This window comes from Cryptomeria japonica, chromosome 4 (assembly GCF_030272615.1).
Source record: "Cryptomeria japonica chromosome 4, Sugi_1.0, whole genome shotgun sequence".
Lineage (NCBI taxonomy): Eukaryota > Viridiplantae > Streptophyta > Pinopsida > Cupressales > Cupressaceae > Cryptomeria > Cryptomeria japonica.
In genome coordinates this window covers 661,907,760-662,051,938 of record NC_081408.1, presented here as the reverse complement: position 1 = coordinate 662,051,938, position 144,179 = coordinate 661,907,760, and positions in this window count along the sequence as shown.

The following is a 144,179-nucleotide window of genomic DNA, read 5'->3' as shown; positions in this document are numbered from 1 at the left end:
CGTGGTCCGAGGCTAGGCCGGGCCCCGAGCGGGGGTTTGGGGGTGGCAGCCCCCAAAGCGGGCGAAGCCTACTACGGGGGTTCAGGGGCGGTAGCTCCCAAGAATTTTTTTTGCCATTTTTTGTTGATGAAAATCGACATTGTAATAAAACCCTAAAAAGGCCAACTTTGTTTGTTGCCCTAAAAATGCATGTTATAAGCAGCTAGGATGCTTAAGGCATTGTAATGTTGATGTACTTTTTGCTGGATAATAAGAAAGATTGGACGGTTGTGTATGGTGGATGTAACCCATTCTGGGTGAACCACGTTAAATCTCTATGTTATCTGTGTCCTATTTTATTCCTTTATCTTTTGTATTTAAATCTGCATATAATTATTAGTTCATATTTGCTTCGGATCTGCTTGAAACCCTAATAGTATGTTCATCATTTAATTGATTATTCAATGCAGTATCTTCTTCAATTGCATTAGGTTCATACTGTAAATCAAATATCTCTTCTTCAATTCAATTAGGTGCATTATATTCATTTGTTAAACCAAATTGAGATGTTGAGGATGACATACCTTCTTCTCCCATTGTTCACGTAATTTCTTCATAGGCTGCCTTTGTCTTTCCTTTTCAAACTCTCATTGTTCCATCATTCCTCCCTTGTTCTTTCCCATGGTTGATATCGGTTGTCCTAAATAGAATCATATTACATATATATGTAAACAAAAGTTCATAAACAAACAAATAACCATAAATATGCATCTCATCACTATTTTTTGGAATCAAACTATTAAACAATCACAATACTATTGACAAAACTAATAAGAACAACAATTCAATTATTTGAAATCATGCAAAAAAAAAAAAATCACTTACTTTTATGTATAAAATAGTGATAGAAGTGCATACACAGTTCTAGTGGGGCCTGCAACGACCTCAAAAACTTCTTTTGAGGCCGTTGAGGCTCTTGGGCAGCTAAAACTATGTCTATGTAACACGTACATGCTAAATTAATAACCGCGTGTGCACTATTAGTCCATAAAATGTTGGCAAGCCCAATGGTATTTTTTTCCCATTCTATACTAATAAGTAGCACGTATGTGCTCCTAAGTCTTAAAAAAGTACCACATATGCGCTCCTACACCTTAAAAAAGATATGGCAGGGTAGTGAACTAAAAGGTTCACTACCCAGTACGCTTTATAAGTAGTAGAAAAAATGTGATTGAAAAGGGATGGAGGGAGAGATAGAGAGAGAGGGAGAGGGGAGAGAGGAGGGGGGGGAGAGAGGAGGGGGGTGGAAGGGAAGGAGGGAGAGAGGGAGAGAAGGAGGGGGGAGGGAGAGGATAGGGGGGAGGGAGAGGATAGGAAGAGAGAGAGAGGGAAGGAGGGAGAGGGAGACAGAAAGGAGGGGAGGAGGGAAAGTAAGAGAGAGAGAGAGGGGGAGGGAAGTTAGAGAGAGGGAGAGAGGTAGATGGAGGGAGAGAGGGAGAGAAGAGGGGGGGGAGGGAGAGGTAGAGTAGGGGAGGGAGAGAGAAGGAGGGAGGGAGAGAGAGAGGGAGAGGGAGAGGGGGGAGAGTAGGGGGGAGGGAGAGAGGAGGGGGGGAAGGGAAGGAGGGAGAGAGGGAGAGAAGAAGGAGGCAGAGGGAGAGGAGAGGAGGGAGGGAGGGAGAGGAGAGGGGGAGAGAGAGAGGGGGAAGGAGGGAGAAGGAGAGAGAAAGAAGGGGAGGAGGGAGAGGAAGAGAGAAAGAGAAGGAAGGAAGGAGAGGGAGAGAGAAGGAGAGAGAGGGAGAGAGAGAGGGGGGAGGGAAGGTAGAGAGGGAGAGAGGTAGAGGGAGGGAGGGAGGGAGAGAAGAGGGTGGAGCGAGGGAGAGAAGGAGTATGGAGGAAGGGAGAGGGAGAGTAGGGGGAGGGAGAGAGAAGGAGAGAGAGAGAGGGAGAGTAGGGGGAGTGAGAGAGAAGGAGGGAAGGAGGAAGAGGGTGAGAGAGAGAGAGGGGGGGGAGAGGGAGAGGAAGAGAGATTACCCCTAGCAATATCTAAGGGGTCACAGGGTGTCCTAAGGGGTCATATGACACTATATTATCCCTTAGCACACCATATGACAAATAACAACACCAAATAGTGTCCTAAGGGGTCATAGAACACCATATGACCCTTTATAACACCATATTGTGTTGTTATGGGTCATTGGTGTCCCAAGGGGTCATATGGCATCCTAAGACCCCTTAGGACATCATATGGTGTTGTTATGGATCATATGGTGTCTTAAGGGGTCATATGGTGTCCTAAGGGGTCACAAGACACCATATGACCTCCTAGGAAACAATACGACCTCTAATGACACCTAAGGGGTCATATGGTCGGCTAATAAAATGATATATTAAATTTAAAGTTATGAATAGAACATCATACAATAGAACATCAATAGTTTAGTTTTTGATATAGCTAAGTTAGACCATTGTCAGCATAAGAGAGACACCAAGCGAACAAACAATGAGGATTCACTAAAAATAAAGTGTAGGAGTTTGACCTAACCCTAAGAGTACTTCCTAAATTCTAAAACATATGGTGATATTAAATTTGCAAGGTTATAGGACTGATCTTGATTGTGACTATAGGAATTACAAAAGAAGAGAAAGAGGGAGGGAGAGAAGAAGAGAAAGAGGGATGGGGTATGGAGGAAGGGAGAAGGGGAGAGAGCGAGAGAGAGAGGGATGGGGTATGGAGGAAGAGAGAGAGAGAGAGAGAGAGAGAGAGAGAGAGAGAGAGAGAGAGAGAGATAGAGAGAAAATAAGGAGGGGGGAGGGAGAGGAAGAGAGATCAAATCCAGGGCACAATATGACCCCTAACAACATCTAAGGGGTCATAGGGTGTCCTAAGGGTTCATGTGACACTATATTATCCCTTAGCACACCATAGGACCTATAATGACACCAAATAGTGTCCTAGGGGGTCATAGAACACCATATGGTGTTGTTATGGGTCATTGGTGTCCCGAGGGGTCATATGAAATCCTATGACCCCTTAGAACACCATATGGTGTTGTTATGGGTAGAACATCATACAATAGAACATCAGTAGTTTAGTTTTGATATAGCTAAGTTAGACCATTGTCAGCATAAGAGAGATTCCAAGCGAACAAACAATGAGGCTTCACTAAAAAGGAAGTGTAAGAGACTGACCTAACCCTAAGAGTACTGCCTAAGTTCTAAAACATATGATGCTATTAAATTTTCAAGGTTATAGGACTATTCTCAATTGTGACTATAGGAATTATACACTTGATTTATTTCATGGGTATGTACTGTTCCAAGCCTTTTGACAAGTGATGATCATCATATACTACCACTACCATGCATACAACAAAATTTAATTTCTTTAGCTGACAAGTACTTTGACTCATCATGTTTCTTTGTTGACACTATTTTCCACATCTGCTCTACTCATTAAAAGCACATTCGAGAAGAATATTGTTGTAGGATTCCTTGTTTGTCATGGTAATGCACCTGTGGTTCAATTTCAAACCCTATTCCTCCTATTCAATATACACACACAAATCCATTAGTCAATTTTCTTAGGAGAGAATATGTGATAAAAATCAAAGAGGAAGTTGTAGAAAAGAAATAAATTCACTTACTTCTATAGAAGTGTAGACACAGTTGTAGTGGGGTATGGAGGGAGGGAGGGAAAGAATAAGAGAAAGAGGGATGGAGTATGGAGGAAGGGAGAAGGGGAGAGAGTGAGAGAGAGAGGGATGGGGTATGGAGGAAGGGAGAAGGGGAGAGAGGGGGGGAGAGAGAGAGGGATGGGGTATGGAGAGAGAGAGAGAGAGACCTCGTATGCGTTTAAGAGGGGGAGACAATACACTTATATGTGTATATATATAATTAATATATTATGTATTATTATATAAATATTATATATTATATGTATCTACACATATTATATATACAATATCATACTATACACACACCCAAAATTTAAACAATAGCACATATGCATTGTTTATAGTAAAAAGAGCACATACGTGCTTCTTATACCATAAGTATCTCGTACACGCTTTTGACTATTTAGGCTTGGAAATAGGCCTGGATGACAAAGCTACGGTTTGGAAGTTTGATTTCCCTCCATTTCTCTCGTTTTCGACATGTTTTATTTTATCAACTTGGTTTATTGACTTTGTCATCATTAGGTTTACACTTCATCAAGTGGGTATTTCTAAAATTGCCACCATATTTTCACCCATCTTTTGAACTTACTAACTATATAATTTTTTTAAAATTTAAAAAACAATAACATATTATTATTGAATTTCTTTTACCAGTGTCTCCATAGTTCTCACAGACATCGGTGCGCCATTTTTTTAATAACTTTTGATATACTTATCCAAATTTTAAAAACTTTATATATTATTGTAGTGCACTTGATTGTTTACAATTTTAAAAAAATAAAATTGTATTTTCAATTTGTTTAGTGCAACTTATGCTTTGCACATGAACATGTACCTAATTTTTAGGATGTGCTCGATTGGAAAAATCATATAAAAAAAAATACTCAACAAAAATTACAAAAAAATACAAATCTTCTAGTGCTCACTCTTAACTATCTTTCTGCCAAAGGATTTGTCAAAATACTAAATCTAACTATGACTTTTTTGATGCGCACATTAGACACTATGTTATGTTTTTCAGAAACAATCAGGGTCTGTTTTTTGTGCGTGAAGGATTTGACCCCCTTACTCTTATCCAATTTTTGAAAAAGTTTAGTAGTTTGGAAACTAGATTCAACGTACTACAATATTTGTTCTTTTATTATCTCCATATCTGGAGTGGATGACTTTCAAATTTTGCCTAAGTTCAGGTTCACCTGATTTCAGAAAAAAGTGTCCACTTATAACCCCTTTTTCACCACCATCTTTGTGCACTTACCCACTAAGATCTTTTTTTTGCATAAAAATGAGTTAGTTATTAATCTATCCAAAGTTAGTTACTAAGGTGGTTAGTCTGGGAAGCCTATAAAGACAAGGCTTTTGCATTGTAAGGGGGGGAATTTTACAGAGGAGAAAACTCTGCTAGAATTCTAGGAGAAACTTGTAATGATATTTTGATTTGCACTATGTATAGAAAGGATAATGAAGAATACGTCTTAGTTCACGTGTTCTAAATGTATTCAGGTGTTATCATTGCTGATTTCTTGTATGTCAAATTGGTATTTTATGCATATGTGATTTGTACAATTGATGTGATGATGCACAAGCAACCTTTGGTATCTCAGTTTGAATGTGTTGAAGTATCTTATCTCTCCATATGTTGAGATTTGTTATTCTTCTTTATCGCCATCTCATGGCTAAGCATATTATCTTATAAACTCCCCTTGTAATTTGTTGCTAATGTTGAGAAATCTTAGTTGATGGTCGTATGTCTATTGTTGGGGTTTCTATCTTTATTTCTTTTTAGTTTTATGTTGTCTCCTTTATGTACTTTCAAGTTAAAAGTACACAAAAATCCTAAATACCCCTATCATACGAGGGAGCTTCCCCTCTCAAACATAGAGGAAGATTGCGGTTTCACCTACATCTCTCCAACTATTGGAACATTTGTCACTTCTCATCGGGCAAACAAGGTCAGTTTTATATAAACGACCATAATGATAAATCTGTTTACCAATAGATTTTTGGTGACTCTGTTTGGGAGTGAAATACCAGTGTGCTTTGTTCCTTAGAAATTGTAAGGTACCTTCTTCAGAATGAAGGTTTGTGAATTTGTCTGAAAGATCAAATTTAGAACAATGGTTTGGTACAAAGGAAAGTTGGAAAGTGATGATGAAGATTATATATATCAAAAGAAGCATGTTTCTGATGAGCCCATACAACTCAACTTCTTGAAGAGCTTTTATGGTGGCATGCAGTTTACTCCTGATAAGATTCATCCTTCCTTATGTCGAGTGTTGCAAATAATTGAAGAAAAGGATGGAAAGGAGATCAGTTTTCTTGCTTGTGGTCATCTACCTAAATCAACAACAATCAAGAAAGATGAAGACAAAAGTGACCTTTCTCCTCTACCAATTGCTCAATAGAATCAAAGTCTTGATAATCCTGAACAAGTCAACTTCTTGAAAAGTTTCCAGATTGGAAAGAAATTTTATCCTCATAAAATTAATCCTTCTCTACTTTAGACTCTGAAAAAGATTGAGGAAATAGATGGAAGAGAGAACCAAATTTTTGCTCGTGATTGTATTCTTGAATCAATAATGGATAATAATGATGATGCTCATTCTCCTCCACCTATTTCTCAACAAAATCAGATTCTCAATTATTCAAAACCGATCGAGTTTTTCATAAATTTCTTTGGAAATAGACATCTTGATCTTGATAAGGTGCACCCTTTGTTGCTTCAAAATTTGCGAAAGATTGAACAAAAAGATGAGAGTGAGAATCATTTTATCATTGATATAAACTCTTGTGAAGAAATTAATGAAAGGAGCTCATTAGAATGTGTATATGCAGAGGAAGATGAAGTCACATCTACTTGTAAGGATACATTTCAAGAGAAAGATCTAAAGCTGAGTGAACTAGAGAAAGAAGATCATATTGAAAATGCCACGAGCACTATGAAGCTTGTCATAGCAAAGAAGAAGTCTTCCATGAACCCAAAAATAAGGAGCTTGAAGGAAAAATAAATGATTTCAAGACTTCCATGCAGCCCAAGCTTCAAGAAGATGATGAAGAAAGAGCATTCCAAGATGAATCCCCTATAGTCTTCATTCCAAATTGGTGTCTTAATTCTTCTGACGATGACTTTCTATGTGGAGAAGATATTCTCATTCATCCATCACTAATAATTGAAGATGAAAGATTTTCTGAGGAAATCAAAGGTATGATACTTAATGGACAACCTTGTACAGATATGACCAATGGAGAAGCAACCATAAATAAAATCTTGCAAACATATTCTTTATCTTAAAAATTGGAGATGTCTACTGAATTTCTAGATCAGCCTTAAGTGAAAGAAGTTGAACCATCAAGCATCCACTCTTTATCATACATGCCACCTAACTATGAAGTTTTCAAATTTCATGAAGAGTGTGATGAAGAGGAATCACTGGGACAAGTGAACACAAAAAGTGATGTAGATGTCTATGAATAGGTTGAAAATGAAATCTATGAAGGTATATCAACAAATGTCCCTATCTTGATGGAATTGCAATCTATGACTTATGAAGTAAGCAAGATTCAAAGTTATCCTCCTTTTGAATATTTAGATCAAGAAGACACCCCTATACAAGAGGATAGTTATAGGAACTGTACCAAAAATGTAGAGATAAATGAGCTAATGGATTATCTAATGAAGGAAGCCCATGAAGTTAATTCTCATAATGATTGTGTTCTAGATTGGTGTTTGAAGTCTTAAAATGATGACTTCTCCTATGGTGAAAGTGTGTACCTCAATCCTTTAAGTTTAGATGAGTGTATTTCTACAGGTGATTTTCAAGTTGATACTCAAGAACAGGATTCGATGGTTGTATCTACTCAAGTTTCTTCACATTACAAATTATATGAGGGTTGTCCAATTCGTGGGTTAATTTATTGCAAACCAGACTATCAGGGGGATCTTTAGATAGAGAATATGGTTGTTGGAAAATGCACACTCCAATGAGAAATTGTAGGTGATTGAAGGTTTTGTCATTGATGGCAACCTTGCAATCATATGATACCAGCAAGACAATTATATTGGCACCAACAACAACAAACTATACACCGACACACAGAACACCGATAGTGAAAGGAAGGATACCGACACCCAGGCTGAAAGGAATTTTGTTGATAATATATTTTGTAATTAATTGTAAAATCATTGTAGAATATTTTGTAATAAGGTGATAGGGAAATTATGCAGACCTAATATGCGAATTTTAGGTTAAGGGTTTATGTATAAAGCAAAACTAAAACCAGTACTGGATCTGGCATAGCAGATGTTATTTTGAAGTAGTACAGGACATTGGATTATTATAATCCATTTTTGTAAGTCAGTGTGACTTCTTTTTGTAATTGAGCAGTGAGCTCTAGGCACTTGGCCTTCTTGCATGTGCAGGCCCCTATTGTGGCAGTAATATTCCCTTATTGGCCAGTAAATGAATATTGTGGGTCACAAATCCCACCGAGGTTTTTCCCACATCGGGTTTCCTTGTTAAACTACTGTGTTATGGTGTGCTCTTCATGTGGTTATTTTTTTTCTTGTTTATTTCATTACTTTTGATTTACCGGTACACTATATTGACATGCTTTACATGTTTTAAAATCAAGTAAATTCTTATACTGGTTAGATAATGATTCACCCCCACCTCTCAGTATCTTTGGGAATCCTAACAATTGGTATTAGAGCCTGGTCCTCTATTTTCAGAAGTCTAACAACTTGAGGAAGATCTTGACACCGGTAGAGATGGAAAACTTGAGAGAACAATTGAAAACAACTCTTTCAGATTATGAGAGGACTCTTAGTAGATAGAAGATGGGAGACGCGGGAGGAGCAGGAGGAGAGGGAGGAGCGGGAGCTCAAATTTCAAATTTCCATCAAGGCGGGAACCCTGGTTCCAATGGTGAGAGCGGCCAGATCAATGGTGTTGGTCCTATGGACGATAAGGACAAGCCCCCAGACCTCCTAGTTCTGGTTGCTGACTCATAGTCCAGTGGTACTCTATTTGCCGTGATAGCGGATTCTTCAAGACATCTGGGGGTAGGGTCCAATGGGGGGCCTATGCCACTTGTAGACTCCATGGATAACGAGAGGGAGGGAAAAAAATGGTTCTCCCTTTTTGGATCTAGACCAACTGGTAAATCCTCCCTTCCTCTTGTTAAGAACATTTCTGACCCTTCTGGTGGTAAGTTTGCTATCTCCATCCCTAACCAGGTTCTAGACCATAATATCAACAGTATGTCAAACTCCTTGGTAGGGAAGTTTATGGGTCTGTGCCCAAATATTGAAGTTGTTAGGGCCTTTGTTAATCGAAAATGGGCACTTAAAGGAAATGTAGAGGTCTCGACTCTTCCCAAAGGTCTTCTGTCTTTCTCTTTTTCATGTGAAGAAGATAAGGTTAAGATCTTGTGCGGGAGTCCCTGGATGGTGGGAAAGACAGCCCTGGTTCTAAGAAAATGGCATTTGAAATTAAATATGAATGATTCTATTCTGGCGCAGGTTCCAGTATGGATAAAACTCCCAGGATTGCCTCTCGAGTATTGGGCAGAAAGAATCTTCTCTGAAATAGCAAGTTCTTTTGGTGAGCTACTCTCTATTGACCCAGTCACTGCTTCAAAAAGAAGATTAACCCATGCAAGGTTCTATGTTGGAGTAGCCCCTGAGGTAGATATGCCGAAACAGATTGATCTAGTTTTAAAACTGGGAACCTGGAAGCAACATATAGAATATGAAACTATTCCTTTTGCTTGTTTCCATTGTAAGAAGGTAGGTCATTGGGCAAAATCTTGTCCGAAAAAGCAAAAGGCGGAGCCTATTTAGTTAAAACCTTAGGTTGCAAGCTAGAATATGCCAGAGAAAATGGTGTGGCAAGTTAAAAACATAGAAAATAAGAAAAAAAATCCAAATCACTTTTCTCCTTTGGGGGAACAAAAGGAAGCCTCAAACTCTATCCTCAGTCCCACTGTTCAGCAGGAAGATAGGAATGAAACAACCAAAGCTAGTCCCATAAAAATTACGCAAAAAATGGATTTGAATGATCGGAATGATCCTCCAAAAGCAAAAGATGAAGTGGTGGATAACACATATGAAAATTAGGCAGTAGAAGCTAGAGACTATCAACCGGAGGAAGGTGAGATCCCAGATCCACAAGTTGAAAGGATAGACTCTTCTATAGCCATACCTAGTTTTGAAATACAAGAAGCCCAAAAGTGTGCAATTTTGGGATTGAGTCTTTCGAATTCGGATCAGCATTCAAGAACAGCAAACATTATTTCAACTGAGTCCAAAACTCCTAAATGGGGTAATGAAGATGAAATTTCCAAAATCCTAACCAATCTGGAAGTGGCTCCTGTGTCAGAAATGGAATGGAAGCAACCTAAACATAGGAGTAAGAAAGCAGCAACACCCTCAATATCCTTGATTAGGAAATCCAACAGAATAGCTCAAGTTGATGTGGGATATGTCTCCTCTTCCCCAGGGTGACCATCTAATCACAAAGTTAGAGACATGGAGGCCAGCAAGAACATAGCAGATGGAACTCAGAAAACTCTCAAGGAGCTGGGAATTGGTAAGTAACTATAAAGATAATCTCTTGGAATTTAAGGGGTCTAAACAATCCCCATAAACATGATATTATTAGGAATATGATAAGAGATAGCAATCCTGACATTTTTCTCATTCAAGAAACGAAAATGAGTAGAGAAAAAGTTGAATCTTTGAAGTTTTTCAAAAATGGTAAAATTAGTGGGGGAAGTTCTGAGGGTGCTTCTGGAGGCATTGCTACCATCTGGAATCTTAACACTGTTAAAGGCCAGGTCATTATTCAGGAAGGTAATTTTTCTTGTATTAAATTTGAGCATCTTAAAGATGGTTTTTCATGGGTTCTCACAAACATTTATGCTCCTAATACCTTAAAGGCTAGAAACTCTTTTTGGAAAAGGATAAAATAGGCTAGGGAAAGTTTCAAAAATCTAAGTTGGATGGTTATGGGGGATTTCAATATGCCTTTAAAAGAGGAGGAAAAATTTGGAGGCAGCTCGCCTTAGTTGGAAAGTAGAATGGCTCTCTTGGATTTTATTAATTCTCTAGCTCTTAATGATTTGGAGATATAGGGTTGTAATTTCACATGGACAAATAGAAGAAATGGTAATGACCTTATTCAAGTGCGCCTTGACCAAACTCTTATTTCTGATGATTGGTACATTCAGTATTTCTATTCTTTATCTGCACATATTCGGGTTGGTTCTGATCACTTTCCAATTACTTTTAATGCTGATTTGATCAATAGAAGAAAAAACTATCCCTTTAGATTTGAAAAAATGTGGACTCTTCACCCTGATATTAAAAAGTATATTAAAAAATGGTGGAGTATCCAAGTTGAGGGAATGACAATGTTCAAAGTGGTTAAGAAGCTCAAAAGTGTGAAGGACAACATCTAAATCTGGAATAAGAACAACTTTGGGAATATATTTGAGGCTAAGAGTAAAATTTAGGAAAACCTAAAAGAGATACAAGACCAGATCTAGAAGGATGGTTTTAGTACTATTTCTATTGCTGAGGAGAATGAGATTCTTAAGAATTACCATGATATTATTACTAAAGAGGAAATGTTTTGGAAACAGAGATCGAGATGCAAATAGCTCAAGGAAGGAGACAGGAATACAAGATTCTTCCATATGTCAACTATCAAACATAAAGCTGCCAACAAGATGAACAAGTTAGTTGTGGACAGTGGGGAGTTGGTCAAGGAAGATGAAATAAGGAATGAAGCTAAGAGGTATTTCTCGGACCTCCTTTTGAGGGATCAAAGTCTGGATGCTAAAGCTTAGTCCTCTTTTCTTCAGAACATTCCTCGTCTCATTGATGCTCAAAATAATATTTTTCTCTTTTCCATTCCTTCCACCTTAGAAATTAAAAATGTTGTTTTCTCCTTTGATGGAAACAAAGCTCCTAGTCCTGACGGCTTCCCAATGCTCTTTTTTCAAGAGTTCTGGGACATTATCGAGACTGATGTTGCTAATGGGGTTAAGGAATTCTTTGGGGCTAGAAAACTCTTGAAGGAAATAAATGGTACTTTTATTGCTCTTATCCCCAAGATTCAAGGTGTTGATTCTCTGGACAAGTTCAGACCTATTAGCCTCTGCAATTCCTTTTACAAGATCATATCTAAGGTCCTGACCTCTAGACTCTTGTCTATTCTCCCAGCTTTTATTAAACACCAGCAGAATGGGTTTGTTCCTGGAAGACAGATTCTCGATTCCATTATTACTATTCATGAGAATATTCACTCTCTTGTTAAAGCGAAGAAGCAGGGTCTCATCCTTAAGCTAGATCTCTCCAAAGCCTATGATAGGGTGGATTGGTCTCTTCTACAAAAAGTCCTTACTGCTTTTGGGTTTGCCCCAAGAATTGTGGATCTTTTATCCCAACTTACCACTACTGCATCCTTTGCTATTCTTGTCAATGGTTCTCCTTCAACCTTTTTCCAAGCTTTGAGAGGTCTTAGGCAAGGAGATCCTATATCCCCCATCCTATTCATTATTATGGCAAAATGCTTTGGATGGACCATGGAAAATTTGGTGCAGATAGGATCCTTTAAGGGTCTCCAACCTTCTTCTGCTGACCTTATTTGTTCACACCAGCAGTTTGTTGATGATACAACAATTATGGGGGATTCAAGCATCTCAGAAGCTAAAGTTTTGAAGAATACCTTGTGTAAATATGCTTCTGCAACGGGGCAACTTATTAACTGGGCCAAAAGTGATGTATTTTTCATTAACACTCTAGAGAGAAGACAACAAAGGATCAGCAGAATTATGGAGTGTAAGATTGCTGACCTTCCTGCTACCTACCTTGGTCTCCCCATGGGGATTACCCCTCCTGACTCCTATTGGAGTTCGTTGGTTGATAAATTTCACAAAAAACTTGTAGGTTGGAAAGGGGCTCTCTTAAGTCAAGCTAGTAACCTCCTTCTTCTTAAGGCTACTCTTCAAAGTATCCCCATTTATGCTCTTAGCTTATTCAGAATTCTAGTCAAGTATGCTGAAGCTATTGAGAAAATTCAAAGAAGATTCATATGGTCTGGGGTGGAGGAAAAGCAAAGAATGTCCTTGGTGGCATGGGATCAAGTCTGCAAGCCAAAAAGAAAAGGTGGTCTGGGGCTTAGGAGGATTCGCACTTTAAATGAAGCTCTCTTGTCAAAACAAGTTTGGAGATGGTTTAACTTTGATTCTGAATGGTGCAAAATTTGGAGAAGTATTCTCTTCTGTCCTCTTCTCTATCTTCTTTTCTTAATTCAGATCTTAGTATAAATGGATCTCATATCTGGAACCATGTTTAAAATGGTGTTTGCTAAAGGTGTGACATGGAAACTTGGAAATGGTAGAAAAGTGAGATTCTGGGAGGATCCCTGGCTTTTTGACAAACCCCTAATGGATTTCTATGAGTGGGCTTCCCATACCCCCTCTTGTATTGGCTCTTTTGGTACCTTAGTGGCAGATTACTGGGATGGGAACAACTGGCAAAACATTGATAGTATTCATCCCAGTCTCTCCAAGCTCAAAACCCAACTATCTGCTATCTGGCTGAATAAGAAAGAGAATTCCCTGATCTGGAGATATAACCCCAAAGGCACCTTTACTATGTCTTCGATGTATTGTATCCTCTCCCCCTCCCCTCCTATGAATCCTTTCTGGTCTAAAGCTTGGTTAAAAGGGCTAACTCCTAAAATCAATATGTTCTTCTAGACTATTCTCCAGAATAAGATCCTTACTGTTGACAACCTTAAATGTAGAGGTTTTGCCCTTCCAAATAGGTGTGTGCTATGCTTTCAAGAGGAAGAGTCAGTGGACCATCTTGTGCTCCACTGTTCTTTCTCAACCTCTGTTTGGGAAAGCTTCCTCAAAAGATTTAGTCTTGCTTGGGTGTTTCCTAGTAACATCAGAGATTTGTTCTCTTCCTGGCAAATTCATTGGACCAACTCTTTTCTGAGGTGTATGTGGTAGCTCTCTCTGCCTCACATTCTATGGGGTCTCTGGAAGGAAAGAAACAACCAAATTTTTAGGGATGTGTCCTTAAATCAAGACATTGTTTTTCAGAAAATTCAAAGGGCTATTTAGGAAAATATGGGAACTATGGAGGTCTCTTGTTACTCAAACAACTCTTTGGAGTCAAATATCTTAAGAGCCTAGAATATGAAGATCACTGATGGTCATAATATCAGCCACAATAAAAGGCTTGAAGTTAAATGGCAAACCCCTCCCCATGGTTGGCTTAAAATCAATTTTGATGGAGTAGCCAAAGGAAATCCAGGTCCTTCAGGCTGTGGAGCTATTCTCAGAGATGACAGAGGCATTTGCAAAGGTATGGTTGCTATCCCTATTGGCATTCAAACCAATCATAAGGTGGAAGCTATGGCAGCCCTTCAAGGCATTATTCTAGCTAAAAAATGGAACTGTACCCATCTCTGGATTGAAGGGGATTCCAACAATATTATTAAGTGTTTCAATGGGACCTTTCAGCCCTCTTGGTCGATCCATAATATAATTTTTTCTGCCATTGACATCATCAGAACCTTCAAAAAATGCCACATATCCCATATATATCGGGAGGCCAACTGCTCTGCTGATTGGACTGTAAACATGGTGGTGAAGAATGATACAATAACCACATGGATAGGTGAGAGCGGTCTTCCCGGAGATGTAAGACAAATCATAATAAATGAAAGATATCGAAGTACCCCAAAGAATCTTGATTGACAAGGCAATTATGATTTGTACTGAAGTAAGCACTTCGAGTTACTTTGATAATGAGGGAATTACTCATTATAACATCAAAGTTAGCAGAACATGCATTATAACTTGTCAAATCAATAATGCTATGCATGCTTTCTGGGCTTTTGTTTTAGCTTTGAAAAGCTTTCTGTTTCACTAGCTCTATAACCTGAACTTGACTGTGAGAAATGACACCATGGGCAGAAATAGGAGAAGATATGAGCCAGGAAGTTGCAAGGAGTGGAAATAGAAAGAAGAGGTGTGGGAAATTTTGTAGAAGGGTGGTCTTTCGAGCTTCCTTGAGAGACTCCATGGCCATGATGGAAAGATAACCAGTTTCTTCTGCAAAAATTGGAAGAAGGGCAAGCTTAAAATGGGCGACCAACTGGTGGAAATTGATGAAGAGTTAATAGCTAAAGCTACGGGACTCAAAAGGGAGGGCTGCAATTTCTACAGAGACAGGAAGGTCAGTAGGGAAGCCATTGAAAGGTACCCGGTCACAAAGAAAGAGAAGAAAAGACTGGTAAAGTTGAGCAAAACCTATTACCTACCCAGGGCTTTTACAAAGCCCTGGCGGGAAATTCTCTTTGTTTTAATGAGGTATATAACTCTAGATGGCAGGTTTACGAAAGTATATGGATATCACTTTGTCCTCTTAAATCATTTTAGGCATAACGATAAGTTGAATTTCCCTTATTTCTTGCTCTGTTCTATGAATGCATCCCTAAAAGCATATAAAGAAAATCCTTGGGGTGACACTGCAATGCACCAGGGACTTATGGTCCTCATCTATGATCATCTAAAGGATAGTAAAATCACTTAAATGTAGCTCTCTGTGGATTCGGAAGAAGAAATGTCTAATTTTGATTTCTTGGAGGAGGAGGATTCAGATAATGATTCCTCGATTGAAAATGAGGAAAGCTCTAACGACTCAGATTATGAGAGGAGCAAGAAGAGGAAATCAAGACCCTCTTTTTCTAAGAGTAAAAAACCCCAAAGCAAACCCTTGATTAGTATTTCTTCAGAAGAAGAGGACTCTAATTTCCTTGAGGAGAAGAAGAACCCTAAGGGAGTGCTGAAGGAAAAAAGTAAAATCCAAGCCCAACCCAGGAAGAAGCAAAAGAAAACAGAGGAGACTGGCAAAGATCCGGAGGACACAGGCAAGGAACCGGAAGAGGACAAGCAAACAAGAACCCTAGAAGCTGAACAAAGCCTAGAGATGGAGACTATGGAGGAGACCCCCAAGGCCGCTGATAGTATTTCTACCCTCCATATTGCTAAAGATGAACAAATAACCCCTAGTAAAGTTACTCCTTCTCCTGGTCCTCACCCCGAGGCCATGAAGGGTTTTATGAAAACCATTGAATGGCTTATTGACAAGAATAAGAATATTGTGGATGAATACAAAAAACTTTGCAACAAAGTCATGATCCTGGAGACCATTAACATTGGAGAGGGGAACACTATGGCCAATTATATTGAAGATTTGAAGAAGATAATTGCCAAAGTGGAAGATATCAGAGATGCCTTTAATCCCCAGTTTGAGAAAATTGAAAAGGAGATACAGGATAGAAAAACCCTAGAGGAAACTAATGAAAAAACGCTCTTGGATATAGTTGCCAAAGTGGAGAAGATAGAGGAGCGCCTCAAGAACATTGCGGAGCAAAGTCTCAGCATTCTGAAAATCTTAGCCAACAACACCCATACCCTCATCAGCAAGCTCGATGATGAAAAGGAAACCCAGGAAATTGACCTAGATGCAGAAGGAACCAGGGAAGCCCAAGGTCCCAGAACTCGTACCCATGGAAAGAGGAAGGAAAAGAAAGTGAATAAGGACCTGGAGGAGCTAAAAGCAGTTGGGGCAACCTATGACAAGCTGGTGAATAAGGTAGAGGATTTGCTGAAGAAAATTACTATGTAGTGCCTCCTTGGGTTCTTTGCTATTTTTTGTTGTTTAGTTGTTTTTTCTGTTCGCTGGTTTTTTGGACCAGACGCTTTGTATGAGGACTCTATTTTCTCAGCTTTTTATTTTAACTATGTTGTAATGGTTTCGGGTCCTTAAAACTTGTTTTTCATTCAATCAAAACTCTTTCAGATTATGATGCAGAAAAGGTGAAGAATATCAAACTTGAAGATGATCTAAAGGCTACTCAGGATATCATTCAAGCACTTCAAGAAAATCTTACCATTGCAAGAAATAAGAGAAGAGAACTTTGTGAAAAGATGTAGAATGAGAATGATGAAAAAGAAACTCTTAATGATCTGGTAAACAAGCTAAGACAAGAGATCAGTACAACACAGAATGAGATGCAGGATATGACTATGAGATTTTGTAAAGAAATTGAAGATAGGAAGAAGAATGAAGAAGAATTGGCCAGAAGACTAAATGATGCTAGAAATGAGAACACAAGACTTAGTCATGTAAATGATATGTTGAAGACAGATTTAATGCACACACAAAATGACAGAACTAAACTCATAAGATAGAAAGGAATCTTGGAAAGTGAACTAACTACTGCAAATCATCACAAAGAAAAATTCAAGAGAAGCTTAGAAGAACTTGGTGACATGATGAAGAATCAGAAACCTAATGGTGATACAAATAGGCTTGGATTTGAAGTTGGTGAAATCTTCGGTACTACAAACAATCATGATCATAGAAAACTGGTAAGACAACCTACTACTTACAAATTTAATGGCAAATGCTTTAACTATAGCAAGTATGGTCATAGAGCGAATCAGTGTAGATCTAGAAATTATCAGAACACCAATACACCCACTGGTCAATGTTCTAAATGCAACAAAGTTGGTCATAATTCAGAAAATTGTAGAATGAATGTAAGATGTTATGTTTGTGGAAGATTTGGACATTTATCTAATCAATGTAGAACACATACCGACATAGGATATGGGAAAGTTGTTCAGAAAAACAATGTGACTTGTTATGCTTGTAACAAGATTGGACACATTGCTAAGTTTTGTAGAAGAAAGACCTCACTGACAAATAACAAAGGTCCTAGTTTCAAAGGTAAAGAAAAGGTTGAAGAGGTAAAGAAAGAATTCTCAAAATAATGGATTAGAAAGTCAGATCAGAATGTTGATGTGAATACTCATCCACCGGCAGAACAGAGTAACACTCCACTGGCAGGAGACTCTTCATCTAACTGAAGGAAAATCCTTTGAGGGTTTAGCAACTAAATGAGAAATAGGCTATTATTCTCTTGGTTGATGGTAAGAAGTTGAAATTACTTCTATACCGGTAGATAAGTTAAGTCATTACTTAACTAACAAGCATTAAATGTGGTAGTAGGAGATAATGACATTATAAAGAAAGTGTTTTGGCTCCATTTTCATTCACCGAGCATTCAAACTTTTGAGAGTGCAAAAATTTCCGAGCGAAGGCACCCTTAGAAAAGCAATTCATCAAGCAAATCATTCTATAAGGCAGATAAAGGTATTTATAACCATGGCTTCTTCATCTACTCTTGAATTCATTGCAAACCCTACTGTTGTTGAAGTAGTTAATCTCCCTAGACCTATCTTCAAATTGGTTCCCAAAATTGCTAAGAAAGATGATGACATAGGTGCATTCTCCCAAATCCCTAAAGGAGTAGTCTATGTTGAAGACCGTAGAATGTATATACATTGTCATATAGAGGAATTGGGTGATGATGAAATCAAAAACATGTATAAATCTATAATTTGTGATGAATCTGGAAATGTAAAAATTGAACACAAGATAAAAGAAACCCTAGGTTTTATAGAAATTCTTAGTATCCCAAATTTTCCCAAGGATATCATAAGAATTGTGCTAAGCAGGGTTCATGGTGAATTCTTTTGGTTGGACTCTATTCACAAGATTACTAAGGAAGTTGTCAAAGTTGTAATAGGGTTACCTTCCACCAATAACAAACTTGAAAAAACCAAGAGAGTCTCAAATGACACAGTGATAGACCTAAGTAGTGCAACATTTGACAAGAGATTGCTAAGGGTAAATGATGTAATGGATATCAATGTCAAATTTATTAGTATGATCTTAGGCTACAAAACTACACATGCAAATAGGTTAAACTTAGTCTCTAGCCTATGCATTAAAAGTGCCTATGATATGGTAAATGATAATGCAAGGATAGACACATGTGAATGGCTTAAAGATGAACTGATGGATACTTTGGGAAAGATAAAGAAAGACAAAAAGGGAACATTCAGATTTGGAAACCTACTTGTTTGTCTGATGTTGTACATAACCAAACAAGTACCTAGTATTGGTATTAGAAATTTTGGTTTTGATATACTGGTAGGCAAACAATTGTTAGATTTACTGAACAACATGGGAGAGAATAGGGAAAGGAACATAAATGAGTATTTTTTCAGGCATTGAAGGCCCGAATGAAAACTAGAGTTAGATTGTCACAAACAATTGTGGACAAATATAAGGATGAAATTTGGATGGAGGCAGTTATTCCTAGAACCATCTGGGTAATTGAAATGGGGTATGAAACTGATGACAACATAATAGAAACTTATGCAAAAGCCCTCCTAGAAGCTCTAAAGGAACCTGAAGAAAAAGTTTTTGGCAGTGCTGAAATAATAGAAAGCCAAATTCAATCAATAAAAAGGGTTAAGAAGGTTAAGGAAACTATCAGAAAAGGAACCCGGCAGGAAAAAGCTATCAAGGAAGATGTATTAAGACAAACCGATATTAAGGAGAGTGAACTGGAAGAACTTCAACTGGAAATTAATTTCTCACCAGTTACAACTTCCTCTGAGAGTGACATACTGGCTAAATTCAAAATAGTTGAAAGGAAGAGAAAAACTTCACCGGTACCCTCACCTTCTCCTAGAAAAACAAGACAGAAGCAACAAGCAGTGAGACCCCCAACAAAGAAACTGACTCCAAAGAAAAAGAAGATGACCCCTAAGAAGAAGACTCAACAAACTATTGCTCCCATTGATAAACTTCTCAATGAAATAATAGAGTATGGAAAAGCTAAAAAACATTAACAAATTATATGGCACACTATCGGCTGATGACAAGGAGGAAGTAGAGAATAGTGTAATCTTACACTTAGATATTTACAAGAAATTTTTGATGCAAGTTGTTTATGAAATACCGACAGATCTGTATAATAGACTAGAAGCTAGAAGGCTAGATATTGTTGAGCTTGATAAGAAAATAAAGATTGAAAAACTACTTGCTGCACATCCTGTCAACTTACCTGATGAGATAGATCAATTGATCTCTGAGGCTAACTGGTCAGTATTTTCAACTGCTCACCGACATGTAGCATTGATGGTAGGTAGAGTGAATGAGGTAATAAAAGAAACAGCTGATGCATGGGATATATTCATTGTAGAGAAGGAGAAACAGGAAGAGTATCAAAGCCCTAAACCCATCAAGGTATATCAAAAGGATAAGGGAAAAGGTAAAGTTGGTGGACCACCCAGTATAAAAATAATAGATAACTTATCCCCACCGCCTTTAGATACTCCACGGGTAGTTACTACTAACAATCAACCGGCTACTAAGAGTATGGACACACCACATGAGGATAAAAATCCTGATTTTGAGGTGTTATATACAATGAACATTGACACTTAGAAAGTCAATATTGTGGTGGATAAATAATCAACTGGAAAATCAGATGTGGCAATAGAGCCACCGGTAGAAAACATTACAGTGACCCCGGACACTGGAAAGGCAAAGACCACAGATGTACATAATGATTCATCTACTGGGCCACTAGAAATAGGTAGCATAGAAGAAAAACTGGCAGTGGACAATACTAAGAAAAAGGTAGAGCAATAGGCTCCCTCACAGGAATAGGTTCATGTAGAGAAAGTGCCACCAGCAACAGCTGAGAAACCCAAACCTTTGCTTAGAGAAATGCAAACACAAACTGACCTACCAGAGGTCACTACAAGCAAAGAAGTTATTCACATCGGTGGAATAAAGATTGTTGGTTCTTCCATGGAAGAATTCAGACCAACAAATGTGACAAAAGTTCTATTGGATTCAATCAAGAAAATAACAGAGTGCAGTGCACAAGCATACAAAGCTATTGATATCTGCAATCCTAATTTTGAAAATGATAGCACCCAAGTGTAATGTGGATAATAAAGATTCTTTAAATCAACTTGACACATTATCAAAGTATATTATTGACAACATTGTGACAGTTGAACAAATAAATGAGGAAGCATTCAAAGAGAAAATTGAGAAAGAAAAACATAAATTCTTTGAAGAGGAAATAAAGAAGTGCATGAGAGAATTTGACACTCTTTTATTGGCACTATGTAAAACACTAAAAGAATTTAAAAAGTTGTACAAAGATACATGTAAAACAAAATTTTTGACAGTAGATATAGACAAGAATATCAATATGGTATAGGAAGAAATAAATAAATTAGCTAACAATTTCATTAATTCATCTAAACCATTATCAGTTTATGAGCAGAAAATAACAGGTTTTGAGGAGGAACTTCAAAAATTTGAAAGAGAGAAGGAAAGAATAAAAGGAAAGGCAAAAGATCTGAAATGGAGACTTAGTCCAAAATTGGACTACCTCGCCTCTTTGAGAAAAGAGATATCTGAGGCATTGGTTCAAGGACAGAAGACACCAGAACAATAAATGCAACACCTCACCGATACAATTCAGAGGACAAAGGCTGCATTAAAGGATAGTGAACGGTTCACTGAGAGCTTGAATCTTGTATTAGCAGACCTTTTTCAGATTGTAACCAACCAGTTATAGGGATGAAGTTGGAAACCACACTCAGTTGACACTTTGACAACCTTTGCCATTGATGCCAAAGGGAGAGTAGTGGTAATGAGAAAAATGATTAGCAGAAGACACCATCAACTCAGGGGGAGCACATATGATTTGGCACATAGTTTTTGGTAAGACAATTTTGGCAGATTCTTTTTGGATGACACTTTTTGCATTTTTCTCATGAGTGTTGCCATCAATGCCAAAGGGGGAGATTGTTGGAAAATGCACACTCCAATGAGAAATTGTAGGTGATTGAAGGTTTTATCATTGATGGAAACCTTGCAATCATATGATACTGGCAAGACAATTATACCAGCAATGACAAACTATACACCGGCACATAGAACACTGACAGTGAAAGGAAGGATACCGACACCTAGGCAGACAGGAATTTTGTTGATAATATATTTTGTAATTAATTGTAAAATTATTGTAGAACATTTTGTAATAAGGTGATAGGGAAATTATGTAGACCTAATATGTGAATTTTAGGTTAAAGGTTTATGTATGAAGCAGTACAAGACATTGGATTATTATAATCCATTTTTGTAAGTCAGTGTGACTTCTTTTTGTAATTGAGCAGTGAGCTCTAGGCACTTGGCCTTCCTGCATGTGTTGGCCCCTATTGTAGAAGTAATATTCCCTTATTGGCCAGTAAGTGAATATTGTGGGTCAGAAATCCCACCGAGGTTTTTCCCACACTGGGTTTCCTTATTAAACTACTGTGTTATGGTGTTCTCTTCATGTGGTTATTGTTTTTCTTGTTTACTGCATTACTTTTGATTTACTGGTACACTGTATAGACATGCTTTACATGTTTTAAAATCAAGTAAATTCTTATACCGGTTAGATACTGATTCACCCCCCCTCCTCTCAGTATCTTTGGGAATCCTTACAATGGCTATGCTTGAGAATATTCCACAAATTGCCAATAATTTTCAAAGTGGTACCCAAATCTTTCAAGATAGCTTGTAGATTTATGATGAGAGATGGTTGTTTGGTTCATTGCTCAAAGATATTTCTCATCTTATACATGTTGATCTTTCCAACCTACTGAGCTTACAGGTGTCATGTGGATGCACACCATTTTTCCGCAAAGGTGTCTATTTCTCTCAGCCTGTGAATGGTTTTGTATGACAATCCTTGAGAAGTTTGAGGTGGGCTTTGCCTACCATGTACATATTTTAGTTAGAAGTTTTGTTGTGATCATCCCATTTTTGGTTTGTGTCTAGTTTCTCTATCTTTTCCCTATGTTGTTTCCTCTTTGACTTTGTTGCCTAATGGATAGTGCACTAGCCTAGGAACCTGAGATTTTGGGTTCATCCTATGTCCTTTGTAGTCCTTATCCCCAGTCAGAGCCAGTTGTTGCCCCCATATTTGGCATACCAAAAATTTGAACTTCAAATCAGTCTTAATGTTGAATGGGGATCCAATGGGTGTTTATGCATAATGAGTGAGCATGTGATCCAAGATCATTACCTGTCAAAATATTGAAAATTGGATGAGTTTTGAAAATTACAAAAAATTGAGGGAAACCATGTAATAGTCGAGATCTAAGCATCATTTTGTGTCATGTGGCCAATTTCTGCCTTAACCTAGTTCATAATTTGTCATATTTTAAACTTTCAAATTTTAGTGTCCCTCGCCCAAAAACGATTAAAATCTCTCATCCTAGGTATTTTAATGCGGAATAAAATATGATCTTTTCTCATTTCCCTACCATCAACGCGTGTTTCAAATTTCTGGACTTAACTCCCTAACGTTTGGAAGATATGGTCATTTTTCTCAAACCTAACCATTAAATTTAAAATATTCAAATTATTTTTAAAATAAATAATTTGATATTTTAGATTATTTTAATATTGTAATCATTTGAGGGAATAAGTTGTCTAAAACATCATTTTCATTTCTGCATTTTTCTCATCCATGGTCGATGGTTTCTGGATGTCAAGGTTGTAGTCTTTGAAAGAAATGGTTAAAGACACTCCATTTTTGAGCATTTTTAACCCATAATCATAACCTTTGCAAAAAAAATGCTTAGAAATGCTCCATTTTGGAGCATTCTTAACCCATATTTATAACCTCTCACAAAACGGTTAAGAATGCTCCAAAATGGAGCATGTCTAACCTTATTTCTTAACCTTTTGTGGGCCCACTTTGCATTAAAAGGTTAGAAATGCTCCATTTTGGAGCATTCTTAACCTTTTTCATAAAATATATAAAATTAAGTGCTCAAATGAAATGTAGTCTCATGGCATTACAAAGTATGAAGAATATGGAAGCACAGACAAAACCCATGAACTGTTTACCAAAATGCTTCAAGAGAGACATCACCTCATGGAAGAAACAAAAGGATATCAGAATGTGCACCAAACGGATTTTGCATGGAAGCTTTCAAAATCTTTGAATCAATGAAGCGCTCTAGAATATATTTTTACATCATAAGCTTTGTTTGGTGTTCATGGTTGGCCTTTATTCTCATGATGGTTATCTTTTGGATGCTCTAAACCTTATTACCAAGATGTTAATTAAAGCAATGGTGTTCATTTGGATATTTTTTCATGATACCCGCAATATATATATGAAGGTGGTAGTCCATGGTATTAAATGAACAAGTTTTGATAGACGCTACAATTTCAAACACCCTCGTAGACATGCACAAAAAAAATGCAATAGAAAGAACAAGTTATGGAGATTCATCAAAGCATAAAGTTAGACGCATTTTGTTAGGTGTTTTCATTGCAACTGCTCTAGTAGACATGACTGTAAACCCCAGAAGCATGGCAAAGTTGCAAACTATTTGACAATATAACATGGTAGACACAAATGTAAATTCATGGGAACATAGACAAGGTAAGTGAAACATTCAACATAATACCTCAAATTTATGCCATCTCATATAATGTCAGGACTACATGATATGCATTGGATACATTTGATGCAAAGGATTTAGAAATTTCAAGCAAATGCAATTGGTGGATGTAAAGTCACTATCAGTTGACTTTGTTTGTATAAAATCCATGTCACCCACTCCTAAGGCATAGGAGGCACCAAAGTAGGTAGCGGAGACACAGACAACAACATGTGCATAGGTAACAAGGGCTTCGGTAGTTTGAGAGCCAATGGAGGTAACAGATCCGAATTAAGTGCTCCCAACCTCTGTTCATGTTCTGCGATAAGTTGATCTTAAACCACCAATAGAAGATGCAAGGGCACCCACTAATATTTCTCTAATTGAAGAAGTGCTAGTTTAACTCCCCACCCTTGAATTTTATCTTGGGTAGAGGTATTGGCATCGATGGGAAGAGATAGAAGCAAAGCCACTAGCATCTATTTCAGTTCCAAATTCCCTTGCCACGCTATGGGTTTACCACCCAGAAACCCCTATGATCGGAGACACTCTGCGTTGTTAATTATTTGTAAGGTTCATATTCATATAATGTACCAAAGACATGGGTGGTAGAATAAGGAGCATCAACATTGAATGTGGTACTTGATAGATGCTCAGGTGAATCATGGAGGTTTAGACAGTGCATTCGACATATTTGACATTGTTGGCATTACAATAGAGAGGAGATTGTGGCATTTCAATAAGGATATTGAGAAGGTTGTTGGAGATTATTGATATAAGTGAAGAAGGTTGATTACTGTCTTAATAATATTATTTTGTCATTGATGTCAAGAAATTGATTTTCTGATTCAGTATGATGCTGCCATATCTTGAGAAGTATGTTTTTATGAGTATTAAGAGGTCGGTAAGTGACACAAAAAGAATGTGATAATGATGGGGAGAAAGAAGTTATTCAATGGGCAAATATTACCGAGTTAGACAATGATGAGATCATGTTGTTTTGATTGTTTTATATCCTACATATGTTGTTCATTATAAGTTTAATACTGTACTATGTCATCGAGCAAAGAATCTAGTCGGTAAACCCTAAGGTACCTAGTCGATAAACCCTGAGGTTATCGATATCGGTTAAAGAAGGCAGAATGTCTACCAAGTAAAGTTTAGTATTAACTGAGTAACAACCGAGTTATAATAGATCGCATTGGATGAATAAAAGCATTATTTAATGAAGGATGCTGATGAGCTGGAGATGAATAAATGATTGGTATGTCACGCAAGAAGTTTGTTGAGGATCGACGACATGGAAAATCAAGAGGAAGATCTACAACACAGATTGAACTGCAATAACCTAGCACAAGTTCCAAGGAAGGAATGCAAGTTCCAAGGTGAGGTAAAACATTTTTCAGATCAAAGGATACATTGAACCTAGTCAAGTTTGAAGATCTGATGGCTAAAATTGGTCATGGGAAATGTGATCAAGGAGATTAAGCGGTTAGAAATTGTTTATAAATAAGGAATTGTTGATGAACAATGTATGCACAATGATGCTACAGCAATGTTTACCGAGCACAGAAGCTTGAAGATCTGATTGAAGAATGAATTGAGAAGCCCAGCAAGCCCAACAAGAGACAAGATAAGTCTTATGACAAGATTGTTTTGAGCAAATAAAATATGCTTTAGCATTTCAGATATGAATTTGTAGATATATTTTATTACTGCTATTTATTTTGTAAGTGACAGGAAATCTCTTAACCGAGTGGACTTAAAAGTCTTATTTGTAAATCCTCTAGCAAGGTAACATTCTAAATGAGTGTTTGAAATCCTTTGACAAGGTCACTTGTAACAAAGTGGAAGACTCTAACAAGTCTGAGGGAAATCCCTTAACTGGGTCACATCTAGCAATGTGTTTGTAATCTTTAACAGGATTATCTTTTAACCAATCATACTCTAGAAGGGTATATTTCTTAGTGGGTCTGAAATCCCACAGTGGTTTTTCCCTATTTGGGTTTCCACGTTAAATCTGGTGTTAAATGTGTTATGATGTTTTAAGTGTATCTATTCATGAGTATTGAATGATTTACAGTCATAGTTGCATATCAGTAAAGGCTACCGAGGTTGAATCTATTGAATATATTGAAGATTAAGTTTTTATGATTCACCCCCCCTCTCATCTTAACTAACAATTGGTATCAGAGCTTTGGACTCTGGAAGAAAAGTTTAAAGGTACTTGAGGCAAGATCCGAAGATGTATAAAAGGGATGCACCAAAGTTGAACAAGTCAAGTTTCTCCACATGGCAGAATAGGATGAAGCTACGTTTATCAGGAATTGGAGAATATGCAACATATTATCTAGAGAATGATTACGTAGCACCTAGCACCAACTCAATGACAATAGAAGAGATATAGGCAAAGAAAGAACATATTGAAGCTATGACTGAAATAACATCAGCATTGACCGACTCAGAGTTTAATGATCTAGAAGGCTGTAATGATGCAAAGGCGATGTGGTCTAAGCTCATATCAGTGTATGGTGGTGATGAACATGTTCAGAGAGAAAAAGTAGATAGTCTAAGAGGTCAACTTGAATCCATGAGAATGAATGAAAGTGAGAACATAACCCAATACAGTACAAGGTTAAAGGAAATTGTCAATCAAATCAAAGGAGCAGGAGGAACTATTGACAAAAAGGATGTAACAAGTAAGTTGCTTAGAACACTTCTTCCTACTTATGCCATTCAAGTCTCTGCAATCAATGAATTAAGGTATGTGCCAAACATGCTAGTCTCTTTGGATGCTACTATCGGTAAGCTACATGCATTTGTGTTAAGTAATTTTGATAACAATGGGTCCTCGGTAAATAAAGTTGAATATGCATTCAGTTATTTTCATATTGGTGAATCTAATGATTACAATGATAGAATGTATAAGTATACTGAAGGAAATCACTATGGAGAAAGTGAAAGATTTCGCAAAAACATGGAAGAGGTACACAAACTATATGAAGAAATCAAAAAGAAAGAAGAGTTTGAAGCATTATTAGCCAGAAGGTTACCGAGAGGCAAAGGTAAGGATAAAGGAAAGTTACCTTTAAAATGTTTTAACTGTGATAGAATAGGACATATGGTTTCTAACTATCCTGACAAAGAATCTAGTGAAAAGAGAGAATACCTAGATGACTGATAGAAAGACAACCAATATAGAGGACACCAAGACTTCAGAAGGAAAGATAGAAAGACATGCCTAGTAGTTGATGAGGAATCCAATGATGATAAATCTGATGGGACTGATACAGAGGAAGTTGTTTATGTGGCTATCAAAAATGGATCGGATGAAGAAAGGTATGAAGAAAAATCCCTAATATCTCACATAAATAAAAATGATTCTTGGATCATAGATAGTGGATGCTCACATCACATGATAGGTGATAAACACAAGTTTGTTAAATTAGAAGACTATGATGGAGGATATGTAAGATTTGGTAATGATGCACCATGTCCGGTGAAAGCTAAAGGATCTATAACACTTCTTGACAATGCTAAATGTGATGATGTATACTGGGTTGAAGGTATGAAATACAATCTATTGAGTGTAGCACAACTAAACAATATAGGATACCGAATAGAATTTCAAAAGGGATGTGTCAAAGTTCATGACAAACATGGAAAACTAACTACTACTGGGACACAAACAAAAGGTAATACATTTCATCTTGACTCAACCCGAAACAATTGTCTGTATGCTAAAATAGAAGATACCTAGTTATGGCATAAAAGGTTTCGTCATGTAAATTTTGATAACCTAATCAAAATAAGTAAGAAGCATCGAGTAAGAGGTCTACTGAGCCTAGAAAACCCAGAGAATGCAATATGTCGAGGATGCCAGATGGGTAAGATGACAAGGTCAAGCTTTACAAGTAAGTCCTACACTTCTTAAGGAATTTTAGATCTTGTACACACTGATCTTTGTGGTCCCATGAAAGTTCAAAGTTATTATGGTGATAAATATTTTATATTATTTGTGGATGATTGCTCAAGAATGATGTCAGTTATGTTTTTAAAAGAAAAATCAAAAGCCTTTCAAATGTTCAAATGGTATAAGGCTAAAGTTGAAAAAGAAATAGGAAGAGAGTTGAAATGTCTAAGATCTGATAGAGGAGGAGAATTCAATTTTGATGAATTTAATCTATTTTGCAATGATCATGGTATAAAGAGACAAGTGTCTGAAAGAAGAAACAAATCAATTGTAGATTGTGCCAGAACCCTGATGATAAAAAAGAGGGTACCTCAAACATTTTAGAGAGAAGCAATAAGCACTACATTTTACACCCTGAACCAAGTACAACTGAAGAAAGGAACTTTGAAGACACCATATGAAATTTGGTATGATAAGAAACCCAATGTAAGTTATTTTAAAATATTTGGAAGTAGATGTTATGTTCACAAAGATGACAGAAATGGAAAGTTTGATCAGAAAAGTGAGGAAGGAACATTTCTTGGTTATTCTTCTAGAAGTAAAGCATTTAAATGTCTAATCAAATCATCTAACAAAATAGTAGAAAGTGCAAATGTGAAAATTGATGAATTTGCAGAAAGAAATGATGAAGGAAATTCCAAAGAACCAAAAAATTATGAAGAATTTGTTTATGTTCAACCGAGAAGTCCTACCGAGAAAGTTGCTGAAGAAAATGAAGATAATCTCCAGTTATCGAGTGATGAAGAAGATCATACAGAGCCTACCAAGTCTATATTAGCCAAATATGTCAGAAGAAATCATGCATCAAGTCAGATTATAGGAGATAAGGATGATCTAGTGATGACAAGGAACAAACTGAGAGAAAACACATGTCTGATATCTGAATTTGAACCGAGGATAGTAAAAGAGGCATTTAGTAATGAAGATTGGATAAATGCTATGATAGAAGAAATTGAACAAATCAAGAAGAATGAAACATGGACATTGGTTCCAAGACCGAAGGACAAAAATGTAATCGGTACAAAGTGGATTTTCAGAAACAAGCTAAATGAAAAAGGAGAGGTCATTCGAAATAAAGCAAGACTAGTTTGCAAAGGATATGCTCAAGAAGAAGGAATTGATTATGGTCAGACTTTTGCACCTATAGCAAAACTTGAAGGAGTGAGAACATTGTTGGCATATGCTGCTTACAAAAATTTCAAGGTATATCAAATGGATGTTAAATCTGCATTTTTGAATGGTAAACTAGAAGAAGAAGTTTACACTGAACAACCTGAAGGATTTATTGAAGACAAGAATAAAGATCAGGTATGTAAGCTGAACAAAGCATTATATGGTTTAAAGCAAGCACCTAGAGCATGATATGAAAGACTGCACTCTTATTTGATCAAGATTGGATTTATAAGGACAAGCGAAAACAACATGTATATGAAAAATGATGAAAACAATGGTATACTACTTTCAACCATATTTGTTGATGATATTATTTTTTGTGGAAATGAAATGTGCAAAGAATTTGAGATGTCATTAATTGGTGAAATAAAGTATTTTATAGGTTTACAGATACTACAAATGAAAAATGAGATTTTCATTACTCAATCCAAGTATATAAAGGAAATCTTGAAGAAATTTGGAATGGAGGATTCTAAACCTGTAAGTACTCCTATGACTACCAATTGTAAACTATCAAAGAGTGATGAATTTGCATCTGTTGATGAGACACTTTACCGGACAACAATCAAGAGAATTTTCAGATACCTGAGAGGCACTGAAGATTATGGCTTAGTGTATCAAAAGAGAAATGTTTTTGACTTAAAAGTCTATACTGATGTTGATTGGGTAGGAAACATTGATGACAGGAAAAGCACAAGTTGTGGAGCTTTCTTTTTGGGAGATAGACTAATAAGTTGGCTTAGCAAGAAACAAGGATGCATTTCATAGTAAACAGCTGAAGCTGAATATGTCACTGCAGCATTGAACTGTACCAATATAGCATGGATCAAACAACTATTGGAAGGTATGAATGAGAAAGTTACCGAGCCAGTAACTATATTTTGTGATAATACTAGTGCCATTAACATTTCAAAGAATTCGATAATGCAGTCTAAGACAAAGCATATCTCTATAAAGTATCATTATCTCAGAGAAGAAGTTCAAGAAAAGAAAGTTGTGCTGGAATATATCAGTTCAAAGGAACAAATAGCAGATATTTTCACAAAGCCATCACCAAGGGACACTTTTGAGTATCTTAGAAGTCAGTTAGGGGTCCTACCCCTATCTAGTACTCACTAACAGAGTTTGGTGAAAGCATCAATTCTATAAATCTAAAGGATAATTGTTTATGAGTTGATGCTGCTTTACACACTTTAGGAGGTTGCCTAAAGTTGTACAAAGAAAAAGTGATTGAAGACAAAGATGCTCTAACCATGAATGAGACTACAAGGAAATTACTTCACAAAGGAAGAAATCATGAATTAGTTTTTCTTTTTGGCATTGTTGTCAAAGGGGGAGAAGACTAATTTGTAAGGAACTAATAGAAAAAGCTGGGAGAAGACTAATGACAGGGGGAGAAGACTTCGAGAGAAGGTTTAAACAGCTCAAGGATAACAAGAGAAGTCTAAACAACAATCTAAATCCGAATTAGTTGGTATTGCCATCAATGCCAAAGGGGGAGATTGTTGGCATTACAATAGAAAGGAGATTGCTAGCATTTCAATAAGGATATTGAGAAGGTTGTTGGAGATTATTGATATAACTGAAGAAGGATGAATACTATCTTAATAATATTATTTTGTCATTGATGTCAAGAAATTGATTTTTTGATTCAGTATGATGTTGCCATATCTTGAGAAGTATGTTTTGATGAGTACTAAGAGGTCTGTAAGTGACACACAAAGAATGTGATAATGAAGGGGAGAAACAAGTTATTCAATGGGCAACTATTACTGAGTTAGACAATGATGAGATCATGTTGTTTTGATTGTTTTGATATCCTACATATTTTGTTGATTATAAGTTTAATACTGTACTATGTCACCGAGCAAAGAATCTAGTCGGTAAACTCTAAGGTACCTAGTCAGTAAACCCTAAGGTTATCAATATTGGTTAAAGAAGGAAGAATGTCTACTGAGTGAAGTTCAGTATTAATCGAGTAACAACCAAGTTATAATATATCGCATTGGATGAATAAAAGCATTATTTAATGAAGGATGCTAATGAGCTGGAGATGAATAAATGATTGGTATGTCGACGACATGGAAAATCAAGAGGAAGATCTATAGCACAGATTGAACCTCAATAACCTAGTGCAAGTTCTAAGGCAAGGTAAAACATTTTTCAGATCGAAGGATACATTGAACCTAGCCAAGTTTGAAGATCTGATGGCTAAGATTGATCATAGGAAATGTGATCAAGGAGATTAAGTGGTTTGAAATTATTTATAAATAAAGAATTGTTTATGAACAATTTATGCGGGCAAATGTATGCACAATGATGCTACAGTAATGTTTACCGAGCACAGAAGCTTGAAGATCTGATTGAAGAATAGATTGAGAAGCCCAGGAAGCCCAACAAGGGACAAGATAAGTCTTATGACAAGATTGTTTTGAGCAAATAGAATCTGCTTTAGCATTTCAGATGTGAAGTTGCAGATATATTTTATTACTATTATTTATTTTGTAAGTGACAGGAAATCTCTTAACCGAGTGGACTTAACAGTCTTATTTGTAAATCCTCTAGCAAGGTAACATTCTAAATGAGTGTTTGAAATCCTTTGACAAGGTCACTTCTAACAAAGTGCAAGACTCTAACAAGTCTGAGGGAAATCCCTTAACTGGGTCACATCTAGCAATGTGTTTGTAATCTTTAATAGGATTAGCTTTTAACCGAGCATACTCTAGAAGGGTATATTTCTTAGTGGGTCTGAAATCCCACAATGTTTTTGCCCTATTTGGGTTTCCATGTTAAATCTAGTGTTAAATGTGTTATAATGTTTTAAGTGTATTTGTTCATGAGTATTGAATGATTTACAGTCATAGTTGCATATCAGTAAAGGCTATCAAGGTTGAATTTGTTGAAGATTAAGTTTTTGCGATTCACCCCCCCCCCCCCCCCTCTCATCTAAACTAATAGACACAATGTCTCAAATAGATGTCATCTCATGTAATGCAAAAATTGCAAGATATACACAAAATAGATTTCCCAAAAAAGCTTTCAAATCTTTGAAGCAAATTCAAAATGGCAGGTGTATATTTGAATGTCACAACTTTTGCCAGTTCCTCACGTGGTATGAACATCCACAAAGCATAATAGAATTCAGGATTTTCGTGAGAAGTTATAGTTGGAAATTCTCCTGTAGGCATGCAATACAAAATGTTGAAACATGACTTGTGTAAAATACATTTTGCAGTGGAGCTATCAAGATCTTTCAATGAAGGACTCTCAAACCATTTTGTGTGTCTTATTCAAGGGAAGATGGTTGCACATACTTCAATCACATGAATAGTAATATTCTCCAAAACATGATTGATGGAATCAACAACGTATGAATGCAAAGAATCAATCATGCCTCCATGCAAGCCTTCCCATTATGAAAAGATTTGTTATGAAATTAAAGATTGCTTGATAGATGTAGATGCAATTGGAGAACATGTTCTTGAAGTCAATATATTTGTTGGCAAGTATTTCTTTTAAGTCAATGGTCAAAACATTAATGTGTTAGTATGCTGCAATTGTTGGTACGTTGGGATAGTTACATAATGTGAATGAAGCAAATGATGATGGAGAACTACTTCAGCAAGATCCATAACTTGAAAATTACAATGTTTGAAGTGGTTCATTTTGTAAATGTGACTTTTGTCACTTATTGTAACTAAAGGTTAGAAAGTGGACCTTATTCACGCAAAAGTGAAGTAGTTTCTAACTAAGCTCTTTTTTTTTTCATAAAAATGAGTTATTTATTAACCTATCCAAAGTTAGTTACTAAGGTGGTTAGTCTGGGAAGCCTATAAAGACAAGGCTTTTGCATTGTAAGGGGGGGACTTTTATAGAGGGGAAAACTCTGCTGGAATTCTAGGAGAAACTTGTAATGACATTTTGATTTTCACTATGTATAGAAAGGATTTGGACTTGTATATTTCCAAAAGGATAATGAAGAATATGTCTTAGTTCATGTGTTCTAAATGTATTCATGTGTTATCATTTCTGATTTCTCGTATGTCAAATTGATAGTCTTTTTATGTATATGTGATTTGTACAATTGATGTGATGATCCACAAGCAACCTTTGGTATCTCAGTTTGAATGTGTTGAAGTATCTTATCTCTCCATATGTTGAGATTTGTCATTCTAATTTATCGTCATCTCATGGCTAAGCATATTATCTTATAAACTCCCCTTGTAATTTGTTGCTAATGTTGAAAAATCTCAGTTGATGGTCAAATGTCTATTGTTGGGGTTTCTATCTTTATTTATTTTTAGTTTTATGTTTTCTCCTTTATGTACTTTTAGGTTAAAATTACACAAAAATCCTAAATACCCCTATCATATGAGGGAGTTGCCCCTCTCAAACATAGAAGAATATTGTGGTTTCACTTCAATCTCTCCAACTGTTGGAACGTTTGTCACTGCTTATCAGTCAAACAGGGTCAATTTCAGATAAATGACTGTAGTGGTAAATCTGTTTACCAACAGATTCTAAGATTACACTCAATAAAACCCCTCCCTTTACCTTGGAACACATTCTCATTCCTTCTCTTCCAAAGAAACCAAAGAATTTCAATAGACAATAAATTCCAAAAATAGTTACTTTTTACTCAAATTGCAAACATACCTGACAATAATTTCAAACCATGATAAATTATCAATAATACTCTCGCCTAAAATGTTATAACAATTGACAATCATGAATTTTCTCCTAATTAGTATCTTCCATGGTTCATTCCCTTCTAAATCCTTGACAATCCATTTGATTTCTAAGGTAATATCTTGTTTCCTGAGGTGTTTGATCCCCAATCCACCGAAGTCCTTACTCAAGAAATACCATTTCCATTTAACAACATGCATCCTTTTCTTACCTCTTCCATCTTACCACAAAATTGCACTGACGATAATGTTGTGCGTCTGACGGTTTGGTCATCGGTGCATGAAAGCATTGCATGAGTACTACTTTTAAAAATTACATAAAATATTTTTAATTTATTTGATTGAGTCTTATTTGAAAAAAAGATTATCAATGATGTTTCCTTTCTCCAAGAATTGGATCTAGGCTCTTTCCATCACCTATGGAATTAGCGCTTGGGGACCAGATATCCATTTCTCAAAAGTCTAGGTCAACAGACTAGCAAACCGACCCCCCCCCCCCCCTTTTAATTAATTTGATTAGTTGTTATGTCCATCCTGAACCGACATAGTTTAGGAAAGATTGAAGGGAGGTTGAGATAATATGTAACATCCAATGACTAAATCTTTTCTTTACATATGCTTATTTTATTTAATGATCTGAGCCTGAATTATAATTTATATTTGTACAGAAGCAGAAGATACAAGATGAAGATTCATGTGCAAGTAAATTTCATAAAAGAAAGCAGTCAGGCATTATCTTGAATGACATGGAAACAAGCTCATCAGTTGCCTAGAAGAGAGCAATTGGAGAAAAATAGAGGAAAGTGTTAAAGGGTGATAAATACATAGAGAGAATACAATACAAACAAACAATGTGTGGAGTGTGTGATGTGATGTCTGTAATTTATGTCCAAAGGGACTAACTGGTTTTGGAGTTCCTGGGAAACCTATTGGGCCACGCTTGGAGGAAATCAATGTGTTCATGCAAGGGCCACCTTTTTTCTATTATGAGAATGATGTTTTTGCACTGAAGGATATTTGGAAGACAATATCCAAAATTTTCTATAGTGTGGAACTAGAGTTGGTGGACTCGAAGTACTTTTCAGCTTCCAGAAGACCAAGAGGTTATGTACACAATCTCCCAATAGAAGGGAAAAGAATGGAACTTGGTTTGGGTGGGGCCAGGTTAGGTGGCTCCTCTAGAGGTTGATGAGATAGAAATTATATTAGGATTTGAAAAAGATCACACTCATGGAACTTCTTGTGCGACTGATCAATTGCACTATTTGGGTAATGCATTCCAAATAAATAAAGTTGCATACCATTTATCTATCTTAAAAGCATTTTATCTTGATGGCATTAAAGTTATTTCTCTATTTTCTGGTATTGGTGGAGCAGAGGTTGCTTTGCATCAATTTGGGATACATTTAATTTGTGTTGTTATGTGGAAATATGTGAAAAGAACAGGCTTGTCCTTAAGAGTTGGTGGACAAAAACCCAACAGACAGGTAGGTTGATTCAAAGGGAAGATTTCCAAGATTTGAATACAGAAGTACTAGAAATTTTTATTAGAGTTTTTGAAGCCATCTTGAACTAGAGTTTCCATTGTTGCATTTGAACTCTTTTAACACTTCAAACTTTTCCTTACGTGATTTACCTGCTTACTCTGTTATAGAGGATGCCAATCTCAATCCCTTAATGCCATTATCTACTCTTTAGTGTTGCTGACTAGAAGGCTGCCACAGACTGAATGAGAGAAGGAGGACAAGTGCAAGTGATATAAATACACAATCATTCATATTATTTAAGACAAAACTAGTCAGCCATAATTTTAGGCAATATTAGGTTGGTCCTAATTCAATTTGACATACTATTTTCTGAAATTTCAGTAATCGAGCAACAGTTTACATCATGTTTTTATTGCAAAACGCTTTTTCCATTACTTTCTACCCTTGTTTGACACTTTTCAAAATAACTTTAGCCAGCGAATATCAATCCTAGTTGTGGCATACTAGTAGAAGTGATCAAATCATTGAAGATAGGGTAAAATTCTCCAAAATTAAAGAGATTTTTTTTACTAGATTTTTAATGCATGTCAAATTCCTTCCTAAGGAAAATGGTTTACCAAAGCTTAGGTTTCTAGCAACTCTCAACATTTTCTACAACTTGCCATTGTTGCTTCTCAAGGAGAGGCAAATGATATAGGAGGATCTGACACTTTGATGGATTTGAATGAAATGGTAGTACTTCATTACATATATTTCTTCACCACTACCTCTAGCACATTACCTAAAACACGTGTTCACATTGCAACACTCTTAGCTCCATTTTGTTTTAATCTCACAACTTTGACAATGACAATGCTATTTTTGTTTACAATTTTTTCAGGAAAACAAAAAGACATGGGACATGAATGGACAGAAAGTGAGTGGTTGCGGGTCTTGTAACTTCCATAACACTCATCTTTACTCTTTTATAATAATGTAATACCATTGTTCCTAGACAGAAGAATATAAGACTACAAAAGATAGACACCTGGTAGATACTTTTGCATAAACAATCTTGCAATCTACAGTTTTAGCACAGTGTCTTCTCATTCTTGACTCTCTCTTGTTGTGTGTAATTGATATGTTCTCTCTAATACATTTGTATTCATTTTTGTGTGTTTTCTCTGGGCACACTTGAGCCCTAGGTCACTAACATAGGGTTATACATTATGATCTATAACAAGTTTCTGTTTCAGAACTTCAAATAAACATCACTCAAAGTGAGTCCAACCTATTATTGCTAGGTACCATTTTTCAGACCTTGGTTTGTTGAAATAGTAGCTAGCCTGGATACCTATTGTATGCAGTTGTATTATCCTCTATTTAAATATGTCATTGGGCTAGACCCAAAAGGTAATGTGGAAGTCATCTTACATTGGGCTAGACCCAAATGTAGCATGATAAAGGAATTCAATGTGTCATTGAGCTGGGCCCAAAATGTAATGTACTAAGGGAAATTAAACAACTATTGTGTTGGACCCAATATCCAATGTGGGAATATATAATAATAATTTGTTATTATTTACAAGCCGACCTGAGGGTGATTAGCACCTAAGGTTGGTATATAATTCTCCAAGATGAAGTCATTTGGAGACATAACATAATTCATATTTCTTCTATCTGTTCTGCTAGCAGTGATTCTCTCTAATGTGAACTTGTGCAAGGCGATTATGCAAGGTTGAAGATAACAAATTTTTCAAAGTATCTTGTGCAAATCAGATCAAGACTTTTTCTACTTCACTTTATCATCTATTGTTAAAGGGTTGTATTCAACACTGATTTCTTGAACTGAAATCTGAGATAAGTGTTGTAAACTATCTACATTTGAGATAATACATAACACATTTAAAGGTTGGGTTTTTCACCTCCAGGAGGGAGGTTTTCCCAAGGTATTGGTGTCTTGTGTCTTGTGTTTTATTTCTGTTACTGTTCTTGTGTCTTATGTTTTATTTCTATTACTATTTATACATAGTCTAATTATAATCAAATTGGTTACATTAACATTATAATCAAATTGGGCATCATTCTCATAATAGAGAAAAGGTGGCCCTTGCATGAACACATCGATTTCCTCCAAGCATGGCCCAATAGGTTTTCCAGGAACTCCAAAACTAGTTAGTCCCTCTGGACATAAATTAGAGACCGCATCACACACTCCATACATTGTCCACTAACTATTAAGGACAAGCCTGTTCTTTTCACATATTTCCACATAACAACACAAATTAAATGTATCCCAAATCGATGCAAAGCAACCTCTGCTCCACCAATACCAGAAAATAGAGAAATAATTTTAATGCCATCAAGATAAAATGCTTTTAAGATAGATAAATGGTATGCAACTTTATTTATTTGGAATGCATTACCCAAATAGTGCAATTGATTAGTCGCACAAGAAGTTCCATGAGTGTGATCTTTTTCAAATCCTCATATAATTTCTATCTCATCAACCTCTAGAGGAGCCACCTAACCTGGCCCCACCCAAACCAAGTTCCATTCTTTTCCCTTCTATTGGGAGATTGTGTACATAACCTCTTGGTCTTCTAGAAGCTAAAAAGTACTTCGAGTCCACCAACTCTAGTTCCACACTATAGAAATTTTTGGATATTGTCTTCCAAATATCCTTCGGTGCAAAAGCATCATTCTCATAATAGAAAAAATATGGCCCTTGCATGAACACATTGATTTCCTCCAAGCGTGACCTAATAGGTTTCCTAGGAACTCAAAAACTAGTTAGTCCCTCTGTACATAAATTATAGACGTCACATCACACACTCCAGACATTGTTTGTTTGTATTCCACACTCTCTATGTATTTATCACCCTTTAACACTTTCCATTGCTCTCTTCTGGGCAGTTGATGGGCTTGTTTCCATGTCATTCAAGATAATGTTTGCCTGCTTTCTTTTACAAAATTTACTTGCACACGACTCTTCAACTTGTATCTTCTTCTTCTACACAAATATAAATTATAATTCAAGCTCAGATGATTAAATAAAATAAGCATCTGTAAAGAAAGATTTAATCATTGGAAGTTACATATTATCTAACGGAAAGATCCTAGATCCAATTCTTGTAGAAAGGAAACATCATTGATAATATTTTTTTCAAATAAGACTAAATCAAATAAATTAAAAATATTTTATGTAATTTTTAAAAGTAGAACTCATTCAATGCTTTCATGCACCGATGGCCAAACTGTTGGACCCACAACATCTGATGTCATCATAATTCCAACGATAACTAAAGAAACATCTGACATGGATGTTGTATGTCTGACGACACTTCCTTGTCGGATGATCGTCGATGTATGGTAGTGGGGGAGCATCGGGATTCCAACCATAATTCGATGATATTTTGGCCAGAGGAGCAATCATAGCAGCCATCGGAAGAGTTCATGGTGTCATCAAAATTCCCATGTTCAATGGCATCCTCAGGAATTTCAATGATGAGTTTTTGATGGCTACATGTGTCAGGAATCCGACGATAGGCCGTTTGAAATTATCCTCGAATGTACTAGTGTGTAAATATCTTTGTAAGCCGACATAAGGCATGCTAAATTGTATAGGGTATATAGGTCAGTTAGTTAGATCATTTTTGAAATAGTGATGGATAGATGGATAGAAAAACATGATAATGTTATGTAATGTAAAATATATTTGAGAGATCATGCATGTGAGGATATTTATGTAAAGGGGTATTTTGGTAAAGGGTTTAGGGTTTCAGACCGGAACAGATAGAGCTTAACCCAAACTGTATTCTGGCATAGAAGATGTTATCTTAGCAGTTCACCCATTTCTTTGGATTGAAGTCTGGATTTGATGTAGTCAGTGAGACTCCTTTTGTGACTGAGCAGTGTGATCTAGGCTGTAAGCCTTCCTGCAAGTGTAGACCCCTTTATTTTGTAATATCTCTTCATATGGCCAGTGGATTGATATTGTGGGTCACAAATCCCACCATGGTTTTTCCACTTTGAGGTTTTCCACGTACAATTGTATGTGTTATGGTGTTCATTTATGTGATTGGCTTATTGGTTGCTTTACTTCTTTCAATTCTTTATGTACCAATATACCGGTTGGTGTATGCATGTTTTAATAAGATTAAAATTGATCATACCAGTAGAACACTGATTCAACACCTACCTCTCAGTGTTCTTGGATTCCAACAATTGGTATCAGATCCTTGTACCTCAGAGGAAGTTTAATAGATTGAGGGAGATCCCAAATCTAGAATCCATGGATATGGGTTTAGAAAACCAACTTGAGATGGTAGTTGAAGATTATGATGTTGAAAGGTTGAAGAAATTAAAGCTACAAGATGAATTGAATTCTTCTACTACATGAGAGGTTGTCATCTGTTCAAGCTAGGAGGAAGGAACTTTTGCAAAATCAAGATGATGAAGAGAAATATGCACCTAAGGAACAATGTCAGAAATTGAGCTAGGAGAACATGGTCATGAGAAATGAAATGCAAGCTATAACTATGAGAATGTCTAAGGAGATTGAAGACCCAAAGAAAAAGGAAGAAAATCTTGTTGTATCTTTGAAGAATGTGGTAGGTTGGTTCATGAGAATGATATGTTGAGAACTGATTTAGTACAATTCCAAAGTAATGAACAAGAGCTTGAGAGACAAATGATAATTCTAAGAGAGGATCTAACTACTGCAAGTGAGTATAAAGAAAAATTCAAGATTAGTTTAGCACAACTAGATGAGTTATTAAAGAGACAAATGCAAAATGAAGATTCCAATAGACTTGGATTTGAGCAAGGATAGAGTTCTGGTACTACTAATGAAGATCAAAATTATAAGGCATCGGTAAGGTAGTTTAATGCTTATAAATTTAATGGTAGATTCTTTGTTTGCAATAAATTTGGTCACATGACTAGGAAATGTAGAAATGGAGCAAATTAGAACCCTGGTTCTGCTCCCCATCAATGTTCTAAATATAATAAGTATGGTCATAAGACAAACGATTGCAAAATGAATGATAAATTCTATGCATGTGGAAAATTTGGAGATATGGCTAATCAGTGCAAGTCAAGAAATTATACCGGTTTTAGCAGAGTAATTCAAAATAACAATGTTACATGTTATGCATGTAATGAGGTTGGACATATTGCTAAATTCTGTAGAAGCAAAAATCCACCGGTTGGAATGTCATGCCCAAACTTTTAGGCAAAAATGCAACAACAATTTTTTTTTAAACAACACTAAAATACTAGATGTTCTACGATCAAAAGATGGGTTAACTAAATTTGTTTACACTAAAGGTTAACTCATGCATTAATAAGAATGAGTTCCTAAAGATAATTTATTTAAACTCAACAATTATAATGTTTACATTTCCGATATTGAAATATTTTACCCTAAGAAGTCATCACAACTTTATTAAGTAATTAATTAATTTACCCAATTAAATGATTTTTTTATCAAGAGATAATATTCATCCCTAATAGTATTGATTACTTCTGATACTAATAGAATAAATGTTAATACATATTCCATTGAAATCATAAATAATTAATTGAGCCAATGCGAATAATGTTTTTAAATTTGTGTATAAAATTTAACTAAATCAAAAATAATAATTTCCTACCAAACAAATTCTCATTTATGTCGAAATAAATCCTCCTTAAAAATTAAATATTGAATATTTAATATTCAATAATAAATTACCCCTTTAGCTTTAAAATAATCATTATACTTTAACAATACCCATTAATAAATTTTAATAAAAAGAAATTAAACCTGTACCTATATATATATATATATAAAAGTTAATCTCCCAATATCCAATTATTAAAATAACTACCTTAAACAATTAACTTTATTTTGTATCGGGTTTTTCCATATTAATAATTTATTTCTCTTTTTTTTTATAATGAACCCTAACTAGGGTTTACTTTTCTTTTAAATTTTTTTAATCAAACCCTATGCTTCCTTTTTATTTAATTACTAACCCTAAACCGAAATTGGGTTAGGGTTTTCATTTCTTACTATCCTTTTTTTTTTCCAAGTTGAACACACCCATGGTAGCGGGGTTAACCAGGGTTGTCGATGTCATGGAAGTGGTGAGGCAAAGATGTATATATATATATATATATATATATGAGCTAGATTAGTGAAAAAATGTATATTCATATTCATGCTTAGATTTTAACTTCACTTTATTTTTTTTCTTAAAAGCAGCATAAATGTATATATATCTTTTTTTTTCTAACAACAACTTAGTTTAAAGGTAGGACAATAGATTAAACTTATATATATATATATATATATATATATATATATATATATATATATATATATATATATATATATATATATATATATATATATATATATATATATATATATATATATATATATATATATATATATATATATATATATATATATATATATATATGCAACATTCCATTAACTGAGAGTAGGTTATTTTATGATTAGAATAGATTGTTCAACAACATGTAATTTTTTTTTTATATAAATAAGAAGGCATAGGGTTAACATTTCCTCTACAATGTGTATTTCTAGATATACTAAATGTAGAGTTTTATAGAAATGCAATGTTGAGCTTTCATTTCCAGTTTAAAATATTTAACAATAATGTTTTATTTTGCAGCAGCATTTACTTTTTTAATTTCTTATTTATCCATTATTACAACAAGATACAAATATTGAATAAGTTTAAGACTAACTCTAAGAAGTATATAAATATATTTTTGTTTAATCTATAATCAGAAATAAACATTTCTTTTCTATTAATAGCTATACAACTAACATAACACATTGCAAAAAAAAGATAAGATTAAATAAATGATTTGACTTAAATGTTTATCTACCATTTTTCATTTTAACATACATTTATTTTCAATAGATAATAAAGCAGAAAACAAGATTACCATTCCTACTTTATTTCAAAGTAATAAATAGCTATATGGGAATAAACTCAAATGCTTCTTTGATTTCTTTGCAATGAATATACTCAAAGTAAATATACATTTTTTTTTATTCCTTTACATAATAATAAGAAAGTTACAAACTCAAGCCTCTACATTTCTACAAAAATGAGGACTTGTTAAAATACATTCTTCTTTGAATGACCAAAGCATTAAATAGGAAACTTGCACAATCTTCACTTTACTCCATCCTTTAATCCCAAAGCAAACTTGCAAATAAAGTTTGTAGGTTGTGACCATGGAGGCTCACCTCCCAACCTAGGCTTACATGAAACCACCCCCGAGCCAGGAGAACCAAGGCTAAATGGGTTACAAACATCTCAAACACAAAATAAGAAGAAACTCAACAACACATAAAATCTCAACCCAAGGATAAACAATGTCACCAAGTGACTATTTTTTTGTGGGGTGAAGGTGGACCAAGTACCTAGAGGAGATCTGCAAGAAGGAGAAACCAATGCCTTTACAAGGCTACCAAAGTAAGACCATCACAAGTCACATACTTGTCCCAAAATACCCTTATGTCCTTCATGGCATACAAGACCATATCTCCATTTATGACCCCCTTTGCATTATATAAAATATTACAACAAGGGTCCCATAACCCCTGGGTATCTCTCTCTTCTAAGAAGAGAGTCTCTACACTCTTAGGCTGTCAAGCAACCCTTCACCCCCAAGGCTACTCTACCCTCCTAAGGGTGAGTATGGCCTTGAAACACCCAAAATACATAAACCATACAACACATAAAAAGAACACAAGGAAGAACTCTGAAGCTAAACTTCCCAATCTACATAAACAACAAGAAAAATGCACATACAATCTTTCCTTTACAATGACAATAAAATTCAATATCCAAGGAAGAAATACTACCAACCTCAATCTTGCAAATGGAATGAGGAAAGGTTGAAGGAGAGCTACCCAATTGACTATTCTTTTTATTTCCAAAGCTTAGAAATGAAACTCTAAAACCAAAACTTCCAACACAAATTCTAAGTCTCCAAAAATGGAGAGGGGGTGATCAAAATCCTAAGTTTGAATCCCTTCCCTAAGTAGACTCTTCTCATACTTTCCAACCTCTTGGAAAGGGTGTGATATTTCATAGGTTGGTCTTCCCAACCTCTTACAAGCTCTCTAAAAAAGGCAACCCAAAAAGGTAAAAGAAAAATGGGGAAGAGCAACTATCACTCAATTGGAAGGTTGTCTAACCTAAGAGAAATCCTCAAAAGTTGAATTTAGGCCATCTTGAAAAACTCAACTTTTGAGGTGACTTGATAGTCACATGTGAGTGGACACATGGTTAAAATTGACCTTTACCCATAGGTATAACATGTGTACCTTTAAAAATACCCTTAACCTAACCTTAGGAGTTAGTTTGACCCTCTAGAAACTCATCTAAAGTTTACCTATGGGTCAAACTTGAGTTGACCTTTCTAATGGCTCTCTATCCAAGACTCTCTTGGGACCATACTAAGATATTTTGAAAAATGCATTGGTTATACAAATTCCTTCCAAGGGACATGTCACTACCAACTCACTTCACAACATAAGTGTCAAGTGACACCATAAAAATACACAATACTTAAATACACATGGCAATGTCCCTTTTTGGAATTAACAAATTTAACAAATTCAATTTAAGCACACATTCAAGCATTCACATTTACAAATAAAACACATTACACATGAGGTGTTGTCTCTCCAAATAGACAACCCTTGGCTTCACAAACACACATAGGTTTATCTTGATTCTCCGAATTGTTTTCATGGTCACATGAATTAGTTTTCCTGCACAACTCACTTTGCACATTAGTAATCCCAAATAATCACATGCAGTATTAATATATGAAAAGGATACAATTCAAACACTTTAAATACAATTTAAATCATCACAATCAAATATAGATTATTTAATAAAATCCACATAAAATTATTTACTCAATGGCATCATCATAATCATCATGAAAGTCAATCATTCATAAAGCATGCATCCATAATTTCTAACATCATAAATAAAGTACTGCAAATCAGAAATAAATGACATACACCATCTCAATGTTATCCAATCACTGGATCATATAGAATCTATATCCATAATGCATCAAAATAGAGTGTCAATAATAGGTCCAACATGAAAAAGAATTGCAATGCTATGATGGCTTGGGGTAGGGTTTCATACCCTCCCCCTCTAATCATGAAATTCCTCCTGGAGCTCATTAAAAAGATGGGGGTACTAAGATCTCATCCGTGTTGCATCCTCCCATGATGTCATAACCTCATCATAACAATCCCACTGGACCCTAACCTGGTCCAACTCGCGGCCTCGAAGAGCCAGTGTTCGGTGAGCCAAAATGCGAATGGGCTCCAATGCCAACTACCCATCCGACTCCACCTACAAGGCATCCCAATCTAGAATATGAGACTCATCATAAATGTAGTTCTTCAGTACTGACACATGAAACACATCATGGATGCGTGACAGGCTAGGTGGCAAAGCTGGATGATATGCATTTGGTCCTATCCTCTCAAGGATCTCAAATGGTCCAACAAAGAAATGTGCGAGCTTAGATCCCTTTCCACAATGGATTGGACTCTTATGCAATCGCACTCTCAAGAAGACTCTATCCCCAACCATGAAGCTATGATTTATCCTCTTCGTATATGCATACTTCTTCTATCTATTTGTGCCTCTCTAAGGAGTTGTCTAATCAAATCCACCTACTGCTCCATATCTCAAACTATCTCAAGACCAATAGCTACTCTATACTCAATGCAATCCCAACTCAAAGGTGTCCTACAAGTTTTGTCGTACAAAGCTTGATAAGGTGACATCCCTACAGAAGTGTGATGCCCGTTATTATAGGAAAACTCTACCAAAGGAAGGTACTCTTCCCATTGGGTTTGATAAACCATGATGTACATACAAAGCATATCTTCCAAAACCTAGTTCAGCCTCTTTGTCTGTCCATCTGTTTCTAGATGATAGGCTCTGTTAAAGTTGAGTTTGGTACCCATTGCTGCCTGCAATGCCTTCCAAAAGGAAGAAGTGAAGAGGAAATCTTTGTCTGAAATTATCTTGTGTGCAATGCCATGAAGTCTGATAATATCCTGTAAGATTACCTGTGCCACTGTTGGTGCTGTGAAGGTAGTTCAAACTAGTGAGAAGTGGGCTACTTTGGTCAACTTTTCAACTGTCACCATGATGGCATCATAACGATGCAATGACATAAGAAGACCGATGACGAAATCCATCGATATAGTATCCCACTTTCACTCTGGTATCACATGAGACTAGAGTAACCCACTTGGATGGCGGTGGTCCACCTTGACTCTCTGGTACTCAAGGCATTAGGCTACTAGTACAACAATGAGTCGCCGCATACCTGGCCAATGATAAAATTATCTCAAATCTGCATGCATCTTCTTAACTCTTGGATGTGCTGCGTAAGGAGCTTTATGAACCTCCATCAAAATGAAATCACGCAACCTTCTGGAAGAAGGTACATAGATGCACCCTCTATGGCGTAATAGTCCATCAAACTCTAATGAATAGTCTGAATAATTCCCTTCTAGGGTCTCTTGAGATTGGACTACCTAACATACCTCTAAATACCACTCATCCTCAGGAAACTGCTGTAATATGCGATGTCTCAAATCTGTGTCTAGACATGGAGCATATCTCATGAGGTCTCCTACTCAAGGCATCTGCAACTACATTTTCTTTCCCCTTGATGTTGTGAACATAAAAATCCTACTCACATAAGAAATTCATCCATCTTCTCTGACAAGCATTAAGATTAGGTTGAGTAAATATGTACTGCAAGCTCTAATGATTTGAATGAAGCTCAAAACGATGACCCAAAAGAAAGTGTATCCACCTCACAAGTGCATGCACCACTACTACAAGATCAAGGTCATGAGTAGGGTAGTTAAGCACATGAGTCTTAAGTTTCTTAGACTCATACGCTATAGCTCTACCATCCTGCATAAGGAATTCTCCTAAACCATCCAAGGAAGCATCTACACATACCATGAAATCGGCTGAGGGATCTGGCACAACAAGAATAGGTGCACTAGTAAGTGCCTTTTTGAGTTCCTAGAAGGCCCTCTCACTTTTCTATCCACTCAAATTTCTTTCCCTTTTGCTAAAGAGATGTAATAAGATGTGCAACCCTAGAGAACCCCTCAACGAAGTGTCTGTAATAACCTACTAGACTCATGAAACTCTTGACTTCTGTCACACTAGTTGGTAGTGGTCAATCCATAATAGCTCTGATCTTTGATGGGTCAATTGAGATCCCATCACTGGATATGATATGTCCTAGATATCTGACCTCCAATATAAATAATGGACACTTTGACAAACTTCCATACAACTGATTATCTCTCAAGCACTGCAATACCTGCCTTAGGTTCTTCTCATGCTCCTTCTCATTTTGAGAATGTATCAATATGTCATCAAGGAACACAATCACAAATCAGTCAAGGAAAGTGTGGAATACCCCATTCATGAGACTCATGAACACAACTGGAGCATTCGTAAGACCAAATGGAACCATAGTGAACTCATAGTGGCCATACCTAGTACGGAAAGTGGTCTCGTGGATATCACTCTCTTCTACCCTCAACTAATGGTACCCTGACTTCAAATCTATCTTAGAAAATACTTTGGAATCCTGAAGTTGATCAAATAAGTTGTCGATCTCGAGAAAAGGGTATCAGTTCTTGATGCTCAGTTTGTTCAATTGTCGATTATCTATACATAACCGAAGGGATTTGACCTTCTTCTTTACAAAGATGACTAGTGTGCCCCAAGGGGAGACACTAGGACAAATGTGAAATTTCTCTAAAATTTCCTCAAGCAACATATTGAGATCATTAAGCTCATTAGTGTTCATCCTATATGGTGCTCTCGAAACTAGCTCAGCTCCTGGTACACGATCTATGTGAAAATCAATCTCTTGATGAGGTGGCATACTAGGTAGCTCAGAAGGAAACATGTATGCAAATACCTTAAGGATAGGATGATCATCAAGTGATGGTTCTGTCTCATCCTCTTCTCCTTTATCACTAATGGTGATGGCAAATAATTAACATCCCTTTCGCATGATCTGCTTAAGTTGTATAGCAAAAATCATACGAAGTGATACCGGCCTCTGAATCTTCAAAATTACTATGGAAGTAACATGATCATCCACACACTCGATCTTTCTCTAGTGACAATTCATCTTGGCTCTATGGGCGTATAGCCAATCCATGCCAAGAACAATGCCATAAGATCCTAGTGGTGTGACGCAAACATCTACTATGGTGGTTGTACTTCCAATCTGAAGCTAACAATCCCTAACAACTGATTCAATGGACACTCTAGCTCCTGAAGCTAACTCCACTTCCCAACTAACATCTTTCCTAGTTGCCACTATCCCACAATACTCCACAACTAATGAAGATATAAAATAATTTGTAGCTCTTGAATCAAACAAGACAGTAACACCTCTACCTCTAATCCTACATGTGGCCTCTATGACTATGTCCTGATGCTCAGCTTGGCGGTTGTCAATAGCTGTAAAAATTCTATGGGACTTACCCATATCCCCAACTATAAGTTCTAAACTTGCCATTCGCTAACTGCCTGCCATCTAACCCTATGGGATCTGTCTCACCATGTGGCCCATGGGCCCACAAGTGAAACAAGAACCACGTGTCTGAAACTAAACATCCTGTGGCCTAGAGTATGTTTGTCCTCCTGTCCTGCTCGACCCACTATAACCACCACTAGAGGATTGTTGAGTCTATGCCTGTGGTTGCTGATCACATCTAAGACCCTGTGTTTGCCACTGCTTAGGCTTAAATCTCCGCTGACCCTATGGAGGCCTTTGCCTCTGATTCTGTTGTGGCTACTGCGGAGGAGGGGGTTTGAAGGACCCTGATGAATTTCTATGATTACCCTTCCAGTGGGGTTTTTGAAACCCAAAAGATTGAGGCATAGGGCTTCGGTTCTGACACCGATCCTATGTGTCCTAAGGTCTACCCTGAATCTCCTCTAATAGCAAGGTCTTCTCCATGGCAACCCAAAGGCTTCCTGGAGCTACCATCCTAACTGGTCCTGCTATATCAAAATTCAATCCTCTAATAAACCGGTTGATGAGTAGCATCTTGTCCTTAATGTAGTCAACATATGGTAAGAGCTCAAAGAACTTGCTCTCATACTGAGACACTGAAAGACCCTTCAGTTGAAGGTCATGAAACTCATCAATTCTGCACTACCTAATATGCTCTGATAGGTATCTGTCTCTGAATCTCTCCATAAAGGTGTCCCAAGTGATGGTCTCTACAACTATATTATTCTTATAATCCTCCTGCCTCCACCATGTGGAAGTTGTCCCTCAAAAGGTGAATAGAAAATCGTGCCTTCAAATTGCTCTCATAGGGACGCAATCTGAAGCACCTTTCCAGACTCAATAGCCAAGACTTGACTTCTACCCCATCGGTAGATCCTATAAATGATGGTGGCTCAAGACATAAAATTTCTCTGATATGATCCTTGGAATCATGGGGTGCTCTCTCTAAAATTACTAGTGCCACAACTGGAGGTGCCTCAGGTTGATGGACTGACTCAGGCTCATGTTTGGCTCGTCCCTCTATATGGTTAGGAGGTGGACTCCTAATCCGCTCCCTAGCTATTCATCTATGACTCTCAGAAATTTGGTGTTCTGCCCGATGATCTACTACTGGGAGCCTATCTTGAACTATTCCTATCAGGTTCTGAAGAGCAACCAAAATGTCTCAGTTAGGGTCTGTTGGTAAATAGATTTGTCAGTGTGGTCATTTACTTGAAACTAACCTTGTTTGCTCGATGAGCAGTGACAAATGTTCCAATAGTTGGAGAGATTGTTATGTGAAACATGATCTTCCTCTACGTTTGAGAGGGGAAGCTCCCTCGTATGATAGGGGTGTTTAGGATTTTCATGTACTTTTAACCTGAAAGTACATAAAGGAGAAAACATAGAACTAAAAAGAAATAAAGATAGAAACCCCAACAATAGACATATGACCATCAACTAAGATTTCTCAACATTCGCAACAAATTACAAGGGGAGAACTTTATAGCATAATATGCTTAGCCATGAGATGATGATAAAGAAGAATGAAAAATCTCAACATACGCAGAGATAAGATAATTCAACACTTACAAACTGAGATACCAAAGGTTGTTTGTACATCATCATATCAATTGTACAAATCACATATGCATAAAAAGACTACCAATTTGACATTCAATAAATCGGCAATGATAACATATGAATACATTTAGAACACATGAACTAAGATGTCTTCTTTATTATCCTTTTGGAAATATACAAGTCCAAAATCCTTTCTATACATAGTGCACATCAAAATGTCATTACAAGTTTCTCCTAGAATTCCAGCAGAGTTTTCCCCTCTATAAAAAGTCTCCCTTTACATTACAAATAGGCTTGTCTTTATAGGCTTTTAGGATAGCTACCTTATAACCAATGTCAATTCTGGGTTGATAACTAACTCTTTTCTACATAAATTTCAATGAGTTAGTAACCTACACTTTTATGCACAAAAGAAGTCAACTTTCTAACCTTTGTTATAATAAGTGACATAAGTCACCTTTACAAAAATACAAATTCAAACTTGTAATATTGGTGAAGAACCAAGTCATAAGCTATGTTGAGGCACTTCTCCATCTTTATCTACTTCATCTGAAGTTGTCATCATCTCGCATCTAACCATTTGAGATCATAGTATGTCTATACATTAGTGCATTGCTTGTCGAAATAAAGTAGTCATTTGCCCTCAAAACACACACATTCCAACTGCATTAGCTAGATATGATTAATGGTCAGCACCTACACTTCCTTGGAGTCACAAAGCCTAACATTTCTGAAATAACATCTTTTTGATTCATTTTGTCAAAGAACTTCTTATGATTTCGCTAATCAATTACATAAATGCTATAGTTTATGTGATTAAAACATCTACAACTCACGTTCACCGCTTACAAACAAAGCTTATAATGTCGAGATGCATTAATTCAATAATTTTGAGATATTCCTTGCAAAATCCTTTTTGTGCACACACTGCACTCATTGCAATCCATGAGGTAACGTCTCTTCAAGGTTTTTTGTCAACTAACCCAATTCTATACATATGTTGCACCCATGGCATTCCATGAGACCTTATTGATAACAACTTGGTCTTTGTGAACATACACTCTAATTGAAACTATCAAACAACTCCTCTTCTTTATGAACCAATTCAAAAACATTTTGAAGGTTTGGATGTCCTCCTTTTTGAACATCCCATTGTTGATTGCCATAAACATCATCAGCAATGCCTTGAATTCCAAAGAGGTAAGTAAAATAGGACTTGATAAATATGCTATCCACCCAATCCATATCATATTTTGTAGTAACCTCCAATATTGCCAAATCATTGCATTCCATGATATGGAATTCCCTTAAAGCAGTCTAGCAAACAATTTGCGTGCCTCATCCATGGTTCCAAATTTATATTCGTGGGCATTTGCAACTTCAATATTTGATTAAATTGTATTGTTCTATTACATCTGCATGCACCAAGAAAACACACCCACATATTATCCACGAACTTGATAGGTATCATAATTATAGGATTTATTGTGTCCTCAAGGTAGCTGCCATGGGCACGAAGGCCAACCAAGAGCATCCATTGACCAACTATATATGCAATGCATCCAACTAGTTGGAGTACCGACAATGCTCATTCCTCCTGAAATCTTTTTTTTTGTACAATCTACAATCATTTCATTTCAAAATGACATATCTTTGAACAATTTTGTCAAACAATTCATGCACATTGGCTATGACTCCATATTTGCAGAATTTGCGATGGTCCTTTTAGTCATTTTCAACACATAAATTTTGGACACATCCTGCAATCATCGCATTCCATGTGAAAACATCTTTCCGAATCGATTCTTGTGCCTTGACCATGCTTTGACATTTTGCAGACATGACTATCAGAGCATTTTCCAACTATAAATGTGACAAAATTCATAATGTTCTCTCCATTACTTGTAAATGTGGTGGAATTGATTTCAAGCCTATCGATTGCTTTTCTTTCAAAGTTTGTAAAGATCTTTGACAATATATTTTGTGTGTTCCCTACTATCATTATGTTGATTGAGACGACATCTATCTGAGGCACTGTGTCAAACACTTCACATGGTTGCATTGTCTATGCTTCCACGGTGCATTCATGTTCACAGTGATCCTTTCAAATGGCTACAAAGAAATAATGTTGCCTCCACGATCTGCACCATATGACACATGTGCATAGCTATGCTTTGATGGATGTAATACCCATTTCAAAGTCCATTTTGTGGATATCCTGCAATCATCACATTTCATGAGACCATCCTACCATGAGATATGTTTCTATGCAGAATTCGATCAAATAGTTTACATGCATTGTTTTTGCATCACTGCATGTCATGAGACCATAGTACTAGGATTAATGCCTGCCAAAGAGACATTTCTTTGAGAGATTCTATCAAATGGTTTACATGTGTTTTCTGTGCATTCCCTATGCTCCCATGATGCCTTGAAATCTGCCATGCGATTTGGTCAAATAGTTCACATGCATTATCTCGGCTGCCATGGTTTGCATCCGCTGATGACATACTCCTGCTTTGTGGCGACTTGTCAAAGAGTAAATGCCTTGTTTATGGTTGCATTATCTCGTGGACTATGGTGATTTTCCAAACACTCCACGTGAATTAGCTATGCCTCCACATTCTACATACAAATCATTCAAGGTAGTTGCAACTTCATGACTAAGAAATTTCTTGCATCCTCTGTGCTATGATGAATGTCATGGCAGATTTAAAGGCATTCATTCTTGATTATCAGGCAAACAAGGTGTAATACTATGATGGTTGAGTCAAAAACTTCCATATTCTGCATTATTTCAACCATGGTTTACATGCTTGGGTTACTATGTAATTCTATCAAATAGATCACGTGCTATACATCATTCCCTGAGATGACAATTCATTGAGGCATTCTGACAAATGGTTCACACCTTATCTATGCCTTCCACATTTCACATTTGTATTCACATTTTAGGCATGTCCATGCTCCCTTATCTGAGGTTTATCAAACATGTCAATGCATTGTTTACTCTTATTCATTCTGCAAACATAGAAGCCAAGGTTGTTAGAACATATCCATTATACTTTGGTGCATGTTGATATCCCTTCTAGAACTTCCATTCCAGGAAAGGCAAAGAGAATGTTGACGTAGTTTGCAGAGTTTGGCTCTTATAAACAAATGGTTGCATTTACTTGAAAATTTCTAAAGATTCCTCATCAAATCTATTTGGTGCATATGGTGCTATCTTCAGTGCATTGATAACCTACTACTTGAAGCTCTCTTTTCTTCTTTTTTTTTAAACTCTTATGAAAAAGGGTTAAGAATGCTCATTTTTTGAGCATTTCTAACCTTCCTGGCAAAGTGGGACCTGCAAGGTTACGAAATGAGGTTAGAAATGCTAAAAAAGTGAGCATTTCTAACCTTTTTATTAAAGGTTAGAAATACGGGTTAGAAATGCTCAAAAAGTGAGCATTTCTAACCTTTTTGACAAAAGGTTGAGAAACGAGGTTAAGAATGCTCAAAAAGTGAGCATTTCTAACCTTCTGCTTCAATGAACTATCTTTTAGACCCTGGAAACCATTGATTATTGAGAATGAATCAAGGAAGAATGCAACCAATGTCTGAAGATGATTTTCTTATCACAAATGACCAAACATATTGAAATAATTTAAAATATTAAATTATCATTTGAGAAATAATTTAAATATTTTAAATATATCGCTTTGGTTGAAGAAAAATGGCATCTTTCAAATGGTAGGGAGTTAGGTCCTGAAATTTAAAACACGCATCAATGGAAGGGAAAAAGGTCCACACAATTATTTACACCTCATGATGAAGCCTTAAATGAGATATTTTAATCATTTTGGGGCAACAAACACCAAAAATTGAAAGTTTAAAATATGACAAAGTATGAACTGGGTTTGAGTGAAAGTTGGCCATGTGATAGAAAAGGATGCTTATATCCTGACTGTCAATTGATTTCCCTCAATTTGTGGTAATTTTCAAAATTCTTCCATTTTTCATATTTTGACTGGCAACGACCTTGGATTGTGTGTTCACTATTTACACATAAACGCGTATTGGATCTTCATTCAACATTGAGATTGATTTGAAATTAAAATTTTAGGTATGCCAAATATGAGGGCAACAGGTTCAATCGGTTGTTCAGGAGAAGCTTCCTGATTCCTTTCTGGAATCGACTCTTCCCGCACAACGTCTTCGCGTGCCATGTGAGCATGTCCAAGACCCCTACCTTGCCTACGAGCTTGTCACGTAATCAGAGGCATCCTTCATGAGCAATAAAATAAATGAAATAAATAAATAAATAAATAAATATTTTTAAAGAAAACTAATAATTAAAGAGAAATGTAATGGAGAAAGGTTCCTAGTGTTGGAAACCTTTCTTTGATACCAAAATGTCATACCAAAACTTTCGAGCAAAAATGCAACAAATGTTTTTTGAACAACAATAAAATACTAGATGTTCTATGATCAAAATATGGGTTAACTAGATTTGTTTACACTAAAGGCTAACTCATGCGTTAATAAGAATGGGTTCCTAAAGATAATTTATTTAACTCAACAATTATAATGTTTACATTTCCGATACTAAAATATTTTACCCTAATAAGTCATCACAACTTTATTAAATACTTAATTAATTTACCCAATTAAATCTTCAATTTGTAATCAAGAGATAATATTCATCCCTAATAGTATTAATTACTTCTGATACTAATAAAATAAATATTAATACATGTTTCATTGAAATCATAAATAATTAATTGAGCCAATGCGAATAATGTTTTTAAATTCGTCTATAAAAGTTAACAGAATCAAAAATAATAATTCCCTAGCAAATAACTTCTCATTAATGTTGAAATAAATCACCTTTAAAACTTAAATATTCAATATTTAATATTCAACAATAAATTATCCCTTTATCTTTAAAATAATCATTATACTTTAACAATACCAATTAATAAAAAGAAATTAAACCTATGCATATATATATATATATATATATATAGCTCAACCAATGAAAACCCCATTATTAAATGTTTAATAAAATTAACAAATATATATAAATATATATACATTATAAGCTAATCCCCCAATATCCAATTATAAAAATAACTACCTTAAACTCCTATCTTTTAGAAAGCATAGTTTGTACCATTGAATAGAGTTGCCTTGTTAGATGAAGCTCCTTAATTGCTTTCCATGTGTTCAAGACCAAGATCTACCTTGACTGGTTAAGGATATACCAAGGGACCTCGCTCTAATACCAGTTGTTGAATATAATTATACTGAGAAGGGGGGGTTGAATTAGTGTATCCAAAAACCACTTCACAAGAAATTAGACATATGATGCAAAGAAATGAAAAGAATAATAGCACATCACACAACACTAGAATATACATGGAAAACCCTAGATGGGAAAAACCAAGGTGAGAAAATATTTATTGCAACTACTGTCCAAACCTAGCCTCGGAAATATATCAATGATTACAATGAGTTTAAAGGATTCAACCTTCAGGAGACACTAATCCCTTTACAATCACTAGATTTGAAGGCACCAACCTTCAAGAGACACCAATCCCCTACACTAACCTGCAAGACTACAATCTTGAAGTAATACAATGAATAAATGTGAACCTTTAGTAGTTCTTCTCTGCTCCTTCAAAAATATTGGTTCACTCTCTTTCAACTTAACAACTCCTTCTTCTAGGTTGTGAGGCCCCACCTCGACTCAGTCTGACATTGCAGTGGTTTTTATATTGAGACTATTATAGATGCTTAATTTTTTATGCATTATGGATTCAGAACTTATATGATTCCATGATTTGGATAGCATTGCTATATGTTGATGCTTTATGATATAGAACACTACATGATTTTTGAAGAGAGTGAATTGCGGTAATAAATGTCGTTATGGGATTTGTAGGACTTTACTATGATATGATGTAGGTTTATGTGTGGATAAAAATTATGAGAATTAGGATAATTGCTTATGTGAAATTACTTGGATATAAGATGTATTAAATTTTTCAAATGTAAATTTGTATGCAAGTGTTTGATGTGCATTGTTATTCTTGTGTTTTATATTATATGAGGTTATTTGAAGTTACTAATGTGTAATTGAGATGCGCAAGAAATTATCCATGTGACCATGGAAATATTACAGAGAACCAAACCTAGGCCTATGTATGTTCGTATAACTAGGGTTTGTCTATTTGGAGAGACAACACCTCGTTTGTGTCGTATTTTATTCGTAATAGTAAATGATGCATGTGTGTTAAGTGTTATTTAATTGATTTATGTAAATCCCACAAGAGACACAATTTTATGTATAATTTTGTAAAAGTATTTTCTTTGTGTCACTTGACACATGTGTGGATTTATGTTTAAATTTTTAAATTTGTCTCTTGGTGGGAATTGTTTAACTATAGCTTTTTCAATTAATGTAATGAGATTCCATAAATACCTTGAGTAAAGAATCTTTGGGATGGTCAACATAGGTTTGACCCGAAAATAAACTTCAGAGGGGTTAAAAAAGGGTTAAATGGACACTTAGGGGTAGTTTAATAGGGTTTCCTAAAGCCCATAAGGTATACCTAAGAGTTAGGGGTAATTTTAGGCAAGTTTCTACTCCCATGTGACCTTTTAGACACCCTAAAAAGTGACTTTTCTAAGTTGTGCGAAAATTGAATTAGAAGACTTGAACTAAGTTGAAAACCTTCCTTTTCGAATGAGAGTTCCCTTTCCCATTTTACCTTACCTTCCTTTTTAGTTTTTAGAAACTTGTGAGAACTCTCACAATGGGCTTCTTAAGCAAGAATTAGAAAATTAGTGGGTAATCACCCACTCTCCATTTTTGGAGACAAAAGAATTTTGAAAAGAAAAAGATAGATTTTTGGATTGAGAATTTTGGCTAAGGATAGAAAGAGAAGAACTATGGAATTGGGTTAGTCATCCTCAACAAAACTAGCATACATTTGGGCAATTTAAGGTTGGTATAATGATTTCTTATTGCATGTATTTTGAAAGTAATGTTTGTGTAAAAGACTAGTTTTCGTGCATGTTTTATTGGAAATTTATTTGGTATTTTGTGTTTATGCAATGTATGTGTTTTGGGAGTAATCAAGACCTCCTACTCTTGGGAGAGAGGAGGATCTTGTGGGTGGTAGAAGTGACAGCCCTCGAGTGAGAGGCTCTCGTTATGAGAGTGATCACAAGGGATTTTATGTGACCCTTGTTGCATGGCTTGTTTATGCATTGGGGGTCATAAGGAGGGAAACAAGGCATGAATGCCTTGGGGGGCATAGGGAATATGGGGTTCTGATACTTGATATATTTTGGTTTGCCATGAGGTGGCTATATGTTTTTTCATACTTGCAGTCTCCTCAGGGTACTTGGTCCACTACCACCCTTGAAAGGACATCACCAATGTGTGGTGCAATGTAGCCCGGGTTGGGATTGTGTTTGAGTTTGTGTATTCCCTTATGTTTTGTGTTTGCATGTGTGTTACCTGTCTAGGGCTTGGTTTTCCGAGCTCGGGGGTGGCTACCAGTTAGCCTAGGCTAGGAGGTGAGCACTCCATGGTCATAGCTTTGAGTTAATTGCAGGTTATTGAAAGAAAGGAAAAAGGACAAGAGAAAAGTTGCAGGGATTGGTTGTTGTAGAAAAGTATTTGGATATGTATTTATCATTTTCCTCATTTACTAGAAATGAGAGAATATTTGTAATGTGACAATAAAGTCCTTGAAATATGTTTTAAAGAATTGTAATATTTTAGGATGCTAAATTGCAGAAAAGAAATGAGTAATTTCTAGTTCTTAGTTTTCTATGGTTCTAAAAATTAACATTTTGTGTATAGGATATTTTGAAAAGAAAAAAAAAAAATTGTTTGTTTCCTTTATGCTTTTAAAACAAATTATTGGAAAAGGAATGGAATAGGTTTACATGCATGTAGTAGGTTGGGAAATATGTTAAAATCAAAGGATTAGATCTGTAAATGGAAGTGCAATATTAGTTATTTAAATCTGTCACGTTGCTTATTGCATAAAATAAAAAATAAAAGTTTATTATAGTCATTCTAAACTTTTATTTTAATAAAATCTAGATTTATCTAGTTGCTGTTACATTTATTTAAATTTTGTCATTTACATAGTTTCTATTAGCATTACTATATACTGTCATTTGTTTATGTACAGAAAATAGAATCTATAGTCAAACAGATTAAATGAATAAATAAAATTCTAGAGTTGTTGATTTAAGTGATATAATTCTGCTTTTTACTTTATTTTTGCTGAAAGTAAATCAATATTTAAATAACCTATCTATTTCTTTTAGCAACTAGGATTTTGATAAGAGGAAATAAATACAATATTCTATATATGCAGAAAGCATCAAATCTATTAAATAGGTTTCAGGAATAAAACACCTGTATATTTATTGCATAGAAAATTTATACCCTAGCTACAACATATATTTATATTTAAGTATATATATATATATATATATATATATATATATATATATATATATATATATATATATATATATATATATATATATATATATATATATATATATATATATATATATATATATATATTTATATTTATTTATTTAAAAACAAATATATATAAACAAAAATTGCATGCCTATAATTATGAGTAAAGGAAAGTATTCTTAAAAATAAAAAAAATAAAAATAAACTCATTGTTTAAATTATATATATATAAATTTGAACCCAAATATATATATAAATATTTAAAAGATGTATATATATATATATATATATATACATATATATATATATATATAAAATTTATTTTTATTTTTAATAAACAAAAAAAAAAAACTTACTTTGGGGCGGGTGTCAGCCCGGGCCGAACCCACTGTGCAATGCACAATGGACGGCGGGCCAACCACTGTACAAAGCACAGTAGGTCAGCGGGGTCGGTCGCTGTGCAATGCACAATGGGTCGGCGGGCCGAGCACTGTGCAGTGCACAGTGGTCGGCAGGGCCAAACACTATGCAGTGCATAGTGGCTCAGCCGGGCCGAACACTGTGCATTGCACAGTGGGCTGCCTTGGCCGACCGCTCACTGCCACCCCCCTCAAAACTCTGCCCTCCACCGTCATTTGCCATGGCATCCTCTCATTCGGCCCTGCATAGTCCCGATTCAAAGCAAGAAAGAAAAAGAGAAAACCCTAGCCAAGGTAGGGTTAGGGTAAAAATGTGTTGAAATATATATATGTGTGTGTGTGTGTGTGTGTGTGTGTGTGTGTGTGAAATTATTATATTATAATATGATTGGAAATAGATATATGAATAAATTGGTGGAGATGATTATGAAATAAATATTAATGGGGTTAATATTTATTCTTTTATAATTTAAAATGATTATGAAATAAATATTAAGAGGGGTTAATATTTATTCCTTATTTTTATTTAAAAATATTGAGATGTCATAAATTAAATATTAACGAGGTTAAATATTTATTTTATTGGGATGTTATGAATTGGAAATTTTACTACAGTTAATATTTAATTGTGAATCTAAATGAAATGAGATATTTACAAATTGAAATCGGTAGATTTTATTAAATTTTAATTAAACAAATTTAGGTGTTAGGATATTAAACGAGTAGGAAAGTTAACATTTAAAGGTGGTTTACTGGGCTAAAGGGTTCAATTTTTAACTCTCCTAGACATGGATGCATGTGGTTAAACTCTATAAGAAAAATATGCATTTGCAATTATGATCGACCTTTTAGTTGACCTAGTTAAATTCACTATTTAATTATTGACAAGTAGGTTAAAGTCACTCTTAAAACTATTCATTAGAAATCCACTTTTATTTTATTAATTTTGATTACTTAGTCAACTCTAAACATAGCTATGACAATACATGTTGTAGTTATATTTGTCGATTTAATGCTTTTAAAAGTTATGTTTAAAAAAAAAATTATCCCGTTCTTGCCCTAAATTTTGGGCATGACATTTTGGTATCAGAGCAAGGTTTCCACACTAGGAACCTTACTCCACTTACGTTTCGCTTTAGATTAATTAATTTATTTTATTGATTTTATAGGATATTTAAATTTAATTAATTAAATATTTTTCTAAAAGAAATTAGTTATTTAATTTATTATATTTTCCTCTTAGGATGCCATCGATGACACGACAAGCTCGCAAGCATGGAAGGGGTCCTAGGCGTGTGCGCATAGCACGCAAAGAGGTAGCTAGGGAGGAATCGGTTCCAGAAGAGAACCCAGAAGAACCTCCCTAACATCCAAATGATCCTAATTGAAACCTCTTAGAAGCAATCTAGAACCTAATTGGCATAGTTTAGGAAAGGATTCTAGTAGAGAACCCTTAGGTTAGAAATCAGGACTCTGGGAGTCATAGATCAGTTGAGAGGGAACAAAGCAGGAGCCTAGCTCCTATTCCTATAGAGAGTCAGGGTGGAAATGAGCCAGAGTCTGTGCACCTACCAGGACCACCTCCAGTGGTAGAGCCAGTTTATTTTGAGAGAGCTCATTAGGATCCAGGGGATCTTATTAGGGAGGTCATGCGCCTCCAGCCACTGTCTTTTGGGGGCTCTACCGATAGGGTAGAAGCTAAGGCATGGCTTTTGAGCCTTGAGAGGTGCTTTGCATTGCACTCTTACGAGAGCAACCTAAAAGCACGTGTCGCAGTCCATTTGTTGAGAGGAACGACCTCCACATGGTGGAGACAGGAGGAGTACAAGTGCGGGTTAGCTCCTGATACTCTCACTTGGGAGATATTCACAGAGAGGTTCAGGGAGAGGTACCTATCAGAACATTTTAGACAGTGTTAGATAGACGAGTTTCATGACCTCCAACAAAAGGGCTTATCAGTAACCCAATATGAGAGCAAATTCTTTGAGCTTTTGCCTTATGTGGATTATCTAAAGGATGAGAAACTTCTTGTTAACCACTTCATCAGAGGGTTAAATGCTAGTATAGTTGGGCCAGTGAGGATGTCTGCTCCAGAGAGCCTTTGGGTTGCCATGGAGAAGGCACTGATAGCCGAGGAAATTCAGGTCAGACCACAGGACACTAGGGATCGGTTTCAGAACCGCAACCCCACAACCCAGACCTATGGATTCTAGAAACCACATTGGAAGGGAAATAACCGAAACACACAAGGGTTCTCCAAACCCCCTCCTCCACAACAGACACCACAGAACCAGAGGTAGAAGCCTCCATAGTATCAGCAGGGCACCAAACCCAAGAAGTGACAGTCTTAGGGTCAGAGGCGAGATCAGAAAGCACAGGTGCCTTACACATCTCTGGTGAGGACTCAATAGTCCTCCAAGGGTGGGTACAATGGATCTAGCAGGACAAGAGGTCAGGCTTTCTCTAGGCCCCAGGGTGCCCAGTTTCAGGCACGGGGTGCTTGCTTTACATGTGGAGCCATGGGGCATATGGCGAGGGATTGCCCTCAGGGTCAGATGGCAGGGAATCAATAGATGGCCGCTTCAGAGCCGATAGTTGGTGATATGGGCAGGTCCCATAGATTATTCGCAGTGGTTGACAACCGCCAGGCTAAGTATCAGGCCATGGTTATCGAGGCTGGAGGTATGATCAAAAGTAACAATGTATCTATTTTGTTTGATTCAGGAGCTACTGACTCCTTTATATATTTATTGGTTGTGGAGCATTGTGGGCTAGTGGCAAATAGACAGGGTGTCAGTTGGGAAGTGGAATTAGCTTCAAAGACTAGAGTGTCAGTGGAATCAGAGGTTAGGGCATGTCAACTGTAGATTAGCAAGACCACCATATTAGTAAACCTTAGAGTGACACCACTTGGATCTTATGGTATCATACTTGGCATGGATTGGCTTTATGCCCACAGAGCCAAGATGGATTTCTGCCTGAAAAATATTGAGTGCGAGGATGATCATGGATCACCCATAGTTATCACTGGGATTCAAAGACCCGTGTCTCTTCGTATGATCTCCGCGATGCAGCTTAAGCGGAGCATGTGAAAGGGATGTCAGCTTTTTGCTATCACTATCAGTGACAGAGGAGAAGAGGAAGAAAAGGAAACATTGCTTGATGACCATACTATCCTTAAGGGATATTCAGATGTGTTCTCTTTAGAGCTACCTGAAATGCCACCCCATAGAGAGATTGACTTTCATATAGACCTTGTACTAGGAGCCGAGCCAGTTTCCAGAGCACCTTATAGGATGACCACAAATGAGCTTAATGAGCTCAAAATACAGCTTGAGGAACTCCTTGAGAAGGGTCATATTCATCCTAGCATATCCCCTTGGGGTGCACCAGTCATCTTTGTTAAGAAGAAGGATGGATCTCTCTGATTATGTATGGATTATCAGCAGTTAAATAAAGTAACCATCAAGAACCGATATCCTTTGCCTAGAATTGATGATTTATTCGACCAACTTCAGGGTGCCAAAGTCTTTTCCAAAATTGATCTGAAGTCAGGATACCATCAACTAAGAATAGTGGAAAGTGATATCCACAAGACCACATTTCACACTAGATATGGTCACTATGAGTTCACCATGATTCCATTCGGTCTTACGAATGCCCCAGCTGTTTTTATGAGCCTCATGAATGGGGTATTCCATACATTTCAAGACCATTTTGTAATTGTGTTCCTCGATGATATACTGATATATTCTCAGAATGAGAAGGAACATGAGGAGCACCAGAAATAGGTATTGCAGTGTTTGTGGGATAATCAGTTGTTTGGCAGTTTGTCAAAGTGTGCTTTCTTTTGATCAGAGGTCAAGTACCTTGGGCATGTTATTTCTGATGATGGGATCTTAGTTGACCCATCAAAGATCAGGGCTATTATGGATTGGCCAACGCCAACCAGTGTGACAGTGGTTAGGAGCTTCATGGGCTTAGCAGGTTATTACCGACATTTTGTTGAGGGATTCTCTAGAGTCACATATCCTATTACTTCTCTTCAGCATAAAGGGAAGAAATTTGAGTGGACAGAGAAGTGTGAGAACGCCTTTCAGGAACTCAAGAAGGCACTTACTAGCGCTCCTATCCTTGTTGTACCAGATCCCTCAACTGACTTCATGGTTTGTACAGATGCTTCACTAGGAGGTTTACGAGCAGTTCTTATGCAGGATGATAGGGCTATAGCTTTCGAGTCTAGGAAACTTAAGACTCATGAACTTAATTATCCTACTCATGACCTTGAGCTCACAATAGTAGTGCATGCACTTGTGAGGTGGAGACACTTCCTTTTAGGTCATCACTTCAAGCTACATTTAGATCATCATAGTCTTCAGTACATTTTCACTCAGCTGAACCTTAATGCACGTTAGAGGAGATGGATGGAGTTCTTGTGCAAATATGATTTTGACGTTCACTACATCAAAGGAAAGGAAAACATAGTTGCAGATGCTTTGAGTAGGAGACATCATGAGGTTTACACCATATCTATGGGCATGGATTTGAGAGACCATATACTACAGCACTTGCCAGAGGATGGATGGTATGCAAAGGTTTGTCAGGTAATATGATCTCAGGTTACTCTAGAGGAGAAATATGTGGATTATTCTTTGGAGTCTGATGGACTAATACATCATAGAGGGCACATCTATGTACCTTCCTCTAGGGGATTGTGAGAGTTCATTGTCATGGAGGCTCATAGAGCTCCTTATGCAGTGCATCCCAGAGTTAAAAAGTTGCATGCTAACTTGAGGCAGTTATATCATTGGCCAGGAATGCGGCAGCTCATTGCTGAGATAGTAGCCCGATGCCTCGAGTGTCAGAGAGTAAAGGTGGAGCACTGCCATCCAGGTGGGTTGCTCTAGTCTCATGCTATACCATAGTGGAAGTGGGGTACTATATCCATGGATTTCATCATTGGTCTTCCTATGTCTTCACGTTGCCATGATGCTATCTTGGTGACAGTTGACAAGTTGACCAAAGTGGCCCACTTTTTACCAGTTAGGACTACCTTCACAGCACTAGCAGTAGCACAAGTGTTCTTACGAGACATTGTTAGACTTCATGGTGTCCCCCACAAGATTATTTCTGATAGGAACTCCCTTTTCACTTCTTCCTTTTGGAAGGCATTATAGGCAACTATGGGCACTAAGCTCAATTTCAGTATAGCCTATCACCCGGAAATGGCTAGTCAGACAGAACGGGTTAATTAGGTGTTAGAGGATATGCTTCGCATGTACGTCATGGATCATCACACCAGATGGGAAGAGTACCTTCCCTTAGTGGAATTTTCCTATAACAATGGGCATCACACTTCTTTGGGGATGCCACCCTATCAAGCATTATACGACAAACCTTGCAGGACACCATTGAGTTGGGATCGCATAGAGGACAAAGTTGCTATTGGTCCTGAGATAGTTCGGGTTATGGAACAGCAGGTGGATTTGATTAGGCAGCATCTTAGAGAGCCTCAGGATAGATAGAAGAAATATGTTGTTGCGAAGAGGATACATCGTAGCTACTTGGTTGGAGACAGAGTCTTCTTGAGAGTGCAGCCGCATAAGAGTCCAATCCGTTATAGAAAGGGTTCTAAGCTCGCACCATGCTTTGTAGGAACCTTTGAGATCCTTAAGAGGATAGGCCCAGTTGCCTACCATTTAGCATTGCCACCTAGCCTGTCACGCATCCACGATGTGTTTCATGTATCAGTTTTGAAGAAATATATCTATAATGAGTCTCATATTTTAGATTGGGATGCCTTGTAGGTGGAGTCAGATGGGCAGCTAGCTTTGGAGCCCATTCACATTTTGGCACACCAGACGTTGGCCCTTCGAGGTTGAGAGCTGGACCAGGTTAGGGTCCAGTGGGATTGCTATGATGAGGTTATGGTTTCATGGGAGGATGCAGCACGTATGAGATCAGAGTACCCCCACCTCTTTGATGAACTCTAGGAGGAAGTTCATGCCTAGAGGGTGAGGGTGTGAGGCCCCACCCTAACTCAGTCTAACATTGCAGTGGTTTTTATATTAAGACTATTATGGATGCTTTATTTTTTATGCATTATTGATTTAGAACTTATATGATTCCATGATTTGGATAACATTGCTATATGTTGATGCTTTATTTATATGCTTTATGATATAGAACACTACATGATTTTTGAATAGGATGAATTGCGGTGATAAATGTCATTATGGGATTTGCATGACTTTACTATGATATGATGTATGTTTATGTGTGGATCAAAACTATGAGAATTAGGATAATTTCTTATGTGAAATTACTTGGATATAAGATGTATTTAATTGTTCAAATGTAAATTTGTATGCAAGTGTTTGATGTGCATTGTTATTCTTGTGTTTTATATTATATGAGGTTATCTGAAGTTACTAATGTGTAATTGAGATACGTAGGAAATTATCCATGTGACCATGGAAATATTATGGAGAACCAAACCTAGGCCTATGTATGTTCGTATAACCAAGGTTTGTCTATTTGGAGAGACAACACCCCGTTTGTGTCATATTTTATTCGTAATAGTAAATGATGCATGTGTGTTAAGTGTTATTTAATTGATTTATGTAAATCCCACAAGAGACATGATTTTATGTATAATTTTGTAAAAGTATTTTCTTTTTGTCACTTGACACGTGTGGATTTATGTTTAAATTTTTAAATTTGTCTCTTGGTGGGAATTGTTTAACTATAGCTTTTTCAATTAATGTAATGAAATTCCATAAATGTCTTGGGTAAAAAATCTTTGGGATGGTCAACATAGGTTTGACCCGAAAATAAACTTCAGAGGGGTTAAAAAAGGGTTAAATGGACACCTAGGGGTAGTTTAATAGGGTTTCCTAAAGCCCATAAGGTATACCTAAGAGTTAGGGGTAATTTTAGGCAAGTTTCTACTCCCATGTGACCTTTTAGACACCCTAAAAAGTTACTTTTCTAAATTGTGCGAAAATTGAATTAGAAGACTTGAACTAAGTTGAAAACCTTACTTTTCGAATGAGAGTTCCCTTTCCCATTTTACCTTACCTTCCTTTTTAGTTTTTAGAAACTTGTGAGAACTCTCACAATGGGCTTCTTAAACAATAATTAGAAAATTAGTGTGTAATCACCCACTCTCCATTTTTGGAGACAAAAGAATTTTGAAAAGAAAAAGATAGACTTTTGGATTGAGAATTTTGGCTAATGGTAGAAAGAGAAAAACTGTGGAATTGGGCTGCTCATCCTCAACAAAACTAGCATACCTTTGGGCAGTTTAAGATTGGTTGTATTTTTCTTATAATGATTTCTTATTGCATATGTTTTGAAAGTAATGTTTGTCTAAAAGACTAGTTTTCGTGCATGTTTTCTTGGAAATTTATTTGGTATTTTGTGTTTATGTAATGTATGTGTTTTGGGAGTAATCAAGACCTCCTACTCTTGGGAGAGAGGAGGATCTTGTGGGTGGTAGAAGTGACAGCCCTCAAGTGAGAGGCTCTCGTTATGAGAGTGATCACAAGGGATTTTATGTGACCCTTGTTGCATGGCTTGTTTATGCATTGGGGGTCATAAGGAGGGAAATAAGGCATGAATGGCTTAGGGGGCATAAGGAATATGGGGTTGTGATACTTGATGTATTTTGGTTTGCCATGAGGTGGCTATATGTTTTTCCATATGTGTAGTCTTCTCAGGGTACTTGGTCCACTACCACCCTTGAAAAGACATCACCAATGTGTGGTGCAGTGTAGCACGGGTTGGGATTGTGTTTGAGTTTGTGTATTCCCTTGTGTTTTGTGTTTGCATGTGTGTTACCTGTTTAGGGCTTGGTTCTCCTAGCTCAGGGGTGGCTACCAGTTAGCCTAGGCTCAGAGGTGAGCACTCCATGGTCATAGCTTCGAGTTAATTGTAGGTTATTGAAAGAAAGGAAAAAGGACAAGTGAAAAGTTGTAGGGATTGGTTGTTGCAGAAAAGTATTTGGATATGTATTTATCATTTTCCTCATTTACTAGAAATGAGAGACTTATTTGTAATGTGACAATAAAGTCCTTGAAATACGTTTTAAAGAGTTGTAATATTTTAGGATGCTAAATTGCAGAAAAGAAATGAGTAATTTCTAGTTTTTAGTTTTCTATGGTTCTGAAAATTAACATTTTGTGTATAGGATATTTTGAAAAGAAAAATAAAAATCCTTTGTTTCCTCTACACATTTAAAACAAATTATTGGAAAAGGAATGGAATAGGTTTACATGCATATAGTAGGTTGGGAAATATGTTAAAATCAAAGGATTAGATCTGTAAATGGAAGTGCAATATTAGTTATTTAAATCTGTCACGTTGCTTATTGCAGAAAATAAAAATAAAAGTTTATTATAGTCATTCTAAAGTTTTATTTTAATAAAATCTAGATTTATCTAGTTGCTGTTAAATTTATTTAAATTTTGTCATTTACATAGTTGTTGTTAGCATTACTATATACTGTCATTTGTTTATGTACAGAAAATAGAATCTATAGTCAAACAGATTAAATGAATAAATAAAATTCTAGAGTTGTTGTTTTAAGTGATTTAATTCTGCTTTTTACTTTATTTTGTTGAAAGTAAATCAATATTTCAATAACCTATATATTTCTTTTAGCAACTAGGATTTTGATAAGAGGAAATAAATACAATATTTTATATATGCAGAAAGCATCAAATATGTTAAATACGTTTCAAGAATAAAACACTTGTATATTTATTGCATAGAAAATTTATACCCTAGCTACAACATATATTTATATTTAATTATATATATAATTATATATTTATATAAAAATAAATATATATAAACAAAAATTGCATGCCTATAATTATGAATAAAGGAAAGTATTCTTAAAAATAAACAAAAAAAAATAAACTCATTGTTTAAATTTTATATATATAGATAGATATAAATTTGAACCCAAATATATATATATAAATATTTAATATATATATATATATATATATATATATATATTTTATTTTTAATAATAATTAAAAAAAAACTTACTTTGGGGCGAGGGTCGGCCCAAGCCAAACCCACTGTGCAATGCACAGTGGATGACAGGTCAACCACTATACAAAGCACAGTGGGTTGGTGGGGCTGGCCGCTGTGCAATGCACAGTTGGTTGGCGGGCCGAGCACTGTGCAGTGCACAGTGGTCGGTAGGGCCGAACACTGTGCATTCAACAGTGGGCGGCCTTGGCCGCGCCGCTCACCACCACCCCCTTCAAAACTCCTCCCTCCACCGCCATTTGCCATGGCATCCTCTCATTCAGCCCTGCACAATCCCGATTCAAAGAAAGAAAGAAAAAGAGAAAACCCTAGCCCAGGTAAGATTAGGGTAAAAATGTGTTGAAAAAAAAAATATATATATATATATAAAAATAATAGAAGAGCCCATTTTATAATAAAGAAAAGAAAAGGGTTAGGGTTGCATGGGCAATACCCTAGGAAATTTTATATATATATATATATATATATATTATATTTTTATATATATATATGTGTGTGTGTGTGTGTATCAAATTATTATATTATAATATGATTTGAAATAGATATATGAATAAATTGGTGGAGATGATTATGAAATAAATATTAATGGGGTTAATGTTTATTCTTTTATAATTTAAAATGATTATGAGATAAATATTAACGAGGTTAAATATTTATTTTATTAGGATGTTATGAATTGGAAATTTTACTGCAGTTAATATTTAATTGTGAATCTAAATGAAATGAGATATTTACAAATTGAAATTGGTAGATTTTATAAAATTTTAATTAAACAAATTTAGGTGTTAGGATATTAAATGACTAGGGAAGTTAGCATTTAAAGGTGGTTTGTTGGGCTAAAGGGTTCAATTTTTAACTCTCCTAGACGTGGATGCATGTGGTTAAACTCTATACGAAAAATATGCATTTGCAATTATGATCGACCTTTTAGTTGACCTAGTTAAATTCACTATTTAATTATTGACAAGTAGGTTAAAGTCACTCTTAAAACTATTCATTAGAACTCCGCTTTTATTTTATTAATTTTGACTACTTAGTCAACTCTAAACATAGCTATGATAATACATGTAGTTATATTTGTCGATTTAATGCTTTTAAAAGTTATGTTTTAAAAAAAAAATTATCCCATTCTTGCCCTAAATTTTGGGCATGACATAGGTCCAGCATTCATCAACAAATCCTACATCATTACACTTTATCGACAAGAAACCTCTTTATATATTCTACATTTGCGTCCATGAGGTCATCCAGTTCATAGATTATCACGGATCAAACAAAAATAGTTTGCATCGATTTTACAAAACATGATCTATACAATTCTCTATGCTACATTAGGATCATCCATTTAGTAAGTTTGCACTCTGTTCTTATTATCTTTAAAATTCTAACTATTAAAAATACATTTAACAGTTGGCAATTCAAGTTCCTAAAAGCTCTATTAACATACCAACCTTAATTCTTCAATAACTTTAAATCAGGACTATCAATTTGCTAGATTTGACCAAAAATACTTGGTCAATGCTACCACTATAGCGGTTCCACATGCCACATCATCAAACACGTCAACCATGTTGGCAATTGACACTCAATTGGTTGGTTTCACTATGTTGTCATTGATGACAACATGGTATCTTGTTCTGACTTCATATTTTGAGTTAGTTGTGTACCGACAGACACTCCACTAGTAGACACTTCACTAGTATCGACACTAACAGGATAGAAGGAATTCTCAGGTTACCGAAAATGCAGGCTGACATGGTTATTGGTATTGGAGGCTGACATATTTTGGATCCGATATCGACAATTATTTTTGATATTCACGTATTTATGTTATCTAGCTGACATGTATATTGATATTGTAAATATCTTTGTAAGCCGACATAAGGCTTGATAAATTGTATAGGGTATATAGGTCAGTTAGTTAGATCATTTTTGAAATAGTGATGGATAGATGGATAGAAGAACATGATAATGTTATGTAATGTAAAATATATCTAAGAGATCATGCATGTGAGGACATTTATGTAAAGGGGTATTCTGGTAAAGGGTTTAGGGTTTCAGACTGGAACAGACAGAGCTTAACCCAAACTGTATTTTGGCATAGAAGATGCTATCTTAGCAGTTCACTCATTTTTCCGGATTGAAGTCTGGATTTGTATGTAGTCAGTGAGGCTCCTTTTGTGATTGAGCAGTGTGCTCTAGGTTGTAAGCCTTCTTGCAAGTGCAAGCCCCTTTATTTTGTAATATCTCTTCATATGGCCAGTGAATTGATATTCTGGGTCACAAATGCCACCGTGGTTTTGCCTCTTTGAGATTTTCCATGTACAATTCTATGTGTTATGGTGTTCATTTATGTGATTGGCTTATTGGTTGCTTTACTTCTTTCAATTCTTTATGTACCAGTATACCGATTGGTGTATGCATGTTTTAATAAGGTTAAAATTGATCATACCAATAGAACACTAATTCGCCCCCCTCCCCTCTTAGTGTTCTTGGATTCAAACAATTGGTATTAGATCCTTATGCCTCAGAGGAATTTTAATAGCTTGAGGGAGATCCTAAATCTAGAATCCATGGATATGGGTTTAGAAAAGCAACTTGAGATGGCACTTGAAGATTATGATGTTGAAAGGTTGAAGAACTTAAAGCTACAAGATGAATTGAATTCTGCTAAGGAATTCATTATTCTCCTACATGAGAGGTTGTCATCTGTTCAAGCTAGGAGTAAGGAACTTTTGCAAAATTAGGATGATGAAGAGAAAGATGCACTTAAGGAACAATGTCAGAAATTGAGCCAGGAGAACATGGTCATGAGATATGAAATGCAAGCTATAACTATGAGAATTTCTAAGGAGATTGAAGACCGGAAGAAAAAGGAAGAAAATCTTGTTGTATCTTTGAATAAAAAATTTGAAGAATGTGGTAGGTTGGTTCAAGAGAATGATATGTTGAGAACAAATTTAGTACAATCCTAGAGTAATGAACAAGAGCTTCAGAGACAAATGACAATTCTAAGAGAAGATCTACCTACTGCAAGTGAATATAAAGAAAAATTCAAGATTAGTTTAGCACAACTAGATGAGTTATTAAAGAGACAAAGGCAAAATGAAGATTCCAGTGGACTTGGATTTGAGCAAGGATAGAGTTTCGGTACTACTAATGAAGATCAAAACCATAAGGCATCGGTAAGGCAGTTTAATGCTTATAAATTTAATGTTAAATGTTTTGTTTGCAATAAATTTGGTCACATGGCTAAGTAATGTAGAAATAGAGAAAATCAGAACCCTAATTCTGCTCCTGGCCAATGTTCTAAATGTAATAAGTATGGTCATAAGACAAAAGATTGTAGAATGAATGTTAAATGCTATGCATGTGAAAAATTTGGACATATGGCTAATCAGTGCAGGTCAAGAAATTATACCGGTTTTAGCAAAGTAATTCAAAATAATAATGTTACATGTTATGCATGTAATGAGGCTGGACATATTGCTTAATTTTGTAGAAGCATAAATCCATCGGTTTGTATGTCATGCCAAACTTTCGGGCAAAAACGTAACAACAAATTTCTTTTAAACAACACTAAAATACTAGATGTTCTACGATCAAAAGATGGGTTAACTAAATTTGTTTACACTAAAGGTTAAGTCATGCGTTAATAAGAATGAGTTCCTAAAGATAATTTATTTAACTCAACAATTATAATGTTTACATTTCTGATAGTGAAATATTTTATCCTAAGAAGTCATCACAACTTTAATAAGTAATTAATTAATTTACCCAATTAAATCTTCAATTTTTAATCACGAGATAATATTCATCCCTAATAGTATTAATTACTTCTGATACTAATAGAATGAATGTTAATACATATTCCATTGATATCTTAAATAATTAATTGAGCCAATGCGGATAATGTTTTAAATTCGTCTATAAAAGTTAACTAAATCAAAAATAATATTTGCTAGCAAATAATGACTCATTAATGTCGAAATAAATCCCCCTTGAAAATTAAATATTGAATATTTAATATTCAACAATAAATTACCCCTTTAGCTTTAAAATATCATTATACTTTAACAATACCCATTAATAAAAAGAAATTAAACCTATGCACATATATATATATATATATATATATATATATATATATATATATATATATATATATATATATATATATATATATATATATATATATATATATATATATATATATATATATATATATATATATATATATATATATATATATATATACATTATAAGCTAATCCCCCAATATTCAATTATAAAAATAACTACCGTAAACAATTAACTTTATTTTGTATGGGGTTTTCCCGTATTAATATTTTATTTCTCTTTTTTTTTTTTTTCATAATGAACCCTAACTAGGGTTTACTTTTCTTTTACTTCTTTTTAACCAAACCCTAGGCTTCCTTTTTGTTTAATTACTACCCCTAAACCAAAATTGGGTTAAGGTTTTCATTTCTTACTATCCTTTTTTTTTCAAGTTGAACACATCCATGGCAGCGGGGTTAACCATGGCTGGCAGTGGCATGGAAGTGTTGAGGCGAAGGCGGTGGGATTGTGGGCCTTAACCCACATTGTGACTGAGGCCGCTCCTATGGGTTGCGGCCCACAGTGTGGCCGCGTCGCCTTGTGGGTTGCGGCCCACAGTGCGGCTAAGGCCACCCCTATGGGTCATGGCCCACATTGCAGTCGTGCTGCCCTATGGGTTGAACCCACAGCAAGCCAAAGGGCCGAAGGCCTATCTCAATTTCGTTTTTAAATACATTTCTTTATTATTATTTTTTATATTTAAATGCTTGAAGTATTTAAATCAATATATATATATATATATATATATATATATATATTTATATATTTATATATATATATATATATATTTATATATATATATATATTTTTATATATATATATATTTATATATATATATATAAATGTATATATATGTGTGTATATATATATATATATATATATATATATATATTTTTTTTTTTCTAACAACAGCTTAGTTTAAAGGTAGGGCAATAGATTTAACTTATATATATGCACCATTCCATTAACTGAGCGTAGGTTATTTTATGATCAGAAATAATTGTTAACGACATGTAGTTTTTTTTGTTTAGAAATAAGAAGGCATAGATTTAACATTTCCTCTACAATGTGTATTTCTAGATTTACTAAATGTAGAGTTTTATAGAAATGCAATGTTAAACTTTCATTTCCAGATTAAAATATTTAACAATAATTTTTTATTTTATAATAGCATTTACTTTTCTAATTTCTTATTTATCCGTTATTACAGCAAGATACAAATATTGAATAGGTTTAAGACTAACTCTAAGAAGAGTACTTTTTTGGTTTAATCTATAATCAGAAATAAACATTTCTTTTCTATTAACATCTATACAACTAACATAACATATTGCAGAAAAAGATAAGATTAAATAAATTATATGACTTAAATGTTTATCTACCATTTTTCATTTTAACATGCATTTCTTTTCAATAGATAATAAAGTAGAAATCAAGATTACCATTCCTACTCTATTTCAAAGTAATAAATAACTATATGGGAATAAACTCAAATGCTTCTTTGATTTCTATGCAATGAATATACTCAAAGTAAATATATGTGAGGCCCTACCCCGACCCATCATAGCATTTCAGTGATTTTCATGTTGGAACTATTATGGATGCTTTATTTTTATGCATTATGGATATAGAACTTTATATGATCCCAGGAATTGGATAATATTTATATATTGATGCTTCATTTCTATGCATTGTGGATATAGAATTTTATATGATTCTAGAATAGGATAACATTGAGATGGTGTATGTCATTATTTGATTTGCAAGACTTTATTATGATGCTATAAATATGATGCATATCTTATGAATGGATTAAATTTATGAGGATTATGATAATTGCTTATGTGGATTTGCTTTGTTATATGGTAAATTGTTTTGTATGATGTCAATTATATGCAGAGTGATTGATTTGTATTCTTATTTATGTGTTCAATATTATATGAGGCTATTGGGAGGTACTAATGTGTAATTGAGATATGCAAGAAAATTATCCATGTGACCATGGAAACATTATGGAGAATCAAGCCTAGGCCTATGTACATTCGTTAAACAAGGGGTTGTCTATTTGGAGAGACAACACCCCGTATGTATCATATTTTATTCGTAAATTGTAATTATTTATTTGTGTAAATCACACAAGAGACAATTGCCATGTGTGTAATAGTGATGTGGAATTCTTTTGTAGTGTCACTTGACACATATGTTGTATGGTGTGTTGGCATTATCATGTCACCTTTTGAGAGATTTATTTTTGTTTAAATGATATATTTCCAAATTATCCTTGAAGGTTCCAAGAAATCTAGGATAGTGAGCCATTAGGAGGGTCAACTCAGAGTTGACTTGTAGGTAAACTTTAGGTGGACTTTCAAAGGGTTAAACCAACTCCTAGAGTTAGTTTTGGAGCATTTTTATTGGGCCTCATGGGGTACCTATGGGTGAAGGCCAAATTTGGCCATGTGTCCACCCCCTAGGACTTGGTTAACCTCCCAAAAAAGTGGATTTTCCTAGATGGTCGAATTTCATCTTTAGGAGTGTCATCCTTGGTTAGATAACCTTCTTGGTATGTGTCATTCATCTTCCCCATTTCATTCCTCTTCTTGAGGTGCCTTGGTTAGGGAGTGTGTAAGACCTAGGGAAGACCAACCAATGGGAGTCTCTCACTTTATCCAAGAGGTTGGAAAGAGTGGGAGAAGCCTTCTTAGGCAAGAGATTGAGACTTAGAGAGTTAATCACCCACTCTCCATCTTTGGAGATGAGATCTTGCAGTTTTGAAACTAGTTACAGTAGAATTTTGGCTAAGTGTTGCAGAAAAGAATTGAGGAATTGGGCTGCTCTTCTCCAAGCTATCCCTAGTAAACCCTTGGCAGATTCAAGGTTGGTTTATTTTCTTTCTTTGCATGTTGAATATTTATTTTTAAAAGATTGCTTGAATGTAGATGTTCTTTCCCTTGTACTTTATTTGTGAAAATTTTTATGAGATTCTTCTCCCATTTTTGTTATGCATTTTCTTGTGTTTTGGGAGTATCCAAGGCCATCTTACCCTTGGGAGGGCAAAATGGTCTTGGGGGTGGAATGTGTTTGATAGCTTTAGAGTAAGAGGCTCTCATTATGAGAGTGATCTCAAGGGTTTGTTTATGTGACCTTTGCTGCATAGTTTTGTTTATGCATTCGGGGGTCATAAGGGGAGAAAGTATGACATGTATGCCTTGGGGGTCATAAGGATGTTGGGTTAAGATAGACTTATGTTGTATTCTTGGTTGCCATGAGTTGGCTGTGATCTACTATATTGAAGTTCTCCTCAAGGTACTTGGTCCACTTCCACCCATGTAAACATCACATTATGTGATGAAGTTCAACCTTGGGATGGGAATGTGTTTGTTTGAGTTTTTCCCTTGCTTGTTTGTGTTTGCTTGAGTGTAACCCGTCTAGGTATTAGTTCTCCAAGCTCGGGGGTGGCTTCTAGTAAGCCTAAGCTGGGAGGTGAGCTCTCCATAGTCATAGCCTTAAGATTTTGTATTGCAGGTTGCTTTGGGAAGGGATTGAAGAAAAGCTTGGAAATGGCCTTGCTGATTTTATTTTGGTTGCAGAAAAAGAATAGGAAATGTAATATTGTATTTGTAGACACCTAAAAATGGTCAAACACTTGCGAGGTCATACTTTAACATTTGCGCATTGCCTCATTTTAGGTTTTTGCATCGCATTAACATTTCTCCTATGATTCGCACTTGATCTTTATCATTTGCGAGCATCGAGTCATTCTTCTGCATTCTTCAATCATCTCATCCTCAAATTTGGTCTTGTCGACAACACTATCCAGTCATGATTTGGATCGATCTTATCCTATTGTGTCAATATGCGTGCTAATTTGTTATCATTTTGGACATCATCAATCCTAATTAGGGTTTTGTCCTCTTGTCAATCTTGCGATCGATTTGTCATCAATCGTTGCTCTCTTTTCAATTTTATCATTTTGGACATCATCAATCCTAATTAGGGTTTTGTCCTCTTTTCAATCTTATCATTTGGCGATCGGTTTATCAATCTTGTCATTTTACGATTGATTTGTCATCGATCATTGTCATGTTCGATCTTGTCATTAGCGATCGATTTATCATCGATCGTGGTCATTTTTAATCCTGTCGTTTTACAATCTATTTTGTCATCAATCCTTGTCTTTTTTGTCAATCTTGTCATTTTGTGATCGATTTGTCATCGATCATTATCTGCCTCAATTGTGTGAATTTGGATCAATTTGTCATTGTTCCTCGTCAATTGGCGCATTTCTCAATCAAATTGTTTATCGCATTGGTCATTTATCAATTCAAAATCATGATCGACATTAATTATCTTCAATCAGGACCTAATTGTCATCCTCGCATTGCTAATTCACCTTCTAGAGTTTCATGATTTAATCATTTAACCTTGTGCGTCATTTCTTCCTTTAGGATTAATAAATTACTTATTTATCCTAAGTTTTCTCATTACAATTAAATATTCATTTAATTGGCTAATTATTCCTCTTTGTGAGTGAATTAATTAATAAATGAAAAATTATTGATTAATTCACTAATTTCTAATTTCCTAATTCCTCTTTTTCTAAATTTTCTAATTTCTTAATTCTTAAATTCAATTTCTAATTCCTCCTCTCTCCTAAATTTATGGAAATGACATAGAAATTTGTCATAGAATTTGTCATAAATTGTCATAAATTCTTGACATAGAAATTTGTCATAGAATTGTCATAATCCTTGCATAGCAATTTGTCATAGACATGTCATAATTTTGCTATTATTGATTTGAATTTCTATTCGAATCACTATCATGCTAATTTGTGCATCTCTCCAATTCTTCTATAAATTGGATGATCTTCATCAATCAAGGCTAATTAATAATCCCTAATCAGACTATCGAATTTACGCTTCTAGTACTCTTGAGCTTTTCATCAATGTCAATCTTGCTTTCAATTGTATGTGTGCACTTGTAGGTGAGATCCACAAATCCATTTGAAGAGGAAAGAAGAACAATGGAGCCGCATGGAAGAAGCATCCAAATCGTCATCTGGTTTGCATGATATTTTCTTTTGAATGCTTTGTTTTTTATGTCTCTATTGAGTGTGCTTAGGATTAGATCATTGCAATATGTGTTTGTAATTGAGCTAATAATGATTAATATGTCTTTTTATATATTGCTTTGATGATTCCTATTTCCTAACATACATTAATTGGTGAACCTGACATGAATACTAACCTTCTAACCCTTTAACTGTGTTTTTGGAGTGCTTTCATGTTGATTTTGCAGGCCAAAAACCCAAAAATAGGGTCGTGCAAGGTATTCTGGACACTTCTGCGCCTGTGTCCTGCATCTTGCACATGTGTCCTGCATCTTGCACTTGTGTAGGTGACATTCTGTGCTTGTGTTAGACATCTTGCGCCTGTGTCATGAGTTCTGCGCTTGTGTAAAGTCCAGAACAGAGGTGAAAAATGCAGTGTTTACTTGAAATTTTTGGTGTTTTTGCATTCTGTTTTCTGTGCTTTGGATTTTGGTACTAATTATTTGTGCAGAATCTTGGCATACGCATGGAAAAGACTATAAATCAAACTACTAACATGTGTTATGCAGAATTGATGGTCAAAGACAACAAATCAAACCTCTAACTTGGGTTTTGCAGGTTGCCTTGGAGAAACAACCAAACTTTTGTGTTTGTGTTATTTAATTAGGCACTTAGTGATTTATAAATAGGATGGAATGAACATTTTTTTGCTTTGATTGTTGAGTGTGACATTGGAGTAGGGGAGTATGCTCTCATCCTTTTCAGGGTGATCAGAAATCCAGATCTTCGATACCATGCTCGTGTCTTTGATTGTGTGTCTCCTTTAGAGGGCCTGCCTTCCCGACCACTTTGCTTTTGTAAGCAAGTGATAATCGTGAGAAGGGAATGACCCAAAGTGAGTATGGATAGAATTCCTTGGCATTCTAACTCACTATAAACAAATACCTGATGGGCGAAAGCTTTGAAGGAAGTGTTACGTGGGAATTGCAGTTACTTGGGAAGTGATGACCCTTGAAACTCTTTCTCATATCAACATCTAAGTAGGGCCTCTTGGTCTAAATCGTGCTTGCGCAACTACATTTGTTTGGTATCTTGATGGGCTTAATGTCTCAATCACGCTTGCGTGACATCAAGGAGTAATGCTTAACATAAATCCTTACTAAACACCTTGTTTTTAGAGGCCAAAAAACCCTTCTAGTTGCTTGAGAAGGACAAATTCGGATACTTGGAAGAGATACTAAGTTCACCATGGGGAGATTTCCATGGGGACTGATGCTTGGCTGCCCTAAGAAGTGAGTGCCATGGAGGGGAGCCCGTGGGGTCAAGCATCTTTGTATTCTCCTTGAATCTCATAATGAGTCTACCTCTCAAGTACCTAATGTCTTTGCCTACCATAAGAAATGTGGAAATGTGCATGAGTGTCTTGAGTCTAAGTTGTAATATCTTGTATTCTTTGCTTGTCAAAAGTTGAATTGCATCTCATTTCAAGAACAAAACAAATTGATTCAAAACAAGGTTAAACACAAGAGACATTCATCCAACAAAGGTCCAACAAACTTCAAAACTTACCTTCAAACATGGTTGTCAAACATTGCTCAAAATTTTGTCTCAACATGCATGTCACTTACATTTAAGTTCATCCTAAGTTTCATTTTGCAAAGTTCATTATCAAGTACCAAGGTTAGGTTTCACCTAAGTCATACTTCTTTTGCATATCAATAAAAGTCATCCATTTGCATGTGTCCTCTTGCATTAAAGTCATACCATTGTCATACATTCATATTTGCATACCCTAAGTCTCTTCATTAAGCTTAAGTCATTATCATATCATAGCAATTGTCCCTTTGCATATAAAACTAGGTCTTGTCATACATGAGTAATCCAAATCTTTGATAAACCCTAAGTCATTGTTAAGAAGTCTAGACCTTATCAAGTCTTTTGTCCTTTTGTCATCAATATCATTTCGTCAAACCTAGCTTAGTATCCAAGCATATAGGGGAGACATTGTCATCTTGTCCTTTGTCAATTAAGTCCTTTTGTCCTTTGAGGTCTAGACATCATTCCAATTTCCCAAAGGTCTCTTTTAGATTTGCATTCATAAGTTTGTCAAAATCTTCAAAACAACCAAAAAACATAGATTGCACTCTTGCCATAGATTGCATTTTCATCTTTTTAGTCTGCATTTAGTTGCATATCATATATCATCCTTGAAAAATTCCAAAAATATTGCATTTGCATAGTGACATGTCTATTGAAACAAGGTTCCAAGCACCAATGATGCAACAAAGTTTGACATATCAACCGACAATGCAATCGCAATTACATCCAACCCAACAACAAAGCAACATTGGTCAAACTTATCATGATGATGTAAATGTCCAAATACAAAAACTAGAGGAGAAACTAGCTCAAGAAAATGAGATATTGGAACAAAGATTGAAAAACATTCAAAAGAATAGATCACAAATGTCCAAAATGTTTCGAAAACTTCCAGGTCGAAATCCAAATATTGAGCCAATTGATGTCAAATCTCTTCTTGAACGATCAGACATACCAGCTCTCCTCTCCCAAATAGAGATGATGAAACAATTTCAAGAAAAGAGACAACATCAATTTCAACATTATGTGCCTCCACAACAAGAACAAGAAGGTGTTTACTATCAATCAGATTTTCAACCAATACAACCAATGGTTCAACCAATTGTTCAACATATACAACCAACACAACCAATGGTCCAATTTCAACAATATGTCCAACCAGCTATACAATGTCAACAAATGGTTCACCCAATGGTGGAATATCAATGTCAAGAATCACCACCAAAAATTAAAAAACAAAGCTTGCAACATGCACCAAGCCAAATTTTGAACATGTCAAACCAATTTGATCAACATCTAGTTCATCATCAAAACATGACATCAAATCAGAACCAAATTCTTTCTAAACAAGTTCAAATTCCAAATACAATCATGTCAAAACCTCGAAAGAAAGGTGGCTTTATTGCAATGATCTTAAGGAAACGACCAAGTGAGTTCTTTGAGGAAGATCAAACTAATACACTTATGTCTAGCAATGCCTCATCCCCTCGCAAGCAAATTGACTCTCCAGTGGCATCCATCCCTACACCTTTAGAAGTTTCACAAGAACCTTCTATATTGTCATCATCAAATAATACACCCAAGGATGCAATTACCCAAGAGCTATCCATAATTGATTGCCATGATAATCCAATTCATGATGCACATCCTTGTCATGTTTCAGAAATACAAGACCCAATGCCACCATGCACTTTATTGCCATTACCTATTTTAGAGGACCCCATTCGAAGTCACTCTTCCTCATGTTCAAGCATTGATTCCTTGCCAAGATCTATCACAAATGTTCAAAGTGCATCCCCTTCATGCCAAATCATTGATCCCTTGTCAGAATCCCCCATGCATATCCAAAGTCCAACCCCATGTCAAGAGGATAATTTAGAGCATGAAGAAATGTGTCTTAAAACAAATCAAGATCAAGATCCTGAAACCTTATCATCCCATCCAATTGTTGACCAGGACTCCATGTTCCCAGACACTCACGATGATTCCCCTATTCTTGTCCATCCTATCCAAAGTCCTATTGACACTCCATTCCTTGAGCAAGATCAAGATATCCTAGTCCATCCAATCCCAAATGATCCCCTTCCATTTCATGAAAAAAATGTCCTTTCAAATCCCATTGACATTCCAAATATCCCTTCCATCCTTTCCGATGATCCCATTAAAAGTCAAGAGCAAAGCAATTTTAAAGAGGAATCCAATGATCTTCCTCCTTGTCAAGGTCAAAGTATCCTTCCAAATTCATTTCCAACACAAGACCCTATCATTCCTTTAGATCCTCCACAAGATCCACTTGTTCCTCCATCTCCTCGTCCTAATCCAACATATACACTCCAAGATCACATTTCTTGTGATGATCCCATTATTTCTCCCATTCCATCTCTTGAAGAGCCTATCATTGAACCATGTCCACCACACAATCCTATTCGCCCTCATGATCCTAATCCCCTTCATGATTCTAACATGTCAGTGCAAGATGTTCATGAACCCTCGACATTAACAATGGGTTCTTCCACTTTGGTGCAATCCGATCCACTTCAAGATCTCATTATTTCTCTCATATCATATCCACCTCATAATGGACTCACGTCTTCTTCCCAAAGAAAAGAGTATCCTAAAAGTCAAGATATTCATAAAGGCAAAGGAGTAGATCTCCATAAGCAAGAATCCCTTCATGTCAAAGAATATACTAATGGTCATGGCTACAGAGCTCACACTCAAGGCGTTGGTATCCCTTCAAAGTCAAAATCAAAACATACACCTTCCCCATCATACCTTCCATCCATCTTAGGTCCTTATATCCCTTCGTCCTCTATGCAAGGTCAGCAAAGGCACACATCCTTGAGTAAATTTCATCCATCCAAAAGAAGTCCATATCATTCCCATCCACACTGACATTAATTCCCTCTTCCAAGCAATTTGGATGCCAAGTATAAAAGTCATAAGTCTAGCAATCCACATGTATTCAAGGATCATAATGTCCAATCTAATCAACATGTCAAAACAAAGAAAAATATGATCTATACAGAAAAAGAAATATCCAAAAGGCCACAAAGGCCCACTGAGAAAAATAAAGCAAAGTCAAAATATATATGGGTTCCTAAATCCCTTGTGCAAGCAATGCACTCCAAGGAACCACAAAAGCATGAAAAATCAAAAACCATGTGGATCCCTAAGAAGCTCCTTGAAGCACAAAAGCCTAAAGAAACATCCAACTTGGCATCCAAAATTGCTATTCCTCCATCCAAACCTTCCAAGTCTGTTCCTCAATCACCTTCTTCATCCATTTTGGGCCCTTATGTCCCAAAATCCCAAGCTATTCCTCCATCCAAATCTCAATATCCAAAATACGTCTTTCCTCCATCAGTCCATCACCCCTCAAGGTGTGTGCCAATGTCGATCTTGCCAACATTTCCATCCACTGAAGCACAATTCTTCCAATACCCTATCCATTATCCAATGCATATGTTTCATCCTTCGATCCCTTTGATCCAATCCTTTGCATAAATCCTTGCCTTAGTTTCATGTCATTTTCCATGTCCTTATCCTACCAATGTCTTTGAGCATACTTTTAAAGGTCATGGTCCATTTATTTCAAGGCTACTATCCAAAAAAAAAAAAAAAAAAAAAAGATGCTCGAGTCCTTCTTCCATCCCCTATCATGTGTCCATCTTCTATTGAGAAAGTCAAAATACAAAAAAAAAAGTGAAAAAAAAAAGACAAAAGAAAAAAAAAAGTAAAGAAAAATAATTCGTCCACTGGTGAAAACCTGGCAAACAGGCACCTTGGGCAAGTACCATGATGAAAACCTGGCAAATAGGCATCATGCGTAATTTATGAACTTCTTGCACAATCACACTTGGGGGCAGTTTTCCTCCTTCATATCCTATTGCCCTTCATTATCCTATCATACCATGTCATTACCCTTCCTTGTCCTATCATCCCTCATGTTCATTTTCCCTTTCCACATTTGATCTTGACAAGGCTGACGATCTTCATGAGCATCATGCATCTTGTTTGCAGCTTTAAGTCCATCCTAGCTTTTGGTCTTTATCCATTTGCTTATTACAACCTTTCATCCATATTCCCTATCTTATTGCAACTTTCTGCCACTATCCCTTAGCCTATCCCAACCTTCAGTCCATTTCCATTCTTGGTCTTGCTTATCCTATCCATATCTTATCACTATCCATACACTCTTTCTGTCCCTTGATCTTGATCTAACATAAGGACACGAAATGCAAAACATAGTTTCAAAAACCTCTTGACATGTCCCTCATGCCATGTCACTGCGTTACAATGTTATATCCAGTCTCTTGTCCCATCACGCCATAGCCTTTGAAAATTGCATCTGCGTTGTCTCCATAATAAAAGGCCTTTGTCTTCTCTCTATCCACCATCATTTCAGCAAGCCTATTTATTCACCTATCATATTCCTTGCCTTGCTAGACACTGGGGGCAAAAATCTAAAAAGATCATAAAAAAATCAAATAATGTCCTGAAAAAATCCAAAAAAATTGAAAAATGTCCTTAAAAAAATCCAAAAAAATTGAATAAAGTCCTGAAAAAAAAATCAAAAACATTTAAAAACGTCCTGAAATAATTCACAAAAAAAAAAATTGAAAAATGTCCTAAAATAATCCAAAAAAATTGAATAAAGTCCTGAAAAAAATATCAAAAACATTTAAAAAAGGTCGTGAAAAAATCTCTAAAAATCAAATAAAGTCCTGAAAAAACACAAAAAAAATTGTAAAACTCCAAAAACAAAAAATAAACATTTTGCAAATAAATGATCCCTTTTGTGCATAAGACAAATCACTGAGCATATATCCAACGACTTGCAATCAACTTTGTGCTTTAATGAAATCACGCATTAACAGATGAACTTTTTACTCAAACCAAACATTCAAACTGACCAAAATTGTCGTATCAATCAAATATCAGCATCAAAATCATTTGTCCTTGTTACTGCTATCATGGGTCTTATATAGGGTGTGGTATACTCGAAACCAGACTGTGTCCTGTCTTAGACGGGGTACCGCATTTCCTGAAACCAGACAGCATGATCATCCTATCAGCACTTTCAACTTTTGACAATGAAGATCAAGATGTTTGTCTGATTTGCTTGAATTTGTGTATCTTATCTTTTTATTGATTTATCTTTGGCTTCGATCATGTTCCTATGTTGCTCGATGATGTCATTGAGTGATTTAGAGTGACCGAGATGGCTCATGGTCCTTTTCTTTTTTTGATTGTGATTGTTGTTTGTCTGCGATGTGTCTGTCTTTCGCAAAAAGGGTTGCATTTCAGCTCTGGCCTTCAATGCCATGATGCTACGCATCCATTTTGCTACATAAAAAATAAAGGTTCTCACCTACAAAGTGCATTACTGAAAGCAAGTTTTTCATCATCTCTAACTATCCTCTATCTCATTTCTTACTAACATTTCTTCCGTCAGTCTGGATAGTCAGTTCGGTCTAGTGCTTCGATATCCAAACACATATGCTGCATCCTGCATTCATCGGTTAGTACATTTACATTCCATCACATATTACATCAAGCATTTTATCCATTTCATTTCATAAATACATCAAAAATACATAAAAATACATCCATACATGTTCATCAAAAACACATAAAAAAAATATATCCATACATGTTCCACAATTCATAAATCAACAGTGCATAAGTCATCCATACATGGAAAATAACATCAGTCATCACACATTGCATCCCATCATATCGATGCATATCATATCATATGTCAAAATAATATCGGAGTACAAAATTGGACTATCTGTCCTAAGTATGGCCCGCAGGCTGACTATATAATGTCAAACTACATAATGTCCACTGTCTGTCATAAGGAGCACGTGCCTCTATCACTGGGTTCTCCCTCCATCCTCCTCATCCCTACCATGTCTCAAGTCTTGCTAATATATCTCTGTCTGTGCTTCTGAGTCTATGTCGTAACATGAAGCAGTCAAGTCGGTTCTCCCGCATGATCAACGGATACTGTCGACTCTGCATCACAATTGGGGCACATTTTCTCAATTTTAGGGTTTGCTCCTACGGGTTGCATTTCCTCATTTTCATGTCCACAGTAGGGTGTTTTTCATCTACATTGACCTATCCTACCCTTATCCCCCCTTTTCCGATCATTTGCATGTCATTTTGACCAAAACTAGGGTTTTCATGCACTCTTGCGCCTGTGTCAGAGAACCTGCGCCTGTGTCAGGTAAATTGCGCTTGTGTCTTCCTACACAAGTGCAGAAGACATGACACAAGCACATAATTAGACTACACAAGCGCAGAAGTCCTCTTTTGCATCCACTGTGGGCCCCACAATGTCCCACAAACGCGTCAAATTCATCAAATTGAAAACATGGGTTTTCGAGATACATACCGCTGCTCCTGCGTCCTCTGGTCGTCTGAATGTGCGTACATGTTCCCCAAGGTGATCTACCATTTGAATGTTCGCCATCTCTTTGCAAGTGTCCTTGTCCAGAGCAACAAATCTTCCTCTTTAGCTAGTGCAAATGAGCAATTTTCCATCTCTTGGTCTCATTTATAGCTCTTTTTCATTGCATAGATGGACGTGCGTCTTCTCCATCTTATGTTGGTCGCAGTCTTGTGCACCTTACATTGCTTGTCCTTCATGCATCCGATCTCCGATTGTCAGTCCGTTCGATCCTATCATTTTTATCGATCAATTGGCCTCTTTCCTGCATGTTTCCGGCCAATTCCTCAAGGGGGCATGCATATGTCATTGTTATTGTCCGGGGCATTTTCATTATTGTTCTTTGAAACAATTCTTAAAATCGCATTGTCTTAAAGAGGGGCAAAATGTAGACACCTAAAAATGGTCAAACGCTTGCAAGGTCATACTTTAACATTTGCGCATTGCCTCATTTTAGGTTTTTGCGTCGCATTAACATTTCTCCTATGATTCGCACTTGATCTTTATCATTTGCGAGCATCGAGTCATTCTTCTGCATTCTTTAATCATCTCGTCCTCAAATTTGGTCTTGTCGACAACACTATCCAGTCATGATTTGGATCGATCTTATCCTATTGTGTCAATATGCGTGCTAATTTGTTATCATTTTGGACATCGTCAATCCTAATTAGGGTTTTGTCCTCCTGTCAATCTTGCGATCGATTTGTCATCAATCGTTGCTCTCTTTTCAATCTTATCATTTTGGACATCGTCAATCCTAATTAGGGTTTTGTCCTCTTTTCAATCTTATCATCTGGCGATCGGTTTATCAATCTTGTCGTTTTACGATCGATTTGTCATCGATCGTTGTCATGTTCGATCTTGTCATTAGCGATCAATTTATCATCGATCGTGGTCATTTTTAATCCTGTCGTTTTACAATCTATTTTGTCATCAATCCTTGTCATTTTGCGATCGATTTGTCATCGATCGTTATCTACCTCAATTGTGTCAATTTGGATCAATTTGTCATTGTTCCTCATCAATTGGCGCATTTCTCAATCAAATTGTTTATCACATTGGTCATTTATCAATTCAAAATCATGATCGACATTAATTATCTTCAATCAGGACCTAATTGTCATCCTCGCATTACTAATTCACCTTCTAGGGTTTCATGATTTAATCATTTAACCTTGTGCGTCGTTTCTTCCTTTAGGATTAATAAATTACTTATTTATCCTAAGTTTTCTCATTACAATTAAATATTCATTTAATTGGCTAATTATTCCTCTTTGTGAGTGAATTAATTAATAAATGAAAAATTATTGATTAATTCACTAATTTCTAATTTCCTAATTCCTCTTTTTCTAAATTTTCTAATTTCTTAATTCTTAAATTCAATTTCTAATTCCTCCTCTCTCCTAAATTTATGGAAATGACATAGAAATTTGTCATAGAATTTGTCATAAATTGTCATAAATTCTTAACATAGAAATTTGTCATAGAATTTGTCATAAATTGTCATAAATTCTTGACATAGAAATTTGTCATAGAATTGTCATAATCCTTGCATTGCAATTTGTCATAGACATGTCATAATTTTGCTATTATTGATTTGAATTTCTATTCGAATCACTATCATGCTAATTTGTGCATCTCTCCAATTCTTCTATAAATTGGATGATCTTCATCAATCAAGGCTAATTAATAATCCCTAATCAGACTATCGAATTTACGCTTCTAGTACTCTTGAGCTTTTCATCAATGTCAATCTTGCTTTCAATTGTATGTGTGCACTTGTAGGTGAGATCCACAAATCCATTTGAAGAGGAAAGAAGAACAATGGAGCCGCATGGAAGAAGCATCCAAATCGTCATCTGGTTTGCATGATATTTGCTTTTGAATGCTTTGTTTTTTATGTCTCTATTGAGTGTGCTTAGGATTAGATCATTGCAATATGTGTTTGTAATTGAGCTAATAATGATTAATATGTCTTTTTATATATTGCTTTGATGATTCCTATTTCCTAACATACAGTATTTCAGTTGCAGAAATGTAAAAGAGGGGTTTTATGTTGTATTTATTTTGTAAAAGGAAATGTACTCATTTTATTTAAGTCCTCATTTATTAGGAATGAGAGACTAGTTGGGTATTTCACCCATTGTAAAAGTTGACAAATTGTATTAAGATTTTTCTTATAAGAAATGCACCTTTTTAAGTTGAAATTGCAAATGATGGTTAAATAGATATTAGAGGAATAATAGTTTTATATTTTTAAAATATATCTAAGTATTTTTTGAACTATATTAGGCTATTCTCATTTAATTATCTTTGTTATTTATTCAAAAAAAAAATGCAGAAAGTGAAATGGAAATATTATGAAGTAGAAAAGTAGAAATGTTAGTAAAATTAAAATAATTATTTAGTCCTAGTTATTTATTTATTTCAAATTGAAATATGGTTAAATAGACTTTGGAAGAATAACAGTTGTATATTGCACAAAATGATAATGCATTTAAGAGTTTTCTAGACTATTTAAATGCTGCTGTAATTTTATTTATCTCTGTCATTTATCTACTTCAAAAATTAAAAGTTAAGATAGACAAATTTATCTTTTCCTATATTTAACTATTAGAAGTTGAAATGAAAGAAATGCAGTTAGTTAAATCTATTAGCATTAGGAAGTCTGCTATCATATGATAGAAGAGAAAAATTTACAGATTCAGACTTTGTAGGGAAACCCAGAAATACAAATAGATAAGAAATGAAAGATATTTATTATGTTTTCTGATCTATTTTTGCTTCTAATAGTCATATTGCTTAGGTTATACATCTGAAAATGGAAATAGATTATGCTCTAAGTAAAAACAAAATAAAAAGATTCATTCCTATTTCTGTTAATAGATAATAGTTTGCTAAACTATTGTAACCCAGATTTTTACCCTATATATATATATATATGCTACATCTAAATCAGAACATATGCTTTAAAAAAGAAAGGAGTAAACTGGAAATATAAGGAAAAAGAATTTTACATTAGTATTCTGGTTATTTAAAAAACATGCATGTATTCTAAGATTTTATTTATATATATATATATATATATAAAGAAAAATAATTATATTTATATATACATGAATATATTTATATTTATATATATACAAATACATATATAAATCTATGTTAAAAAAAATTAACAAAAAAGAATTTTTTTGAGGGGCTAAATCACTATGTTTACACACAGTGGACAACATGGGAGGGTGCCGCCATTGTGGATAAACACAATGGTCGGCATGGGCCGCACTATGTTTACACACAGTGGACGGCACGGGCCACATTGTGTTTACACATAGTGGATGACACGGGCTGCCACTATGGTTACACACAGTGGTCGGCACGGGGCCGCCACTGTGGGTAACCACAGTGGACGACACACGGCCTCCACTATGGGTGCCCATAGTGGGCGGCACCGACCACCGCTATGGGTATCCACAGTGGCACTCGGGGAGCCTCCCCATCCTACAAGCTCAGAACCCGCTTTGCATTCCCTCTTTGGCCATTGTCATAGTCTTGGCCACCGCTTCCACCGTATACCCTGCAACACATAGACAAAACACACATACACACAAAAACCCTAGAAACAAAAACAAAGAGAAATAAAGAATTCTTAGTTGATAAAAATATGCAACCCTAACCCAATTTTGGGTTAGCATTAGCATTTAAATAATAAAAGTAAATTAGATATGCAACCCTAGCCCATATTCGGGTTAGGGTTAGCAAAAAAAAAAAAATTGTTAGATTTGTTTTTAGAATAAAATTTAGTAGAGAAATAACTTAACCCTATTTAGGGTTTGAGGTTTAAAAATATTAGTTAAAGAGGGAGAATTCTTTATAAAAATTGAAAAAGAATTTCCCTCCCATTTAACCAGAGCAAGTGGGGAATTTAAATTATAAACTCCCTATTTGACTAAGGGAAGGTTAATTTATTTTAATTTAGTCTTTTTATCAATGCATAATTTAATATAGGGGTTAATTTTATATGGATATATTAATTCTCAATAATTGATTTAATTTTAATAACTAGGGTTATTATATAGTTAAAGTTCATATTTAATTAAATATGGACATTAAGTTAAATTCAATTTGGGCGAAATTATTAATGAATAGTAATAATTGTTTTACGCGAAATCTAGCTTATGAGGTCAGTTTTGGCCAAGAATTTAATAGATGAAAATTTGAAGGATGAGGAGATTTAAAATTGACCTTAATATAAAATATATTTATTTAGCAAATATCATTATCGAATTTGTTAACCTCTCGGGTTATATTTAAAAGAGTGAATTTGTATGCACCCAATTAATTAATTTTAATTTAAGATAGCATTATCAATATTTTAATTAGCCTGAAATATTTTAAGTACAATGGAGATATTTAAATATCTTTTGACTTTAATTAGTAGGAAATTAATTAAGTTGATTAGATTAATTAATTAAGTTACGATGACCCTCTTAGGGAATAATTAGGCTTCATTAATAATTGTCACGTTATTGATTGAATTAATTATTCCTACTTTAGTAAACAAATTCTATTTACATCTTAGTTAAGACAAATTAATTGTTTTCATTTTAAATGTAGATTATTTTATGAGTTTATGTTGAAAAAAAAAAATTGTTGTTTTGTTTTTGCCCAAAAGTTTGGGCACGACAATATACATTTTTTTTATTCCTTTACACAATAATAAGAAAGTTACAACCTCAAGCCTCTACATTTCTACAAAAATAAGGACTTGTTATAATACATTTTTCTTTGAATGCCCAAAGCATTAAATAGGAAACTTGCACAAGCTTGAATTTACTCCATCCTTTATCCCCAAAGCAAACCTACAAATAAATTTTGTAGGTTGTGACCATGGAGGCTCACCTCCCAGCCTAGGCTTACATGAAGCCACCCCTGAGCTAGGAGAACCAAGGATAAATGAGTTACAAACATCTCAAACACAAAACAAGAAGAAACTCAACAACACTTGAACTCCCAACCCAAGGATAAACAATGTCATCAAGTGACTATTTTTTTGTGGGGTGAAGGTGGACCAAGTACCTAGAGGAGATCTGCAAGAAGGAAAAACCAATGCCTTTACAAGGATACCAAAGTAAGACCATCACAATTTCACATTGTTGTCCCAAAATACCCTTATATCTCCCATGGCATGCATACAAGCCCATATCTCCCCTTATGACCCCCTTTGCATTAACATAAAAATATTACAGCAAGGGTCCCATAACCCTTGTGTATCTCTCTCTTCTAAGAAGAGAGTCTCTACACTCTTAGGTTGTCAAGCAACCCTTCACCCCAAGGCTACTCTACCCTCCCAAGGGTGAGTATGGCCTTGAAACACCCAAAATACATTAACCATACAATACATAGAAATAACACTAGGAATAACTCCAAAGCTGAACTTCCAATCTATATAAACAACAAGAAAAATGCACAAACAATCTTTCCTTCATAATGACAATAAAATGCAATATGAAAGGAAGAAATACTACCAACCTTAATCCTACAAATGGAATGAGGAAATGTTGAAGGAGAGTTTCCCAATCCACTATTCATTTTCTTTCCAAAGCTTAGAAATGCAACTCTAAAACAAAAAATGTCCAACAAGAATTCTAAGTCTCCAAAAATGGAGAGTGGGTGATCAAAATCATAAGTTTGAATCCCTTCCCTAAGTAGACTCTTCTCAATGATGCAAAGGCCTTAGTACCAGTATAGGATAGGTTCCCATAATCAAAGAACACACCAAGGACCCTAGCAATCACACAACACTCTTAGGGGTTAAGGAACATTCATTTGACAAATCCCACATCCCTTTCTTCCAAATAAGAGACTACCGGTACAAGGTCTCTATGGTCAAAAATGGCTATTTAAGGCTTGATTTGGAGTCCCCTAGGTCAGGGAGACCTCTTTCAGTCATTGAATTATGGTTCCCTCTACCGGTTTGGGTAGCTGCTGCAACAAGGCCTACAAAACCTAGTATCCCTATCAGACCGATTTTCCACACTTAACTCTTTATTTCTCCAAAAGACCAGACAAAAAATCCCAGATTTGGATACCCTTTTGGGAGTTACAAAACATATCCTAATAATTCTTACCAGTAGGGAACACAAGAATCCAAACCCTACTTTGGTTAAGAGACCTATATAGCCCAATTAGGCCTATTTTATAAGGGAGTGTGTAGACAAAGACCTTAACTCACCAAAACAACTCAATTAATGATCTTAAGCCATTGTAAATACACCAATTCCTAAGTCTTAGTCCATGATCAAACCCTTTAACCCCTAATGTGAGACCTATTTGCTTACACTTGTCGATGGCCACATGGAGTTTCCCACCTTAATGCATCAAACCCTTGCCTCCAACTAGTCCTAACCTGCAAAAGGCCTTTAAAATCCTAAAATAAATTTGCCATACTTTCATCTCCTCCACAAATGTGAACCACCAATGAAGGATCAACAAGGTAAGGCCATTTCTTTGCAAAACCCTAAACAAAACTGTCAAAATCTAGAACACTTCCACAAGTTTACCGATTTCTTCCTTGTCTTGGAAAATTAGGACCTTAGAATGGATGCATCTTAAAGATTATTGGCCACTCTAACACATCCCACTGGTTTCCTAATTCAAAAATGATCGTACAGTACGGTACATTGTTTAGAATAACGGGATTGCAGGAAATTATCAGAAATATATTGCTTCAATGATGCCAAAAGTTTACAAAGTCATTCTCTCCTCATTCTCTCCTCCCAATGATGATTGGGGATGAAATTTTATACCTTACTCAATGGTTATCAACCACCTTTTGAACTTAGGTGACTATTGGAAGGAATAGTTGCAACCAAGAAAAATACTCAACCAAATACCCCTAGGCCCATATGCCCATGGGGGCTTATCAATTTGCCAAATCCATGTCATTGGGTAACAAGGTGGGGTTTATTACAAACAAGACTACCCTATTACATAGATTGAAAGGTCACATTCTCATGTGTGTCCTTTAGCCTTTATTTCTCTTATTATCTTAGTCATGAGGTGCTCCTACACTATACTCCTGGGGTGAATGAATCTCAATTCCACTTGAGATGAGGTCATGTAATGTAATTCCATGCTTCTTGATATGATATTCATCCAACCAAATGTCTTTAGAGTCTAGTTTTCCTTTCCATTTGACCAAGTGTTGTTTGTACTCATTGTTCTTGGTCTTCTTTACAATCTTGGTGTCCAACACTTTTTCAAGTTTAGGTGGCTCATGTTTGGGAAAATCTATATCAGCTACTTCTTCTAGGTCCTGCTGTGAGTTACCTGCATTAGATTCACCTTCAAAAGGAGTTAGATCACGAACATTAAAAATAAGTGATATGCCAAGGTCTAATGGTAATTGAATTTCATAAGCATTGGTGCCAAGCTTCTTCAAGATTTGACAAGGTCCTACTTTCCTTTGCATGAGCTTAGTGTGTTTGCCCTTGTGTAACCTTTCCTTCAAATTTTCCAAAACCAAATCTCCAACTTGAAACTATACCTCTCTCCTTTTTTGATCTACATGTTCTTTGTATTTTTCTAATGACTTTTGAAGTTGTATTTTGACCTACTCATGAACTTCTTTTATGGATTTAGCAAACCTCTCACCATCTACACTTATGGGATCTATATGGGGTAGTTTTATCAACTCCAATACCCCTCTTGGATGCAACCCATACACAATCTAAAATGGTGACCTCCCCGTGCTTCTATTTATAGTGTCATTCTAGGCAAACTCAGCCTAAGGTAAGTTTGAATCTCACTTTTCACCATGCTCCCTTGTAAGACATCTCAACAAATTCCCTAATGACCGATTTACTACTTCTATCTTCCCATCCATTTGTGGATGATAGGAAGATGAGAAGGAAAAATTGGTGCCAAGTTTCCTCCATAGAGTTCTCCAAAAATGGCCAACAAATTAAGCATCCCAGTCCGACACTATGTTCAATGGAAGTCCATGAATCCTTGCTACTTCTCTGAAAAACAAATCTTCTATATAAGATGCATCACTAGTGGACTTACATGGCAAGAAATGTGCCATTTTACTAAACCTATCCACTATCATAAATACATTGTTAAACCCCTTTTGGCTCCTAGGTAAACCTATTACAAAGTCCATTGACACACTCTCCCATGGTCTTGAGGGAATGGGTAAGGGTTGATAGAGACCAGTATTGGTACTTCTTCCTTTTGCCTTTTGGCAAATGGTGCATGTGACTACAAACTTTCTTACATCAACCTACAATTTGGGCCAAAAGTAGTGCCTTCTTACCAATTCAAGAGTCTTGTCCAAACCAAAATGACCTGCCATAGCTCCACTATGCTTTTCCTTGATGATGTTAGTCCTCATTGAGCATTTTGGTATGCACAATTGCCCACCTCTGAAAAGAAGTCCATCTTGGATTAGAAAATTAGAAAACTCCACATGATACCTTTCACCAAATTCATTACATGCCTTGTAAATATCCTTAAATTCCTCATTTGCAGCATGCATGTCTTTCATTGCATCAATCCCAATGCTTTCTAATTGAATTTCAGATATGGTTAGCACTCTCCTACTCAGTGCATCAGCCACTTTGTTGGCTACTCCCTTCTTGTGTTTTATAGAAAAGGTATAGGCTTGTAGGGATTCTACCCACTTCATATGCCTATGGCTTAACTTTTCTTGGCTATTAATGAAACGCAAGGCTTGGTTGTTAGTGTATACCATAAATTCCTTTAGTAGCAGATAGTGTCTCCATTTTTTCAATGCCTGAACTAGTGCATACATTTCTAGGTCATAAGAAGTATATTTTCTCTTTGCCTCATTGTAATTTTTAATAAATAATGCTATAGGTCTTCCCTCTTGGCTTATGACTACTCCTATGGCCACATGACTAGAATCACATTCAATCTGAAACACTTTGTTAAAATTAGGTAAAGCAAGTACTGGTTATTGAGCTACCTTTTTCTTGAGATTTTCAAATGCCTGATCTGCCTCCTTTGTCCAAGAGAACCTTCACTTTTGACCACCTTTTATGGTTTCCAACATTGGAGCACATATCTAATTGAAACCTATTATGAACTTTCTATAAAATGTGGCTAATCCATGGAAACTTCTAACTTCACCAATAGCCTTAGGAGTAGGCCAAGAAAGAATTGCATTTACCTTATCCTGATCCATCTTCAAGTGACCTTTGGAGATCACAAATCCTAGGTAGATGAGCTCTTCTTGCATGAATAAACACTTCTGCATATTGATCATCAATTCCTCTTCACTCAACCTTTTCAAAACTATGTCTAGATGCCTCAAGTGTTCTTCCTTTGTCCTGCTAAATATAAGGATGTCATCCAAATATTACACACTTCCCTATGAATTCTTTCAAAACTTCATTTATGAGTCTCATGAATATACTTTGGGTGTTAGAAAAACCAAATGGCATAACCTTCATTCATACAACCCTTCATTTGTTTTGAAGGTTGTTTTCTACTGATCACTAGGCCTAATTCTAAATTGGTGGTATCCACTCTTTAAATCAAATTTAGAAAAATATTTTGCACCCCCCAAATAATCAAGCAAATCCTCTATCCTAGGCATTGGGAATCTATACCTTATGGTGATCTTGTTGAGAGCTCTTGATTCAGTACAAAGCCTCCATGTTCCATCCTTTTTGGGTGCCAAAATTTTTGGTACTACACATGGGCTAAGACTCTTCCCAATCAGATCAGAGTCTAGCAACTCTTGAATCTACCTTGCTATCTTCTCATTTTGTTGTGGTGTGAGTTTGTATGCATCCTTGTGGCAATGTAGCTCCTGGGATCATGTCAATATAGTGACTAGTCTCTCTCGTTGGTGGCAAACTCCTTGGCACTCCATCTGCAACTATTCCTTGGTATCTGCCAATGATCTCCTTCACTTCCAAACTGAGATCCTTGTCCTTTTCTTCTGCCCTATCATCTGTAGCAGGCTTCCCCTTTGAGGTTGGTATTGGAAGCAATGCAAAGAATATTCCTTCTTCCATCTTTATCTCCTTGAGGAATGGTTTGCCCTCCATCATCATCACTTTGGACCTGGTTTCTTTCTGCTCTTCATTGTTTTCAGTCAGGGGCTGTAGCTCTATGACCTTGCCATTCTTTGTGATGGAATAGGTATTTTGTTGGTATTAAGCATGACTTCGTCATGTGTTGCATTGATTTTGTCATTGATGTCAACACTTATCTTCTTGGAATACTTCATTGTTGTTTTGATATTATGGTTATATTGGTTTACTGTTGAACTGACACTATGGTTCACCGGTATGGTTAGTGGCTTATGCATAGTCACCGATATGTGTTCACGAGTAGGTTATATGGTTTATCGACAGCGATGATATCTTGGAGATCATTTGGTTATGTTGAAGACATGGACTGGAAGTTTGGTTTTGGTGTTTTTCTTATTGGTCTAATCGGGTTGACATATTTGCCTTTACCGGTAGATAAGTCTAGGTTATGGACAAGTACTCTAGATCAACATGATACGTTATGGAGATTGTTTATTGATTGGATATTATGGTAAATGTATTGAGCCAACATGCTGTATTGCATCAAGACTTTTTTTGTAATTGATTTAATTGTAATATCTTTGGTGAGCTGACCTATACATTTGGTCTTAGGTTTTGTATAAATGATTGTAAGATCTTATTGAAGATCGAAAATATGGTTATGGTATGAGTGTGTGTGGATATTGAAGAGCGAAAATAAGAAGATCCTTGTGTGAATCATGTAGGCATTATTTGAAGGTTGAAGGAAGGTTATGAAGGTGTTTTGACACTCATGTTCAGAGCTTAACCAGTACTAAATCCAACATTGGAGATGCTATTTTGAGAAATACATTACCATTGGATTTAACCATCCAATTGTGTAGTTAGTGTGACTCCTATTTTGTGATTGAGCAGTGAACTCTAAGCGGTTGGCCTTTCTACATGTGCAGACCCCATTTGTATACACATACTATCTATAGTAGTATCATCTGATTGTGGGTAAGGTTTCCAACCGTGGTTTTTCCCTTATCGGGTTTCCACGTCAAAATATCTATGTCACGTGTTGTGGATATTATTTCTCTTTATGTTTTATACATTAAGTTAAACTGGTACTGCTATAACTGTTAATCTGTTTTACCAGCACTTAATTTTGGTTTACCGGCACTAAGTTTTGTTAGGACCCGGAAGGCAACTGAGAGGGGGGGTGAATCAGTTGTCTATTAATTTCAACCCAATTATAACTTATTTAAACTTGATACATAATACTAGTAAACCAAACTTAATACCAGTTAACAGATTAATAGTTAATATCAATACCAGTGAAACTTAATGCATGAAACAGAAAGCGAAACAACATCCACAACACATAACACAGAGATTTGTACATGGAAACCCTGTAAGGGGAAAAACCACAATGGGATACCTTATGCACAATCAGATGATACTACTACAGATAGTATGTGTATACAAATGGGTTTTGCACATGCATAAAGGCCAACCGTCTAGAGCACACTGCTCAAATGGGAGTCACAATGACTACAGTAGGATGGTTAAATCTTACAATAATGTACTACTCAAAATAGCATCTACAATGCTAGATTCAGTATCGGTTAAGCTCTGATAATCACCTTCAAACCTTCCTTGAACCTTCTCTATGGTCTGCTCATATGATCTTCAATATTTGCACATACCATGTTACAATACCATTAAATACCATATCCCATATCCCTTATCCTATATCTCTTCAATTGAAATCTTACATATATACAAAACCTAAGACCAAATGTGTAGGTTGGCTTACTAAGAATGTTACATTAAAATCAATTACAAATAAGTCTAGATGCGATGCATTATGTCGGCTCAATACATTTGCAACAATATCCAATCAATAAATCATCTCCATAATGTGTCATGCTGATCTGGAATAGATAATGCATACCGGTCCATAACCTAGACCAATTTGCTGGTAGCAATAAATATGTCAACCTGATTAGACCATTAACCAAAATATCAAAACCAAGTATCCACACCATATCTTTGACATAATCAAGTGATCTCTAGATGATAACAAGTCATCAACCATGTCGATGAACCATATAACCTACTGGTGAACAATATACAGGTGACTATGCATAAGTCATTGAACTTGTCGGTGAACACAATGTGCCAGTTCAACATAACCATAGATCTCCATAAGGATAAGTGTTGAAATCAATGACAAAACTAATGCAACACATCCATAATACCAACAATCTCCCCCTTTGGCATTGATGGCAACACTAGATGGAAAACATCTAAGTGCCAAAACAGAATGCCAAAAACCAAAAACCAACAATCTCCAGAATAGATCAATACCAAAAATCAAAATTAAAATACAATGAGTTTACATCTCTCCCTTAATGAATAATCTCTCCTCCAAGGATAATGTTTCCTAAATACAAGGTTTTTCCATAGATATCTCTCCCCTTTTGACGTCAAATGCCAAAGCAATAAAAAAATACTAGAACATACAACCAACTAATACAACCAATGAATATAACCAACTAATCCACCTGAGAAGTAGCTCTCCTTCATCAAAGCCAGAAAAAGGTTTCTCTGTTGTTTTTTGTCGGTTTAATGTCAATCTTCAACTATCTAAGTCTCTACCAGTGAGGGTATTACCCCAAGCTTCTCTTGGAGATATTCAAAAGTTTCCTTAGGCAAAGGCTTAGTAAAGATATCTACAATCTGTTCTTTAGTATTCACATTAACCAATCTTACTTCTTTTGCTTCAACATTCTCTTTCAAAAAATTGTATTTGATAAAAACATGTTTAGTCATAGAGTGAAATACCGGATTCTTTGATATATCAATTTCTAATAAATTATCATAATAAATGATTATTGGTTCTTTGCATTTTACCTTTATGTCCTTCAACATTTGCTTAATCCAATGTCCGAGTACAATTAGTTGCTGTTGTAACATATTCTGATTCTATTGTTGATAATGATGTACAACTCTGCTTCTTTCTCAACCATGAAATCAATCTTCTACCAAGAAAGAATGCTTCATTAGTGGTTCTCTTTCTATCATCTACATCTCCTACCCAATTTGCATCGGTGTATGCACATAAATCAAAATTTTCATCTTTAGGATACCATAAACCAAGATTTGTTGTGCCTTGTAGATACCGGAAAATCCTTTTTACTGTTGATTCATGAATTTCTTTAGGATTACTCTGAAATATTGAAACAATGCATACTGCATTCATTATATCAGGTCTTGTTTGTATCAAATATAGTAAACCTCCAATCATAGATTTGTACCTTGTCAGATTAACAGGAGTTGAATCATCCTTCAATGTCAATTTGTCAGTTGTAGTCATAGGAGTACTTACCAGTTTAGAGTTTTCCATACCAAATTTCTTTAGTATTTCCTTCAAGTACTTTGTTTGACATATTAATATACCTTTATCAATCAATGAAATCTTAAATCCTAAAAAGAATTTTATCTCCCCAATCATAGACATTTGAAATTATTCCTGCATCTTGTTAGCAAAGTCTTTACACAATCCATCTTCTCCTCCAAAAATGATATCATCAACAATAACCAAGATGTCATCATTAGTCACTTTGAAATATAAGTTGTTGTTAGCATTACCTTTAGTGTAACCAAGCTTCAAAAGATATTTGTCCAATCTAGCATACCAAGCTCTAGGAGCTTGCTTCAATCCATACATAGCTTTCCTTAATCTACAAACCATATCTTTATCGTTTGTCAATGAAAATCCATCAAGTTGTTCAATGTAAACTTCCTCTTCAAGATCGCCACTAAGAAATGCACATTTTACATCCATTTGATATACTTTATAGTTCTTATGAGCTACAAATGGAAGAAATAATCGGACTGCCTCAATTCTAGCTATGAGTGCAAAGGTATCATTATAATTAATTCCCTCTTTCTGTGAATATCCTTTACAGTCTAATCTTTCTTTGTTCCTAATTACCTTATCATCTTCATTAAGTTTATTTCCGAATACCCATTTAGTTCCAATTACATTTTTGTCTTTAGACCGGGAAACTAATGTCCATGTATTGTTCTTTTCAATTTATTCTAATTCATCTTCCATTGCTTTAATCTAATGTTCATCTTGACAAGCTTCAATAACAGATGCTGGTTCAATTTGAGAAATTAAATATACCTCTTCATATGCCAATCTTCCTCTTGTCATAACACCTTCATACTTATTCCCAATTATCTAATTTTCTGAGTGATTCAATCTTACATACTTGGGTTTATTCACATGCTATTGTTCTTCAGTCATTGTGGAATTTTCTGATGATGCCAATGTGACTGGATCCACACTCTGTACCAGTGCACTCTATATAGGTTCATTTATGATCATCTGAACTGCTGGTTCAGAATCTACAGACCTTGAATTTCCTCTAAATTGTTCAACTATCTTCACATTAGCACTCTCAATGATTTTCTGCAATCTTTTATTTAAACATCTATATGCCTTGCTTTCAGATGAATAAACAAGAAATATTCCTTCATCACTTCTAGGATCAAATTTACCAATATACTCATCTCTTCTAATATAGCATTTGCTTCCAAAAATTCTGAAGTATTTAAGAGTAGGAGTATTACCAAACCATAGTTCATAAAGGGTCTTACCGGTTTCACCTTTGATGTGAACCCTATTGAAAGTGTAAATTGATGTATTCACTACTTCTCTCTAGTACACATGAGGTAGATTTGCTTCCAATATCATGCTTCTAGCTACATCCAGAATAGTTTTGTTCCTCCTTTTCACAACTCCATTTTACGTAGGTGTTTGGGGTGCTGATAGTTGTCTTTTGATTCCATTCACTTCACAAAATGTATTAAATTCCTTAGATGTAAATTCTCCTCCTTGATCAGATCTCAAACATTTGGTTTTCTTACCAATTTCATTCTCTACCATTGCCTTGAATAGTTTGAATTTTCCAAAAGCTTGTGATTTCTCCCTGAGAAAAGTAACCCAACACATTCTAAAATAATCATCAATAATTAGTGCAGATGTATAAAAATGACCATATTCCTAAATGAATGTTCAATGTTCATTTTATTCTCATTCCTCTATTTAGTTAAATCTAGTTTAATTAAATCACCCGCATTCTTCTATTTAATTAAATAAATTATTCAATTTATTTAGCTAAATTCACTTAAGTCCTTTATGTCATTTAATTGAATAAATCATTTTATTTAATTAAATCCATCCTCCTTACTTTTTAATTAAATTTACATTTAATTAATAGTTTACCCCAATCGAATAAATCTAATTTATTTAATTTCCCAACTTGCAACCAAATTGAAATAAAGCAATTTATTTTAATTAATCCTATTATCCCTCATCCACTTGCATTTTCCTACATCTCCCACTTGCATCCTAACCCTATTACTAGTTTCTTCTAGAATCCATCTAATCCTAATCAATTAACCCAAACCTAATCACTATCCCCTTTCCCTAAATTTGAGGAGGTCACTTCTCAAATTTGGAGTAGAGTCTTCTAAAGGCATTAAAGCCTTTATCCATTCAATAAGCTAACTTGTTGAATACCCCCAAATTTGGAAGGACTCTTACAAATTTGTCCCCAAAGTCTTCAAACCATTAATGGTTAACTAACTCTTAGTAGCATGGTTAGAGACTTTTTGCCTAATTCAACCTTCATCTAACCCAAGGGTCTCATCAAGCATTCATTGCTTTGACCATGGTTATCCATTTAACCCTTGCACAAGAGTTTACCCTTTGGGTAAAAACTTTATCCATTGGAAAACCTTAACCTAACCTTAACCCTTACCTCCTAAGGTAACCATGAGGTCTTCTCAAGCATTTAATGCTACTTTCATCTCCTCTCAAGCAGTCTTATGTTGACAATTATCACCATTTCATTGGTGAAAATTGTAAACATGGATTGATAACTTTTAGTATTGACCCTTGATTAACTTCTTCAATCTTGACCATCCATTTCGCTATTTTCACTATAAATAGAGCTCTCATTCCTCCATTTTAATGATCCATGCAAGCTTTTAGTATCTCGTTTATGTTCAAATTTATCAATACATCTAGCTTCTCTTTGTAATAGGAATTAATCTAATAAGCATTTTAGAGTATTTCCTTTATCATTAGCTTAAATCATTAACTAGTATATCATGTTAGGATAGTATTTCTACTAACCTTGTCATCTTATAATCTAGTTTACTTCATTTGTAAAATCATGCATACATAGAATGCATTTCATGCTAAAATCAATCTAAAACATCCCTCGTTCTTGCATTCGTCATCCCTAAGTCACTTTGCTTAGTGATCTGAGAGCAAAGGCATTGGCTTGAGGGACCTTGTGAGATAGAGAACCATAGAACCTACCTTGGGAAGTTGAGTCATCTTCATGACTCCATAACTTGCACCAAGAAGTCCCGTGGGTGTGTGGACAAGTCTCTTTGAACGCATTTTTCACATTTTAAGTTTCATTGACCCGCTTTTCCTACACACATTTCTGGCGCCCACCGTGGGGCACTACCCCATTAATCAAATCAGTTTTTGAATATAATCACTTTTGCAAGTATGCGGGAAATAGGAATTGGTGCATGGGGAGCATCCCTTAGTGCATCTGTTTAATCTTCCAGCATATCTAGCTCACTGTTTAGGGCATGAGACTCATTTCTCAGCGCGTACAGACCATAACTTAGCGCATCAACTTTACTGACATTTTCCTATAGGTCTTGATTCAGAAAAACAACAGAGAAGTGCATTTCAAAAATAGTTCAGCGCATCGGGTCTGTCCAATAGCGCATCCCAGTTGTTTTGTAGCACGTACAGTCCTTTCTGTAGCGCATCACAAATAGAAGGCAAAAATTAAAATTGTAACCGAGTTTAAAGTTAGACTTGTTGAAGTGCACAAAAGCTTGTATTTGTCTAACTACTGTGGTGGTTATTTTACAGGATTTTTGACATCTTATTGCAGGGAGGAGCTTAGTGTTATTTTTAGAATTATAAATAGTTTAAATTTTTACTAACTTGTTTAAGTTAGTTAGAATTTAAAGTCTTTCCAATTCTTGTTAAATAAAATTGAACTCACTTTATTTGGGCTATAAAAAGAACCACAAAAATATTTTTTTCTTGCTTTTCCTAGGAAGACAAATTTTCATTTTGGGCTTTAAAAAGAACAAGTCAAATTTTTCTTTTTTGCAAACAAAGGTGTTTAAAAAGAACTTCACCATCCTTTGGTGCATAAAAGGATTCACTTCAAATTTTTGCAAAGTAAAAGAATCACACATGTCCAAAGTGATTTGCAACTAAAGAGGGAATATCTTCCCCTTTTGATTGATTTCTTTTGTTGACCAAACATTGAATTTACTTTGTTGACTAGTTCCTTTTTCATAGATAAGAAAATCAGAGCCTTAAAAGGATAAAATAAACACCATGTTTTCATGGAGCAACATCTCCATATATATTTTAGCAAATCATTTCCTTGAAAGATAAAAAGAACCTTGTTTGCCTTGTCTCGAAAGTGGAAGGAATATGCTCTCCCCTTAACCGAGTGATCAAAAATACAGACCACTCTTACGCTTTCAGTCATATTGCATTAAATCTTTTAGCAAGTCTGCCTTCCTGAGGAGTTGAAAAAATCTTAAAGCCATTTTTGGTCAGTGTGAAGGGAATGACCTAAGTGGGAAACAAATTTGAAGCCAAGTGTTCCAATGCACTATAATAAAAAGTGGAAAGTGACAAAAGTCCTTTTCAATGGTTGCGCATAGCGATTACCCTTCCCCCAATATCCTTGAGATACGTAAATTCTTTGTTCTAAAGGTTGGGAAGCCTCCTGAAGGAGCTTATCACCGACGGTTGAATGAGAAGCCTGATTATGAACTTTAACATAGAAACTTTGAGCCGAGTTAGTATCCAGACATTTGTATTATCATAGTGCAAGGGTGGGGAAGAATCTGCCCCCAAGATCGCTCACCATATATCTCCTAAGATAACTACTCAATTGTGAAGCAATTCACTTTGGGTTAATTTTTGACAAAAGGCAAAAAAATGGGTGCTTCCTAGGAGGTGACATGGTTGTTTGAGCTGATGGAGTATCGAGACTAGTGGGCTATGATATGGCTTATGACCCTTGAATAAAGAGTCTGACTGAAGTGCATGTTGTATCTAAACTTGTCAAAACATTGAAGATTTGAACACATCCTCACAAAAAATACACTCATTGTTTAGATTAAGAAAAATGGTTGTCTCTTTTGTGTTGTGTCTTCATTTGTTACTTCAAAAAATCATCTATCATCAATGAAAACTCAAAACAAAATTCCAAAAATTGTAGAAAAGCAACCAAGTCAAAAAATTAGGGCAGTTTAGCACGTAAGAGAAACCTCTTAGCACATAGAAACCATCTTTTAGCGCATTCGACCTTTACCTTAGCACGTTAGGGCTTAACATTAGTGCTTCATAAAAATCCAAAACTCGTAGTTTTAAGTAGCACCTTTTGAAAATAGTCTGGCATGTTGAAGCATCAACTTAGTGCGTGGAGATCAAACTTTAGCGCATAGAGATCAATAGTTAGCGCATTGGCGGCCCATATTAGCGCATAACCTTTTGAACCAAGGCAAAATCAAAACAATTCAAGTAGTGCGTCACAGGGGGTAGCGTATCACATAGGGTCTTTTCTCTAGTGCATTAAGGACTTTCTGTAGCGCATTGCATCTCTGTCTTAGCACGTAGCCAAAACTAGGAAAACAGGGGGCAAAACAGAGGTCATTTTTGAAAAAATTGAAAACAATTTTAGGAGCTTTCCTTCCTCAGCCTGAACTTCATCAAACAGGAAACCAAATTAGAGTATCCAAAACTATTCTCAAAACAAGTTTTCCATCGAACAAAGTTGTCCAAAATCTGAAAACTAGTCGCAAGATAACACATCTCTCCTATCAAAATCAGGGAACCTCATCAGAAGTATCAAACAGGTCCTTCAATCAAATAGATTTCTATCCCCAAACACACTTGTTTTAAAACTCCAAGTTGTCAAATCGAGTTTCCATACTGGGAAAGCTCGTATTCCATATCGTTTGACATGCTTTGTCATGAGGGGACATCTAAACCTTCATTTTGATAAAGTAAAACTTAAGTTTCCAAAACAAATCAAAGGAAACCATTGATCGCTTGTGCATGACTAATCCTCATATTCTGAGAAGAAAGAGTATTTATCATAACCACTGAGTTGAAGAAACAACAACCCAGATCTCTGAAACCTACCAAATGGAATAAATTTTTATACATCAATTGCCAACTCTTCAAATCTCATTGATCATTCCTTCATCATATGCGCTTGTATCTTCAAGACAAAACAATAGAATTTGACAAGGAACCATTGAGGAGTAGAGAATTCTGTCAAAAGTCAGCATTCATTCAATACCTAAATCAAGGAGGAAAGATCAATCTGGCCTTCTTTCCCAAATAGTGCATCACTTACAACATACCCCGATTTGAACCACCAACCCCTAAAAAAAACATTGAAGAGGAGTTTGTTCCTTTTGTCATAGAAAGCTTGTATTAGATGCCTGCTATTACTTGCTCTCAGTGAAACAAACAAAGTGAAATGCAACCAGAGTCCAACATGAATCAAAGATTATCAAATCCTTTCGAGTGTCCAAATCTAGAGGACACCAAAATTTCTAAGGAACTCCTCCAAGAATGTCAAGAAAGTGCTTCATTTCAAAAACTTGTGGAAAGACTCATGGAAAACGACAAGGAAAAATATCTACTCATGCTCACAAGCAAAGGAGTTAAACTTCCTGAAGACTTTGACACCGACATTTTTAGAATGAAGTCTCGACATTATGATTATCAAGAATGACAAAGAGAGGAAGAAAGTCGTGACCCTAAGCAAAACATACATGAGCAAAAGCTATGAGAACAGAACTTGCCCGAGCAAGATATCCCTGAGCAAAACATCCCTGAGCAAAACATACCATTCCAAACGCCATTTCAACTTAGAATAAATACAAGGAAAGAACCCTTCCCTCGACAAAATAATGCACCTTTGATTGCTCTCACTCAGCAAATGCAAATGTTACAAAGACAAATGCAAGACATGCAACAAGGGACAACAGTATGGTACTCCTTAACTGAAATTTGTCCATATCCTTTTGACATACGGTTAAACATGGTACCTTTTCCCCCAAACTCAGACATTCCCAAATTTGACAAATATGATGGGAAAAACGATCCCCATGATCATGTTTGGGAATTTCGTAACATGAGTCTTGAATTTTCTCATGATGACACCTATTTGATGAGGTTATTCCCAAGAAGCTTGGGAGGACAAACAATGGAATGGTTATCCAAAATCACACCTCCTATCAGATCATTCGATGAATTAGTCAAAAAATTCATAACTCAATATTCCTATACCATTCAACATGCTATCACTATCCTAGATGTCTGTAATACCAAGCAGAAAAATAATGAAACATTCATGGTATTCCTTCAACATTGGTGACGTATGGTTTCAAGATATCCTTGAGATGTGCCCGAAAAGGAAAAGATGGAAATTTTCATCGATAACTTGAATAGTAAGATGAGTTACATACTCAAGCTTCAATGCATACCATCTTTTGCCAAATTGATTAAGAATGGCATCCAAGGAGAAGAGGCATGTGTCAAGAAAGGAACATTAAAATTTTTCAAATAAGGAACAAGTTCATCCAATTATAACAACCAAAACAACAACTTAGACAAATCTAGATTCTGGACCAGAAACAAAAACATTGGAAATGAAGGAGGAAATGAATCAAATGATCCAAAATCCAAGCAACTAGTGCTAGCGTTATCAGTTAATCCTCAAGCTACAAATAATACCAAAGGTGCTAACCAAGGTACTAACACTTATGCACCGAATACCAATCAAGATCAACTCAACACAAACAACACCAACAATACCCAAAACAATAATACCAATCAAGGACCTAATCCAAACTCATGAGGTAATGCAAACAACTTTCCAAAATGCATTTACACACCACTAGGGCAATCACTGGAGTCAACATTCAGAGAACTCTTGGCAAACAAAATTATCTCCTTACCAGCAATCAAATTTGAACCACAAATCAAACCACCCTGATGGAATGACTCACACTTTTGTGATTTTCATCACAACAAAGGTCATCAAACAAATGATTGCATGAGACTGAAAAACATTATTCAAGACATGATTGATAGAGGCGATTTAACAGTCGATGGTCTCAAGACAAATGGTGACCATGGAGCCTTTAAGAATCCTCTTCCCAATTACAACAAGCATGGAGCTTCAACCTCAAACAATACACATGGAGCTCATATCAATCACATATACAATAACACCATCAATCACATATCAGCTGAGGACAATCAAGTAAATGACATGACAATCAAAGACAAGCGTGAACATGAATCTGTCAACGTAACAAGCTGGGCTCAAAAATATGTCTTGAAGGGGAATATGTCAACAACAAACACCATACCCAAAATTCAATATGATCTAGTTAGTCAACTGTGCAAAAATCCTACTCAAATATCTATACTAGAGTTACTAAAACTTTTGCCAAAACACAAAGACATCTTGGAACAAGCGTTATTGGAAACAAATGTACCTCAAGATCTGGATGCTGATAAATTCCAAGCCGTGGTAGCTCATATGACAGGGCCTCATAATCTTACCTTTTCTGAGCATGATAATATCTCATTGAGCCATCCACACAATACTCCACTCCACATTGAATTCTTGGTCTACAAGCATCGAGTCAAAAGAGTATTAATAGATGTAGGAGTTGGACTCAATATTTGTACCTTGAAACTTATCCATGCATTAGGCTTCTCTGAGCAATCTATTGATCCATGCAAAAGGATCACTATCAAAGCATATGATGATGAAGAGAGATCATCCAAAGGAACAGTAATGTTTCCAATTCAAGTAGGACCAATACAAAAGGACACTATGTGCCAAGTCTTAGACATAGACCTCACATACAATATCTTATTGGGTCGACCTTGGATACATGAAATGTAAGCAGTACCTTCTACTTATCATCAGTGTGTTAAGTTCCCCTACAATGGGCAGGAGATTTCTATATCAGAAGATCATAATCCATTTCAACATTGTAATGCTATGGGGGCAGCCCAAGATAGCTTGGTTCCACACAATAGAGAAAAACAAAGTTACTCAACACCAGACCTTCAGCAAGAAAAGTCTACATCACTATCTATGGATTTCAAGTGAAATTGAAAATCAAAGAGAAAGGCATGGGAGAATACTCTTTGGAACCCATGTGTTTGGCCAACTTACTAGCATCACCTAAATCTCATGGATTACCTACAACAACAACACATCAAGCAACCCAGCCCATCACCAAATTTGATGGCAAATTTATCCAACTAGGCACTCTAGCACATGAATCGGAGGAGAAAGACATGTTACTACTTATCAAATTGCCATTAGTTTTTATATTCAAAGTCATACTATATACTCTAGCCACTTAACACTACCGAATCATGCAGTAGGTATACACAAAGAAGTTGGTATGCACAGTCTAGTCGGTTACAGAGGAAAGAAGTCATAGAACGCAGTATACACCGAGCTCTCTACCGAGTATCTTTTTATGTCTACCAAGCAGCAAAGATGACACACCGAGTTGATATACACTGAGTGAAACGTGTTACTAGATTCATTGAACCTCGACATGCACATGAAAACATGTTATAAGATTGAGACACATCTAGCCGTTATCACATTGGAAATTGCACTAGAAGATTGTGTATGATTTTGAGATCAATCTAACCAATGAAATATTTTGTATAGTTATTCATTCGATAAATCATGTTTGTAAGATCGAAACAATGAATTGGATCATCGCCTTAAGAGATCTATTTATACAACATGAGTTAAGGGTGTGTACAAGAGTGTGAGAAGATTGTTATAGAGACACAGAGGTCACTGAGAAGGTTTTCAGAGAACAGTCGAAGAACAGAGTAAACAGAAGGGTTTACCGAGTTACGATATGGGTTACCGAGGTATGCTATAAGCAAGGTAATCTATTCAGAGCACATAGAATTTGCTCTAACATTTCAGATGTAAAGTTATAGATATTTGTAATGTTTTTATTGTAATATTGTGAAGTTGTAAGAGAAACCTTTAACAGGGTAAAAGACTCTAATCAAGTCTATAAATTGTAAAGCCTCTAACTAGGTGCAGCATTTAGATTAAGTATTGTAAAATCCTTTAGCAAGGTAGATCTAACAAATCTTGTTACTCCTAATAGGGTAAGCTATCAGAAATAACTAATATGTAGCTCTAACCAAGCACTCTTTATTATTGCAGTAGTGAAGTTGTGGGTGCCATCCCTATCGCAGTTTTTCTCTCTAACCACGAGTTTCTGCGTAACCAAAATATATGTGTTATGGAGTGAATCATGTATGATTGTTATCTATTTGTTTTAGCTTTATTTTATGTTACTACACTATTCTATTTATGCATAACAGTAAAATTATTCAAGAAAAGTTTTGGAGTACTTATTCACCCCTCCTGTCTCAGTACATTAGCTTTCCATATTGGGCCTAACAATTGGTATCAAAGCTTGAATCTTGGAAAAGGGTTTAACTACCTAAAGAGAAAGATATTATCAATGGAAGGAAACAAACAATCTCGGAGGATTGTGTATCTGCAAGAAGAGCTGGATCATGATAATCAAGTGATTGCAGACATGCAAAAACAGATGCAAAAATCTCAGGAAGTAAGAAGAAGATTATCTGATGATTTGCAGGACTCTCAAGAATTAGTGGAACAAATTGAGACATCATCTGAGAACATTATATCTGAAGAGACTGAAGAAATGATTGGAGTATTGAAAGAAAAGAACAAAGCACTGGCTGATCAACTAAAAGCAATGAAAAGAGAACATGAACATTTTAGCACACAAATGACTAAAAATCTAGATGCATTAAGGACAACTAAGGATAAAGCAAGAGATCTAGAAAGAGAGAAACAACAACTTGAAGTCTTAGTATCTGATAAAAATGATGAAATCATAAGGCTGACTGGGATTCAACAAAATATGACAAATCAACTAGGTTATGCACATCATGAAGCAATTTTGAAGAATGATGAAAATCAAGCATTGAAACTTGAAGTATCAAGGTTGACCGATGAACTTGAAACAGAGAAGAAATCCAACGAAACACTGAAGAAGAGTTATGAAGCATCAAAGATTTTGGATGAGCAACTAAATACAAGAAGACCCACAAAGATGCAGGACTCGGTTACAGAGGAAAAGACACTACCGAGAAAGGAATTCATACTACTGAGAGAGGAGAATCATCAAAGCAAGCTAGAAATAGGAATAAAATCTAAAGAAAGAAGCCTATTTGCTACTACTATGGAAATCAAGGTCATACTGACAACATATGCCAAATCAGAAAAGATAAGCAACCGAATATCACTAAGTCCAATGGTTATTGTTACAATTGCAATAAATATGGTCACACATTTAACCAATGTAGGACAAAGTTTGTTAACAATTATCAGAAGGAAAAATACAAAGGGTTTTGTAGAAACTACAATAAATATGGACATAGTACCGAGAAGTGCTAGCTTAAGCAAAAGAACTACATGTGGTCTGCACACCAAGCAAACACTAGAGGTTACCGAACTCACACAGATCCTTACTGATAATATGCAGCAGTACCATGGGATTACAATACAAGGATATGGTGTGAATGTTGTGGAAGATATGGACATATTGGTGCTAACTATTTTATAAGGTTTGGAATGAACAACCAAAGATCATGGAGAAATCCTGGTATGGCATGTTTTCATTGTCACAAAGTTGGACACTTGGCTGGAGATTGCAGAGATCAACCTAGAAAAGACACTGAAGAAATCAAAGAAAAATTAAAGATGATTTGGAAAAAGAAGGAAATTGTGTCAAATGAAGAAAAAACCTTACCTACTAAGTTAGGTGCACCTATTCCAAATTAATCAATAAAGGTATTAAGGGACTGCATTCTCTGAAGGTTAAAATCATAACAGTTCCTATTCTATTATGTACTAAATTCAAAATCTGCATAGTTAAGATGCATTAGTAAGTTTGAAGTTCTATCAAAAGTACTTTATAGGAAACCTATGAAGTCGATGAATATAGGAAGCCTATCAAGTCGGTAAATGAAGGAAATTTGGTTACTCGATTAAAACAAAAAGGAGAGAAAATCAGTTAAAAAGGAACTGAGTGCATTTAATGTTTTTGACCTAACCCGCACGAAGCCCGATAAGGTATTTTGTGTACTTAAAAGCATTTTCGCAGTCATTTACACTTACCAAGTTTTTGAAAGAGCAGAGCAGAGCGATTCCAAGGTGATCAAACCTCATTCAAAGTGAATTCAAGGTATTTACATCAAATCTCATTGCACTGTTAAGCTAGCTTACCGATCTTATCAAATTGTTATTATCGGCTGAGTGTGAAGCATCTATCATTTGAAATTCTGAAACCCTAAGGACTCTTTACTAGTTTTTGCTTGAAATCCTAAATGCCACCCAAGATCCAAGATCCCATTATTATCAAGAATGTAGAGAAGCCCTCACTGAAATACTCTTTGACTCCTAAAGTCACCTCCAAACCGAATAACAAAACCGCCTTTTCACTCATCCCAGATCTAGTCTTGTTAGTCGAAGATGTGAGATTCTTCACCAAATGTGGTGTTGAAGAACTCAGTCATGTTGAAATAAGAGACACCTATGATGAACTATGTACTGATGGTGTATTAAATAGCAAGTATGAACACATCAGAATCAAAGGATTGACTGAAGCCCTAACCTATCCTCGTGTGTTCAAGCCCCAATGGATCAAGTTTGTTTTGAGCAGAGTTTAGGATGATTTCATGTGGCTAGAAGAGCAACCATTTAAAAGTACCAAGGAAATCATTCATGTGATCACTGGTTACCCTATCTATGATCATGCACGAGCTCAAAAGATGATATCACAGAAGGAATTGATCAGTTTAACTGGAGTAGAATCTTATTATAGAGGACTGAAAGTGAACAATGTCACTGATGCAGAACTTAAGTTTGCCATTAGAGTAATTGGTTACTGTTTCTTCCAATCAGCAAGGGAAAACAGTGTACCCTGTGCAGCAGTTGACTTAGCTTATAAGATTGTGAAAAAGGGAATGATAGTTGACTTATGTGAAGTGTTACTAAAGAACCTATTTGAGAATCTGAACACAATAAGGAAGCCGAAGAAGAACAACTTGGCAAATACTCTAAAGTTTGGTTAACTTCTTGTATGCATGTTCTTCTACTTTGAAAAATTCTTTCCATCAGTCAGTAAAGTAGTTTGGGAGCTACACCGACCAATCACCCATCAGATTAATGACTTTATCAAGAAGCTAGGTGATAATTTCAATGACATAATGGATGATTATTTTAGTAAATTTCAAGAGAAGATACACAACAGGTACTGAATTCCACCCCAGCTAGTGGAGAAATATAAAGATGATATATGCTTTGAGGTAGACACTGACTACTATTATGTGAATGTTGTGGAACTAAGAACTCAATCTTTGCCACCAATGGGTTACGAGATTGACTTTGACATCACACAACAAAAAATTGATGCATTTCTTACATTACCAAGGCATGATATCGAGCTGAGGTATGGAACCTATGAAGAAGTGAAGGGAAAAGTAAAAATGAGCATTGTAGTACCCAAAGCTACAAGGAAAGCAACAAAGATGATAAAGGTTTTAACGGAGAAATTCGGAGAAGATTCTTCCTCCACACCTATCAAAGGTACTCTTGCCATCACCGAAGAGAAATCAGAAGCTCAAGAGGTAGCTATAACACTGAGCACTGAATTACCTAAGGGTAAAGTGTTAAAAAGAAAGAAATAGGACACTTCAAAGGCCCTACCAACTCCTCCAACAAAGAGACCTAGCACTAGAGCATCAGCTGCATCACTGAGTAAGAAACAAAAGAGTGTTACTGATCCAAAGGTAAGCAAGACCTACAAGAAATCTACTTGGAGACTCATTTTGGCAAAAGAGTCTAGTGATACAGAATCTGAACATGCAAACAAATTGTAGATTGTCAAGAGCAAGAAGGTAAATATACATAGTGTTGAAAAATTCTGTGCCCATTTGAAAGAATATGGCGGATTTGGTTGTTTTAGATATGTTAAGTATGAAACTAGAAATAATGATGAGAAGAGACAAATTGAAGAAGTTGTCATCTGCACACTTCTAAAGTTCCAGTTAGCTCCATTGGAACTAGTAAAGTCACTTCCAAATGAACTTTACTTACATATTGATAATAGGTGGAAATATGCAATGGACTCAGAGAAACAAATCAGATAAAGAAGTCTAGTCCATCTATTTCCTGATATGTCTGTAGCAGAAATAAAGGAACATTTGACAACCTACAATTCAAAGTTTCTTGTCAAACAAAGAGCCTTAAAATTGATGAATGGGCTATATATTGATGTAGAAAATGAGACAAAAGCAAAATGGTAGGAAATCTTCAAAATAAAGGATGCCGGTGAACAATCTACAGTTGAAATTGTTGATGTCACCAAGCATGATCCCGATATCACTGAGCTCGATCCTAATGTCACTGAGCACGGTCTTGATGTTACCAAACAAGACCCAGCTGACACTATTCAAATAGATGAAGATGTCATGGATACAGAGGAACCAGAGCAGGAGATGATAGAAGGCACTACTTATGCAAAACTTGTATCTAGTGAATCTGTATTAGAACAAGTTCAGCCTTATCCACCGATCACTCAACCTATCTCTACTGAAGCTCCTTAGGATATAGCACAAGGCACCGAATGTCACAAGTCTACAAGAGGAGAAGATACTACTCTAGAACAGACTTCTCAAGTACCTTCGAGCACCACAAATGTAGCAACTGAGACACCTAGTACCGAGACACCAAAAGACACCACAGCGGGTACAGGAACTGACCAAAGTGTTGCCTCTACTGAGTAGCCTATCGAGGGTCAGCAAGCCTCTCAAGCTATTGTCTTGGTCCAACCAACCAAAGGTAAAGAGAAGAAGGTGAAAAAGCATAGTTTCAAAGTTGATTTATCTAAACCAATAGTGTTGCCCAATGTGGATATATCAAAATTAAAGGGGCAAGCACTCATTGATTTCGGTGAACTATGCAAAGCAAAGGCTGAACAAGAAAAATAGATGGCCATACAAAAGAAGAATAAAATACTTCAGAAGGTGAAGACACTACTATCTGATATGCTACCTACAGCTACAGTGTCAACTGATGTAGCCATCCACATTCAACTGGATGAACTCCTTAATCAAATAGAAACATGAAGAGTTGATGCATCTGAGTATTTGAGCAAGCTAAAAGACAAGGAGCTTACTACAAAAATGATAGAAGAGGTATAGAAAGCTCTTGCTATTGGCAAAGTCAAACTTGTCAAATTCATTGCTGAGTTGTCCCCTCAACTCAAGCACATTCTTTATTTATTTCAGAAACTCTATACATTTTCTATATTCATTAAAGACATTAAGAATAAAACTAATGCAATTGAGAAAGAGATCATCGATCTCTCAAATAAGTTGACCCCAGAGCCCAATTCAGTTCAGAATTTTTATACCAAGCTTCAATAGCTCATGGCTCAACAATTGGAACTAAGAAATGAAGAACATAAGATCAGGATGGATATAATGACACTCCAGACATTATTCCTTCCTCATCTTTCATCAATTCAAGAATAGATTAACCGAGCCACACGCCTATCTACTACACAAGAGGGAAGCACTCTTGGTGGCTTAATATCACTGTTGGCTGATATTCAAGCACAAAATTCTTTAATGGAAAGTGTAAAGGATGCACTCTCTATCGCTCTCACCGATGCCCAGAAAAAGTACAAATCCATTTTTGACCAGTTACCACCCCCGAATGGAAATTAAGTTTTTGATGTTTGTCAAAAAGGGGGAGTAATACTATATATTTGGGGAGTAATACAGTTTTGATATAGTATTCAGAGTATTGTATACAGGGGGAGTATACCGAATAGAGTAAGTAGAGCACACAAGCACAGAACCGAGCATGCAAAATCAGAGTTATGTATAGTATAATGATAAGGGGAGTATATCTAAATATACTATTTCATTGACTATTGTATATATTGTCAAGTAGATAGATTTTTTTTGTTTTGTTATTACTTTGAAAGTAGTTTTTGTCAAACATCTCAACTAATGTCAAAAGGGGAGATTGTTACTACTTATCAAATTGCCATTAGTTTTTATATTCAAAGTCATACTATATACTCTAGTCGGTTAACACTACCGAATCATGCAGTCAGTATACACAGAGAAGTCAGTATGCATAGTCTAGTCAGTTATAGAGGAAAGCAGTCACAGAACGCAGTATACATCGAGCTCTCTACTGAGTATCTTTTTATGTCTACTGAGCAGCAAAGATGACACACCAAGTTGATATACACCAAGTGAAATGTGTTACCAGATTCATTGAACCTAGACATGCACATGAAAACATGTTATAAGATTGAGGCACATCTAACCGTTATCACATTGGAAATTGCACTAGAAGATTGTGTATGATTTTGAGATCAATCTAACCAATGAAATATTTTGTATAGTTATTCATTCGATAAATCATGTTTGTAAGATTGAAGAAATGAATTGGATCACCATCTTAAGAGATATATTTATACAGCATGAGTTAAGGGTGTGTACAAGAGTGTGAGAAGACTGTTACAGAGACACAGAGGTCACCGAGAAGGTTTTCAGAGAACAGTCGAAGAACAGAGTAAATAGAAGGGTTTACCGAGTTATGATATGGGTTACCGAGGTATGCTATAAGCAAGGTAATCTATTCTGAGCACATAGAATCTGCTATAACATTTTAGATGTAAAGTTATAGATATTTGTAATTATTTTATTGTAATATTGTGAAGTTGTAAGAGAAACCTTTAACAAGGTAAAAGACTCTAATCAAGTCTATAAATTGTAAAGCCTCTAACCAAGTGCAGCATTTAGATTAAGTGTTGTAAAATCCTTTAGAAAGGTAGATCTAATAGATCTTGTTACTCCTAATAGGGTAAGCTATTAGAAATAGCTAATATGTAGCTCTAACCGAGCACTCTTTATTATTACAGTAGTGAAGTTGTGGGTGCCATCCCCACCACAATTTTTCTGTCTAACCAAGAGTTTCTGCGTAACCAAAATATGTGTTATGGAGTGAATCATGTATGATTGTTATCTATTTGTTTTAGCTTCATTTTATGTTACTGCACTATTCTGTTTATGCATAACAGTAAAGTTATTATTCAAGAAAAGTTTTGGAGTACTGATTCACCCCTCCCCTCTCAGTACATTAGCTTTCCATATTGGGCCTAATAAGACATCCTTAGTTGGCTATACAAGGATGAGGAAGAAGACAAAGTGGCTACTGTGGAAGTAGCTATACCAACACACCTATATGGAAAAGGCTGCTTGATCATGCAACAAATGAGTTACAATGGCAAGGGACCTATTGGTAAATGTCAGGAAGGCATCACAAAACCATTAGCTCCTCCTTCACAATTCAGTAAAGACAAAAAAGGATTGGGCTATGAATACATTTTACCACCAAGGAAGACACCAAGCAAATACCAAAAAACTTAGTGGAAAGAAAAGAAGAAATACAAGGATGACTCCTGGTAGGAGGCACTATTTGAGTCAGCTGAGACAATATGCAAAGAATGTGAAAATCAAGAATGAAAGAAATATCAAAGGAAGCATCTACTGCAGAAGCACATCATATTCAAGAACCACTATTTGAAAAAGAGGAATCACCTCCTAGTAACATCATTCCTCCCCAAGGAGAGACAGTATACAAACAAATGCAAAGAGTGGAAGCAGGATCTAACACAGAATCAGAGAAAACTACCAAACTTGTATCAATTATCAAATATCTATTCTCACCCTACAACATACCAGTCCACAACACTGCTAGAATGTGGGATAATACCTCTGAGACTGATTCCAATGAATATGAATGGGGAAACTATTCTAATGTTACTAAATATATTGGTCCAAATGATAGTCATACACCCATCTCTCAAGAAGAACACAACATAGAATCTAGACCACTTAAATTTGGTCCACAAAATATCTATGATGCCAAGGAAAATGAGTAGCGACATTATGAGAAAGTCTATACAGAAGATGATACCATCGAAGACCTCGACAAAATCCTTAACTTCTTTAACACCCAGGTCAACCACGATGATACCTCCATCCTGACACTTATAGTAGCTAAATTTGATCGACCTAATGACTCCTTACCACTTGTCTTTCCTGACCTCATAGATTGGGATGAACCTGAAACTCAATTCCCAAATGAGGAATCCATTATCCATTACTTGTGTACTGTTAACTCGGAAATAGACTCTACCAATGAACAAAGTAACAACATCTGCAATCAGGGGAGTGCCAAGTCTCTCAATCACAAAAATGAACAACATAAAAGATATACTACTAAAAACCAGTCAATGGCAGCAATAGATCACAAAAAAGTAAAAATAAAGGACGCATCTGAGGGTGAAAACCTTTTTAAGGCACCTAAAGATGAGAGACTTGACACTCTTACTGAGCATTATCATGAGAAATCACCCATATTTATTGAGCCCACTCAATCAATCAACATTGGTACTACAGAAGCAGCCAAAAATATACACCTTGCAAAATCTTTAACAGAGGAAGAAAGATTAGAGTTTATCAAGTTTTTTAAAGAAAAGCAAATCAAATTTGTTTGGTCATATGCAGATATGCCCAAGATTGATCCATAATTAATCATGCATCACTTATCCATTACTCCAAGAGCTAAGCTAGTCAAGAAAAAACTACAAAAGATGAATCCACATGTGGCGCTCATGGTTAAAGCTGAGCTGAAGAAACTATTAGATGTCAGATTCATTCGACCTATCGACTATGATGAATGGATTTCCAACATTGTGCCAGTATCAAAACTAGATGGTAGTATCAAAATATGCACTGATTTTAGAGATGTCAACAAAGCCTGTCCAAAGGATGACTTTCCTTTACCCAGTATCGACATAATTGTAGACCTCATAGCAGGCCATGCAATGCTATCACTAATGGATGGTTTTTTAGGCTATAATCAAAACAAGATAGCCCCAGAGGATCAAGATAGAAAAACATTTACCTATCTCTGGGGAACGTACTATTGGAATGTCATGCCTTTTGGCTTGAAGAATGTAGGAGCAACTTATCAATGAGCAATGACAACAATATTTCATGACATGATGTATACCTTCATGGAGGACTATGTGGATGATTTACTAGCTAAATCATTCACCAGGGCAGAACATTTAAGCATCTTAGAAAAGATTTTTGACAGATTGGAAAAGTTCCAAGCCAGGCTCAACCCTAAGAAGTGTGTCTTTGGGGTTACATCAGGTAAGTTACTAGGCTACATAGTTTCAGCTAAGGGTATTGAAGTGGATCCAGCAAAGGTACAAGCTATTATGGAGATGCCACCACCAAAAACATCAGCCAACTCAGATCACTACACAGATAGCTCCAATCAATCAGGCGATTCATTGCTCAACTAGCAGATAAAAGTCTACCATTCAATCATTTGCTACATAAAAATGTACCATTCAGATAGGAAGCCAAATATGTATTATAATCATTTTATCAAATCAAGCAGTATCTAATGAATCCACCAGCTCTAGTACCACCAATAGCAGGGAAGCCACTCATTCTCTACATTTCCATAACAGATATATCACTGGGGGCATTATTAGCACAAGAGGATCAACAAGGCAAGGAACGAGCTATATATTATGATCAATAGGACATTGAACGGATATGAACTCAACTATACATTCATTGAGAAGGCTTGTCTAATAGTGGTACTTGCCTCTCAAAAGTTCCTGACACTACATGCTAGCTCACACAATTAAGCTAGTTGCAAAAATTGATCCTCTCAAATATTTTCTCAGCAAAGCAGCTCTTACAGGCAGATTGGCTAAATGGTTCATGATTCTTAGTGAATTTGATATCCACTACATAGAGTGATGAGTTATCAAAGGACAAGCAATTGCAGATCAACTGGCTGAAGCACCACTACATGGAAAACAACCAATGGAGATCGAATTCCTAGACAGGGATGTTCTTTCTATTTCCACCAAAAAATGGACCCTATACTTTGATGGATCCTATACTCAACATGGCTCAGGTGCTAGCATTTTGTTCATCACTCCTGAAGGGAACACCATACCAAGATCATATCGACTCATGTTTCCATGCACAAACAACATTGCTGAAGATGAGGCACTGGTTATAGGCATCAAAATGGCAGTGGAATGGAGAATCATAGAATTAAAAGTCTACGAAGATTCACAACTAGTTATCAATCAAATCAATAATGACTAGTAGACAAAGGACAACAAGCTACTACCATACAAGCAAATGGTGGATGATTTTAAACAATATTTTGTAGACATCACCTTTGAGCAAATACCAAGGTTAGACAATAGAGAAGCCAATGCAATGGCTATCATTGCTTCACTACTGCAAATTCTAGAGCAACAAAATCATTACGAGTTTCTGGTAGAGCAACAGTACTCCCTAGCCTATGAACATTGTGATTGCTATGTTATCTATGCCTTGACCAGTTCTAACTCTCTATTATATGGACCGATATATGACTATCTTAAGAGAAATATCCTACCCATTGACCTATCCCGAAACTAAAAATGCAACTTTATCTGGCAAGCCGCTCATTATACTCTCACTGCTGATACTTTGTACCATCGAGGTCTGGATGGTACTCTTCTTCGTTGCCTTGATCGTAATGAATCTTACTCCACTTTAAAAGAGCTTCATGAGGTATCTATGGCACACATTCAAGTGGTCCTACTCTTGCTAAAAAGCTTCTAAGAATGGGATATTACTGGCCGACAATGGAAAAAAACTCTTATCACTTTGCAAAGAAGTGTCCTAAATGCCAAATCCATGGCAATCTTATACATGCACCAGTGCAAGAACTATAGCCATTCACAACATCCTGGCCCTTTTTCTAGTGGGGACTGGACTTAGTCAACAAAATTCATCCTTCATCTTCAAATGGACACAAATTCATTATAACTGCAACAAAATATTTTACCAAGTGGATTGAGGCGGTTCCCATGACCAGAGTGTCTAGGAAACAAATAGCCTCTTTCATCCTTAATTATCTGACCTGCAGATATGGCATTCCAAGTTCCATCATCACATATAATGGACAACCTTTCAAGAACCAAGATGTGCAAGAACTATGTGAAAAATTAAAAATCCAACATCATTTCTCTACACCTTACTACCCATAGGAGAATGGTCAGGCCAAAGCATCCAACAAAACAATATTGAAAATCCTAAAGAAAACAGTGAATGATGTAGGCAAATATTGGCATGTACAACTCAATCCAGCACTTTGGTCATACAGAACTAGCATCCGCACACCTATGGGAGCTACACCATATTCATTGGTATATGGATCAGAAGCAATTTTACCATTGGAGGTAGAAATTCCATCTCTCATAGTCTCTTTGAAAGGCCTAATTGTAGGTGAAGAGTATCGAGTCAACAGACTGCACGAGCTCAAACTTCTAGATGAAATACGCCAACATGCCTACACTCATCTCAAAGCATATTAGAAATGCATGTGTAGAAGCTACAACCACAAGGTCATTCCCAGAATATTTAAAATTGGTGACCTAGTACTCAAGGAAAATCCTAGAAATTAGCAAGATCGGGAAAAGAAAGGGAAATTTGAACCTAACTGGTTAGGTCCCTATGTCATCATATCAGCCTATGGATCAGGTGCTTATCAGCTAACAACTTTCGAAGGAGATGTACTCGATGAAACAACTAACAACATCCATTTGAAGAAATACTACACTTGAGCAGTCCAATACACGAAAAAGTAAAAAAAATAAAAAAAAATATCAAATATCAAGAAAAAGAAAATAAAAAGGTGCAATAAAAGAAACTGGTGAAAACCTAGCAACATGCACTATTGTGAGAGGACAACTCCTCTATCTATATTTTACCGTTATATCCATAGTTAAGCACTATTGGCCATCACCTGAAATTTAATCACAATATCCATCCAGGGCATACTTAGTGTAGTCGCTATCCTGGTTTATCCACATATCCTTTTGCCGCATCTCACCATGGCTTGGTAATCACTGTACATATCCACATTAAGAGGAAAACTCATCTAGGGGCAGCATTGAGCAGAACTTGTAGCACATTCAAGACGTCAAAACTTGTAGCAAACTTAGAACATCATATCCAGCAAACAAAACTCAACAATCACAAAAACCACACATTAATCACTTAACGAGATTCACAAAATATGATGGATGATTTTCTGAAGTATCAAATGTGGTATCTTGCATAAATTTTTGACTTTTTTTGCACTTGAACCTTTTGAATTATTGTATCCTCTACATTTTGTCAACAAAAGCTTCAAAGCTAGAGAAAGTCGTGGGGACTCCAATGTTTTTTTTTAGTTTCCTATCTATGAGACGATCATTTGTATTGTGCAGATACTTGTCTCAAGATATGATTCAAACATATCACTGAAGACATGATCCCATATTACGCATACAAATGGTTTGATCTTGTCTGTTTATACGCAATCCACACTTAGGTCGTCTTGGTTCAATTATACCTTGATGCTTGTGCTATCTTGCAAAATCAAAAATCATGTAAGTTTTTCTTAGGTTATTATGGTTCAATTATACCATTATGCTTGTATAAATTTTCAACATATCCCAAACAAATCAATGCTCAATGATGATACCTACAAAGAAAGCAAAAACATGTAACTAAACAGGGATGACCGATGCAGAATGAGGATGCTCAAATCAATTAGTTGCATATCATTTTACAATTAGCTGCATATCATTTTAAATCTTGTATTAGTATCCTCAGCATATCATACATCTCATTTTCAAGATACATCTCACAGCATATCATTATCATACATCTCATTTTCAAGATACATCTCACAACATATCATTATCATACATCTCATTTTCAAGATACATCTCACAGCATATCATTATCATACATCTCATAGCATATCATTATCATACATCTCATTTTCAAGATACATCTCATAGCATATCATTATCATACATCTCATTTTCAAGATACATCTCATGACATATCATATCATAAATCTCATTTTCAAGATACTTCTCATAAACATCATGCATTAACACATCATATTCATCACATATCAAATCACATACATCTAAGCATCGCATCATCATCATGGAAAAACTAAAATCATATAGAAAGCATCAACCATCACATGTGACATGAGGATCAAGGAAAATGGTGTCATATATATCTCAAAAATGATCAATGTGCAAAATATGTCATGTCTGTGCCAATACAACAAAATGATAAAAATACAATAGAGACAATGTCTCTCAGGTATGACTATCTCCTAAAGGAGATGGTCTCACTATAGATGTCCCAGCACCTAGATCTCCAGGTGGATCCTATCTAGGAGGCCCTGTCATGCCTTTTCTCTCTGTCCCTGACCTAGTCCCTTGAGATCGACTAGATCTTGATGCTGTGAAACTTGGCACTCGACGCTCCCTAGGCACTGCATCCTCATGATGCCTCCTGTAGTACACCTCCTCCTTGGCTCTCAAAGATAGCTCTCTAAAGGTGTCTTTCATCCGACCACCTGTTGTCACTCTCTACAAAATCTCTGCAAGCTCCTCTGCTCGACCTTGATGCTCTATCTCTGTATCCCGCTCTGTGGTAAGATGAGTAATCTGACGTTGATGCGCCAACAACTATGTCTACAACTACTACACTAATAACTGTAGAGATCTAATCTAAATGTCCTCCTGATGCATCAAAATCCTCATCTATAGGGGTACCTGTGAAGGGGTACCCCCTATCCCTCTACCTATCCTCAGTGTTGGTGGAGGTAAAACATCTGACCTCCTCCTCTGGGCCAGTCATCTGAAATCATCATGCCCTCCCACTGCCGCTATCACCTCTCCAACTCTCTCCTCACCCCCAGCTCGAATAGCCAAACCTCCTCTCCCTCTTTCCACCATAGCCCATCGCACTACTCTCTCAACCCGTATCCCTCTGTCACCACCATCTCCACCCCTATCTCCTCTCCTCCCTCGATCTAATCTCCCCCTATCCCCTCATCGACCTCAGCCACCTCCTCCACCATCTCCACCATCACCTCCTCCACCATCTCCACCATCACCACCTCCCTCATCCACCTCTTCACCAGCCTCTCCCCATCTCCCTAGCCTCTTGGGTTGATCATGCTCATCATCAGCAAAAGCGAGAATAGTCTCCACTGGATCTGATATCCTAGCCACTGCATGCACTGCACACTCATCAGTCATCCCTGCATCCACTATCTCAGGGGCATACTCCCATATCTGGACGACTAAGTGAGAGAACTCCTCAACTGTCATCGTGCTATCAATAGTGGGTCCCCACTCTGGAACATCCTATCTCCGTCGAGCATATAAACATGCTCCCTGTGGTATCCCCTACTATTGACCATACTACCACAACACTCGGCTATGCAGAAATCTCTCAATAACAAAGGGCATCCGCCCTATCAGATATCTCAACATATATACATAGGGCATCTCCATCCCATCCTCTACCCATACCTCACAACCTGTATATGGTTGCTAGACGACCATATCGATATCATCCAAAACTCTCCTCCAGTGCTCTAGTTTGCCCAGCTTACGTTGGACAAGTATCCCTCGATATTCGTATGCATAAGCACACCCAGTTGGCCTATCTCTGTTTGCCAGTGGCCTGGCTGCGGGAATATGCTCCCACACCAATACCTGTAGCAGTGTAACTCTAGTGGATAGATTTCTATACCCCAAGTACACTACCTGATGTAGATACCTATATAAGTGGGCCAGCATAGCCGACCCCCATGCAAATCGGTGACCTTGTGTCACCATGTCCTTTAGGACCAACCCCCATCCTACAACCAGTCCCTTCGACCTCCAATCAGAACATAAGAAACCACCTATGAAACCAGCCAGCACTGATGTTAGAGGAGCGTAATCCAAATCTAGAAACTCCTGCCAGGGGATCTCATATCCACAAACTATATCATCCTGCAGAATCCAGAGAAAGTGCCTCTATCCCGCCCTCCTCTGTCTACTCATAAGGTAACAATGCACCTACTACAGGAGTCCGCAAAATCTAGTAGAAATCCTTAGGCATCACTATGATCTCTCCTATCGCCAAATGAAAGGTGTTTGTTTCACTATGCCACTTCTCAGCCAATGCTGTCAATAAACCCCGGTTAACGATAAACTGTGGCATCTCTAACAAAGAGGATAGGCCACACCTCTCAATGATATCCCTATCAGCCTGTGTCAATCATGGTATCAATGACCACGGTCTCATAAATCACTCTCATGATTGAACCACTCCAATTCGCTCCTGTCACAAAGAAAAACAAGTCCAATATCAGTTTCCTCATCAAAACAATTCATATCAAAATAAAATTCATATCAACTTGAAACTTTGAAAATCTAATCAAGTTCCACATCATATCAATCCATTTTCATATCAGCTTGTAACACAACTCAAGTTCCACAAGCAAATCAACTTGTAACACAACTCAAGTTTCACAATCAAATCAACTTGTAACACAACTCAAGTTGCACATTTATATCAGCTTGTAAAACAACTCAGGTTCCACAACCATTGTAGCTTGTAAAACAACTCAAGTTCAACATATATATCAACTTGAAAAAATTCATATCAAATCAAGTTCATATCCACCATCCATATCAAATCAACATCAGATCAAAATCAACTTGAAACATTGCAAATCAAATCAAGTTATATCGAAACTCCTATTGGACAACTTATCAAAACAATGACAATAGACATGCAGACTAACAATTCCCACCCATCTCGAAAAAACTGGCATCAACCTACCCATTTTTTTCTTCATCCAAAAAATCACACTTCTCCCAAACTTTTTCCACCATGCACTAAAAAATCCTATCTATGCGCTAGCCTGCACCTATGCGCTACCCTGTCCTATCAAAGCACTACGCAATCTACCCTACACACTAGCCTACACCTACACGCCACCTAACCTACCTTAAGCACTAAACCCCCCCATGTGCTATCCTACTTGGTTCCTATGCTATAACCCTACCCCGCTGCACTAGGTCACACCTATGCGCTACCTATGCCTACCCATGTGACCCCCTAGGAACCCTCTGCGCTAGGTCATTAAGTTTATTTCTGAATACCCATTTAGTTCCAATTACATTTTTGTCTTTAGGCCAGGGAACTAATGTCCATGTATTATTCTTTTCAATTTGTTCTAATTCATCTTCCATTTCTTTAATCCAATGTTCATCTTGACAAACTTCAATAACAGATGCTGGTTCAATTTGAGAAATTAAACATACCTCTTCATTTGCCAATCTTCCTCTTGTCATAACACCTTGATACTTATTCCCAATTATCTAATTTTCTGAGTGATTCAATCTTACATACTTGGGTTTATTCACATACTATTGTTCTTTAGTCACTGTGGAATTTTCTGATGATGCCGATGTGACTGGATCCACAATCTGTACTGGTGCACTCTGTATAGGTTCATTTATGAATTTCCTCTAAATTGTTCATCTATCCTCACATTAGCACTCTCAATGATTTTCTACAATCTTTTATTTAAACATCTATATGCCTTGCTCTTAGATGAATAAACAAGAAATATTCCTTATGTCATGCTCTGTGAAGTGTACCTATACCTGTAAACACAATGCACTCAATAAATCATTACAAGCAATGGTTATCAAATTGAAACAATGAAAGACAAAACCATAGCTAATCGACTTATTGCCTCCTAGTAAATGCGAGTATGAATTTTGCTCTCAGATCTTATTATGCAAATTCCAGTGACTTGACTACACTTAGATGGAGGATTTGATGGATGAAAATGCATGATCTAGCAAGAATAGCACGATTAAGCTATATAAGCTCATGATTGATCTATAAAATTAACTAGAATGAAGATGCAATTAAGCTAAATTGAGCATGATAACATTGCTAAAACTGATAAACTAGAAGCTAGATGCCTATAATAACAATGCTTAAGCTACGAATGAGATGGGATCCATATTGCTCATAATGAGGTCTATTTATAGGATTTTCCAAGGCTAGGGGTGAGTTGACATGAATCAACGGTTGAGATTGATCTGAAGATATCAATGGTTAAATTGGAGGAGGTTGGCAAAGGGAGTTGGATTAAAGGGAACACTTAGTGACAAGTGTCACAAAGGTTCTAGAAGATGTTGGATGAAAGGGGACATGGTGGTAGGTAGAATGGGTTAGGTTTAGGAATGGTAGAAGTTAGGAGAATTTGAATTTAAAAATTCAAATAATAGGAAAAGGATAATTAATCTCAACAACTCGTGATTTTGATTTGTTTTAATTAATTAATGGATTTAGAAGAAATGATTTTGGATAGAGGGAATTAATTAATTTGAATTAATTAATTAAAGGGGTGAAATGAACCTATTTAATAAATCCTTATATTTATTAATAAGTAGATGAAAGGGGAATTTAATCAAATTGCTTAGTGAATTCAATTAAATTGGGGAGGAGGATTAATTAAATAATTGCTTATTTAATTAATTATCTTCAGACCATTTTTAGGTGTATACATTTTGCCCCTCTTTGAAGCAAGGTGTGACGATGCATTGATTCAAAGAATAATCTCATTTTGATGATGGTATTGATTTGATAGGATGCCCTAGCTCTTGATTGCTAAATTCTGGTATGATGATGCCCCCTTGGGAGATCAATTGAGATAATTGATCTTTGGAGTTTTGCAAGATTGATATCCTGATAGATTTGATTTCATTTCTGTAATTGTGTTTGATGAAAATGTGAGTTCTTCGATTAGCTTGATTACTTAGGTTGGTAAGATTGAAAAATCTTGATTGGTTAAATTCAGTTTGGTTTCAGGAAGAATTCATCCTGTATAAGACAATGATGATCAAAGCATCTGGTTTCAGGAAGGATTCATCCTGTATAAGACATGATCAGAACATCTGGTTTCAGGAAGGATACATCCTATATAAGATGTGACAAAATTGATTAGGTTTGATTGATTGATTTGATTTGATAAGGTTGATTAGATAAAGAACTGAGATTTTGTTGATATCAAGTTGCTGAAATATTTGGATATGCCGATTATTGATTTTGTTGAGAAAGATAGCATAAGATTTTTGCTAGGTTGATAATATCATGAGAGAGATGAGTCATCATTCTGATTGCGTATACACTTGTGATGATACTTTGATGATTCCTGTGATAGATTTAACCTTGGATAAAAGGAGCTTTTAGGATCCCATGTAAGAATGAAATGCAAGCTAAAATGCAAATGAAATGCAAACAGAATGCAATGGAGATGCAATGGAATGCAAACTATGACCGGACTAGTCACTAGATTATTTTGGGTTTTTGTCATCACTGAGCTTTTGAAATGTGGGAAGTGAGTGCAAACATCGATGGTATAATTAAACCATGATGACCTGAGCATTACTTTCCTGGATTTTGATATAGCAAGTTAACACAAGCATCGAGGTATAATTGAACCAAGATGACCTGAGTGTTGTTTGCGTAAAACAGGTAGTATTAATCATTTCAATACACAAATCGGAAAATTTCTTCAATGATATTTTGATGATCATGTCCTGAGACAAATTTGCACATATTATTGATTAATTTTCAGACAACAGACAAGAAAAATATCATGTTTCTTCCTTGTTCCTCTAGTCAATGACATCTTGGAGTCACTCAGAAATCATGATAGCAAAAATCAATATAGAAAAGTTGAACAATCATGTTACAATCATTATTCAAAAGATATTATTCCACTGAAAAGTGTGTGATGTGCTTAGATTGACTTTGTGATAGCTTGATAGTTGATAGTTTGATCTTATGTTCAATGTTGGATGTGTCTTAGTTTTCGCTTGATACGATTTGTCTAAATGTTTGTTCTACTTGTTTGGTTAAGCTCAAAATTGATCAAAAGTTTTGTTTTCCCCCAGCTAGGTGTAGGATTTTGCCCCAAGCTTAGAAACAAAGTCGTTATGATATATCCAATGTTCCAAACCATTGGTAAGAAGCCACCTGGGATGTTTGCGTATGTATAAAGGCTTTATGATGGTCATGTATAGCGCTGATGGAAGAATGAATACATGAACTAATAAATGGAAGAGCTAGTGGACAGATAGCGCCTATTTTCCAGGTTTTCACCATCTGTTTTTATTGCAATTTTTCTGATATTTGATTTTTTTTCTTTCTTTTTTTTTCACTTTTTAGGATTTTTCTCTTTTTCCCTTTTTTTCCATTTTTTCTAATTTTTCACTGTTTTTTTATTTTTTTCTAATTTTTCACTATTTTTGATTTTTCTGATTTTTCATTGTTTTTTATTTTTTCTGATTTTTTAGACATAGAGCTTCTTCAGGTGCATGCTATTGATAGGTTCTTTGAGCTGATCTCCATCTTGTGTTGATAACTGATATGCTCTTGACCCAAATACTATTGTGACCACAAACGGACCTAACCAGTTTGGTTCAAATTTTCCTTTCTTTCCTCGATCTACCTGGTTGCGTGGATTTTCTTTTAGCACTAGTTCTCCCACTTGAAAGATTTGGGGTTTGACCTTGTCATTATAGCTTCGGCACATTATTTGCTGATATACCTTTAGATGATCAAAGGTATTTTGTCTTCGTTCATGGATCAGTTCTAACTCTTGTAGTCTAGATACTCTTTGTTCTTCATCTGGGATGAGACCTTTTAGTGATACACGTAGAGAGGGTATCTCTACTTCGATTGGAAATATGGCTTCTAATCCATATACAAGAGAGAAAGGTGTGGCACCTGTCAGTGTGCAGATACTGATGCGGTACGCCCATAAAGCAAGGTTCAGTTGAATATGCCAATCTTTCCCAACATCGTTCATTGTCTTTTTGAGGATTTTCAGTATAGTTTTGTTAGATGCTTCTGCCTACCCATTTCCTTGTGGATAATATGGTGTGGAGAATCTGTGTTGGATTTTGAACTTCTCACATAGCTCTTGTACATCTTGATTTTTGAATGGTCGCCCATTATCAATGATAATGGTCATTGGTATTCCATAGTGACAGATGATATAGTTCAAGATAAATGCAACAATTTGTTTTCCTGTGATGTTGATGAGAGGTACCGCTCCAATCCATTTTGTAAAATATTTAGTAGTGACAAGGATGAATTTGTGTCCATTAGATGAGGAAGGATTTATCTTTCCTACTAGATCAAGTCCCCATTGACAAAAAGGCCAAGATGTTGCTAAAGCATGTAGTTCTTATGCTGGTGCATGAATCAAGTTCCCATGGATTTGACATTGTTTGCATGTTCTTGCTATCTTGAAAGAATCTCGTTCCATAGTCAGCCAATAGTAGCCCAAGTGTATGATTTTTTTCAAAAGGGTAAGACCACTTGAATGAGTGCCACAAATTCCATTATGGACTTCATGTAAGGCCTTCTCAGATTCTTCTTGTTTGAGACATCTTAAGAGAGTACCATCTGGACCTTGTTTATACAGGGTATCCACAACGAGAATATAATGGGAGGATTGGCAAATAAAGTTTCTCTTTTGGTTTTTCGATAAGTCAGGAGGTAAGATATTATCTTTTAGGTATGTGTAAGTTTGGTCGTAGCCAGAGGAATCGTGTCCAATAAGTTGATAGATGGTTTGGGAATTAGGACAATTATAGGTGGGATGAAACAACTCTTCAACCAGGAATTCATAACACTGTTGATTTTCCTGTGTCTATAATAGAGAAGCAAGTGTAGCCATGGCATCTGCTATTTTGTTGTCATTTCTTGGAATCTATTCAAAATTTATTTCTACTAAGTACTTCTTGAAATCATCCACCATACTTTTGTAAGGCATGAGTTTGTCATCTTTTGTTTGATAGTCATCATTGATTTGATTAATGACATGCTGAGAGTCTCCAAAGACTTGAAGTTGTTTAATATTCCATTCTACAACCATTTTGATACCTATTACCAATGCTTCATACTCTGGTATATTATTTGTGCACGGAAAGCTTAATTTGTATGCTTTTGGGATTTTATGCCCTTGTGGTGTGATGAAAAGAATTCCTGCTCCTGATCCGTGTTGTGTATATGAACCATCAAAGTATAGTTGCCATGCTTTTGTTGTAACTGTTAAGATATCAGCATCAGGAAATTCAATTTGTAGAGGATGATTATCTTGAAGTGGTGTCTCTGCTAGTTTATCTGCAATGACTTGTCCCTTGATAGATTTTCTGTCAACATATTTGATATCAAACTTTCTTAGAATCATGATCCATTTTGCTAGTCATCCTGTCAATGTGGCTTTGCTGAGCAAATATTTTAGAGGATCGATTTTAGCTATCAACTTGATGGAGTGAGATAGTAGATAGTGTCGTAGTTTTTGAGAAGCAAAAACTATTGCCAAGCATGCTTTTTCTGTTGATGAATAGTTAACCTCATATCCCACTTGTGTTCTGCTAATGTAGTAGATGGCTCGTTCTTTTCCTTCCTTATCCTCTTGTACGAGCAAAACTCCCAATGATGCTTCGGTAGTTGATACATAGAGTAATAATGGTTTTCCTGGAATTGGTGACATTAAAACAGGTGGTTGCATGAGATATTCCTTGATCTTATTGAATGCTTCTTCACATTGATGGTCCCATTTGAAATTAACATGTTTGTGTAATAGGTGAGTAAATGGTTGAAATTTATTTGCTAATTGAGCCAAAAATCTTCTAATTGAATGGAGTCTTCCTTGTAGTGATCTTAGTTGACTGATATTCTTGGGAGATGCCATTTCCATGATTGCTTTTACCTTAGCTAGATCTACTTCGATACCTCTTGCTGAAACAATGTATCCCAATAGCTTTCTTGAAGTAACACCAAAGGCACATTTCTTAGGGTTTAGCCTTACCTTGTATTGTTCTAACCTATCAAAGATCTTTTCTAGTATCTCTATATGTTCTTCTCTATTGTATGATTTAGCTAATATGTCATCCACATAGTCTTCCATGAATGTATGCATCATGTCATGAAATATAGTTGTCATAGCTCTTTGATATGTAGCACTTGCATTCTTTAATCCAAAAGGCATGACGTTCCAACAGAAAGTACCTCATGTGCATGTAAAAGTTGTATTTTCTTGATCTTCAGGTGCTATTTGGATTTGATTGTATCCAGAGAAACCATCCATTAGAGAAAACATGGAGTGTCCAATAGTTAAATCTACAATTATGTCGATGTTAAGCAAAGGAAAGTCATCATTTGGACATGTGTTATTAAGATCTCTGAAGTCTGTGCATATTCTGATGCTTTTATCTAGTTTTGAAATAGGAACAATGTTAGATACCCATTGAGGATATGCTATAGGTCTGATGAATCTGACATCCAGTAATTTCTTTAGTTCTGCTTTGACTAGAAGAGTGATATGCGGATTCATTTTCCTTAACTTTTGTTTGACTGGTTTGGTTGTTGGACTAACATTTAAGTGATGCATAATAAGTTCTGGATCTAACCTTGGCATGTTTGCATATGACTAGGCAAAATTGATTTGGCATCGTTTGAAGAATTCCACATATTGTTGCATTTCTTGCTCAGACAAGGAAGTTGCTAGATGAAGAATCTTTGGTTGCTCTTTTGTGCCAATGTTAACTACCTCTGTTGGTTTGATCAAAATGGATGATCTTTCTTGATAATGCTCAAGTAAAGTGTCAAATCCCCCATCTTCCGGTGCCTCAAGGAGGTTTTCACCATTAGATGCATCCTTTATTTTTACTTTTTCCTTGTCTAATGTTGCCAATAAATGGTTTTCAGCATTAGACCTGATATTGTTTTCTTTATTTTCACTTTTGCGACTAGGAGATTTGGCACCCACTTGACTAGAAGATGCGTTGCTGAAATTCCTAGTGAGAGTTGTTATGAGTTTGATTGCATTAAGATATATAGATATGGCATGGTCATTTGGAAAGGTATCAATGGCGGTATGTCCTTCATTTTCCCAATCAATAAGCTCAGGGTGGATTAGAGGTAAGGGATCTTCAAGTTGGTATATTTCAAGGGTTACAAGGGTCATGATGGAGGTATCAAAGTTTTCCATATGTGTTTCGATGTCTAGAATGGTACTCTCATTAGAATGATCTCGCGTAAGAAGTTCCTGATTATCCTTAGTTAAGTCCAAGTTAGCCAAATGTGATTCTAATTCAAGTGAACTAGTTCCTGACATTTGTCCTGCATACGTGTGAACTATATCGACTTCTATATCTCCTTCAAAGCATTTTTCTTCAGCTGATTCTTTAGAGTGATAGGAATCCCATTCCCATTCATTAGAATCTATATCACTTGTAGCTTGTAGTCTATAGATTTGGTCATATAGCATTTCTTCTACTTTTCTAGCTATAATTTTCCTTCTTTCATATTCAATCTCTCCAGGACTGAGATTGAGTTTTGTCAACTTTCCTATGAGTTCTCCTAAACTAATATTAGCTTCTTTCTTGTTTTGATTGAGATTTAAGGTTGCTTGAGAGATGTTTTTAGTTTGTTTCTCTCGCTGATTTGAAGCTTGCTTCTTTTGCCATTTCAAGTTTGTTTGTGCTTGCTACTTAGCTGATTTTTCTTCCTTTTCAATTGCAAGTTGTTCTTGTCTATTTTCATATTCCTCTTGTTGTGGACTAAAAGATGTGTTTTTTGGTAGATTGACTTGTCCATACCCTAATCCTATTTTGTCAGTTTTCTGTTGAGTATGAGGCTCAACAGGTTCTGAGATACCTTTTTTTCTTTTTCCTATAGGTCTTGTTCCAGTGTATCCCATCTTTCAAAGAATGTTGAATCCTTTTCCATATTTTTCTGTAGGAATTGTGACATTGTTGACCTTTTGTTGAACTTCTTCATCTTTGTATAGTGATTGTAGTACATCTTTGTCTTTTGTCTCCTCTGATAAGGTTCCAGCACTAATAAATGCTCCATCAAATATCGAAAGATGTTTCATAGTTGATTATTGTTTAGAGATTGATGGTTTTCCCAAGGATTTAGGAGAAAGTGGTAATTGTGATATTGAGTATTCCCCATTCCCTCGATCTCTTAACTGCATTTGTTTTTCCATACTTGACAGTTTAGAGGCAAATGATTTTTTTTTGGAATGTATGTTCAAAGATGTTGCTTCCCTGTTATGCAAAACAATTACTTCCTGAGCCATTTTTAGATTGCTACAATATTGGAATGGATTTGCATCTGCAAAGATTGTGATTTCTTGTCCCTCATAGGGAAATTTGACACATTTATGATAGGTTGATGGGACAGCTTGCAAGTCATGTATCCATGGTCTCCCTAGGAGCACATTATATGATAGGTCCAAGTCTAGAACTTGGCATGTTGTGTCTTTTTGTAGAGGTCCCACTCTGATTGGTAGTATCACAATTCCCTTGGAGGAACATTCTTCTTCATCATAGGCTTTTATAGTGATCCTTTTCCGGACATCAACTGCATCTTTTGAATATCCTAAGGCACGAACAAGACTCAATGAGCTAATATTTAGGCCAGCTCCACCATCTATTAGAACACGCTTGACTCACGTTTTGTGAATAAGGACTTCAATATGTAAGGGAGAATTGTGAGGGTGTTGTAAGGACATGTCATCTTCGTCAGTGAATGATAAGCAATTAGGGGTTTTGAGGTGTCCCACCATGGTTTGGAATTGATCAATTTCAAGATCTTTGGATATAGTTGTATCTACTAATGCTCGTTCAAGAATCTCCTTGTGTGCAGGTGAAAGTTTTAAAAGTTCCAAGATTGATATTTGGGCAGGTGATTTCTGCAATTGTTCCACTAGATTGTATTTTTTTGTTGTAGTGGATGATGTGTTTGTTGTAGGACCCAGCAAAACAACTTTGGCTTTGCTTCTTGTGATATCCTAAGCATGTTCTTGATTTTGTTTTTCTTTAACTACAATCACATTCACCACATTGTCATATGTATGCACGTAGTTTACCTTTTCTTTATCCTTACCATTGTTTGTTGTTGATGACTCACCTTTCTCATAGTTTGGAAGTGTTGTTTTAAAGGCGGTATGAGATTCATTTGTTGTATGCCCATCCATAGTTATTACACCATTATCAATTAAGTTTTGTATGACATGTTTTAACTTTTGACAATTATCTGTGAGATGTCCTTTGTTTCGATGGAAATTGCAATACTGATTATCGTTCCACCAAGGTGGTTTGATTTGAGGTTCGTAGTTCCTTTCTTTTGGTAAAGTGATCAATGTTTTTGTGAGAAGTGTCTTTAGTGTTGATCCAAGGGGTTCACCAATGTTTGTGAATTGTCTTCAAAAGAAATTTTTGATAGTTGGTCTTTGTTGATTGTTGTTCTGTTGTGTTGCTGCTGAGTGAGTAGATAAATTGAAAATCGGTTGTTTTGGTTTCACATTGTTGTTATCTACTATTCCATCATTGACGACATTTTGATTGCTATTCCAAAACTTTGGCTTATCATTGTGATTGTTGTTATTATTGTTGTTAGGTGGATGGACTCCTTCTTTGTATATTTTCAACTCACCTTTCTTTATCATAGCTTCCTCCATTCTAATTCCATTATCAACCATTTTTCCAAATTTTTGATTTCCTTGCATTTTTAAGTAATAACTCATTTGATCATTTAAGTTGTCAATGAATATGTCCATTTTTTCATACTCTGGCAATGTATGAGGATACTACGATGCTAGGCGTCTCCATTGTTGTAAGAACATCATGAAGGGTTCTCCACTTTTTTGTTTAGTGTTACAGAGGTCTAGCATGGTCACTTCATGTTGTATATTTTAGGAATATTGTGAAACAAACTTATCCACCAACTCTGAAAATCATCTTATTCCAGGTGCAAGTTTGGAAAACCACTCCATAGCTAGTCCAATTAAGCTTTTCGGAAATAGTCTCATTAAGTAGGTATCTTCATATGAAAACTCCATACTCATGGTACAAAATTCTCTTATATGATCTTGAGGGTCAGAGCTTCCATCATATTTTTCATATATTGGAGTTTCAAAACCTATTGGAAATGGTATCATTTTTAGATTTCTGTCGAATGGATAAGGATAGATTTCTTGAAGTCAATATCGTCTAACATTTCCTCTTTGCATATCTTGGATTTGTGTTTGCATTGCTTGCAGTTGTTGTGTGAGAGTCATGATAGGATCATCGACATGATTTGTTCTTGCATGACCATGATTTTGCGTTCTAGTAGGATCTGGATCTCGTCTTGTTTCATCCCTAGTCCTTCTTGTATTCTCATCGAATTGAATGTTATTCAAAATTTCTACTTCATCTCTTTTGGGGATGTAAGTCTCTTCATTGTTTTTGGTGTTAATAGGGATTGACATGTTATTCATTTTGATACCAAAGATGTCCTCATGTTGTTCGTTATTAGGGGGAGGGTCACTTTTCTTTTGTGTCAATTTATTCACATCAAAATCTTGGGCAAGTGTAGCACCAAATTTAGCTAACATTAGAAAGTATTTTTCTTTTTCTTCCTCAAACAATTTTTGCATAAATTTGTCAAATTCAGGATCTTTCTTGATGTCTCTGATGTTTTGTTCTGTTATTTCTTCTTCGACTTGTACATCATTTTCATGTTCCATGGTTATGTTTGTTTCCAATGTTTCGATTTCCATCTCTGCGATCTTTCGTCTCTGAGCTCTAGTTAGAACAGGCATACACGTTATTTTGTTTAGGATTTGATTGTCCAAAAGGTTGTTTTGGGTAAGTGAGCAATTGTTAATTTAAAGGCAATAGAGTGATATGACACTAAAAGAGGATTCAAGTGTTTAAAAGTTTGCAAGTTTTTCGATCTTCGGTTTAGGAGTGTAATGATGATGATTGATATGAACCAGGTCCAGTAGGAACAATATATCCTATGATGTGGGATGAGATTATCCTGACCAAACATTTCAGTTTTGTGATAAAGGATGATTGATCTTGATGAGAAACTATGTTTGAGTGATCAGTTTATCAAAGAGGGTGATAATGCACTTTAAGATGTTTAGATGTTGAACTTGTTAAGGGTGAACACTTTGAAAATCTTGGGGTGTTTATCTTCTAGAGTTTGATTTTGATGGATGATACTTGACCAAGCAAACCAAGAAGACAATCTAAGCACAGATTGATAGATAACAGGTGTTTATGCTTACTGCAAATTGATCAGTCAGAAATGATAAATCTGAAACAGGCATGTAGGACACAGCTCTGGACTAACAGATGCAGATTTTTGTACGACAGATTATGCAGCATAGAACAACAAGAGATACAAAACAAAATGACAGACTAGTGACTTCATGTGTAAAGCAGTGTTTCATACGACATTTAACCTTGACTCATACAATAGAAGATCAAGCAGTACAATAGAATATCTTGACTCATACAACAGGTATTTTAACAGGCATAAAAAGTGTTTGTTTGTTTGAGTTTTGATCACTGAATTTTAATGTTTTACTTTGGTTTTCCAGTTTTAAGTGTCTGATTTTTCAATTAGGGATGAATACACAGCAAACACATGATGTGATACATGACTCTCAATCAAGCTAAACCCTAAGGAAGTTGGCTGAGAATGAAAACCTTTGCTTGCTGACTTAGGTACATACCCAATAGCTAATCAAAATATGGCCACTGAGTCTCACGCAATGGATTCTCAACACTGTATTATCTGACTCCAAACGCTAATGGGGGCACAATATGGCAAGTGTCTTGGGAGAGTTACTATCTCTCTTGCACAAATATTATCACCCTTTCAAAGGTGAATCGGGTAGCTTCTATTTTAACCAGCACTAGTAAGGGATCCGTTCGGCGCATCGGGGTATAAACTTAATTAAGAGGTCTCCCAGCCTTGGAAACCAAGGTTTGATATACCCGAAGGTACAGAGGAGAGCTATTCCTGAGCATTGCCATTGCTTTGATTTTCATCAAAAACACATTTATTTTATAGTGGGGTGGATTACTTGGCGTTAGCCGTTCCCACTTAGGTCGTTCCCCTCTCACCGGCCTTAAGGGCTAAGAGTTAATAACTCCTCAGGAGGGCAAGCCTGCTAAAGAGATGCACTAATGAAAGCAAAAAGATGAGTCTAGCTTTCTGATCACCTAAGAAAGGTGAGAGCATACTCACCTATCATCACAAGCACATAAGACATGATAGTTCTTTTTTTTAAGCCCCAATTGAAGTGTGCCTAAAAATCTTAAAGAATGCACAAAGTTTTTTTGTTGAATCCTTAGGCAACCTACAAAATAGATCCATTAGTAGTCATGATTGTGTTTTGAATTTGTCTTTGACAAGCATCCTGCAGAAAAGAGTTAGGCTGCAAACATCTCATAGACATAACGACATTAGCATTAGTGATCCGAACTATGAAATTTTCAAAAAAAACTATATGAAATTTTAGCCTAACTTCAAATAAGCATAACTTTCTGCTCGGGTCTCAAAATTACGAATCGTTTAACTCGTTGGAAAGGTCTCCAAGAGTTCTAGATGGGAATTTGAAAGAGAATGCCTTTGGCACTTTCAAGGGCTAAAAATGACTAGAAGGCTTTCAAAAATGCAAATTACCAACGCATAGACAATCTTGAAAATTCTAATTTGTAGTTTTATGGAAAAACACAGAACCAGAGACTCGCATGGAATGCTTTATCAAATAGAACGACAAATATTAAGATTTCACATAGACACAAAAACCAGCTTGTAGGACACAAGATTTAATAAGCAGAAATTCATACGAAATAGAATTAGCTCTCGTATGACAGTGAAAATCTACTTGTACGACACAGGATCAGCCTAGTACGAGTAAAGAATTTGCAAGAAAAAGACTCGTACAACACAGATTTAGACTTAGTACGAATAAAGAATTTGTAGTATAAAATCTCATACGAGTCAAAATTACACCTAGTACGAGTCAGGATTAGGTGTCGTCCAAAGCTAAAAGGAAGTTCATACGAGTTGGAAAATCAACTCGTACGACATTCTGATTCTGATTTAGCAGAGATGAAGTTTGCTAAAGTTTGGAGGCTGAAAATGATGATTTCTACCCTACGATGGGCGCCAAAATGTCATTCTCTGTGAAGTGTACCTGTACCTACAAACACAATGCACTCAATAAATCATTAAAAGCAATGGTTAGCAAATTGAAACAATAAAAGACAAAACCATAGCTAATCGACTTATTGCCTCCTAGTAAATGCGAGTATGAAATTTGCTCTCAGATCTTATTATGCAAATTCCAGTGACTTGACTACACTTAGATGGAGGATTTGATGGATAAAAATGCATGATCTAGCAAGAATAGCATGATTAAGCTATATGAGTTCATGACTGATCTAGAAAATGAACTAGAATGAAGATGCAATTAAGCTAAAATGAGCATGATAACATTGCTAAAACTGATAAACTAGAAGCTAGATGCCTATAATAACAATTCTTAAGCTACGAATGAGATGGGATCCATATTGCTCAAAATGAGGTCTATTTATAGGATTTTCCAAGGCTAGGGGTGAGTTGGCATGAATCAACGATTGAGATTGATCTGAAGATATCAATGGTTAAAGTGGAGGAGGTTGGCAAAGGGAGTTGGATTAAAGGGAACACTTAGTGACAAGTGTCACAAAGGTTCTAGAAGATGTTGGATGAAAGGGGACATGGTAGTAGGTAGAATGGGTTAGGTTTAGGAACGGTAGAAGTTAGGAGAATTTGAATTTAAAAATTCAAATAATAGGAAAAGGATAATTAATCTCAACAGCTCATGATTTTGATTTTTTTTAATTAATTAATGGATTTAGAAGAAATGATTTTGGATAGAGGGAATTAATTAATTTGAATTAATTAATTAAAGGGGTGAAATGAACCTATTTAATAAATCCTTATATTTATTAATAAGTAGATGAAAGGGGAATTTAATCAAATTGCTTAGTGAATTCAATTAAATTGGGGAGGAGGATTAATTAAATAATTGCTTATTTAATTAATTATCTTCAAACCATTTTTAGGTGTATACACCTTCATCACTTCTAGGATCAAATTTACCAATATACTCATCTCTCCTAATATAACATTTTCTTCCCAAAATTCTAAAGTATTTAAGAGTAAGACTATTACCAAACTGTAGTTCTTAAAGGGTCTTACCAGTTTCACCTTTGATGTGAACTCTATTGAAAGTATAAACTAGTGTATTCACTGCTTCTCTCTAGTACACATGAGGTAGATTTGCTTTCAATATCATCCTTCTAGCTGCATCCAGAATAGTTTTGTTATTCCTTTCCAGAACTCCATTTTACGTAGGTGTCCGGGGTGCTGATAGTTGTCTTTTGATTCCATTCACTTCACAAAATGTATTAAATTCCTTAGATGTAAATTCTCCTCCTTGATCAGATCTCAAACATTTGGTTTTCTTACCGGTTTCATTCTCTACCATTGCCTTGAATAGTTTGAATTTTCCAAAAGCTTGTGATTTTCCCTGAGAAAAGTAACCCAATGCATTCTAGAATAATCATTGATAATTAGAGTAGACGTATAAAAATGACCATATTCCTAAATGAATAGTCAACGTTCATTTTATTCTCATTCCTCTACCTAGTTAAATCTAATTTCATTAAATTACTCACATTCTTCTATTTAATTAAATAAATTATTCAATTTATTTAGCTAAATTCACTTAAGTCCTTTATGTCAGTTAACTGAATAAATCATTTTATTTAATTAAATCCCTCCTCCTTACTTTTTAATTAAATTTACATTTAATTAATAGTTTACCCCAATTGAATAAATCTAATTTATTTAATTTCCCAACTTGCAACCAAATTGAAATAAAGCAATTTATTTTAATTAATCTTATTAGTCCTCATCCACTTGCATTTTCCTACATCTCCCACTTTCATCCTAACCCTATTCATAATTTCTTCTAGAATCCATCTAATCCTAATCAATTAACCCAAACCCATTCATTATCCCCTTTCCCTAAATTTGAGGAGGCCACTTCTCAAATTTGGAGTAAAGTCTTCTAAAGGCATTAAAGCCTTTATCCATTCAACAAGCTAACTTGTTGAATACCCCCAAATTTGGAAGGACTCTTACAAATTTATCCCCAAAGTCTTCAAACCATTAATGGCTAACTAACCCTTAGTGGCATAGTTAGAGACTTTTTGCCTAATTCAACCTTCATCTAACCCAAGGGTCTCATCAAGCATTCATTGCTTTGACCATGGTTATCCCTTTAACCCTTTCACAAGAGTTTACCCTTTGGGTAAAAGCTTTATCCTTTAGATAACCCTAACCTAACCTTAACCCTTACCTCCTAAAGTAACCATGAGGTCTTCTCAAGCATTTAATGCTTCTTTCATCTCCTCTCAAGTAGTCTTATGTTGACAATTGTCACCATTTCATTGATGAAAATTGTAAACATGGATTGATAACTTTCAATCTTGACCATCCATTGCCCTATTTTCACTATAAATAGAGCTCTCATTCCTCCATTTTAAGGATCCATGCAAGCTTTTAGTATCTCATTTATGCTCAAATTTATCAATACATCTAGCTTCTCTTTGTAATAGGAATTAATCTAATAAACATTTTAGAGTATTTCCTTTATCATTAGCTTAAATCATTAACTAGTATATCATGTTAGGATAGTATTGCTACTTACCTTCTCATCTTATAATCTAGAATACTTCATTTGTAAAATCATGCATAGATAGAATGCATTTCATGCTAAAATAAATCTAAAGCATCCCTCGTTCTTCCATTTGTCATCGATAAGTCACTTTGCTCAGTGATCTACGAGAAAAGGAATTGGCTTGAGGGACCTTGTGAGATAGAGAACCGTGGAACCTACCTTGGGAAGTTGAGTCATTCTTCATGACTCCATAAATTGCACCAAGAAGTCCCGTGGGTGTGTGGATAAGTCTCTTTTAACACATTTTTCACATTTTAAGCTTCATTGACCCACTTTTCCCATACACAATTAGCATAAAGTATCTATCTCCCTATAGACTTCTTGTTCTTGCCAGACCACACAAGTCAGTATGGATTAAATCAAGAACATTATTGGATTTCTCAAAAATACTCTTAAAAGTTGTTCTAGCTTGCTTTCCCATTTGACATTCCTTACATACCGTATTATGAGGTTTCACAATCTTAGGTAAATCCCTTACTGCCTTAGTTGAACTGATCTTTATAATGCAATCAAAATTCACATGACAAAGTCTCTTATGCCATAACCAACTTTCATCAATATGTGCAATCAAGCATGTCTTATCATTGTTGTTCAAATGAAAGATATTTCCTTTAGTTTGATTACCGGTTGCAATCTCCAATCTAGTTTTGTTCATGATTTTTCATTTACCATTCTTGAATTGTAACTGAAATCCCTTTTCATTTAATTAACCAACACTCAAAAGATTATGCTTCAAAACTTCAACATAATAAACATTGTCAGTATTGTGCTTACCATCCAAAGATATAGTGCCTTTTCCTTTGATCAAACAAGATTTATCATCGCCAAATCTTACTAGACCTCCACTATATTCCTGAAAAGATAAGAATTTACTTTTATCACTAGTCATATGATGTGAACATCCGAAATCTATGATCCATTCATCCTTTTCTTTAATTTTAGTTGCTAGGGCCTGCTTTACCAGTGGAACAGTAGGTGCCAGTTGATCTTCCTTATTGCAACAAAAGCCCATCCATTGTCTGTCAGTTCTTCACTAGAATCATCAGTAACTCCTCCATCAACATAGTAACAAGATTTATCTCTGTTCTTCTTAAATCTATATCTCTGATATTTAGGGTTAGGCTTATATGTTCTTTTAGCTTCCTCTCTCAATCTTGCATGTCTGTCAGGACATCTAGATGCCATATGACCAACTTTATTGCAATTAAAACATTTAAATGGTGCTTTACCTTCATACTTACTTCCAACTGGACCTTTAGGCATTTTCCTTGCAAATAGTGCTTCAAGTTCTTCCAGTTCTTCATTTTCCCTTTTGATATCTTCAAGTTCTTTTGCATAAAGTTCTTTCCAATCAGATTTTTTAGATGATGATGATGTTGTTGTAGATGATGATGCTTTGAAGGCTAAATTTGTTTTAATTGTAGCAACAGGACCAAATTCCTCAATCCCAAATGCTAAAAGTTTTCCAACCAAGGTATCTCTAGATACTAATGTATTAGGCATTGTTCTCAACTCATTAATAGCATTTACTTTCATTTTGTATGCCAGTGGAAATGCTCTTAAAACTTTAGAAACAATTTCATCTTCACTTAAGGATTCTCCACAACATTGTATTCCTAAAACAATTTCATTAACTCTTTCCATAAAAGCAAAAATTCTTTCATCTTCTTCCATTTTCAAATTTTCATACCTAACCCGGAAACATTCCAATTTTGCAATTTTGATAGTGGTATCTCCTTCATTCATTGTCTCCAATTTATCCCAAATAGCTTTAGTAGTAGATTGGTCTGATAATCCCATGATTTGCTGATCTGATAATGCGTTCAAAGTACTCTTGCTTTGCAATCATTTTCTTGATCTTTACCCAATGTTGGTGGATTAGGTTTATTTGGTGTAGGACCAACATACCCATTCTTTGCAACTTCCCATATGTCTCTTCCAATGCAATTCAGATGTGTCTCCATTCAGATCTTCCATATACCATAGTTAGTTCCATCAAGTTTCGAACTGTCCTTCCAAAAAATGTTTGTCACCATAGGATCTCCTCAAGTTGTTAGGCTTCTACAAAAAGAGGACTTGGCTTTGATACCAATTGTTAGGACCTAGAAGGAAATTGAGAGCGGGGGGGTGAATCAGTTGTCTATTAATTTCAACCCAATTATAACTTAATCAAACTTGATACATAATACTAGTAAACCAAACTTAATGTGATACTACTGCAGATAGTATGTGTATACAAATAGGGTCTACACATGGAGAAAGGCCAACCACCTAGAGCACACTGCTCAAATGGGAGTCACAATGATTACAATAGGATGGTTAAATCCTAGAATAATGTACTCCTCAAAATAGCATCTCCAATGGTGGATTCAGTACTGGTTAAGCTTTGATAATCACCTTCAAACCTTCCTTGAACCTTCTCTATGGTATGCTCATATGATCTTCAATATTCACACATACCATGTTACAATACCATTACATACCATATCCCATGTCCCTTATCCTATTTCTCATCAATTGAGATCTTACATATATACAAAACCTAAGACCAAATGTGTAGGTCGGCTTAATAAGAATGTTATAATAAAATCAATTACAAATAAGTCTAGATGTGATGCATCATGTCGGCTCTATACATTTACAACAATATCCAATCAATAAATCATCTCCATAACGTGTCATGCTGATCTAGAATAGATAATGCATACTGGTCCATAACCTAGACCAATTTGCCAGTAACAACAAATATGTCAACTTGATTAGACCATTAACCAAAATATCAAAACCAAGTATCCAAACCATGTCTTTGACATAATCAAGTGATCCCTATATGATAACAAGTCATGGTTTTCAAGTGGAAGTAAAAGGAGGTGGTCTGGAACATTATGCAGAAGGGTGAGTTTTCAAAATTTATGGAGAGGCTCCATGGACGGGACGCCACAATCACTAATTTATTTTGTAAAAACTGGAGAAAGGGTGCTTTGAAGATGGGAGACTAGTCTATCGTTATAGATGAAGACCTCATTGCTCAGGCCATGGGTCTTTGAAGGGAAGGAAGCAACTAATACACAGACAAAAAAGTGAGAAAGGAGGCCATTGAAAGATATCAGGAAACTGAAAAGGAGAAAAAACACCTGGTGAAGCTAAGTAAAACTTACTATCCCCCTAGGGATTTTTTTAAACCATGGAGGGAGGTCCTTTTTGTTATAATGCGCTATATAACTTTGGATGGTATATTCACTAAAGTGTATGGCTACCATTTTGTTTTGCTGAATCATTTTAGGCATGACGAGAAAGGGAACATTCCATATTTTCTGTTATGTTCTATGAATGCCACCATTAAGGCCTATAAAGAGAACCCTACGGGTGACACTATGATGCATCAAGGCTTAACAATTCTTATTTATGACCACCTCAAGGCTAACCAAATAGCCCGTCCTTAGCCCTCTATTTCTAAGTCTAGGGAGGAAGGGTCAGACTCTATTTTCTCTTTGGATTAGGGTTCTAACAATGATTCAATGAGAGAGTCTGAGGAGAGTATGGATGACTCGGAAGATAAAGTAGGTAAGAAGAGGAAACATTTGAAAACCAAGCCTTCCTTCTTGAAGGGAAAGAAATCTAAATGCAAAATTCTCTAGATTAGCTCCTCGGAGGAGGAGGAGGTCTCTGAAGATTTTGAGAAGGAGAAACCCTAAGGTTCTCTAAAAAACAAAACTAAAGTCCATATTCAGACTAGAAACAAACAAAAGAGAAAGGATGAGAAAGTGAAGGAGATGGAGGAACAAAAGAAGAAAAAGATATTGAAAGATGACCAGAACTTGGAGGAGGTGACCACTGGGGAAGTACATAGGGCTGAAGATAAAGCCATTGTTGGTGACACCCCAAATAAGGAACAAGAAAACTTCGGTAAGATAGATCCCTCCTCAAACCCCCCTCCTGAGGGTATGAAAGGTTTTATTGACACCATGGAATGGTTAATCACTAGTTACAAGAAAGTTGTGTAGGACAATAAGAAGCTCAACCATAGAATCTAGATTCTAGAAACTATCAACACTGGCAAAGGGAAGACTATGGCAGATGATATGGAGGATTTTACCAAAACTATTGCTAAAGCTGAAAATATAAGACTCCTTCAACCCTAGATTTGAGCAAATCAAGAAAGACCTGATTGAGAGGAAAGAAAATGCTAATGCTATGAATCAAACAATGTCAGAAACTATCAGTAAAGTCAACAAAATTGAGGAATGTCTCAAAAGTATCGTAGAGAAAAGCTTAAACATTCTGAAGGTCTCTGCTGGCAATACCAAAACCCTCATCAGCAAATTGGACGAGAAGGACACCCTAGAAATTGACACTGACACCGAAGGCACAGGAAATGTTCAAGGACCTAGAATAAGAACCAAAGAAAAAATGAAGGAGAAGAAGCCAAATAAGGACCTAGATGA